Source organism: Schistocerca americana, chromosome 5 (genome assembly GCF_021461395.2).
Source record: "Schistocerca americana isolate TAMUIC-IGC-003095 chromosome 5, iqSchAmer2.1, whole genome shotgun sequence".
Taxonomy (NCBI): Eukaryota; Metazoa; Arthropoda; class Insecta; order Orthoptera; family Acrididae; genus Schistocerca; species Schistocerca americana.
The window spans coordinates 46,127,213-46,271,391 of NC_060123.1; positions in this window are offsets into that span (position 1 = coordinate 46,127,213).

A 144,179-nucleotide genomic window follows, 5' to 3' on the forward strand; every position below is an offset into this window, starting at 1 on the left:
GTAGGGCCCCCGCGAGCATGCAGAAGTGCCGTATCATAAAGTGACATGCACTCGACTAATGTCCTAACTAGTGCTGGAGGGGCTGACACCATGAATCTTGCTGGGCTGTCCATAAAGCCGAAAGAGTACCACGGGGTAAAGATCTCTTCTGAATAGCATATGGCAAGGCATCCCAGATATGCTCAGTAATATTGATGTCTGGGGAGCTTGGTGGCCAGTGGAAGTGTTTAAATTTGGAAGAGTGTTCCTGGAGACACTCTGTGGCAAATCCGGACGTGTTGGGTGTCGCATGGTCCTGCTGGAATTGCCTATCGAAATGCACAATGGGCATGAATGGATGCAGGTGATCAGACAGGATGCTTACACACGTGTCACCTGTCAGAGTCGTATGTAAACGTATCAAGGGACTCATATCACTCCAAGTACACACACCGCACACCGTTACAGAGACTCCACCAGCTTCAGCAATCCCCTGCTATCATGACCGGGTCCATGGATTCATGAGGTTGTCTCCATACCCGTACAGGTCTATCCTCTCAGTACAATTTGAAACGAGACTCGTCCGATAAGGCAACATGTTTCTGGTCAGTAACAATGCAAAATCGCTGTTGGCGGACCAAGGCAAGGCGTAAAGCTGTGTGTCATGCAGTCATCAAGGATTCTCCCGTGGGCCTCCGGCTCCGAAGGCCCATAGCGATGACGTTTCATGGAATGGTTTTGCACGCTGACACTTGTTGATGGCCCAGCATTGGAATGTGCAGCTATTGGCAGATGGGTTGCATTTCTGTCACGTTGAACGATTCGCTTCAGTCGTCGATGTTCCATTTCTTACAAGATCTCTTTTTGGCCTCAATGATGTCGGAGATTTGATGTTTTACTGGTTAAATGATAGTGACTAATATTGACACTCACGAAACGGTCGTATGAAAAAATCCGCACTTCATCGCTACCTCGGAGATGCTATATGACACCTTTGCTGCGCCGGCTATAAGATCACGTAATAACTCATTTAAATCTTGATAACCTGCCATTGTAGCAGCAGTAACCGATCTAACAATTGCTTTTAAACCTGTTACCTTATACAGGGCTATTACAAATTATTGAAGCGATTTCATAAGTTCACTGTAGCTCCATTCATTGACATATGGTCACGACACACTACAGATACGTAGAAAAATTCATAAAGTTTTGTACGGCTGAAGCCGCACTTCAGGTTTCTGCCGCCAGAGCGCTCGAGAGCGCAGTGAGACAAAATGGCGAAAGGAGCCGAGAAAGCGTATGTCGTGCTATAAATGCACTCACATCAGTCAGTCATAACAGTGCAACGACACTTCACGACAAAGTTCAAAAAAGATCCACCAACTGCTAACTCCATTCGGCGATGGTATGCGCAGTTTAAAGCTTCTGGATGCCTCTGTAAGGGGAAATCAACGGGTCGGCCTGCAGTGAGCGAAGAAACGGTTGAACGCGTGCGGGCAAGTTTTACGTGTAGCCCGCGGAAGTCGACGAATAAAGCAAGCAGGGAGCTAAACGTACCACAGCCGACGGTTTGGAAAATCTTATGGAAAAGGCTAAAGCAGAAGCCTTACCGTTTACAATTGCTACAAGTCCTGATACCCGATGACAAAGTCAAACGCTTTAAATTTTCGGCGCGGTTGCAACAGCTCATGGAAGAGGATGCGTTCAGTGCGAAACTTGTTTTCAGTGATGAAGCAACATTTTTTTCTTAATGGTGAAGTGAACAGACACAATGTGCGAATCTGGGCGGTAGAGAATCCTCACGCATTCGTGCAGCAAATTCGCAATTCACCAATAGTTAATGTGTTTTGTGCAACCTCACGGTTTAAAGTTTACGGCCCCTTTTTCTTCTGCGAGAAAAACGTTACAGGACACGTGTATCTGGACATGCTGGAAAATTGGCTCATGCCACAACTGGAGACCGACAGCGCCGACTTCATCTTTCAACGGGATGGTGCTCCACCGCACTTCCATCATGATGTTCGGCATTTCTTAAACAGGAGATTGGAAAACCGATGGATCGGTCGTGGTGGAGATCATGATCAGCAATTCATGTCATGGCATCCACGCTCTTCCGACTTAACCCCATGCGATTTCTATCTGTGGGGTTATGTGATAGATTCAGTGTTTAAACCTCCTCTACCAAGAAACGTGCCAGAACTGCGATCTCGCATCAACGATGCTTTCGAACTCATTGATGGGGACATGCCGCGCCGAGTGTGGGAGGAACTTGATTATCGGCTTGATGTCTGCTGAATCACTGAAGGGGCACATATCGAACATTTGTGAATGCCTATTAAAACTTTTTGAGTTTTTGTATGTGTGTGCAAAGCATTGTGAAAATATCTCAAATAATAAAGTTACTGTAGAACTGTGAAATCGCTTCAATCATTTGTAATAACCCTGTGTAAGCGTTGCCGATCGCAGCACTGTATTCAGCTTGTCCATGTATCTCAGTACCTTAATACTCATGCTATACCAGAATCTTTGGCGCTCCAGTGTGTATTGCTCTTGACTGGATGTGCTTTACGGTCACTTGGATTTGATGTGGATATTATTCTTTTACCAGCGGACACGGACGGTTGTTGAGAAAATGCAGTGTTTACTGTCTGATTTAGCGTGTCGCACAGTCGGTTATGACAGCGCTAAAAGCGATGAGAGGGAGAGGCTAACAGCGTACTGAAGCGATTACCTTGTCAAGGAGACTATTAAGAGTTAATATCCCATAGGCTACAAAGGCCTTGACTATCCGCAGAGAAGGAGTTCCTTTTCGTCCACTTGTATATTAGTTCTCAAACACATATTCTGGCATAACATGTAGTTACTCTGTTGAGTCAACTATTTGGCCGGTGCCAATAACAACTCCACGGATTTCTTACGTAGATTAGAGAATGAGAGTCAATGACTCTGTTACACAACGCTGTGCTTCAAGCGTACATTATCAGAAATTTCTTCGTCAATTTTAGGGCTGTGTGTGGGACTAGAATTTCCTTTCCCGCCAGTGCTAGTCTGATTTTTATGTCCTCTGCTCCATCCGTCATTTTTCTGCCTAGGTAGCAGTTCATTAATTCCATCTGCTTCATGATTACCAATTCTGATGGTAACTTTCTCGCTGTTTCAGTTTATGTTGCCTCTCATTTATTCCGTTTTTCTTGTATTTACTCGCAATCCATGTTCTGTACACGTTAGACTGTTCATTCCATTAAACAGATCCTATAATTCTTCTTCACTTTCACTGACAATAGCCATGTCATCAGCGAATCTGATCATATACACTCCTGGAAATTGAAATAAGAACACCGTGAATTCATTGTCCCAGGAAGGGGAAACTTTATTGACACATTCCTGGGGTCAGATACATCACATGATCACACTGACAGAACCACAGGCACATAGACACAGGCAACAGAGAATGCACAATGTCGGCACTAGTACAGTGTATATCCACCTTTCGCAGCAATGCAGGCTGCTATTCTCCCGTGGAGACGATCGTGGAGATGCTGGATGTAGTCCTGTGGAACGGCTTGCCATGCCATTCCCACCTGGCGCCTCAGTTGGATCAGCGTTCGTGCTGGACGTGCAGACCGCGTGAGACGACGCTTCAACCAGTCCCAAACATGCTCAATGGGGGACAGATCCGGAGATCTTGCTGGCCAGGGTAGTTGACTTACACCTTCTAGAGCACGTTGGGTGGCACGGGATACATGCGGACGTGCATTGTCCTGTTGGAACAGCAAGTTCCCTTGCCGGTCTAGGAATGGTAGAACGATGGGTTCGATGACGGTTTGGATGTACCGTGCACTATTCAGTGTCCCCTCGACGATCACCAGTGGTGTACGTCCAGTGTAGGAGATCGCTCCCCACACCATGATGTTGGGTGTTGGCCCTGTGTGCCTCGGTCGTATGCAGTCCTGATTGTGGCGCTCACCTGCACGGCGCCAAACACGCATACGACCATCATTGGCACCAAGGCAGAAGCGACTCTCATCGCTGAAGACGACACGTCTCCATTCGTCCCTCCATTCACGCCTGTCGCGACACCACTGGCAGCGGGCTGCACGATGTTGGGGCGTGAGCGGAAGACGGCCTAACGGTGTGCGGGACCGTAGCCCAGCTTCATGGAGACGGTTGCGAATGGTCCTCGCCGATACCCCAGGAGCAACAGTGTCCCTAATTTGCTGGGAAGTGGCGGTGCGGTCCCCTACGGCACTGCGTAGGATCCTACGGTCTTGGCGTGCATCCGTGCGTCGCTGCGGTCCGGTCCCAGGTCGACGGGCACGTGCACCTTCCGCCGACCACTGGCGACAACATCGATGTACTGTGGAGACCTCACGCCCCACGTGTTGAGCAATTCGGCGGTACGTCCACCCGGCCTCCCACATGCCCACTATACGCCCTCGCTCAAAGTCCGTCAACTGCACATACGGTTCACGTCCACGCTGTCGCGGCATGCTACCAGTGTTAAAGACTGCGATGGAGCTCCGTATGCCACGGCAAACTGGCTGACACTGACGGCGGCGGTGCACAAATGCTGCGCAGCTAGCGCCATTCGACGGCCAACACCGCGGTTCCTGGTGTGTCCGCTGTGCCGTGCGTGTGATCATTGCTTGTACAGCCCTCTCGCAGTGTCCGGAGCAAGTATGGTGGGTCTGACACACCGGTGTCAATGAGTTCTTTTTTCCATTTCCGGGAGTGTATATCCTTTCACCTTGAATTTTAATTGTATTCATGAATCTCACTTTTATATCTGTTACTGATTCTTCGATATATGAGTTGAAGTCTAGGGGTAAAAGTCTACATTCCTGTCTTCGACCCTTTTTAATCCTCGCACTTCGTTCTTGGTGTTTCGCTCTTACTATTCCCTCTTGGGTGTTGTACATATTGTATATTACCCGTCTTTTCCTATGGTTTACCCCTCTCTGTCTAAGAGTTTCAAATGTTTTTCACAATTTTACATTGTCGACCGCTTTTTCCAGGTCGACAAATCCTGTGAATGTGTCTGCATTTTTCTTTAGCTTGCTTCCATTATCAATTTATTTTCCATTCTTCTGTACATTATCAGACAATATTATTAGTAATCGCAGACTTCTAGCAATTATGCAGTTGTTGATAGTAAGTAATAAAATTGAATAAATGCTGATCAATATCCAATCAGATCTTGATGACATCTCAAAATTGTACAAAGTCTTTCAACATGCACTAAATGTACAGGAATGTAAAATTGTGTGCTTCGTAGAACAGAGAATCGTAGTGCCGTATGAGAACAATATCAATGAGTTGCAACGGAAATGTATCTACTCATAAAAGTATCTAGCTGTAACAGTTTGTGGGATACGAAATACAATACGTACTCTCACTCAGTCTAAAGTTGGTCAGATGAATTTTTAGAATGGTGAGGAAGTGCAATCTCGAAAGGAGATTCCTTGCAAAGCTCTTATACGACCTATTCTGAGAGGTTGCTGATGTGTGTGTAACCAATGCCAGATGTTACTAACAGAGCACATTGAACAAACAGAAAGAAGGGCAGCACGAATAGTCGCACGTTCGAGAGACAGCTTCGTTCAGATGCCGAGAAACAGACGTCAACTAACCCCACGTAAGCACACTTACATTTGCAAGTTTCAGCAGTCTATAACAAGAGACGAATGTATGAGAACATTACACTCTTCTACATATCGCCCTTGCAGGGATCACGAAGTCGAGATTAGACTAATTACAGCGTGTAACGAGGTATTTAAACAGTAAACTCTTCACTAAGGGTACCACAACCAGTTTCACCGTTGACTCAGTTAAAGCAGTGATTCTTTCTGAGCTTTACAAGCGGACTGAACAGCAGGCAACCGTTATAAATGGTGAGTGTCATGTAGTGAGCTCCACTCACTTCATAGAGGAGCTTCAGCCAGGAAGCATGTTCCGCTGACCAACAGTGGAAACAAAAACATCACTAAGTAAGGGATATTCATTGGAATGCTTACATGATTCACTGGCTGCTTCTCAGCACTGTCACCACAATAGTTGAAAGATTTATCGCAATTGCGCACCATCAGTTATATGTCCATGTCATAGGAGTTTACCGCCAAAGTCTGAAGTCACGAAGTTACTTCTGTCTGCACCCCAGCGTCGTTCTGGAATCGTTTTCCAGTCAAGAAACGCTTCATGAGACAGATGACGTGAAGGTCAATTGGGGAGAGGTTGGGGCTGTAGGCGGAATGGTTGACGATCTTCCATCCAAACTGATCCAATACATTTCTTGTTGTGTTTGCTGTACGTGGTCTTGCCTCGTTATGCACAAACATAATGTCTCTTGTGTACATCTCACGTCTCTTGTTCTGGATTATTGTAAAAATTTTCATTGTCTGACAGTATTCATCAGCATTTCCGGTTCCGCTCGCGGTACAAACTTGCTCTGGAGGATAACACGTTGACCTGAGAAGACTGTTGTGGCGTGCGACACCCATGTTTCGTTACCAGTGACAACACAGTCAAGATACTCGACATTTCTCTGTGCGTGACGCTATAGGAATGTCAATGCTGTGGCCAGACGTTTGGTTTTGTGAACATGTATCGGTTGCCTTGGAACTCATCTTGTACACACGCAATGGAAACCAAGTCCCTGGGAGACAATTTCATTCAAATGCGAGCGAGACACCTGCGGGAAATGACGAAAGACTTCGGAAATTCTGTGTAGTGCTCGTTCTGCCAAATTGTTTGCCGCACATTTTCCATCATTTCTGGTGTCACCATTGACGGTCTGCCACTACGGTGTTCGTTGTGAATATTGGTTCGTCTTCCAGTGCATTGTCTGCACCATCGTCTGACCAAAGTGTCGCTCATTATTTCGTATCCATACATGTGGCACAATTAACGATGGATCTGTGCTGGAGATCGCTTCAGAGCGATCGGTTAAGTACACGAATCTCGCAGTTGACGGAGAGCCATAGTGTCCTAGCACTGTACGGTATCCAGTGCGAACACAAGACTGACTGCACTGCAGCATTATTCCTACAAACTCACTCTACCCTTGCAAATGTGAGTTCGTAGCCGTCTACTCGTGCCATCTCTGGACATGTTCTGTACTTACTTTCTGGATGCACCTAGATCTACGTATAGATGAAAATCCAAACCCAAAATCTTATCATTTATAAACTGACCAAAAAATCAGTGAAAGAGGATTAGATTTTTTTTAATGAAATGGTGCCTCCACAGCTTCCTGAAAATCCCGGATATTAAAGAAATTGATGGTGACCGTGCCGTTTCCTGTAAACTGAAACCTCCCGAGCTACGCGATGAAAGTGTGAAGGGGTAACTGAAAATACTCTACACTCAAGCTTTTCCCATTTCCTTCCCAAAACTCGTCGTCTACCGAGGCTCCGCCTGCACATCCCACTTACCCTATACCTACACACCCTATACATTCTGTCCTAAATAAATTTCTACCTACTCTCTCTCCCAGACAATGAGATTCGCCCACACATTAATGCCACCTACGGACTTTAGCTCTCCCCCTACCTATCCCACTCAGCATCAGCTGTAGCTCCAACGACGTCAAAGCACCAGACTTATATGACAGTCTGACAGCAACTGCGGCATTAGTGTCGTATGGATATCAAGACAACATGATATAACCTGAAAATTGCAATCATGCTGAATGAGGCCTACAGTAATAATTAATACAACCTTGGTCCCATAGGATAATGTATATGAGGTCGTTTTTTATAATGTACATAATTTTGTATATTAGCTGTTCGTCCTTCGACTTTTTAATTTAAAAATGGAAACAATCTTCATAGTTTCGTTAATGCAGCCACCAATATGTTTCATCCAGTTTTTTGGTTTTAGAACCATGTGTACTGGTTCTCTATTAGTAACAATTCGTATCATCTTTGTTATGGTTTCGAAAATGTTCACGGCTGAAGAGTGGAACATTGTCCCTAGTACCACTGAAAGCCCAACCCCCGTTCATACGAGTCGAGGCGAATAAAAAGGATTCTCAGCCTTTCCGAACGTGGCACAGATTCGTCAATTCCTTCCTTCAACACATGTCTACGTACGTGTTCACTAATCAAAACATTGCACTGGATACATGCCTACAGTAAATTTCAAGATTTTTCGGACCCTCCATTCTGCTCTCACCGATCGGGGTGATAGTTTTCCTTGCCCAGCGTAAGTCTAGTACCAAAAATTACTCATTTCATACAGATGAAACTTATACTCACACTTATAAATGGACTTAGTGTGTTTCTGACAGAATTACTCAACATTCATTTTCGCATCACGTACAGTCGGCTTAAAAAATATCCGAACGACCTAAATTGCATTTAACCTGATTCGCATACAACCCGCATAACGCAGCTGTCTAGCAGGTGCTATAATCACTCCTCGGTACAGTCGTTTGACTATTGAAAATGGTTCCAACAAGTCGCCACTAGAAAACACTGCTCTGTATTGCAGTAACTCAAGATGTAAAGTAATACCGCGATACTAAAAATATTAGGGAACGTCTTATCACAGATAAGACTGTCCTTAAGGCTTGTTAGCTCACATTTATTACAATAAATGACAAACATGAAATGTTACTACTTTCATTATTACATTAGATAGGTAAAGCACGTAGTAAGTTCATCGTATTCATGAATTCCTCTTCAAAATAACATAGCGCAGTCATTATTTAACACAAAATGACATTAAAAATTTAAGTTATTCACGAGCAGCTAGTTGTGAATATGTATGAACTTCATATGATACGACGAACCGTCTCGTTCTGCATATGGATTCATACCCAGGTCATGCAGACTACGCAAAGATTTCGTGACTGACGGAAACTAACAGTCATTCCTGACTAGGCATACAGAGTGGTATACCTCGATTTTAGACAGTATTAGTTAGCAAATATCAACTTTAAATAACACAGCGTAAACATTTTCAACGGACAGAAATTCCTACCCCGCATCTATTGTCGCTATTAACGAACTACGAGAGATGTTAAATATTCCTTCTTCACAAGTAACTTACTTGAAATGCCGTAAGGTAAAGCTTTGTGTTGGACAGAGGTTCGAGCCCAGAAGCTAAACGAATTGATAACAAAGCACAAAAACTCTAACATTTCGGATTTTCTCGGCAGTAGCTAGAAGTTTTAACTGATATGACGAGCCGAAACATTAATTGTTTCCTTCCCAGGACTTCAACCCGGCACCTATCGCTGTCACATTGTAGAGAAAACGAACTTAAAATATGGGTTTGTTACACCAGTAGCAACATGTGAGCATGTTTTAAGTATAAATAATATGACAGAGTTCAGTGCTGACTGGGAATCGAACCCCACAAATATCGTTGCTGACTACACACGAAGACACGTGAGCTACCGAATTCTTCTTCAACAGCAGCTCGGAATAACACCCTTGAACGTACAGTGATATAGCAAATTGTTCTGTGTCCCACTGGGAGTCAAATACGTCAGATATTGTTAGTGTTGGCAATGAATGAAAATACATTAAAAATCAAAATTTTTATCCACCAGCAGATAGGTGATCCCATGTTAGAGCTTGATAATACATAATAATAACATTAATGCCGGGACAGGAGTCGAACCCATTCACGCGCAATATGTCCAGATGTTGAGGAATCTGCAGTTTTGAACAAACGGCAAATTGTCGTAGAAGCTGTATTGTCATGAAGGGATCAAACTCCTCGTTAAGGGCGCTCTGTGTTGCATTCCCTGTTCAGAACCAATTTATCGACATACAGAAGCTCAAATAAGAGATTAAATAATTAATCTCTGATCTTACTTAGCGTTTGTTTCCTCACTAGAAATAAATAACTACTATAAGAAAGGTTACTGGTGGTAGAGTTTCTACATGTCGCCACTCCTGACTTCATTCTGGTTCAACCTAACGTCTACTTGGTAAAGAAGGAATATCATGTTTAAAGTGAATTTCAAACCCCAATGCCAATACAACGTCTTCACTTGGCGTAGCCAGAAGAGAATACAATCTGTCTCTTCCTATCAAAATTCATCGTCAGAAGTTGTAATCGAACCCACACCATAAGTTTATGAACCTATCAATCAATCCAACAGTCCACTAAATCCTCTTCTCTGTGGCTCATTTTTATATCATAACGCCGTTGTGCCACACTGGATGGGAGTTCTGACACACAGGCTCCCTGTAGTGGTTTGCAGCATGTTCAGTACATTCATTTACTTGGATGACCTAATCGCCATGAACTAGCTGCCTCGGCTACCCAGTGCATACACTCGACTCTATTTTGTAATCACCAAAATAAAATCACATAACTGCCACCCACACGAAACCGCCACCAGTGTAGGATGCAGAAATTTAAAGAGGAAGTGTTCCTTTCACTTGAGCTACTCTATTGCCCTCTCTGTTTGTTGGAAACGTCATACAGTGCAAAAGAAAATCTGTGACTGTCTGTCTCTCTGAAGTCTAGATCCGGCCAAATGCATTATTTCACAGCACTGCGGAATGCAGAAGTTCTGGAGGACTTATTATTGACTTTTGGAGGTGCCATTCCTACGTGTCAGCTTCTAGCCTAACGGTGTCATGCACTATATATAACACGTTGCGAGTTCGATTACGATCACTGCTACATTTTTAAAACGCAATTTTGCCCTCTGCTGAAGTTATCAATCTAATGGAACTCCGAACATAATTCCCTCCACTTCCCAACACAAAATAGTTGCATGTGGAAAAAGGTTAACGTCTGTTACATTTTGTCCTTTTCAGGTTTAACAGATGGCCAAGCAGCAGATTTATCTCTAAACTTTTGTATTATGTATGGGGAGAGCGCATAGTGCCAAAATGCGTCAGAAAAGTGTTTTCTACATTAGCTGTCGTGTGGTAGTGGCATTTTATTCTTCGTCAAACCTTGTTGGACAGCTTTATCTCCGAACAAGTTTTCTAGATGCATGTAATCAGTAAACAGCTTGTGCATTGTCAGACTGCTATAGATAATATCAGAGAATCCGCTTATGTCGTTGATGATTAATTTCTCTCTTATGTTTACTATTGTTTTAACAACACCAAATGAAATCTTACAAAATGAAATAAAACTATCCACGATAACCTTACGACGAAAGTCTGTTTTAATAAAACTGAGTATCTGTACACAAGCGTGCCTCTATAGGCACGAATTAGTAAAATACTACTCACATAGATTTCCATTGAGTCTTTGTTTAACTGGTATGCTGTGTCATACTAAAGAGGGATGCAAATGTATCATTTCATAAATACTGTATTCCTAAATACCCAAAATTTGCTTGTCCGCAGAGGAAAGATGCGTTACCTGTTGTGCAGCATTGTAAGTTTTTCACCATTGCCCTATGAGCCGAAAGTATTTTCTTGCGATATCCTTATCGATGTTTGATGTGGTTAGTTGTAGCTCTTTCACAGTAAGGATGAAAACATTGCAGTCAACGAAATTGCAACCGCGAACCATAACAGACGCTTTTTTACATGTCAGCACGTTACCATTGAGCTAGCGAAGAGGCTTCCTCTTACGAGACCAGTAGTGGCTAGAACTTGTAAAGCGCTATTTAAAGGACGAGAGTAGTTACGATTTCCATGTGCAACGACTTTCCTGGGCTGAAAACCGTATATTTACAATCTTTTGTAATACCTCAAGTGACAATAACACAGGTTATTCAATGGCAATGACAGGGAAAATCAAGTGAACTTTGAGGCTTAATTCCGTGCATACCAGGTACTAAATCGTCAATCACAGAGTTGTCAAACATACTTTGCCTTGTTATCAAACCACACTTATAAAACAAGCAGGAAGAAGTCTAACCGATGTGATCCTACAGAGGGCTCGGAAGTGACCACAGCTGGCGTCCCAAAGACGACGCTGCTACTTCCTGGAATACGTAACCGTAATGTGTCTGATTCCCATTTCTGTAACTAGGTTTAGGGACTGAAGCGTAGTTACTAATAATACTCAGAACTGACTGCAAACTAAGCATCATAAATCAGTATCTGTGATAAGGCGTTCCCTGATATTTGTAGTATTGTGATATTACTTTACATCTTGAGTTATTGCGATACAGAGCAGTGTTTTCTGATGGTGACTTGCTGGAACCATTTTTAATAGTCAAATGACTGAATATATCTACCTTTACACTGACCATTAGACTGAACTCAGTTCTACACATAAAGCAACCGAGTCAGCTGAAACTGTTGGTATATGCACTTATGCCAGAAACGTAGGCTTTCTTAAAACAACTTCCCAAAATGTTGATATTCCGAGGGTATCATGTATAATTACACGACAGGAAAGTAAACGTTGATGCAGTATAATAGAATGGAACCAAAAGACCACCTTACGATGATCAACGTGAAACAATACCGAAAACTTGATAATTTTCCCAAGTGCGAGGAGATAAGAATGTTTAGTGAATCTCCCTCCATACTGTGAAAGGGTAGGAAAGCATATTGCACTGTTCATTTCTAATAGCAACAGCAGGGCGAAATAATACGCTGCCGAAAAAGGCTGCGTATCTGCTCACAATTCAAAAGTGAATAACAGTATTGCAAGCATCGTGATAACCACCCACAGATCAGTAAAACAAAATTTACGGTTCGACCATAGAATCTTGCATTTTGTAATCTGGTCTATGTACCTAAGCCTACAGCATTTTAGTGAATTACAAAACCTGCAATTTTAGTGTTGGAAAAATAACGCAAACGCAGGTTACCGTCCTGAAGGGAGTTACGATGTGGCCTTGAAACCAGAAATACACTTAGAAACTAAAATCTACTGATTGAAGTTTCAGTCACCGTAGCAGTGTGGCTTTCCTCTTCTCATTGCAAACGTCTCTTCAGTAGCTCCTCAAAAAACGCTCCTGTTGGAAAAGAACTTATTACTTTTCGGATATCCAAGATGTGGAGTAATACATAACATGTACTAGATTCTAACATGGTTGCTTTTTACGAAGTGCTATATTTATCAATAATTTTGCCACGTACAGTTTTGATAATATTTATACAGTGATCGATTTTAATATTCAAGTAACATCACTACTCAGTCCATGTCTGACCAACTAATAACACTAAACAAATACTAATGTCCCATGATGTACAAGTTTCTTGTTTGCGCGATTGTTTATTGAAGCACGTCTGGGAGTTACGCCGAGTTGCGGTTCCTGTTGTATGCAGAATATTTCAATGACCGACCGACCCGTGTCCTTCAGGTCGTATGACATTCCCTGACTAGATGGAGTCCAGGGATCGAGTGCACATAACGGCAAAGCTCGCGGCACTCTAGACATGGTCATCGAAGCATTTTGCACAAATCCAAACAACTCGACAAATCACCAGAAGCAGGGCACTAACTACTATCACGTTCGTAAGGGAGTATTGAACTGAACATGAAACCAATAGTACGTGATGAAACCTAATGCCATTATTCCCTATACTGAACTAATTTACACTCACTGGAGCTACACGGATTTCGTCTTCTTCCTGCAGCCGTTTCTGAAGTAGCTTCATAAAAAGATCGTCAAGCGTAAATTGACAGTCCGGTTGGAAAAGATATCTTTATTTTACGATGTCCAACGTGTGTAATAATACAGAGTACATTTTATTTGCCAGTATGTCTGGTGTAACAAAGTGTCATATTTATCCCGAGTTACGCAACCTTCAGGTATTATTTTTTTGGTTGGTTTGGACAGTAAAGAGACTAAACTACATGGAAATCAGTTCCCATTTCCTTATTCAAAAGGGTCTCGGATTCAAACCATTCCCAAAAAGATTCTGGTGAAGTAAGAAAGTCGCAAATGTAATTGGGAACATTACTCAAAGAGAAAACGGAAGAAGGAAACCAAAAGGGAGAACGAGCACTAAATGAAACAAATGCCGTAGAAAGTACTAAGAAATACAGCAGATGGCGTGGACTGGCTGATCGTAAGAATAAAAAAGGATGAACCAGCCACTCTGAAACACACTAAAATCTCCAGCCTAAAACTACAAGACTAGAGAAACACAGATAGAGAAGAGAGCGTGGAAGAGTTAAAATGGAGGGAGGATGAAACCCTGGAAGAGAAGGGCCCACGCGCATCCTTAGGTTGATGTAAAGCCTACAGTGATTCACTTTAACATCCAAGTAACGTCACTCTTCCACACATCTAAGCAAATAGTAATTCTACACATAACTATTATCCCGTGATATCTAAGGTTTTCTAGGCGCGATAGATTAATGATTCAATTAGGGAAATTTTGCTGTGTTTCATCCCTATTTTATGCACAATACTTCAACGACTGACCGAGTCGTCTTTATCATGTCGTGTGGCGTTTCCGGACTGGTGGCAGTGCTGGCAGTGAGTGAACGTAACATCAAAACTCACTGCACCCGAGGAAGACGCCTGGGACGATCATCGATGAATTGTGTACAAAATACAAAAACAACTCAGTAAAATACTCGGAAGCAGAGCATTAACTAGTATCACGTTTGTGAGTGAGTGATCATGTGAGCAGGAAACGAAAAATACACTTTGAACCCTAGCGCTATTGTTACATACACAGATGTAATATACACTCATCGGAGCAGCACGGATATCTTCTTCTTCTTGCAGCCGTTTCTGCAGCAGCTCGACAAGCAACCCGTCAAGTGTAAACTGACGCTCCTGTTGGAAAAGAACTTATTAGTTTCATCATAAAGAGCACGTTGATAATTCAGATATAGCGCTACTTATTAATATGTACAAGTGTTACGGAGTGTAGCACTTATTAAGAATGTATGGGCCTGTAGACAGTGATAGTGAGAATACATTGGCTGGCTGTAATAGCTACCATTATGCTATGGGCGAACTGTTAAGCTGGAACGGCAGAGGGCTTCAGAGGAATTATTGAAGGTAGAGCGTCGCCATGCCCTTTTTATTCTCTGTTCTGGTGTTCTTTCTCTGGGAAAGACTGTAAGTGGGACTGTGACAATTTTTATGACAGTTCCAGTTTCTCCATTCTCTGACTCTTCCGAAAACAACATTAGGCTTCGAAGTCTGAAATTCAGGAATACATTTCCATTGGTGATCAGGTATTAATCTCAGTTAGCAGGTACCTCGTAGGGCAGCCACATGATTTGCGATGTTGTCTTCAGTCAGTCATATGTCTTGGACGCATATTGTGTGAAGCTCTGCTCTCAGAAGAAATTTCAGCATAATTCTCTACAACTTATTAGGGTCTTTTCCATTCTCAAGCACCTCCATATCAGCATCATAATCCAGGCATTCTTAACTAATGCCCGACACAACTTCCCGGTTGGTCGGTGTTAATTTTAATGGCCGTCAGTAGAGTTGTTGTAACCGTTTCATCGCCATTCGTCTACATTATCAACTTCGTCTTATCTAATGCCAGAAGTGGGAATATAATATACTGCTAACATGGAGGAGACAAGCAGGAGCCTGTGGGATGTGGGGGAAAGAGCAAACACATCACGCAGCCAAGGAGGCCTGTGAGCAACCAATCCATCGAGAGAACGTGCCATTATCCTGCAGGCGAGAAAGACATACGACTGTGGGAATAGGTGTGACTGGCCAGTCATCAGACCAAGTCCGACCTTATATATATCACTTTCTCACACTGAAGTTACCCTGACTCCTATGGGAATGGACTACATTTCTAACTAATGTCTTCATAGTCTGGTGAGAAGTGTGTTAAATCTGTAACGACTGTGGCGTAAATATTCTTATACGCCATATTTTCTGTCCACGTTATCTTTTGATCAGAAGGCGGAAGCGACTTTTAAGAGACCAGCCATTTATTTTACTTGAAGTCGAGATACGGTAAATTTGAAACATTTTGTGTATCCCTGGAGAAGACGTTGAAGACTTTGGTGTGTTGCTGAGTGACCACGAATTCCATTTCCCCCCAGTGATGAAGAAATCCCTCGATTCGCCAGTGACGTTCATCTATGGCTGTATTTTAGGTACGGTCACGAAAACTGAAAATGATCCCTCCATATATGCAGCCAGTGAAGCCTATCTGCTGAGTGTGTCGTGGCGGTCGGTCAGTACCGTTGGGCTTTCAGAGGCTCTTTCTGACGTAATAAATTTCTTAGTTGGTACTTTAGATCATTCTACTAAACTAGTGAAACGCAGTCACTTTTATTAGAAGGTATCGAAATGGTATTAAATATAATTTGGTAATTGTGTGTGTGTGTGTGTGTGTGTGTGTGTGTGTGTGTGTGTGTGTGTGTGTAGTCGCGCGTGCTTCAGTATGCGTGCGTGTGTTTTTAGACATTTTGTACATTTTTAATTCTTTGTTGAATTTTTACAATGAGTCTCACTTTTCCCATACACGGATACCAAAACACAATCGTCATAGTCAATAGTCTAGTAGAGGTTCCTGTCTTAGATGTATTATTCATAATGAATTGTCACATGGGATGTTTACAGCGAACCCCAGATTCATTTACAGTAAATCGTAACAGTCTGTAATACCTTTAGACCAACCTATGTACAGTGAAGTAGCACTAAAACTTTACTACTGCGCTTATTATGATATCACTAGTGCAACGTAACGTGGCTCACCTCAAAGGTACGTCCAGCAGCGACCAACGTATTATCCAGTCTCAGCCCTTCGTCTTTCTCCCCTCCCATACATCGGGAGAAAAACGTCTTGATGCTTCGGAACATTGCTGCAACGATATCGGGCAGCATGCTAGGTCCGACCATACCCTGTCCACGAGTAAATCCTATTGTGATGTCTGACAAGTGCACAGCAAGGAAAAACTTGAGACCGCCATGTCATGTCTTTAAATTTAACTTCTTTAATAAAATTAAGAGCTGTCAGTGTTACAAGGGATCTGTAAGATCCAGATCGATTAAATACCATTTTAATTTACTTGAAAAGTATTATCCATTTATGACTGGTGACGAATTCATTTTAATTCCCTTTTACTAAATCCTAATAGATGAATTAAAATAACACTAGTTCTTCGATGACAGCCAAAGTTCTGCTCGTAACGAGGTATTTCCTTCCGCAATGAATAATTTTATTTCGATAGCAGTTAGTTAAAGCTATCACTATTAGACAGACAGACAGTGCTATTAGCAAGACAGTGCATCGCTAGTTCCAGATATACACCAAGTATAGTTCTTTAAACTTCGCAATTTCAGACAGTCCGCTGCCATTTGGTTACTACCATCCGTTCGTTCAATATGGCACCGCCAGGCAGGACCGGTAATTTAATTAGCGTGTACTTAAGGGAACGTCTTGTCGGTGATGAGAAGTTACTAGTAAATGATGTATGCAACAGTGTGGTGGTTTAAATCCCATATCTCTCCGCAGGGTCTGAGGAGATTACGATTTTTAGGAATATCCGTTGTCTGAGTCAGTGTATTCTCACAGGGCTGCGCCTTTCCATCTTTGTGGCAGAGTCATCAACAACCTAATTTCAACACTAAACCTAGAATCACTCTTCAGCGCCAAGTGAACTAATCGACAACACGTACGACGTAGCAACCATATTTACGATTGAAATTTAACCAGCGACATTTGCATGAAGATATCGCCAGTACAGCTTATAAAATCCAAACGGATCTAACATTTAACTATGTTCATATGTATTAATTTAATTTATTTAACAGAAAGAGAAAATACTTTTGATATGGTGCCATGTCAGCTCTTTATGACTGCACGCAGCTGGAACTTGTTTACGTATTGCCTTCTTCATAGAAGGTAGAATATAACAGATTTGGTGACACTCATAGGTGACGCCGCTCTCGTTGTGAAACTAAATAGTAAGTTAAAGATCAGACGATTTCAGCAACTAAAATTGCGAAAACCACAGCAAAGAGATCTGCCCCTATACGTCACGCTCTCTCGTGACCTTTGTAGCCTCATGACGTATTGAAACAATGTGCTGGAATGTGATTGGAACTGGTTTTTTTTTTTTCGTACCGCTAAATCACATCACACTACGTCGTAACGTTTCAATGTTCCAGTACTTCCTCGCTACACATGCAGTCATTTATAAGTTTATACGATATTGAAACTGCATCTGATTCTATACGGTAAGACACAGAAGACACTTAAGCAGTAGATTATACCTCTCCCGGATACATTGCACCTCGCTTCTGAATCTGGGTATTCGCTTCGTTCAAAGCTTCTGGAAGTCCTTAAGAACTTTAAAATGTTTCGTTATTTGAACTCGAAGCGCTTAGTGTCACAGTACAATATATGAATCAATAACTCACACGACGAATTTGTATCGTTATTTCAAGTGCTCAGGTGAATACGTAAGTAATTTCTAGGCAACGGTCCTCTACTGTTTAGGTGACATAGCATCGGTGTTAGCATATCCTGTGAACAACATTAAAGAGCAACGCCAGTAGCTGCAGAGCTCTACACTGTTTAGAAACGTCGATAGGAATGGGTGAACGAGCAGTGCTGAAAAGATTTAAATAAATCATTGTATGTACCACAAAATAACGGTATTTTGCGACTGGGAGGTATCCAGCAGTATCTAATGTAAAAACGTGAACAGCTTATCAACTCCCAACGGATTTAACACCTAACTACATTCCAAGATATTAATTCCATTTCCTGATGCAACAGAAGACGAAAACTCTTTTGTTACAGAGCCAGCTCTACTAAATGTTACTCTACACAGCTGCCATAAGTTTCCAAAGCTTCTCCTTCTTCACAGACGGAAGAAAGTTCCAACGACACGACTGTGCAATGATCACAGCGAACACGTTTGTACAATTGAGAAGCAAGGAGGTTTGTGACACTTACCATTGCGAAATTATGTGATTAATCTGTTAAGGTATGACAAACGTAAGTGAACTTCGTCAGAAACTCAGTAAAGTGGTTATTCTCTACAAGTCAGGCACCTAACGTATGAACCTGTATGAAACATTAAGACAAAGTGATCATTCACATGTTACACTGTACTAATTACGTGTTCCGAAATCATAACACGATCCGTCGTCAAACTTCAACTTGCCAGTACTTCTCCACTAAATTCACAGTCATTTAAATGCTTGTACGATGCTGTAACTGCAGATGGCTTTGTATGGTAAATAAATAGGTTACATTTAAGTGAATGGCTCATACCTCTTGCGGGTGCAATGCACATCGCCTCTGAAGCTGGGCGTTAGCTTACTTCAAAGCTTCTAAGATTCCGCAAAAACTTTAAAAAGTTTCCTTAGTTGTTCTTGAAACATAACCTCCGACTCTTCAACACTACAATCAACGCTGAAGGTTCTTTTACTGAATAACTCACAGAACGAATTCGTATAGACACTTCTAGTTCTCGAGAGAATATGGAAGTAATTGCTAGGCCACATCCTCGACGGTTTAGGTGATAAAACATTGTTGTTAGCATATCCTGTGATTAAAATTAAATAGCAACACGACTAATAGCAATCCCAGCATATACAAAGCATAATTTTATAGGAACGTCGATATCAATAGGTATTTAATAATATAAATATATGTCAGACGAAATAATCATGCCTTGCTATTGAAAGATATGCATCAGTGTCTAAAGGATGAAACGCCCGAATAGCTAATAAATTCACAAAGAATTTACCAATTAAAAATACTCCAAGCTCTTAATTCAATTTCCTTAACGAATAAGAGAGTTATACTCCTTTGTTACGGTGGAAGGTCAACTCTGTATGACACCACACAGTAGGCATCAGTTTCCAAAACGTGTCAGTTTTCACAGACGGAAGAAAATTCCAGCAGCATGATCCTGTTATGACCGCAGACACTATACATGTGTAATCGACAAGCGAGAAAGACAGCTAATATCGCTGTCGTTGTGAATCTCAGCAACTGAAAGCAATAGAGCCTGCTACAATTCTATCCGTCTGCTCTGACAAACGGCATCATTTTTGGAGTAAAGTGCACAGTTTACACGAGATACTACGACAACCACAGATAACATTTAATAAGAGCCAGATGACATTTTTCAACACGGCGACAGCAATATAGACCATTACAATCAAAAACAAGAACAAACCGAAAGAAAAGAAGTACAAATAAATTGAATCACACTACAAACGGAAACAAGTAGCTCAAAAACCGAAAACAAATAATTTGCCAATAAATACCAAAACCTCGATCTAATTCAGCTAAGCAAATACTATGAACCACAAAAAAACTAACAATTATGCAGCGGTAAAAACAAATTGAGCCTCTTAGGATCAGTGGATTTCATAAGCGCAGCATCTCAAAGAGTAACATTCGAAAAACGGACAAACATTTGTAAATTAAAAAATTATGTATAACATTACCACCAGTAGTGCAATGTCGTTAGGGCTAACCTCACTTTCGACGTACTTCCCACATTAAAAAAGACAGCTAAAGAACTATAAGAATCAAAAGATAATCATAATCACTTATCGTTTCACTCACAAAAAGCTATCTATGCTCTGAAGGTGCTGCCTACCCTTACCCTGGGAAATCGAGTGATATGCAGAAAGAAACAGACAAATATTTCTCTGAAAACAGAATACAAATGTAATCGCTACTGGTTTCTCCACGGCAGTTTAATCTATTGTCTCAGGTTCCACCCAAATCAAACCCTCGTATGTCGCAATGTATTTGAAATAACTGCATAGTACAGACATCACAGATTACACAGGTAAGTAACACAGCCACAGGCTAACTTTGAATAACAGTCCGTTTACATCCAATTCAACATAAGGTCACGACGTCTCATAGGATATCATGGGTCAAAGCAAACGGGTGGAAAAGGACAATGCGCTTAACACGTTTGCATTGAGGAACTAAGAAATTAGTTTGAGAATGCAAAATGAAAGTGCATGAACTACGCCAAATAGAAGGTATAGAAATCCGTCTGAAAAATGAAGTACTTCATATTTTAATCTACATGAAAAATTGAAACAAAATGGTGTTTCACGTTGCATACTGTGAATAACATCAGGTTCTGTAATCACGTCACACTCTACCACATGTTTCAACCTGATAATATTTCTCAAATAAGTACACAGACAATTAAAAGCTTGTACGATATTCTATCTACAGATGATTCCGAAAGGTGAATAGATAAGTGACAGATACGCAAATGGCTCATACCTCTTGCGGGTACAATGCTCCTCGCTTCTGAAGCTGGGTGTTCGCTTCGTTAGAAGCGTCTAAAACTCGGCAAGAACTTTAAAATGCTTCGAAAGTTGTTCTTGAAACACAAAATCAATTCTACAACACTTGAATGAAAGATGAAGCTTCTTTCACCCAATAACTCACACAGTGAATTCGTATAGGCACTTCTAGTACTCGAGAGAATACGGACGTAATTGCTAGGCAACGGTCCTCGACGGTTTATGTGACATAGCATTGTTGTTAGCATACCCTATGACCAACTTAGAGACCACAGAGCACAACATTTTATAGGAACGACGACAAAAATGGTTAAACGACCACTGAAATAAAATTTTTAATAAGTTAAATATATGTTGCAGCTTTTCAGATAATGGCATCGCTTCGAAGCGACGTCGCACGCTCGTGTCCTGGATCCCGCACCACGTAATGGTGCTAAATGTTTTCACACGCTCAAAAATGATTTGTCTCAGTGCAGCGAACATTCACCGTTTTTCTATGTCCATTTGTGTAATACCACAAACACATTTTGTGGTGTATTACCTTCCTATATATTTCGCTGAATCTCTACGTCATGAAGATGGAAGATTTGTCACTTAGACGGATCACATGAGCAACAGATACTTTTATTCCACATACACTGACGGAAAAACGCTGAAACAACCCTGTCGCACCACTATGAGAATGCTCATCATGTTTGCTTCAAGTACACACTGCAAATTTCGTGAGCGTTAGTTACCTTTGAGATTGAACGAGGTGAGTTGATGTTAGTTAAGAGACATTTATCAGCACCACAACCAGATAAGAATGAGGCAGTGTAGTAGGGGTACGAAAAGCTGCATGTTCTTTCTGCGATATTGCGGTCTGACAGCACGAGCGCTCTTGTGATAATTCCATGAACCTTGACTGCAAAATTTTACGTCGATCTGGTGATTCGAACTTTCATGCTGCCAGTCATGAGCAGCATCCCGCCCTGTGTTGTCGAATCCGATAACGCTCTCTCACATACCGCTGTTATAACTCAAATTGCTCTGCAAAATGTCGACATGTTGCTTTGACCTGCTTGATCACCAAATCTGACTCCAGTCGATCAATATGGGACGTCATCTGGCGACAATTCTAGCCTCATTCCACAAACAGGATCAACCGTCCGGGTATTGGCCGACAAATAGCTACCAATACCAAAAGCAATAGCAACCGCCAGAAACTGAGAGATGTAACAAATATACTTTTAGGTAAGATTAGTCACTTCAAATGATGGGTCGTGTTGTGACAGTTTTCCGCTCTTGTAGTACTCATTTGACTATCTACTACGAACATGGGGAACTAACTGCCAATACGATCTTCCGTCGGCGCCTGGCAAGGGGAGAAAAATGAGATGAGAGAGGGGCCCACACGCAGTTAAGGTGAATTTGACATCTCTTCCAGCTTATGTAACGCAGCACCATTGCCACAGGAGTCCTATACGCTGAACAGAGATATGTGAACTAGTGAGGGCATCACGCAAATATCTACGTCGACTGCTGCAGCAAATGCTATGCAACTGCTAAATGTAGACAATATGTACGTAGATGTGTAGAGATTTCCAACTGCAATGAGACGCCGGGGAAATATAACGAGGTAATCCTGAAAAGCCACCGAAAGAAAAGGAAAGTGTTTTCATCTCAAACACTCTGTGCAGAGATTATTAACTCCAAAGCTAATTCAGTTAAGTAAGGAAAGGTGGAAATAACTTAACGTAAGCCCCTTTCTAGAGAATATCTAAAATATTAATAGTTGATCATTATTCACGTTCACCCAACCTCAGTAGAATTACAGCTTCATCGTGTAACGACAAATTTTGAACCTTTCAGACTAAGAAATTATTAGAAACAGTAGTTGCCTACACAACTCATTCAAACCGTAACTCTAATTGGATAAGAAAAGAAAATTCTACGTGCCTACTACAGCGGTATACAACAAAATGTTACCGATTGTCAAGCCCCAATTCTCCTACGCTCTCACCATTGCGACCCTAAGCTTACCGTCCTATTTCCAGCGTATCCTTTCAAAGCACATATTTTACTACATATTGGCGGCATAGAAGTGCTTCAGTATCATCATAAAATACTTTCAATATTTCAATTTGAAAAATTCACAAGAGTTTTTAACTTTATTAATGTGCGACGGTCTGTATCAATAACTAATAAAAGGGTAAATATTTTGATTTTCAGTTTACTCGGCAGTGCAGAGGGTAGGTGTCAGATTACAAATCATGGCGGTCCACGGTCCAAGTACCAGTCCGGGATTTGTCTAAAGACTTTTCTACGCGTAAGTGTTCCTTCACGTTCGACAATGATTTGTTAATGTTAGTAATGCGAGGTCGAATTATGACTCGTATTCCCTGTTACACTGCAGGGCCGCTTACAATAGACTGGATAAATGAGTTGAGAAAGCGCAGAAAGCAACGGGACCGTGGCTTTCGAACCAGTTTTCAGGTTGATGGCAGAATTATCGTTATATGTGTACATGACACAGATTTCCTTTGTGTCCTTGGGTAACATTATTAAATACTTTTGAGTGATAACCGAAATATATACTCCCACTAACCAACCCTTGCACCTCAGAGCATATGAATAAAATTGCACTAAATAAATATCCCTAATTTCTGAAAATACGGATAAAATAATAGAACTGTGTGATGCATTAGGTAATACCCTAGAAAAATATGAAAAATTAACTGCATATCCTGAGGTTTATACAACACTCACCCACTTTTCCTTTCCTCTGTCTCCTTGGTTAACATTATCAAATACTTTTGAGTGATAACCGAAAATATACTCCCACCAACCAACCCTTGCCCCTCAGAGCAAATGAATAAAACTGCACTAAATAAATATCCTTATTTTCTGAAAATACGGATAAAGTAATGTAACTGCATGGTGCATTAGATAATACCCCGAAACATATGCAAAATTAACTGCGTGTCCTCAGGTTTATACAACACTCGCCCACTTTTCCACTTGTTAATTATATAAAACGCAGATTAACGTTAACAAATAATAAAAATGAACTCATTACTGGTATAAAATGGACATTTACTTGCACCAATACATTTACAATGAGGAGGGAAGATAAAGAGGAAAGTGACAAGTGAAGGGTGTCAGTAAAACCACGAATATTTATTTGACAAAGATGGTCGTTTTTCACTATATTTCGCTACATTTTAACTGGTATCATTTTTATGATTTTACATTTTATGGCCAGATAAGAGAATTTATTTAGTATCTTTTCCAAAAAGAAAGAAATTTCATTTAATCAAGAAAGTAAATAAAAAATACTGTTGTGCTTCTATAGGTACCACACTACACATGCATATACAGGGTGAAAAGTATTTAAACCGACAAACTCTGGGAGGTTGCAGGGGACATCAAAACAAATATTTATCCCTAAGGTCACTTTATCCTTCGAGGAGTATTTCAACCGAAAGAGGAAGATTTCTGTGGCTGAAACTTAATTAAACCAACAAGCACTTATCCATTTTTCTATAACCAAGAGACAACACATTAACGCAACCCAATTTCACTTACAGTTGATTTTCAAAAATGCCTCTATTGACACGTAAACAAAGGTTACACCAAACGGTTTAAATGGCTCTGAGCACTATGGGACTTATTGTAACCACATGCGTTGTCTTATAGGGAGTGGGACGTTTTCCAGCAATTCTGGCAGAGCTCTGACGAGAACATTGTAATAGTGCCTGCCATGTAATGGCCTAGGTAGCAGATACGGCCCAATTAAACAGTCCCCAACAACACCGACCCACACATAAACGAAGAGCCGCACTTAATGAGCGCTAGTTAAGTGTGGCATGTGGGTTATCCTCACTCCAAACATGCGAATTGTGAATGTTGAAGACTTCATCATGCCCGAACGTTGCTTCATCGGTAAGCAACGCAAAGGATGGAAATGCAGGAGGCATTTCACACTGTTCCAGGTACTACTGCGAAAGTGGTACTCTGGGTGGATAATCCACTGGTTCCAGGTTGTGGACTCGCCGTAAGTGAAATGGACGTAACGATTGCTTTCGAAGGACTGTTCTTACATTCGTCTGATTTGTCCCCATGTTAAGTGCAATTGCACGAGTGCTGATTGAAGGATCCCGCTCCACATGCTGCAAGACACCTTCCTCATATTGCAGTGTTCTTACCGTACGACGGCGTCCCTGTCCAGGTAATCTGCTAAATGACCCGGTCTCACGCAGACGTTGGAACACAGCAGCAAAGGTCGTATGATGCGGGATACGGCGTTTAGGATATTGTTATTGATAAACCCGCTGTGCAGATCGTCCGTCGTGGTGCGCTTAGTAAACAGAGACAATGCACTACTACACTGGTGGACAGCAGTTGCCTACAACTGAAGAGCATGATACGCCCTCTAACAACTGAAGATCGTAATACGGCCTCTAACAACTTAAGAGCGTGATACGGCCTCCACCAGTTTAAATAATCCTCATAGGAAAAAAATGACATTAGGGAAAAAGATTTGTTTTGATGTCCCATAGAACCTCCCAGAGTTTGTCGGTTTAAATATTATTCACCCTGTATTACTGAGAGTGGGATTTTAATCCGGAAAGGACAGAGCAGTCACTGTAAGACTCAAAGTTTATTATTATGAACCATCAACATATGTTTCACTGAGATATGTAAGTGAACATTGTATTCATGAAATCTAACTTTGTGTCAGGTAAGTGAGCACAGTAAATGTATAACCACGAGAATAAGGCGTGGATACTGCAAGAACGGGATGTGGTTTAAAGCAGCAAACTGGAAAAATAAGAACGAACACTAGCAAATCCATTAAAGTGCGTGACACAAGCAAGTGTATGGCTGAGAAAGTTAAAATTGAGCAGTTAGGCTCTCATGGAAGTTAACTACAATAGACGTGGTGATTCTATTGAAAGCTCATTCTTACCACTCTCATACAGCACGAATACAGTAGGCAGCGGTGGTGACAGTTGAGTATAGCTACCTCTGCACTCGGAACTACAATGGAAACATCCATATGGGTGCAACTGTTATCTGGCGGCAAGTATTTTCATCTCAGTCGCCTGTCCACAAGTATTTCATTCTGCTAGCAATAAGTGTGAGCTATTTTAACCACCTGTAACTTGCCTGTTTGTACAAGTGGAGGAAAACCGCTTGCAAATTTCAGCGGACGCTGCGAGTTCCTTTCAGTAATGGTTTTGTACGTAAGTTAAACAAACTCGTACTCCTGCGGATTTTGTTATAATTAATCAATAATTACAACGTGTGGGGAGGAAAATAGGAGACTTCTCCCAGTCCATGACAGGATTCTGAAGCTAATGAATTGAAAGACTTACACGTAGGTACACACAAGAAAGAACGTGCTCTCCAGTCAGAAAATTCGTTACAAGTGTTTTAAACTAACATTCCTGCGTAGCACGTCTGCTGAGACAAACGGTTGTACTAACGGTCTGCCTTCTCTGAAATCTGGAGCTGGCTTAGGTTTCAACTTTCCTGAAAGGACTCCTAACAGTGCCTCAAGGAAGACTGTTTTCTACGCAGATACCCACCCCACAGTCACACGGCGAGGGAAGTTAGGACCAAGCGAATTCTGCATTATTTACCTGCTTTCAAGGGTAGTTTTAAGCACTGAACGAATATATTACTCTGCTTGATTCTTCGGGGTGCAATGTGTTTGTAATCTTACTTTCCGTGACAGGTGGGCAAAGTTAATTTCCAAAGACTTTTTATTGTACTGAAATAATCTTTTGACACACAGTAACAAGGTAAGTGTTTTATTCGTATATATTTTGTGGGAAACTAGAACCGTATGGAAGATTATACACCTGAATGTTTGACACCACTGGTTGGAAAAAACGCTGTATATGAACCAAAACCCACGCCTCCTCTCCGTACCTTCCTATGACACGAGCACGGGATTCTCTTCGCATACCGCCACAGAGCTGTTCCTAGCGCAGCTGAGAATTGGCAACATCGTCACAAACATTTGACAACAATGTGACACTGCAATCACTTGCGCGTATGGTACTGAATTGACTCGCTAAAGTCCGCAGCTCGTGGTCGTGCGGTAGCGTTCTCGCTTCCCACGCCCGGGTTCCCGGGTTCGATTCCCGGCGGGGTCAGGGATTTTCTCTGCCTCGTGATGACTGGGTGTTGTGTGATGTCCTTAGGTTAGTTGGGTTGAAGTAGTTCTAAGTTCTAGGGGACTGATGACCATAGATGTTAAGTCCCATAGTGCTCAGAGCCAACCATTTTTTTGACTCGCTAAAGTCGCTTGATATTCCCTTTCCATTTGAATGACTATAACATAACCCTCATGTAAACTAAGATACTGAGACAGAAAATTCAATTTTTAGGCTAAAGGAATGCTATTCTTCAAATAAATGACAAGTTTTATTTTCGTGAAGAATTGTGAAGGTGGTTTGATGAACCCTCTGCAAGGCACTTAAATGTGATTTGCAGAGTATCCATGAAGATGTAGATGTTCACGATACGTAATGAGGCTGAGCGACCAATACCATGATGAGAGTGGCGTGCTGGCAGCAGTGTGTCCGTAGCCCCGTGGTTCCGTCCGTGTCTCGTGTAGCAACGACAAGGACGTCCACGTACACAACCGACCATCCAGCAGTTGTTAACCGCAATTATGGAGGAATGAAACGCCCTGCCACAAGAACTCCTTACCAGACTTGTAGCCAGGATGGGAGCAAGCCGCAGAGCACGGACTGCCACACGTGTTTACAAAACTCCGTATTAAGAACAATGTTCCACCTTTTGTCATGGCCAGGCGACCATCATACATCGCAGTGACTTGAGTGTAATTACTGACTTTTTGGAAAAATGTCATTTCTGTTTATCTCACTGCAAATTCCTCTCATTTACGTTCCGTGCTATAATGTAGCAGTTCTTTCTACCTATGGTCCTACACTCCAGGAAATGGAAAAAAGAACACATTGACACCGGTGTGTCAGACCCACCATACTTGCTCCGGACACTGCGAGAGGGCTGTACAAGCAATGATCACACGCACGGCACAGCGGACACACCAGGAACCGCGGTGTTGGCCGTCGAATGGCGCTAGCTGCGCAGCATTTGTGCACCGCCGCCGTCAGTGTCAGCCAGTTTGCCGTGGCATACGGAGCTCCATCGTAGTCTTTAACACTGGTAGCATGCCGCGACAGCGTGGACGTGAACCGTATGTGCAGTTGACGGACTTTGAGCGAGGGCGTATAGTGGGCATGCGGGAGGCCGGGTGGACGTACCGCCGAATTGCTCAACACGTGGGGCGTGAGGTCTCCACAGTACATCGATGTTGTCGCCAGTGGTCGGCGGTAGGTGCACGTGCCCGTCGACCTGGGACCGGACCGCAGCGACGCACGGATGCACGCCAAGACCGTAGGATCCTACGCAGTGCCGTAGGGGACCGCACCGCCACTTCCCAGCAAATTAGGGACACTGTTGCTCCTGGGGTATCGGCGAGGACCATTCGCAACCGTCTCCATGAAGCTGGGCTACGGTCCCGCACACCGTTAGGCCGTCTTCCGCTCACGCCCCAACATCGTGCAGCCCGCCTCCAGTGGTATCGCGACAGGCGTGAATGGAGGGACGAATGGAGACGTGTCGTCTTCAGCGATGAGAGTCGCTTCTGCCTTGGTGCCAATGATGATCGTATGCGTGTTTGGCACCGTGCAGGTGAGCGCCACAATCAGGACTGCATACGACCGAGGCACGCAGGGCCAACACCCGGCGTCATGGTGTGGGGAGCGATCTCCTACACTGGCCGTACACCATTGGTGATCGTCGAGGGGACACTGAATAGTGCACGGTACATCCAAACCGTCATCGAACCCATCGTTCTACCATTCCTAGACCGGCAAGGGAACTTGCTGTTCCAACAGGACAATGCACGTCCGCATGTATCCCGTGCCACCCAACGTGCTCTAGAAGGTGTAAGTCAACTACCCTGGCCAGCAAGATCTCCGGATCTGTCCCCCATTGGGCATGTTTGGGACTGGATGAAGCGTCGTCTCACGCGGTCTGCACGTCCAGCACGAACGCTGGTCCAACTGAGGCGCCAGGTGGAAATGGCATGGCAAGCCGTTCCACAGGACTACATCCAGCATCTCTACGATCGTCTCCATGGGAGAATAGCAGCCTGCATTGATGCGAAAGGTGTATATACACTGTACTAGTGCCGACATTGTGCATGCTCTGTTGCCTGTGTCTATGTGCCTGTGGTTCTGTCAGTGTGATCATGTGATGTATCTGACCCCAGGAATGTGTCAATAAAGTTTCCCCTTCCTGGGACAATGAATTCACGGTGTTCTTATTTCAATTTCCAGGAGTGTAGTTTCATCGAGCGATGTCCCTTGGCAGCGATACACATCATGCGAAAGTTTCTTTAATCATTAAGCTTTGCTCACGAGAAAATTTCGCGTTAGAACGTCTAAGTGCCGTATGTTGTACTAACGCTATTTGGAATACATTATCGATTCGTCGTGCACCATCTAATACTTTAAAAGAGATGAACGTCTTATACCATCGAAAATGTTGTATCTGCAGATGATCTCTTCCTTTGAAGACTCCATAATTTTACCTGCCCTGATGTTCGAATCTGGCTTTGTTTTCCAATAGCTTCGATTTCAAAATGTATTCATTTTGTAACGGGTTTTTGGTAATAATGTAGCCTAACTTGATTTCACTGATTATTAGTGGCGATTAGATTAATACCGTAACAGGTAGACGGTTAAAAACCATCTTGAAAAGATATTCTCGATTGTAGTGCTTTTAAAATTCCAGTAGTATATTGGTTGCTAGTTTCATGACCATGTTGTACCTTATAACAAGTTAAAATACGTGGAAAAACCTCGAAGTAATAAATTTTGTAATTTCAAAAAGAGTTTGTAGTACATAAAAATTGCTGCCAACAACTTGAAGAGCAAGTAAGAAAGTATATGAAACTCCTATTGTAGGACTGGCTACAGGCAAAAGTGTGAAGGAGTACAACGTTGTCCCCTACTGTATTCTTAATGATTTCATAGCTATTAATATTTGAAGAGATTTACATCTTTTTTTTTAATTTCATGGCAGATTTATCATATAAGCAGATTCTGATTCCTCCTCTTTTGGTTTCGAGTCTCTTCAGAAATGCACACTTACACCACTTGTCACAAAATATAGAACTAGTGTGGTTTGCAAGCCGACGTAATTTGCCATAATATTCGTCGTATATGCGTCATCCGACAGCCGTCGCTTGGTAGCTTGGCGAATCGGAATGTAATGACAGGTGAAGCATAACGTGATGTAATGAGGTTAACCTGACGTAATTGAGTGGCGCAGCTGCCGTAATATAGGGTCAGATTCCGCCACGTAATTACTAGTCCATCATTGTTCACGCTACGAATGATAATTCCATGTGGAATGGCGCCCATATCTCGTGCGTGCTATGTAATGTCAGAAAACACAGAAGTAGATGAAGGGAAATGTTTAGAATTGTGATCTATAGATTCCAGGAAGAGCATGAATAGTCAGCTGCATGCTGAGTTAGTAGTGGGGAAATGAAAGCTTTCGAGAAACATACATTTTCGATCATTTTGCTACATCCCAGAACAATCAGGATAGAGTGAAATATAATTTACTGGAATAAGTTTATTTACTTCTTCAAAACGTGGCCGGCCAGAGTGGCCGAGCAGTACTAGGCCCTATAGTCTGGAACCGCGCGACCGCTACGGTCGCAGGTTCGAATCCGGCATCGGGCATGGATGTGTGTGATATCATTAGGTTAGTTAGGTTTAAGTAGTTCGAAGTTCTAGGGGACTGATGACCTCAAAAGTTAAGTCTCATACTCCTCAGAGCCATTTGAACCATTTTTCAAAACGTGTATGTAAGGCCCAACCTTACATAACGACAAGGCCGTTGAAGGCTATTTACCTTTTCTTTCATATGAAGAAATATTAAAATCCATTATATTCCGCACATGAAACAACTTCTAGAAATTTTACTGTATCCTTACATGGTTGTGATGTCCAGAAACCCCATTGTGCTTCTCCATTGCGTGTGTCTGCAACGTCTGTGGTATCGTGAAGTCTGTCAGCTACAGTGTTCCCATCATTCCATCGTTATGACAGTGGATGAAATCTCTCCATCATTCAGCCTCTGATTAGTTTCTACTGAGATTTAATATTTGTTTTATTTGAACACTGTTAATCGCATGTAATATTTAATGTGGTTATTTTACAATCATGCAGCTAATGAGGATTGTGTCAGGTGACACACGTAGATTTGAAGGAATGTTGATCATAGTTGCCATGACTGGTGAATATTTTAGATTACCGTCAGAGTGTAACTTGAACAGCTTCCTACAAAACGTCTTGGAGGGCACGCATGTGTGTACGTGAGAAGCCATCTAGGTGCCAAGTACGTTTGCCACAAGTAACATTGACACGGTTGGAAGTAAGTCACCACTCCAAAGTCAGCCAAGGCGCCAGCATGTGGCTCTACGACTTGTCAAAACGCTCTTTACGGTGAGGGTCAAGCGCACACACGTGATAAGAGACATACAGCTACGACTGTCGGGTGTAATTCGGCAATTAAGACGAACGCACGAAGATAAACTGTTCCGGAAATATCGTATGCTGCCAGATCCCAGTGGGAAGAGGCTCTCCATGGGAGTGTAAAGGAAGCCATGGCCAGTATCAAATCAGTAATAGCGTAACGAGCAGTAGAGGAGAATGGTAGGGCGGTGGAGTGACTGAATATGCAGAAGAAATAACACTGGTCGACAGCTAGCGCTGCTGATGGAGCAGTGGGCTAACACTATTACATGCATGGTAGTAGCATGAGCAGATATCTTACAAGTATCTTACATTTGTTTCATTGAACAGTATTGAAAATAAATAGCTTGTCTTTGTCTAAAAGAGCACTGCACCGGATTTTTGCTTACCTTTTGGGAAAAGTAGCAGTTTAGTATTCATCTCTCGTGAATTAAACTGGCAAGTAGCTATTGATTCGGTAGACAGCAGAACTAGGGGCCCTGATTGCATTTGCGGTCAAACGAATTTATATTCTGACATTACTTCGTGCTAAAATAACATAGCTACACATTGATACAGGATGACAATTATTGAACAACATGAAAACAAAACGAAAATTTGCTACAAATTACGCATTACGCACAACTTATGAAACATGTAAACGTCACTAAGAATATTCGTATATATGTTATGCTCAACATGCCTCCTCAATGGCTGCTTTCTGCTCAGATATGGTTTTTTTTATTATTGCTGTATACCTGTCTTTACTATAGCCCCACAAATAGAAGTCGCATGTGTTGAGGTCCGGAGAATATGGAGGCCAACTGTAGCCGATGCCAGTGGTCTCTGGGTACACCAGAACCAGAATGCAGACCCCAAAGTGCTCCTCCAACTTATCAAACACATTCCTGTCCCGATGGGGTGTTCCCTCCTGCAAAAACTACATCGTGTCGAAATCAGGGTCACTTTGGACAATGGGGATGAAATAATCTTCCAAAATCTTCACGTACCGTTCGGTAGTCACCGTGCCATCAAGGAAAATCGCATCAATTGTTCCAAGACTGGACATTACACATCATGCAGTCACCCACCGAGGGTGAAGAGACCTCTCGATCGCGAAATGTGGGTTCCCAGTCTCCCAAAGGCGCCAATTTTGCTAATTGACGAACCCATCCAAAGAAAAGTGGGCCCAGTCGCTGAAGCAAACAACAAGACGTAGTCCGCGGCCAACCGAGCAGGTTGAACGTCCTAACGCAAACCGTTCAAAAGGTATGACGATTTTATTTCATTTAATTCAGCAGTTGTTCCCAGTATTTCTGTCACTTAAGCTACTGGTATGGTAAGGTAGTCTTCCGTTTCCATACGGATTGGCTGTAGTAAATGCCGAAACCATCGGAATGCTTGATATTGGTGGCCATCCTCGATCCCCACCATCAGGGTGACTGATTTCAGCGTGTATTTTCATTCAAGAATTGTAACTCTCCTGCTGGCCACTACGCGGCTGCTTGCGGAGTGGAAACAACAACCATTGTAACAGGATAAGTGTTCATTTTTTTTCAGTCTTATTGCGGCCCGCCACGAATTCCTCACCTACGCCAGCCTCTTCGCCTCAAGCAGCACTGGCAAGCTGCGTCCTCAATTATTTGCCGGTATATTCCAATCCCTGTCTTCCTCTACAGTTTTTGCCCTCTATAGCTCCCTCTAGTACCGTTGAACTCATTCCCTGATGTCTCAACACGTGTCCTATCCTCTTGTCACTTTTTCTTACAGTTGTTTCTACACATTCATGTCGTCTCTGAATTTGCACAGGACTCCCTCATTCCTTATATTATCAGTCTAGCTAATTTTCAGTATCACCACATCTCTAATATTTCGATCCTCCACTGTTCCAGTTTTCCCACCGTCAAGAGTTTCACTACCATACAACGCTGTGCGCCCAACATACATTCTCAGAAATTTCTTCTTCAAATTAAGACCTGTATTTGATAATAGTAGACTCTCTTTGCCAGGCATGCAGTTTTTGTCAGTGCTAGTCTGCTTTTGAAACAATACTTGCTCTGCCCGTCATTGATTATTTTGCTGCGTAGGATTCCTTAACTTCGTCTACTTTGTGACCATCAATTGTGATGTTAAATTCCTCGGTGTCCTCATTTCTGCTACTTCTCATTACTTTCGTCTTTCTCAGATCTACTCCCAGTCATGTTATGTATTCATTAGAGTGCTCACTCCATTCAGCTGATCGAGTAAGTGTTCTTCACTTTCAATCAGGACAGCTATGTCATCAGCGAATCGTATCAGTAAAATCCTTTAACGTTGAATTTTATTTACACTCCTGGATCTTCCTTTTATTTCCATCATTGCCTCTTCAATGTACAGACTGAAGAGTGTGGGCGAAAGACTACATCCCTGTCTTACACACTTTGTAATCTTCCTTCTCGATCGTCCACTCTTCTTATTTCATCCTATCTTCTGTACGTATTGTATATTGCCTGTCTCTACCTATAGCCTACCTCTGTTTTTCACAGATTTGGAACACGTTGCTCCATTGTACATTGTCAAACGCATTTCCCAGGTCGACATATCCTATGAACGTGTCTTAATTTTTTTTTTGTCTTACTTCCTTTATAAACCTCAAAGGCAGAATAGGCTCTCTGGTTCGTTTACCTTTCCTAAAGCCTAACTGACCGTGTTCCTTTTCCATTCTTTTGTATATTACTACTGTTAGCAACTTGGATGCATGAGCTGTTAAACTAATTTTGCGATAATTTAGCTCTTACCGTATCTTGCAGTCTTCAGAATTGTGTGAATGATGTTTTTCCGAAAGTCTGAAGGTATTCTACACATTGCTGCAGGGAGGGTTAGAATCGTTGTTCGCCTAAATCTCATTATGATTGTTCCTGTAAAAATTAATAATAAAATTTTCGGGTGGAAAACGGAGTCCTCATCTTCATTAAGAGTTCGGAAATCTGGTAAAAGTAGGTTTTATATTCGTTGCTTAAAAACATGTCATCAGCCCACATTTAGCATGCAAAACAGCTATCATAAGTTCCCACTTTATGTCAGATTAAAGCAGTCAGAATTCTCCTAAATCCTTTCCGGAAACTGTCACGCGAATATACAGTTACTTTCTACACATAATGTTGATTTCTTACATAAGTCATTCAGTGGATTTCTTTCACAAAGATTGCTCGCCGAATGTATTCTGTTGTAGATCACAGAACATCGCTACGCGGAATTTTCTATGTACAACAAGTCACATGCGTATGTCTCCTGAACAAAATATCCCACGACTCTCATGCATTTACAAATTGTTCGTAGCAACAAAAGGTACCATGAAAAATGCATCTGAACGCGACGGACCGAATATTTCTTCATCTGTCACATCTTTCCGACGGACACATTTAACATGTCCTTCCTGTCTCTAAAGCTAGTGCACGACTCCCTCAATGCAGTTGATCAAAGTGCATATACTACTTCACTCTAATTGGTTGATCAAGTGAACAGCCAATCAGATCAATCTTTCAAGTTATATTCGCGCCTAAACTGTTCTAAGCCAATCACTATATGAGATTCATTGGCGTCACTTTCACAAGCAAATTATTACTATATTGTTTATTAATTGAAACCAAACGAAAATTAAACTTGAAATAACTTTAGGAATACGTTACTCTACAAATAACTATTCTGGCTGCCTTCTTATAAAAACAAGTACGCTTGGACATACGTCATCAGCAATGCAGGTACAAACATCTCTCCGAAACTATGACTGCGTAATACAGTACGTAAAATTAATCTTGAAATTTAACGTATGTCCCACGTACACACACTCATTCACTCTCATTTATTCTCACACCGACATAAGACACAAATAATAATTCTGTCTGAATTTTATATTACGAAAAAGAAAATTAAAGTTCTAGTACGAAAATCTCAATTAATCAATTCAGCTCATTGAGAGTTCTGTTTATGTTTTCAAATAATACCGAAAGATAGACTATTTTAGTTCCTAACTGAATTTAATTAACTAAGTGTCAGTTCTAGCTATTTTATGTAATTCTCTCTAATTCTGAAAATACCCCAGCCAGGAAACTGAGATTTTGCAACCAGCTTCCTTTCCAAAACAAAAGGCTACATATTAAGTTATAACAAAATTGAATATTATTTAGTATCGTTTATTTAGATTCTTAGGGGCTTGAATTTTCTGTCGCTGGAACTGACACAAGTAGCTTTTCCCATGACCGTTCTAGCGACAGGTGCGAGTAAATCACGCGGAGATACAATCGGCTGTCACCGCCACCGGCTCCAGAGCTACGAGCCATTACTGCATTAAAACGCTTTTTGCGGGTTGCTTCGCAACGTTACACAGCACCTAAGAATCCAAAACTTCTCCTGAGTATGTTTTACGTTTCTTAGTCAACACTTGCTACTTAGGGAAGATTTCAAAAGCTACAAGAACACTGTCAAAAAAATGGTTTTTATCAACAGGAAACTTTTCTTTTTGAATCAAATTGTTCAGGATACGTAACATCATAATATGATTTACCTATTTACATAATTTGTCTATGGCTAGGGCTGATGACATACACACTTTTTTTATGAAAATAAAAATCGTCATTAGCTGAAAGAAAAACACATCTACTCTTGATAATAAAAAAGACACCCCAGCTGCAAACGGGCGTTGATGTACTTCATTGGGGACATGTTGAAAATGTGTGCCCCGACCGGGACTAGAACCTGGGATTTCCTAATTACACGGAAGACGCTCTATCCATCTGAGACACCGAGGGCACAGAGGATAGTGCGCCTGCAGGGCAAACATCAATTAGGGGCACTATGAATGTAGTGGTGTGGACATTTTGGGAATGTTGGTCTCACGGGGAGCGTGCAAGGGATAAGTCCCTGCAGGCGCACTATCCTCTGTGCCCTCGGTGACTCAGATGGATACAGTGTCTGCCATGTAATCAGCAGATCCCGGATTCGAGTCCTGATCAGGGCACACATTTTCAACATGTCCCCAATGAAGTACATCAACGTCTCTCGGCAGTTAGGGTGTAGATTTAATTATCATTTCATTTCAAGTTGCATGGTCATCTACGGTAACTGTTCTTTCAGGAACAGGTACTACCATCATATGTACATCTATTCCTCTTACAAGAATTCTTTACAAAATAATATTTTCTTGTTTAAGGAATACGTTTTCCAAATCACGATTAATAATTTTTTAAACACAAATAATGAAAATTTTTACAAAAGTTCTTTAAAAGTTAAGTCTAATTTATATCTAGTTTCTGTATTCCCCATTAAATTAACGCTAACTTTGTTTTACCTTTTAATGACATCCAAACACTTTACGGAAAATCTAGTTGAAGCATTACATCAATTATAAATATCACGTTAATATTTTGACACTTTCGGGGAGTTCGTTTAAAAAAAAATAAAAGCAGTTACTCTTGCATCACAAAATCGCTTATCATTGGCATACAGCGTCCAGCTCGGTCTCGACCTTGGGTTCTCTCTCAGTCCCATATCAGGTTCATTAAAATTTTCATAACTATAAAATACAGTACGTCTCAGATTCCATTCTCCAACTTTGCATCCTGACCTAACACACATATAAATTATAGTCAACAATTAAGTCTTCAAGTTTGCTTCTTAATTCAAAAGTTAAAAAGCAAAACATTTTCCAAAAATACCTTTCAATAAATTTTTTTCAAAATATTTATCCAAAGTTTACACAAAATTCTTTTTCATGCCATTCATGCTCATTATCTATCCAATATTTCAGTACAGTTAACATTAATGAACTCAGTGAAAAATGAATGAACTGTTTCCCAAACTTTCAGCAGTACACAAAATTGACACTACTACTGAAATGATTTTTTTTTTTCAAACACTGTTAGTGATTAAGCAAGTTACCGCTACAAAATTGGCAGGTTCCAAATTTGCTCTTTTTTAACCCTCTTTCAGAAAAAAATTTACTGGAGGACCTTACACAAATAATCTAGTATACGCCAAAGAAATACAACATCATTAAATATACTGAAATATTATTTCTGCCACCCTCTGCAGCTCTGAAAAGCATCATTACACATTACATAAAGAAATACAAAATTATTGAGCACTGAAAAACATCCAGGCCACATCCAGCAGTTCCGCAACACCTCATATATACATTATACATGATTCTATAAAATCACTGAAATTACTCATGCCCACTTCAGTAGCTCAGAGGCACATCTTACCTACTAATATTTACAGAGAATACGTATTCCACAGAAAAATCCTTATACAATTACCGAAAATTATCCTTGCCAGCTTCTGTGGCTTTAGCAATACTCTTTAAACACATAATTTATAAAGAGCATACATACTTATCGGCAAAGAATACCAGAAGACCTCATGGAGAATACCAAAACTAACTTCAGCCAACTTCTGTGGCTCTTCAATTCTCGTACACAATATTCAAGAATAATATACCTCGCTCAAATTAATAAATACACTTAAGCTCATCTCTCTGTGGCTTTCAAGTCATCTCAAATACAAAACTTCTTTTTACCCTTTAGGCAGCCAATCCTCTTTTGCCTCTGAACACATCACGTTTACAATAACATTTCTACCAGTTAGATAAAACATAGGTAAAATTAGAAATCTTAAGCTCACATCTGTGACTTTCAAAACAAACCACATTTTACACTTTACTTCCTTGAATAGGCCCTCTCTGGCTTTAATCACATTTTTTACACTGCAGCGTCTTTACACGTTACAAAAACTTTTCTATTACTCTTAATAATACTTTATAGTCACCTTAAAGTAATCTTTTCTGTCATTCATAGGCAATTCTCTTTCATCTGATCAGTCACTTCTTAGTTTCTACTTGGGCACTAACTCTCTGTATACTTTGTATTGCTCCAGTACAATATTTACTGATAGGGAAGAAGGGAAGACTATAGTCAAAGTTCTGCATGAAGAATAGTAAGATTGACAATACGAAAGGAATGGAATTAGTATCTGTCAGCAACTACAGGACGTAATGTTCGTCAACACTTAGCACTGCATAGAGTGCAATGCCCTCTGAGGCTTCTTAGGTACTGATATTTAATGATCCTTCAATATGTATTTCTTTAAATTAATAATGTTTCTTAAGTCCAGTAATATGGGTGACATTATATATTCCAATCTGTAGGCATTTGTATGAGGTTTGGGTATGACTCTAAAAGGCCCCACGTATTCGTCAGTAAATTATTCAGTTTGAGACGTAAGTTTCTTAGACTTTTCTTTGGTTCCAACCAGCTCTAGGTCACCAATCTGGAAACTAGTTGAAATTACCCTGGTATCATGTCCCCTTTTCCTTTCCAAAGCCTTTTTCCTAATACTTTCTTTTTCTGCTCCACAGATACCTCAGTAAGAGTCAGAAATCCTGCTAGGTCAAAGAGGAGATCATTAGGTCTAACTCCACCCATTAATTCTAGTAGTGCAAAACCCATAGCTTCATGCTTCAAATTGTTAATCACATCCTCAAAATACTGCAAGTAATTAGCCCAAGCAGAGGGCTTCTTGTGACAGTTTACTCTACACAGACGATTACGTTCTTTCAGGATCCTTTCACACGTTTCCCTGTGGAAATTAGGCCGAAATTTTAATGTGTTTCTCATCTTCAACCACTCCTCAAAACGCCTAGAAATAAACTGCAGCCCATTGTCTGACAAAATTGCCTTTGGCAACCCAATGTTTACAAAATAGTTTTTTCCCAGTTTAGTCACTACTACTTTGGAATTGGTCTTATTGATAGGGTAAAATCTTACATACTTTGAAACTGCATCTACTGAAACAAACACATAGTCACAAAATCCCCTAGAAATGGGCAAAGGGCCGGAAACATCCACCGCTACTAAATCTAGTTTGTCCTGAGGTTCCACAGAGTACATCTATCCCTGTATAACTCTGTTATGTGCTCAAACCTTTTGACATCTGTCACAGTATTCTAGCCTCTTTCGCGATCCACGCCACATGTTATCGAAAATTACTACTTCACTTAATTTAGGGATACACTTACAGGCTCCATAATGTCCATATTTCCCATGTATGAAAACAATCAACAAATCTACATGTTCTTCCGTTAAGAAAATTCGCCAATCTTCATTTGAGTTCTTTCTGCATGTATACAGAATGTTGTCCTTGTATATCTGGTAATATGCAACTAACTATGGAAAATCTGGGTGTCCTATCCTGCTTTTTACTAATTTTAGATTATCGTCCTGGTTTTGTTCCCATCTGAGATTCTTACAGCTGGGCTTAATTGGTCCCTCTTCCTGCAGTTGAGTGACCGCCAGCAAAATTTCATCACAATCCCTGTTCCTTACTGGATCTACCCCCTGCTCTTGTTCCACTACGCGTCTAGATAACGCAACTGCCACAATGTTCTGAGAACCCTTCATATACCTCATCTCATAATCAAACTGTTGTAAATACATAGACCACCTCCTCAGTCTACCATGCTTGAGCTGACAAGTATCTAAATGTGTTAAAGTACTACGATCAGTGAAAATTATTTCTTTAAGTCCCAGGAGGTATTGCTCAAATTTTTGCAGTCCGAAAATAACGGATAAAGCTTCCAGTTCGGAAATTGTATAATTTTTCTTTGCTTGTTGCAACGATCGACTTACCAATGTGGTCCTTTTATGGACCTGCTCTACTCCCACTGTTTCGATCTGGAATAATTCTACCCTCAGACCGTAACCAACTGCATCTGATCCCAGACAAAATGGTTTTGAAAAGTCAGGATGGTTCAAAAACCTGATTGTTCACTACTGCTTCTTTAAGTTCCTCGAATGCGATTTGATATTCGTGGATCCACTTATAGGGTACGTTTTCCTTTAAACGTTCCCTCAGACAAGGTGCATTAATAACTGCCCAAACACAAATTTGCGATAAAACCCAAAACGTCCAAACATTCCTTTTAATTCTTTATGGGTGGTTGGTACAGCATAATCTCTAATAGCCTTTAATTTTCCTGGGTCAGGCACAATTCCTTCATCACTAACTAATTGTCCGAGGAATGTAATTTCTTTCTTAACAATTTCTGTTTTGTCCTATTTGAATCTCATTCACCCCGTTTTAGTGGCATCTAACACCTTGTCTAACAACAGGCAGTGCTCTTCTGAAGTGGGATTCGAAATTAATACATCGTCCACATAAACTGTAATTTTCCTTAACAAATGATCGCCTAAAACCTGGGACATCGTCCAAACAAATGCGCGAACACGGATATTCAACCCGAAAGGAGCTACCTTATACTGGTAACATCTCCCTCAAACACGAAATCTGTGTGCTTTCGAAATTATTTAGCCAAAGGTACGTTCCAGAAGCCACACGTTACATCCATGGATGGATTTTGCACCTTTAAATTTCTTTAATAACTCTTCTATTTTCTCAGGCCTATCACTTTCTGGCAAGATAATTTTATTTAACCTTCTGGCATCCAAAACAAGCCTAATAGAACCATCCTTCTTAGGTACAACAACCAATGGGTTATTACACACACTAATAGATTTTTCCATTACTCCCCACTCGAGCATGTTTTGTATCATTTCTCGAACTGGTTTCTTAAGTACTTCCGGAACAGGAAATGGTTTACGGAAAAAATGTGTATCCTCTTTAACAGTCAAATAGACCTCATAATTCCGAACTAATCCCGGTTGGTCCGAAAACACTTCACAATGCATGTTCAAAATTTGTCTCAAATCTTGATTTTGTATGTCCATCAAATCCATTAACTCACCTATTTTTTTCTCCATCCTGATCCAGACGTTTTCCAATACAGAAGAATCCACTTCCTTCCTTTCCACATATTCATTATAGCCCTCGATTACCTTTGTGGTCCTATAGTATCTTATTGGAATACCACTTTGTTCATTACCTTTTACTTATGAAGGGAAAAGCTACCGGATTTCATGTACTCTAATAATGACATCATTTGTCCCAAAATTAGCCCACCCTTCATATTTGAGTAAGAAATCGACACCTACCAACATTTCAACTGTGAGAGCATTAATAACCAAAAAGTGTAATTCTATTTGTACCCCACTTACTGTGATTGGTAACAATATTTCCTGTTTATCCACATTATTGGCCAGTGGACCACAATATTCAGCCCACTCACAGGCACTGTAAAAATTTGCTTACTCTTAGGGAGAGCATTCACAAAATTCTGGGAGACTGCACAAACTTCAGAACCAGTACCAGTTAAACAAGGTACCTTTTCTTAAAATACAATGACTTCAATGATAGGTTGCCCAATATATTCCCTTCTGATTACAGACTCTGGCTCCACTAGTAAATCATACACTACTCCACGTTTGTCAAACCCTACCCTTTCAGTGGAGAGTACACATAACATAACTGGATCCCCTTTTACTTAATGAATAGTGGCAACTTTTACTGTCCTGTCCACTATAGATAAATCGAAACATCTCTTTAACTTTTCATCCTCTGTACTCACTTTCGTCTCTGCAACCCTGTCCAAGGTATTCCCAGATTTATTTAAATCATCTCCTTCTTCTTCCTCTTCCGCCTCTTCTTCCTCACTCTCGGAAACTACTTGATTCGACCTATTCACAACCTCCTCTTGTATTTACATAGTGTTCATTCCACCGTGTATTGGTGGCCTTTTGTTTGTTTCCCAGTACTGATTCGCCCCCTCCTCCTGATCCTACTCTTCACTATCTGTATTTAGTCCCTTCTTAATATGGTTCCTGCGATCTTTATTTGAGCTTTTTCTTCAGAATAACTACTGAAGTTACTGAATGACCAAACTGTTTTGCAGTGTCATTCTCCTCTATCCTTCTATTTTCTATTATGCTACCCCATGCAGAAGGTGCCTTCGTTACAAATGGCGTCGCTAGCGGGTTTTATCTGTACGATTTCAGACTGCAAACGCCAGCGTCATTACAGACCGCTAACAGTTTTCCCCCTGTGTGGCGTCACTACCACTGACGTTTCTGTCACCTGTCGGGCCGCGCCTACCCGTTACGTCATCAGACTGCAATAAAAATATTGTACTCCGTCATTGAACCTGTTTTCAGCAGAGCCACTTCTCTCCCATATCTGTCTCTATAACGACAGGGTCATTACAAATGATTGAAGCGATTTCATAGCTCTACAATAACTTTATTATTTGAGATATTTTCACAATGCTTTGCGCACACATACAAAAACTCAAAAAGTTTTTTTAGGCATTCACAAATGTTCGATATGTGCCCCTTTAGTGATTCGGCAGACATCAAGCCGATAATCAAGTTCCTCCCACACTCAGCGCAGCATGTCCCCATCAATGAGTTCGAAAGCATCGTTGATGCGAGCTCGCAGTTCTGGCACGTTTCTTGGTAGAGGAGATTTAAACACTGAATCTTTCACATAACCACACAGAAAGAAATCGCATGGGGTTAAGTCGGGAGAGCGTGGAGGCCATGACATGAATTGCTGATCATGATCCCCACCACGACCGATCCATCGGTTTTCCAATCTCCTGTTTAAGAAATGCCGAACATCATGATGGGAGTGCGGTGGAGCACCATCCTGTTGAAAGATAAAGTCGGCGCTGTCGGTCTCCAGTTGTGGCATGAGGCAATTTTCCAGCATGTCCAGATACACGTGTCCTGTAACGTTTTTTTGCAGAAGAAAAAGGGGCCGTAAACATTAAACCGTGAGATTGCACAAAACACGTCAACTTTCGGTGAACTGCGAATTTGCTGCACGAATGCGTGAGGATTCTCTACCGCCCAGATTCGCTCATTGTGTCTGTTCACTTCACTATTAAGAAAAAATGTTGCTTTGCTTCATCACTGAAAACAAGTTTCGCACTGAACGCTTCCTCTTCCATGAGCTGTTGCAACCGCGCCGAAAATTCAAAGCGTTTGACTTTGTCATCGGGTGTCAGGGCTTGTATCAATTGTAAACGGTAAGGCTTCTGCTTTAGCCTTTTCCGTAAGATTTTCCAAACCGTCGGCTGTGGTACGTTTGGCTCCCTGCTTGCTTTATTCGTCGACTTCCGCGAGCTACGCGTGAAACTTGCCCGCACGCGTTCAACCGTTTCTTCGCTCACTGCAGGCCGACCCGTTGATTTCCCCTTACCGAGGCATCCAGAAGCTTTAAACTGCGCATACCATTGCCGAATGGGGTTAGCAGTTGGTGGATCTTTGTTGAACTTTGTCCTGAAGTGTCGTTGCATTGTTATGACTGACTGATGTGAGTGCATTTCAAGCACGACATACGATTTCTCGGCTCCTGTCGCCATTTTGTCTCACTGCGCTTTCGAGCGCTCGGTCGGCAGATACCTGAAGTGCGGCTTCAGCCGAACAAAACTTTATGAGTTTTTCTACGTATCTGTAGTGTGTCGTGACCATATGTCAATGAATGGAGCTACAGTGAATTTATTAAATCGCATCAATCATTTGTAATAGCCCTGTATTCGCACGCTGTACACCTATTCTGTGCCAGCATCTCGTGGTCGCGCGGTAGCGTTCTCGCTTCCCACCCCCGGGTTCCCGTGTTCGATTCCCGGCGGGGTCAGGGATTTTCTCTGCCTCGTGATGGCTGGGTGTTGTGTGCTGTCCTTAGGTTAGTTAGGTTTAAGTAGTTATAAGTTCTAGGGGACTGATGACGATAGATGTTCAGTCCCATAGCGCTCAGAGCCAACCGATTTTGTTTACATTAACTTCGGCTCATTCCTCATTTGGTCTAGCGGGAGGCCTAAAATCTCACCCAGTAGCGGGTGGAGGGGGAGGGGGAGTTCCCATTTGAATACACGAAGCTGACCACATCCACGGAGGAGGGGTGGTTAAGAGGTGGCAAATTGTAGCGCAGACGGATGACTCTTTTACGAATATTAACATTTCTCCTATAAAACTTTTCTTTCGTACGGTGTTAATCGACCTGTTGGAGACACCTAACATATGGTTTTGTCTAGTACCAAGTAAACCTGGTTAAGGAGTTCATATAAATTTCATAATTTAGCAGATCACCACTCCTGTCAAAACACTTCATTGTTTCGAGCAACAACTCTAAATAATGCAAGATATTATATCCACTATAAAACTTACTTAGGCATTACAAAACTGAACAATATTGTCGCTGATTGTAACAATCAGGCCACACCAACTTTATATTGGTAACATGGACCTGTGCCAAGACGTGACATAAAAATTTTATTGCCAAATGATTCGAGTGTGTGGGCTTTGTGAGCGTCTGCGTAGTAAAACAGATATGACTGCAAAAAGAAGAAGCCCATACGAGTAGCAGAACCCAATAAAAGGAAGACCGGAAGAGCCAAGCTGATTCAGGCCTTACGGGAAGCAGTGCTGTGCAAACTGACGCTGGAGGAGTCCACCTGATCGAAGGATTCGTACCAAGACAAGTCATCAAAACAAACAAGACGGATCGTAAAGCCGCACAAGATTAGCCGAGCGGTCTCAGGCGCTGCAGTCACGGACTGTGCGGCTGGTCCCGGCGCAGGTTCGAGTCCTTCCTCGGGCATGCGTGTGTGTGTTTGTCCTTAGGATAATTTAGGTTAAGTAGTGTGTAAGCTTAGGGACTGATGACCTTAGCAGTTAAGTGCGATAAGATTTCACACACATTTCATTTCACGGATCCTAAAATTAAGTAAAAGGTCCCTTGTTATTGTGTAAATTAATGTCCTCTAGTACCAGTAAGAGTGGTGTAAGTGCTTATGATTCGCTAGTATTAGTCTCGAGAACAGTTGTGGAGAACGAAAGAAAACTGTAAGAGTTAATTGAGAACGTGAATGGCCCAGTTGATATAGGTAAAAGTGAGTAAAGAGAACTATTGTTTCGACGTGAACGGTCAAAAATTCCATGGATGAAAGAGAAAAATTGATAGACATCATGTAAGTAGTTTTCTGGATGTGAAAATTGTTTTAGAAGAAAACTGTTATGGTAAGAGGGCGATTCTAATGAATTCATATAGACTGTTCTAACTCAGACTACATTCAGGAGGATTCATAGCTTACCATGAAATACAGCTGATGGGCCATCCAAATCGTTCGAGGCTGACACACTGAGGGTGTCATAAATGGTGCGAGGGAATTGCTTTATGCACTAGGACAGACATGTTTTTATTCAGGAATTGGCGAAATACTGCCCACCGTATGAAACATGGGCGAGAAAATTTGTTTAAGTGTCGCAGCTGAATTAGCAATACAAGAGGGATGGTTCAAATGGCTCTGAGCACTTTGGAACTTAACTTCCGAGGTCATCAGTCCCCTAGAACTTAGAACTACTTAAAACTAACTGACCTAACGACATCACATTCATCCATGCCCAAGGCAGGATTCGAACATGCGACCGTAGCGGTTGCGCGGTTGCAGACTGTAGCGCCTAGGACCGCTCGGCCACTACGGCCGGCTACAAGAGGGTAATGCGATAATGATTACGAGAGAAAAACATCAAGTTCCTATTTGAACACTCTAGCAGGGTGGTAATACACAAGGGATATGCTAGGTTCTAATTCTGGGGAACCGGGACATATATCCAGACATTCTCATAAGCACCGAAGCAGTAAGATTGGTGCATCCATCCACCAGGGCGGAAGAAATTAGGAAACTTCAAGACAGCTGTTATCATTGTGTCGAGTAATCGAAGTGTACCAAGATAACAATTTGTAAAAATGTTAGAAAAGTGGGAATGAGGCTAAGGACGTCGGAAAAAAATGGTTCAAATGGCTTTGAGCGCTATGGGATTTAAATCTGAGGCCATCAGTCCCCTAGAACATAGAACTACTTAAACTAAACTAAAGTACATCACACACATCCATGCCCGAGGGAGAATTCGAACTTGCGACCGCAGTGTCGCGCGGTTCCAGACTGAAGCGCTTAGAACGACTCGGCCACAGCGGCCGGCAAGGATGTCGGACTCCTCGATGCTGTATATGTAATATGCATTTACATACGGTACGTAATTGTAGAGAACAGCTCACTAAGACTGTGTAACAGTGAGATTGGAAGCTAAGCACATACTCCACTGCAGTCACACCCCGCCACCGTCAAATGGTCCCAGTTTAGCGTAATAGCCTTCAAAGCAGAAAACGACGTAATAACGCCACGTTTCCAGGAATTCGGTAAGGAGATGAACTCCTTAATATATATGGAAGCATATGTTAGTTTAATTAAAGAAGAAGCTATGACTACATACACGATGAAGCGCCAAAAAACTGCTATAGGCATACGGCATACGTATTCAAATACAGAGACATGTAAAAAGGCAGTATATAGTGCCGCGGTCGGAAACGCATTACAAGACAACAAGGGTCTGGCGCAGTTGGTAGACCGGTTACTGCTGCTATAATGGCAGCTTATCGATATTTAAGTGAGTTTGAACGTGGTGTTATAGTCCACGCAAGAACGATGGGACACAAAACCTCTGAGGTAGCGATGAAGTGGGGACTCTTAGGTACGACCACTTCACGAGTGTACGGTGATTGCCACGAATCCGGCAAAACATCAACTCCCGATATCGCTGCTGTCGGAAAAAGATGCTGCAAGAACAGGACAAACGGCGACTGAAGAGAACGTTCAACGTGACAGAGGTGTAACCCCTCCTAAATTTCTGCAGATGTCAGTGCTTGGCCATCTGTAACTTTAAGAGCGCGAACTATTAAACAAATCATCGATATGGGCTTCCGGAGCGGAAGTCCCACTCGTGTACCCTTCATGTCAGCGCCACACAAAGCTATACGGCTCGCCTGCACCAGTGAAAACTGGCATTGGACTGTTCATGCCTGGAAACATGTTGCTGGTCGGACGAGTCCATACGTTTACATGTATGGAGACGACCTCATGGAGGCATGGAGCAGGGGACGGTTGAAACTGGTGGCGGCTCTGCAATGGTGTGCGGTGTGTGCACGTAGAGAGATGTGGGTCCCCTGATACGTCTAGATACGACTCTGACAGGTGACATGCACATAATCACCCTGTCTGATCACCTGCGTCCAATCGTGTCCATTGTGCATTCTGACGGGCAATTCCAGCAGGACAATGCGACACCCACACGTCCAGAATCACTACAGAGTTTCTGCAAGAACACTCTTCTGAGTTTAAACATTCCCACTGGCCACCAAACTCCCCAGATATGAACATTAATGAGCATATCTGTGAAGCCTTGCGTCGTGCTGTGCAGAAGAGATCTCCACAATCTCGTACTTTTACGGATTTATGGACCGTAGTGCATAATCTTTGGTATCAGTTCCCTCCAGCACTACTTGAGACATTAGTCGAGTCCATGTCACGTCATGCTCCGGCACTTCTGCGTGATCTTGGGGCGCTATCCGATGTTTTGGCAGGTGTACCAGTTTCTTTGGCTCTTCAGTGTATAACAAGTAATAGGCGTGATGTGCAAAGACTGAAAGAAGAAACAAATGCCAAAGTAGGAAACATTGCCATTACTGATTCACTTTTCCTTGCATCAAGTATATTGTAGCCATTTTGTCGTCACAGCGACGTCTATGATCAGGTGGTGTAGTTGCGAAAAGAGTTCTCCGAAATGGAAATTCGTCGTCATCGCTTCATTGCAAACCCGTCCCGCAAACCGTTCTGCTTCGTTGCCACTCGTACATGTGCAGTTGCGCTTTAAGCCTGCGAGTGCTCGTCTGTGACCCCTCCTGTTATCCCTTAGCGGCAGGGTGGTGTAGTTTTCCACCATTTCCTGCCGCAACGAAACTCATCACGATCTGTGTGTTCGTCCCGTCACGGACAGTTGCCTGCAGACGTTCTTCTCGCTCCATGAGGCTCTGTCGTTACCTGTATTTCCAGTTCGCCTCCTGTTTTCTAAAGATCGACCATTTCTCGTTCTCTACAAGGCCTGTGTAGCTACACTTGTTGTACTGTAGCTTCTAATCGAGCAAAAGACGGCTTATGGGAGTCAGCATGGCGGTCTGTTATCGCTTGTCATCTCCGTGATCGGTGTGTTAAATGTTAGTTTTGTTTATTACAAATGTCTACAGGAGTTTAGCAGCATATAGTTCATAGCGGCGACCTCCTGTGATAAACGTATTACGGATTTCTAGCAGCGTTAGATTGGTGCGTAATGTCAAACTTTCGAAGACTTCCTCTATAGGGAACGTCAGCTGTTACCTGTATGTCATATGGTAATTTACTTAGGTGGTAAGTTAAGAGGTCACAGAACTGGCCAAAGTACCCGGGATTACGTCGTTATTTGTAAAGCCAGAACATTGGTGGTGCCGCCGGTTTCATTAGGCAGTCGTTGACTCAGGTTGTTTCTCTGGAGCCATTCAGCATCAAGCACCCATTTGGTTGTAATTCAACCGCAGTCAGTAGAAGTACGAGGACTGGAACTATAATGGTAGCAACTATTTATTTGCAGCACGTACAAAATAGATACGTGGTTCAAAGTTTTACTGACCTTCACGGTGGTCACCAGCATTGTGTATAACCCGTTACCAGCGATGTGTAAGTCTTAGGATACTCTCAGCAGTGCCAGTTGTGTTGACAGTTCGAGCGGCGCTGTCTATTGTCCGACGAATTTGTAGCAGTTCTGAAGCGAATGCCGTGAAGTGTTTCCTTCAGTTCAGAAATCGAGTTGAATTCACAAGGGCTTAAGTCAGGGGAGTGCAGCAGATCGTATAGCACTTAGCAGCCCCATCAATCAAACAAATCAGTAACAGCTTGCACTGTACGTGCTTGAGTATTGCCCTGCAAAATGATGGTTCTGCAGTAAGTGCCATCGTTTTGTTTCTAAGCTAGTCGCAGGTTGTGTTCCAAAAATGAACAGCATAGAGACAGAAGTGATGACACTTTCTGAAGGACCTGACAATCATTTTGCAGGACAATGCTCAAGCACTTACAGTGCAAGCTGTTACTGATTTGTTTGACTGTTGGGGCTGCTAAGCGCTATACTACTTAATGCACTCTCCTGACTCAAACCCTCGTGAGCTCAACTTCTTCTCCAAACTCTAAGTATATATTTCTATCTGACCAACTTTCATGATGTAGAGAACTGAATCTGACTCTGAAGATTAATGAACTGGCTGTTTGACAGTTTATTTTCCGTGTTTTCCCATCGATGTTTTGAAATATAGCTTAAGTCGTATTGCAAGTATGGCAAGCTGTTTTTCTTTCTTTGACACATCTTTCTTTCTGTGTTGCAAACTCTTCTCTGCTCATGCATTCTTTCGCATTCGTTCTTTGTTGGGTGCCGATGTGCTGATGTTATAAGCACACATTTCAATTCTTTGCCGGAATGTTTCCCCTAAATCTTTCTTTTAGTCAACGGGATTATAACATTTGTGGGACATCAACTCATTGCGTGTTTGTTGGACGTCATCTTTTGCGAGTGTTATTACCGAAGAATTTTCGTCACTTCGATGGAGTCGCGGGGACTTACCCGAAAGCACCTGAGTGGATTTGCCAAGTTTCGCCATTTTCTGACAAACGTGCCATTGTTTATTTTTGGGACCATAGGGATCAATTATTTCCACGCGAAAGTGAGGCTTAAATGCAGTAGTCCTAACGAGTAGTTCGCTGTTTCTCCTTTTCAAACCCTACGTTATACAATTTTCAATTAAAACATCAAAAAATAACATGGTAATAGTATAAACCACTCTTACCTCATTTTAGCACCTATGGAGCGACTTGCTGGGACGAACGTTTGTGAAACAATAAGTCACAATGACACACACCTGGTGGTGAGCTCATAATTCGAAGGCAGTCAATTCACAAACTCGGGGCAGATTTTTATCCTGTTTGCAGATACATCCCAATTACCTCATCACACAGCATACAGCTACTTCCTGATGATAACGAAAGGGGAGTCGTCCAAAGCTTGAGGCAATATACAGGGCTGAAGCGGAAAGAAGTCGTAGAAGTGCTTATTCACAAATATGCACGCTGTTCACGTGCTCCGTTAAATGACAGCTTACCAAACAAGGCTGTTACTGACACTCAAACGAAATATAGCTATGATGTCTCTAATTTATGAAACTTTTCATCAGTATATTGCGATATAAGGAGCAGAGACTTGAGAGAATAACCGCACAATAGTGAGAGCTGACTTGCGAGAGGCACTGCCACTAAAGCCGAACACGCAACTATGGCCACTGCCGAAGGACATGCGTCGTACACCGAATCCACGCCGCCGCAAGGAGACACTGCCAGCAGAATTTGTACCATATTCATAGTGGTGGTCGTAATATATTTATTTTGTCGAATTAATCTGGCAATCTAATTATGTCATAGTGTTTGGCGCCCCCAAATCCTGTAATTTATTATGGATATTCCACGCATATGGACAAATTAAATTATAGTTATTAAAATATGTCAAAATACTAATAACTTAACCACTGCATAAATAATGTCCGACACGGGGTTTCATTCACTACAAGATCGATATTAACAGCTACTTTCGGTGGTTGTGATATCGATCAATGCGAAAACATTCTAGGCGTTACAGTCCCGCGCCATCTGACGGCAATTCCATGTTGTAAACACTGAAGGAGGCTAGAGGTGAAAACTGGAAGAAGACTGATTTTGAAGAATAAATTGTTTGAATGAGGTAAGATTGAATATATGAATCGTAATCGTAACTGAATATTCATCTACAACAGTCTTTTTGAAGTTAGTTAGGAAGAACCGTGAGTAATGAGCAATGTGAATATCACGGAATGTTACGAGAATGCCGCGCATTACTGGCATATGGCAACTAGTTTCTTAGTAGTGTGGCCATCTATAAAAGTAAAATATCGGAGAAATGTTAAGCGATCTCGTGTGAAGCACCTAAATTAAAAAAAAAATCGATATCGGAAAAATGTTGAACCATCTCGTGTGAAGCAGCTAAGTAAGTGGAACGTTCTTAACACGAATTAGATGAAAGAAAATGACATGCAACTAAGTCGGATGTTCGACCAGAAACACCTATCGGGATCTATAAATTTGATGTATGTGAAATGAAAAAGTTTTTAAATTTCGTACCTTTTATTGTTTCAGAACAAATGTTTAATATAATTTGGTATAAGTATCAGATTGTGTGGGCCACGTTATGTAGGTAATCGTTTCAATTCTATAGCTACCTGTCTATCTGATGCAATGAACCGCTTCACTAGACCGATTCTCATAGATTTGACTGAAGACTTTTATTCAGTAACATATAGGAGGGAGGGTGGAAGGCGGGGGGTTTACATACACTAAGCCAAAGAAACTGGCACAGCTGTGTAATATCGTGTAGGTTCCCGCAAGCTCGCAGATGCGGCGCAACACTTGGCATGGACTCTAGTAATGTCTGAAGTAGTGCTGAAGGTAAGTGAAACTATGAATCCGGCAGGGCTGTCCACAAATCTGTAAAAATTAAGAGAGTTGGAGACCTCTTCTCAGCAGCACGTTGCAAGGCATCCCACATATGCTCAATAATGCTCATGTCCGGGGAGTTTGGTGGCCAGTGAAAGTGTGCCTGGAGCCACTATGTAGCAAATCTGAACATGTGGGGTGTCACATTGCTCCGGTGGAATTTCCCAAGTCCATCGGAATGTACAATAGAGATGCATGGATGCAGATGACCAGACAGGGTGCTTACGCACGTGAGTCGTATCTAGACGTACCAGGGGACCCAATATTACTCCAACTGCACACGCCCCACCCCATTACAGTGCTTCCACCAGCTTGATCAGTCCCCTGCAGATACACGTCCATCTGCTCGATACAATTTGAAACGAGACTCGTCCGAACAGGCAACATGTGTCCGGTCATCAGCAGTCCAGACGAGGCGTAAAGAAAGCTTCGTGTGGTGCAGTCAGTCATCTAGGGTAGACGAGTGGGCGTTCGGCTGCGAAAGCCTATATCGATGATGTGTCGTTGGATGACCCGCACGCTGAATCTTATTGATGTCCCAGCATTGAAATCTACAGCAATTTGCGGAAGGGTTGCTTTTATATGACGTTGAACGATTTTCCTAAGTTATTGTTGGTCCCGATCTTGTAGGATCATTTTTCCGGCTGCAGTGATGTTAGAAATTTGATGTTTTAACTCAAATGGTCATACGGGAAAAGTCCTCACTTCACTGCTACCTCGGAGGGCTGTCCCATCGCTAATGCAGCGACTATAAGACGAAGTTTAAAGTTACTTAAATCATAATAACCTGCCATTGTAACAGCACTGAACCAGACACATGTTGTTTTATGTAGGCGCTGCCGATCGCAGTGCTGTATTCAGCCTGTTTACATGTCCCAGTATTTAAAATCGCATGACAATACCCGTTTGTTTCGCGCTCTAGTGTATAGCAATCCCAGTATCCTATACGTGTTTCGATTGATAATTTTTATGGCTGCCAAAAATTTGTAACTTATTATTTTAAATTCAAGATATTTTATTTTGTATAATTATATGTACTTTTAATGCTGTCAAAATATGTGACGTAATGAATCAAGAGTGTGAGCGAAAAATGAATCACGAAATTGTAAGTGATTACGTATGTATACTGTGCTGTATGGATTATCTACACAACGGAGCCCACAAATTCGCTTGGTTTAGTTCAAGTGGCCCCACTTTTCTCATTCCCGTCGCGTTAGTTGGTTTAAGTTAGATTAAGTGGTGTGTAACCCTACGGAATTTGGACCCCAGCAGTTTGATCCAATAGGAACTCACCAAAAATAAAAGAATTCCTCATTCCCTTCACTGTGTGATCACACAGTCTGAAAACAAGACGAAGATACCGTGGTGGCATTGGTATCTGAAATTAATTCTTGGTTTCCAGAGGTGTATGGCACCAGATGTCTATGTACAGATCACTCAGTCCCCATGAATTATGTGCCAGAGATTTTTGGGAACGGATAGCGTTCAAGACCCTTTGGATCATACTGAGATCATTTTAATATGATGGCCAGTATTCACGCACGTTCTCTATCGCGGTCACAAATTCATCGTACCACGATTCAGGCCCTGCGACAGGGACAAGTTATCGGTCTGGAAGATGCCTTCGTTTCTGGGGAAGACACCAGGCGTGAAGGGACACATGTGCTCCGCAGTAATCTTCACTTACTCCATAGTTGCAATTGGGCCTTCGATTATTACATGTCCCTCGGAAGCTCGGGAGATTGTGCTGCATAGAATAATATTACTCCCAGTGTCCACTGTTGGCGATGTGGTGTATATTCTGAGGAGGAGTAAGTCTGGTAGATGACGTATTCTGGCACAACTAACTGCCTGGTGTAACAGGAAACGTGATTCATCCGACCACTGAGAGATACGTCTATACTGGTTAGAATCCCGATGATCTCGTGAGCACTGCAGTCGTATTTTACTTTATCGTTGGGTCAAAATAAGAATAAGCAGATGTCAGCTGCTTGGGAGCCGCACGTTTAACAGTATATGCTGAAAGGTGTGCTGCACTCTTTTCAGAATCGCTCTTTATGCTGCTTTGCAGAGTCAGCAAACCCCAACTTCCACGTTCGGCGATGAGGGATGGGTGACTAACAACTCGTTGTTTACCTCTGGTTTCACCGTCCTTCAGCCACTTTGCAGTTTACAGCTGTAGCAAACGAACGACCTATCACTTTCGCAGTTCCCGGAATGCCCATTCCCAGGTACTGGGCCATAGCTATCTATATACTGCCAGAATCACTTCAGTTCGTACATTTCCCCATTTGCGGCCCGTACAATTATAAGAAAATTCCCCGTTGTTATCTGCTTCCCTTCTATATTTTCTGTATCGTGTGACATGCCCACAACGGCACGAACGAACGAACCGGGCTTCAGCAGGGGCCCCCCGACCCCTGGTTGGCGGAGTCCTAGTAGGCTTGCCCTACTTTGCCTCCAAGTCTTCTCCTATTTGGTGTGATTTATTCTTCTCTGTTGATTTGTGTCTTCTTGTGGCCCTTCTCAGGTTGGTGAAACTTCTTGGCGACTGCACTGCAGACACTGGGTGGGCCCATGACAGGCCGTCTTCGCTGCTCCCGGCGCGGACGGCGTAGGGAGCGCCTTATTTCGACGGCTGCTGAGCAGCCGCCGCTGCGGCGGTCACCACTGCTTCCGCAACTCTCTGCAGCGTGTCGGCGAGGTGTGTTACCTACTCTTCATGCCGCCTCGCAGTGGCAGAAGCCTCAGTATCGTGTTTCATCAGTGTACCTAAAGGCAGCAGAACAAACCCACTGTACCAGCGCAAACTATCTACCGTGCAGTTTGGGAAACTGTATTGAGACATAGCAAACAGGAACGTATCAAAAAAGTCATGTTGTAAGTTGTGTAGCTAATTAATTTTCTTATTTATTTGGTCTGTAGCTGACACCGACTATGCCGCTCACATTGATCGTTTGCTGTTTCATTCTTCACTACAAGAATTAATGAACGGGTCTTTCCATTAATGAGTAAAAGGACATCAGTATAGTGGTTCGAAAATGTATTTATTGCATGAATACTGATCAGTGTGCGCTACACGCACATTAACCGAATAATGCTGTGAGGGACAGAAAAAGGCAGTGAGCTGTGGTAGCACTGTTAGAATGCAGCAACGAAAGCGAGGAGTGGAGCATCACAGACTAAAACGAAACTGAGACCTACTGGCTAACAAATGCTAAATGAAGACAAAATAAACTAAGGGGAGCAGTGCTAGACGTTATCAGTGGATTCGAAAGAGAAATTCTGTCGACCAAAATGGCAAAATAATCAGACAATGATTTCAGTGTCGGTTCCACTACACTCCCTGTACAGGAAATGTTATCGGTAACAGAAATTAGTGTACGGATTCTGGCATAACTATATGTTAGCAAAAAATCAAACTTAGATTTCCGTTATCAAGGATTCTTTTTCTCATTATAACATCATAATTATAATATGTATAGGATGGTAAAATATTGCTTGTGGGTGTTCCCATCTGTGAAGCGAAACACCTAACTATTCTAAGGCTCTCTAATAGTACGATGCTTGATGACCATGTCTAGGGGTCGACGAAATAGAAACAAATAAAGTAAAACTGGGGCATGAGGTATCAATTAAGAGAAAATGCGCAGTTAAAATAAACAATTAATGGATCGGGGTCGCTAACGAGCAATCAGAAAGAAGTACACACTTACAAATATTCGATAACTTCAGGGTATAAAGCATCTACAGGGGCAAAGTACCAAGAATTGCGGGCAGTATGTAACATCCTTGTAAGTCCTGTATGAATTTACTGAGCGATGTTACTGGCATCAAGGAACGCCCTTATGTAGAGAGTATGGGTATGCTATGGTGGAGGGTGGTTGATCAGGGTCTCATAGGCTGCTCGTAGTGTACCTTCATCAGTTTATTAAAAGCTAATGCCCTCATCTAGCTGAGACCTGAAAATGCACTTCAACCAAAGGTCTCGCTGATAGTAAAGCGGTATGGAAGGACACCGGCTACTGCTAGGTTCAGAACTGTCCAAGCTTGGCTCGACCTTCAATTGTCGACAAACGTGACCAGTCACTCTGGAGCTTCGGAGCTGTGCAGCAGGCTCCCACTGCCATTGGCGCAGACCTCAAGGGGCCAAACCCTCGAAGATCCGCTGGTGGACACCAACTGATGATAGGGTTCACTTTACTAACTTGTGGCTCGATGGGCTACAGTTCGGCCCTCAGCCTATCAAGTGACAGCTGGATAGCCTTGACAAGCGCTAGTAAATAGCCTGTATCAGTACGAGGACGAAGAGATGATTGTTCTCTTTATGCAAACAAAATGGCAACTTGACTGGCAGTATTTCTGTAAACAAACTGGTGTCATTTATGTCTGAAGTATGAAGAATATTAGAATGTATGCATTTAGTTATGTTTAGACAAGTCTACTTTGTGACCAAATACTTTCAACCTAAACATAATTACCATAATTAACGATTATTTTCATCATGACATGGGCAACAGCAACCGGTACAAAACTGTCTGGAATGAAAAACAGCACACAGTTGCAGTACGTTATGGTTAATCTAAACCTTGACCATGGTTTAAAATAAACATAATTTAATGCAACTGTGGGCTGTTCGTACCGGTTGCTGTTGTCACTGCCATGATGAAAATAATGAAATATGTACCTGAACAGGTAGTGAAGGCAGCATATAGGTATAGGGACACGTCTTTAAAAATTATGTAAACCAGACTTCTCAATAAGACTATATTATTATAGCAGACATCATTGAAATAAACGTAATTTAGAGCAACGGCTTGTTTATTCGCTTTCTCGTTTGATAATTCGTACATTCTCTTGGAACTATATCCTGTGAGGTAGCGATTTAACTCGAATTGTTTCATAAATTCAGTATCAGGTGTGTTATTTGTTTGACACCTTACAATTTAAGTTTTGTCTTATCTTATGCAATCTTAACTACTATAATTTATGATCGAAAATTACCACCTCATCTCCCCCACTCCTCTAGGCCGATTGGATAATGTATAAATATCTGGTCGGCCTCAGTTGGCTTCGTTAATATAAATTATGAACCAAAAGTCGTCAGACAGGTTGACACTACAGCTGATGTGTAATATTTGTAGTTCTTTATTTACAGTTAGCACCAGAGTATGGTGGCCTATCTTAATTTCTGGGGGCACTCCAATGTGTGAGAACCTATCATTGTGATTTTCACTTTTTGAGCTGCTTGTTACAACATGCCAATTTACTCTCAATATTACAATATTTCAAGAAGACACACATAAATGAAACACTTAAATATAAATAACGGTTATTATCACAGTGCGTTTTAAGAACAATTATACTAATATCACAATAATTTAATGTTTACTAATGAACTCAGTGCAACAAGCACGATTATGTTCTGTTCAGATCTAAGGAAACTTGTCTCTGCATTATTTGTGAGTTAAATGCAATGATGTAACTGTCAGAGTGCCTTAGAGGAGTCTGACATTATGATTGTACAACAGAATTGTAAATTATGGTGAACAATATATTTAGGAACATTTCTAAAATGACGTATGTACTTTTCTAAATTATGCTGTAAATAAGCTGACATTTAATTTTAATACAACAGTAAATAAGTACAGACAGATGACAGTAAAACTATGTCTCACCAGTGTACACAAGTAAGAGAAGGAAGATAGTGCAAATAGCTAGTACGAGATATTTCTTAACATAATTATTCCTGTGTAAATAAAAGTTAACATGCACACAGCTTAAGCTGTTACGATGGCCTTCTATGAGGTTAGGGATTTAAGGACACTTATTGGGTGGGGCAAGCACGTTTCTGCCACCACAATAGCGTTTGGAAGAGGTTCATTTAAAATTGAATAAAGCTGGTGAATCCAGCAGAAGTAAGCCCATTTCATACACATTGGTCGAACAAGTATTTCCTGCTAAGACCTTACTGTGACGTAAGTACATAACTGTGTGTATACATGCATTTAAACAAAAATTTCGAAAAACATAAAAATAAAAATCAAGAAAAAACTCAATGATCAACCTTTACTTACCGTCTCTCAGCTATACTGAGAAATCAAAGAAATGAATTTACAGATTATAGAATGTTAATGTCAATATTATTAATAGAGCTGCTACAAGTAAAGTCTTCAAGAAAGCTAAAAGGAGTGAGTATACAGATGATAGAATGTTAATTTATATATTAATATTAAAACAATTATGTTAAAAGTGCTTCTGAAAACTTTAAACTAATTGCAAGTAGAAATGGTGGACTCAGATCCCTTGAGTACATAAACCATACATAGCTCAATAAAACAGAATCTGAGTTGTGTACAAAGGAGGCCACAGGTTGTGATACAGGGAACAGTGGCGAAAATAAATAATGATGTGGTCACTTACCTTTTGTGATTTCGAAGAGCAAAATGTAGAAAAAATCCAATTTCAGATTTTAAGCCACCCCCTCCTTCCTAATTCCAGTTATTGTCCGCAATAAACAATGTCATTTCTGAAGATTTGAAAGGAGTAAGGTTACAATAAACATGTTTCGGTTCACTTATGTTTGAATTGATCTAATTAAATTTGAAGAGTGTTATTGCCGAATTTGGTTGTTACCTTCAAATATTCTGACACATTTTTGTGTATCATACAGTCTTTTCAGTTTTTACATTAACAAATCTGAAATTACATTGTTCTCCAAAATACGGAGATACGTCCGATCACATCAGAGACATACTTACTACTACTTTACTCTGTGGTTATAACCATACACCAAAGGATTTATGAGTTTCCTTGAAAAATTAATTTCTACTAGTTTAGATTATTATTTCATAAATGAATCCAGAAATAAATATTGTAAATAGGACTAGATTTCGTAATTAAGAACAGAAAATTTAGAGTGTCCCAAATAATTAGTGATTTCAAACGTTTCTAAAAAAGATAATTTTGACTTTACAGTCTTGTACTCATCGACTGTAACATCGAAAATAAACTAATTCCTTTTCATAAATTTTAGCTCGAAATACAACATTCATTGCATAAAACCATATTAAAGTTTCCTGAAAAGCAGCTGAGACAATACTGACCTGTTCCAAATTCAAAAACTATTACTGGTATGGACAACTACTGTTGAGGAAAAGTAATTCAGGAGGAGGATGTCCCGTTCCAACATGCTGCAGCGTATGAAATCTTCAAGTAACCTAAAACACTTCTTAGTTGTCACCATAACTCACTTTAGAGATGTGAAGACCGTGACGCACAATTGGCTATGAAGGGCAATGGTGAACAGTACTGAACACATCAACACTTTGGTCTGCAGTGACAGTAATTCGTTACTATTTAAAAGTACACGAGTTGCCAGTACAGCTATGAACTAACTGTAAACTGTTTCTAAAGCCTACTACACAACACAGCTTTAAAACGTTTTGTATTGGTGATTCCGAAGTATACGGGCACTATTAAATGAAAGACCTAAGCCTACATAAATAAGAAACTGTTCATGCAATAAGGAAGATGAAAGGACACTAACTTGTAATACGTTCACTGACATTCAGTTAGAACTAATATCCCCAATAACACATACAATCAAATAAATGAGAACAGCCACCTAAAAACAAACATTGTAACGAAATGTAAAACAAAATGTCCATGTATCAGCATTGTTTTTTGTGTAGGTAAAACAGACTGTACTGTAGAAAACGGACACTGCCATACAATTGTTCAGTGTATCCAATCCCGAATAGTGGGTCATTCAGATTCCAGGAAAAGATCAACAGAGCAGTGCTGCCATCGATGGAACACAGCTTCGCAGCATTAGCAAAAGATGTGACCAGACGACTATGTTGACACGCTGACGTCACCGCACTACATATATCGAGACACTTATCATATGACAACGATTTTATAATGCCGACACTAAATTACAACAGTAGAGCTTGTTGTATAATATGAATATCTGTGTAAATAAAAACTGAAAACCAAATTTCACAATATAGTTTAGTCTAAGCAAGAATGCTGTATGGAACTGGCAAATAGGAGCAGAATGATATAGTTTGAAAAGTAATGCATTTGTTAAATACTGTAGAAATGAACATGCAAATACCACAAAGAATATAAGCAAAAGTTGATCCACGTTGTTTCACAAACTGAAAACTAGAATCATGCGCCAGTTTTCAATCTGTAAAATTATTCTACTTCATTGGTTATTTTATGTAACTGTACCTATTGTTAAAAAACTTTATAATGGAAAATTACTAATAACATGCGAGTCTAACTTTTCAGATTGGAGATCTTACAATTCGTTTTCCTTTATGGTGCGTGTGAATGGTTGAACAAAGTAAAACACCTCTTCAGACCAAAGGTGAAATGATTCCTGTCATTCCAAGCAAACGAGGAAGTGTTCAGGTCTACTGTGCCAAAGCCGTTTTCATCTAGTTTTCAAAATAAATCTTGCCAGTCAGTCAAAAGTTAGTGCCCCTTAACAATTTAACCAATTTCAACTGAGTCCTAGAAGTGAAGTGACGTTGGACCTTAGGTTCCACATCTTTCAAAAGATATATAAATTTTAATTTTTTTAAAATTATTGCTTTGAAATAATTAATCTGTAAGTGTACCATGACATGACATGTAAAATCGAGGATTAGCGAATGGATATTGGCGGTCATTCAGATTGTATACTAGAAACATTGAAGAACATTTGTATATCCTATAAAACTCACTTCAGGTATTGTCTACGAACCTGTAGGAGGTAGTGTGACTGAGGTCTCTAATTTACCTGGTTTATTGAGTAATAACTGTCATGCTGACATTAAAGTTGTCTACATTCATTGTAGAAACCTTTTAGTAAGGGCATATTAATTTTATGGTATGAGTTTTCTGTTGCACATGTGTCAATAACACCAACCACATTGTTCGAAGGCAGCACGAGGGAGAGCTTATAGCGTAGTGTCGTTTAGATACTACATTCTAAAAAAGTCTAACTTCCATTTTATTATCTACGAAAGCCGAATTAATACTTGTGTACCACTTTTATGTGTTAGTCAGTTTAACATTATCATGGTCAGATTGCTTACAAACAATGATGTTGTACAGTAACCGCCAGGGCCATATACATCAAAATAAATATAATAAGCAACGACGTACAAAAAAGAATGAAGATGATACAATATAATAAGATAACAGAGTACTAATTGATGTATGTTACAGTAGTGACCAGAACAAACCATATAATTTGTAATGCTTGTATTAAGGCACTGTATACTGTATTCTCTAGTAAATTATTTTTTTCACTGTATTATCGGCCCAGAAGGAAGCATTTCGTTGCAAACTCTCTCGGCAGAGGGAGCACAGACTGTTTCTGCCTAGTGATGCGTCGAGCAAGGTTGGTCCTCTCCCTGCTCCCAAACACAAAACCAAAAATTGTGCCACTCTTAGCACATTTATGTGTAAGACAAATATCCTACACATCGCGTAATCTCCAACCCTAGACTCAGCTGGTATAATGGCTCCTTTTCTTACTAGGCTAATTACTGTTTAGCTCTACAGGGCCATTATACTGAAATGTTTCCCCACACCGCCTAGTATTGTCTTTCTATTTGTGTGAGTAACTGTATGTTCACTGTTGTGGGTAAATACATACAGCGTACACAGGGCGGTGTGTGAAACTGATGGCGATTACACGCTTCCGCTGTTGTAGAAATGTGCTCCAGATGCTGCAGATACCGTGTTGAGCTGAAAGTGGTAACCAAAATACGGAGAAATATTCTTCGGGGCTCTGTTGCATAGCAATCAGATTGCTTTCAGTTCTGAGAAATGTCCAGTTACTATTGTGGATTTGAATGATCCATGAAGTGACTTCTTTTCCGAAGAAAACATCGAACTATTTCACTAGAACTGAACGTTCCCGTCGGAACTCTTCTCAACTGGTGTTTATTAGTAAATCACAATAGCAGTACATCGCTGGGTGTATAATAAGACGTACCTTCTTGAAATGAACAATATTGTATTGTTCTATTAACTGATTTCCTTCCATATGCACTTATATTTTACAATGTGAATCAAAATCTCGCAATGGCGTCAATTTTTTACATCACAAGAATGGCTCCCCTCCCCTAAACAATTACTCTTAACAAGAACAAAAGAACTCTCTATCCTAAGAATAATTATGTGAGCGCTGACCGCCACAGAGTAATAAACAACATCTTTGTCTCTCTCTCGCACTGTCACAGCAAGTTACGCTGCATGATACATCATACTGGAACAGATTATTCTTGTGCTGTGCCACGTAACGCCTCAGCTAAATTTTAAATCAAGCTTTAGGCTGTAATGACAGCATGACAGATCGAAGTCTTAGCACAATGAGTAAAGCTCTTTTGGGGTGCAGGCCGTTTCACTGTAGGGTACAGTGATTATAATGAAAGAAGATGAACTTCACACGCTTCCAAGGTCTTATGTATACAATTTATATCTATAGTATATGGAATAAATCGCTTTTACATGAGAAGGATATTGATAGAAGGATAAAAAATACCATGACATCACCTAAATTTTAAGTGGAAAGGAATTCTGATGTAGCTGACCAGAGAAATTCTTATTTAGAATCAAATTGTATCTACGTTATGTATACGATAAATAATCAATATTTTCACATAAATCTATTACAGTCCTGTAAGTAAAAGATTGTCACGTGGAGAAACTGTGTGTCTGTACCAAAACATCTTGACCTCTTTGTCTGCGATGTCCTCCTCACCTCAGAAATTTCTTTCTAAGAAGTACTTTGAAAGTAAATATTGCAGTCGTCGCGTGTCACATTCTATACGATTAGCTTATGGAGACTGTACACTTCAAAAAATGTAACAGTCTCGTCAATAAAATGTATTGTTCTGCCGATAAATGTTAGCAGCTTAACGTGAAATTTTAAACAGGATAGATAACTTGACTTTTTTTGAGTTTCATGAAGTTCAAGAATAATGTTTGGTTTTAAGAAGAAGGGGAACTTTCCACGGATCTTATAATTTTGCAAATACGCATTTTAAGTTACAGAGTTTCTACCTATTGTTAATGCATTCAAATTTGGATCAGAAATGAACAAAAGCTTTGATCTAAAATACTCGAGAAGACATCATCAGTGATCTTGATACCAATATTTGAATATAAAATTTAAAGGGTTCGTGAGTATTAAGTTAGAAAATTCAGAATTATTGTATGCCCCGAACTAATATTGTTTACAAAACAGTTTGCTTTATGAGCAGACACGCTTTAGTACTGAGAAAGCTATGTAGCCTGCTACTTCTATTTACTTCAAAAAATTGTCTTCTTATCTGTGCCATAGTTTTTCAATTTTGCTGCTTGCTTTCGGCGAGTTGCGTACGTAAGGTGTGAGGGACGTCTTGCTAGTCCTTACCCATAACGCTGCTAGATTAACAAGTCTGATCCTTAACTACATAGTGATGTCTCACCACTAACGGATAAGTAGCAGCCCGCAGCTTGTAAGCTCGTGAAAATCTTAAATGAATATTGTGATTTAGTCGTTAATTACCATTTTCATAGAATTTTAGCAAAATTACAGATGACTGAATGTCCTCAAGTAATAATTTCTACATAATATTGCACAGCTGGATTGTAAAACTTCTAATTGACATTGAATTCGTAACAGAGTATAAAATTATCTAATGTGACGGACCAGAGGTTGTATCGTTAGAGACAGTATCTTTTTCTGGCTGCGTACATGTCTAACGGTAATTCACAAACATTCCTTCAGACAAAAAAACTCAACAATAAAGTTCGCTGCCTCCAATGAAATATGGCCACTGTGACGTGACCCTCGTTTCGTATTACACGCGACTTTGCGCCATACAGTGTTCACTTGTTCACTCATCATCTGCTACAGAAGCGTGGCTTTAAAAACCACCACTTGGTATCTCTTGGTCAGCTCGTAAAATTGTGACCTATGACTGCCGGTAGTTGGCAGGCCGCAAAATCTCAGAAATGCGGTGGCTTGTTTGAGATCAAAGCCTACCTTGTTGCTGCTTCTTTGTTGAATGGACGTAGTAAGGACGTTTCTCGTGCGTATTTCGAGATGGGCAGGTACAACCTGCATTATCAAACAAATTGATGAAGTTGTAGCCAGCTTCCAGAATTCGCGTTTCATTTACGTTGCGGACATTTAGAGATGCTCTAAGATGTGGAAAATCGAATTCCTTTCTCGCGTAGAATTTCATTCTGTTTGTTGATGGAACATGAAAACATTTTATGATACATTTGATTTCACAAGAACATGTCAAAGCATTATCCGGTTCCAGTTCAAACGTGCAAGTGCTACAACGTCTCTCTCTCGCTCGTAAACTCACGGTATCCAGCTTCGTAATACTGTTATATAATTTACTTTCGGGACGATGCAGAGCTGTGGTGTTGAGCGTGACACAACTGACGTATTGTTTTCGTCCACTAGGGGCAATACTTCGTATTTTTGGCATTCTTCATTTTTCAATGCTTTACATACTTGCGTTTCTCATGACTCTGACCACGTTGGCGTGTGCCATTAAGGTGGGTAAGAGAGACACCACATGACGGTTTAATTTTCACTGTCTGTACTTTTACAAAAAAATTCATAAAACTTTGTCACCACGACCAGGAAGGGTTCAGGATTCTCACTCATAGCAGTTGAAGCTCAAAACATAACTAAATAATTTTTTTTAGAAGTGTAATTTCATCAGGTTTTCACTTACCATTGGCGGCATTTGTTGCTATAAGTACACTCTTCGTAAGTAAGAAACATATTTTGATGAATATTGCACAGCATTCAATCCATATTTAGAGATGTATTGAACTTTAGAGGTTTCCAAATGAATTAATACCTGTGGTAAAAATTAAGATAATTAATTTTAAATCTGAGGTTTTTGTAAATTTGTATCACCTCATTCTTTTCTTTCATAAATTAAGTAAATTCTAGTGTTTCATACAAATGTAAATATGGTTCGTATGCTGTGCAAAATTCAACGAAAAATCTGTCTTACTAATGAAGAAAAGTGTACTTATAGCAACAAATGCAGCCAATGATAAGTGAAAAAATTATGAATTTCACATGTAAAAAAATTTGTCGACCACAATTAGCGCTGAACAGAGAGGTTGTGATGCGTGAAGACTCCGTAATTAAAAATCTATCTTCGGTCGCGATAGCAACGAAAAATCAACTACGCCGCCACTGGGAACTAAATTCAATGTTCCGAAAAAGTGTCAAGACATTTAACACGAGTATTACACGCTAGTAAGAGGATACGGAGGAGACGGGCTACTATAACAATGGCTTATAAAAGTGAATTGTCTTGCATCTACTGTACGTACCGAACTTCAACTAACATCATATCGTAACTGCATTTAACATGGCGTAGATCTCCGTTTCCTTTGCTTTCTGAGAGTGCTTTGAAACAGCGCGAAATTGGATATGGGGCAGCGAAGACAGTGCCCGATGAAACGAAAAAGCCTGCCCTAACAGCCAGCAGGGACTCTGACATTCGAAAAGGGCAGGTAGGGTAACGACCTATCTGTGTTAAAGTGGGACTGCCACGCGAGCCCCGGAGTCCAGTGGTATTGTTCGTTTACGACTCCTTTCCAACCTAGCGGCTGAGCAGTGCCGAACGGAGCAACATTCATCAGCAGAAGAATGGTCTTCTGCTGTGTTCTGACGAGTGCCATCTTTAGATAACAATCTAGTGCTTTCGTAAAGAAACACGCCATGCCACAATGCAAATGTATTGTCACATCAGGAAGACGGATAACAGAATAGGCTTTCTGGATAAGAGGTGTGGATCGAAAAGTAATTGGTGTCTATAATGAAGAAGCAATCGTTCAACTGAAAAGCGTGAGCGTTAATTTTTGTACGAATTTTTCTTGTTTTGGATGTCAGAAATCGCGCTCGTAGCTTTGAATTTCTTAGACATGAGCTGTCACACTCAAAGGAGATGCCACGCCTTAAAGAGATAATCTTTGCTTTGCGAAGAGCGAGCCTTTTTTATCTGTTACTCGCAAACTGAGGAGAGGAGACAGTCAGCTGAGCCTTGGTGCTAAAAGTGAGTGGTCGAGTATTGGTTTCGTAGCAGCAAGGGACAAACAATGGAGATCTTTAGAATATATTGTAAATCAGTAGAAGACATACTCTAGAGAGAAAAAGAACTGATTTTTTCACTGGTACGATAATACTTGTGAAGTATGAATTACAGGTAATGATTAAGTTTGTTTTATTTGCACCACCGGTTTGATAATGCAACATTCTTGATTAGTCAGACATTCAGATCATGAATCTCTTTGCTCGTCTTTTTTTTTTTTTTTTTGTAGTATTTATTTATCATTGAGAGAGAAGTGGATTTAAGAATAATATCTTGGAATTTTGTTTGAGAGATTATACATGTGAAGTTCAGCTTTCGTAAATTCAATTTTTGTAATTCATTTATTATTGCTATGTGCTTTCAGAGAAAGCTTAAGTATTTCTGAAGTTTGATTAAATATTATTAAGTCTAAAGAAGTAAGATTGATATTGAGTTCAATGAATCAGAGTCAATTCCCACATCGCAAGGAATCAATTAATCTTTAGTTATTTAAAAACCATTATCCAAAATTTGTGAGCCACGAATGACAGCATCGTTTTTAGTGTACGCATTGCAGCTCTGCATACCACTGTAGTTATCGGGTCGAGCTGTAGCTACTAGAGCAGTTTGCACCCACGTGAAGCAGGTTGTGTAGAGAACACATTCTTTCTTCAATTAAATGTAACAGGGACCAACTACACTCTAAAATTATTCAGTTTTCTATTATCAAAGTTCATATTCAGATTCTGTGATCTCAATAAAGAAATGATGTTCTCATGGTTCGCGAAGTTAGATTTATCTTTGCAATCATGCAGTTGATTTTGCCAGCAACAGTTAAGCTATCTACAGATTTTGATCCTTTTTAACATTCACCCTCGCTCACAATAACCAATTTAAACGCATAACTTTCAATTGGCGAAATTCCGTCTAGTTTCGGGTGTTAGGAAATTTCGCGAGATATGTTTTCAAGTCGTCAGAAGAGTACACTGCACTCAATCGCTTTTTGTTTGTAGTTTTGTTTTGGATTTGCTCTATTTATTATTCGCTTGTGTTTTCTTACAGCTTATTGGATACGGTCTGAATTTTTTTTTTGTTACTACTTTCTCTTTTCTATTGTAACTACCATCCCCAAAACACAGTGCATAGCAAGTCACGTAAAGCCAGTATGCAAAATTCTTATGACGACAACACCTTAACTTCTGACGAACCATTTATTAATTCTACAGATAGTAATTCAGCTCAGTTATGCCTGAGGTAGATGCTGCCCTCCAAGACAGACAGATTACGAGGAATATGTGCATTCCACAGATTTCGACTCACAATATTTTTGCGAGCGTCAGTATTTCTTTTGATGACGAGACGCGAGGCCCGCAGTTATAAGCCTTATGTTCCACGCAGTCAGGAAGTATCACCACACACACACATTGCAAAATTTTTCCGAATAGTATTGAATAAAATGACAGACGAACAATCACGTCATTGTACAACTGTTAGCACGAATTCTTTGCAGAAAAAAGGCACTGCAGTTATGCCTCAGCAATTATTGCAAGAAAATAACAAAACATTGACAAATCAGCTATCAAGTCACCTAGAAACAAAATGACAAGAACACAATAAAATATTTCAAACAATGTGACGACAGACGTGAAAATGTACTAGAAGAAAGTGCAAGATCACTAACACAATACACAGTATTTCTCAGGGACTGACTAAGATTGATACAAAATTGGAAGAAATTCAAGATTCCCGCCGAAAAGAGAAACTTTCAGTTACTGAAAAAATTAAAACAATATTTCTAATGCCACGGTCGCAATCTAGCCGCGCAAATCACAAAACCGTTCGAAACAGGTACAGAATTTGAACACAGAAACAAAAATGAGACCAGTACCAAACAACAATTTGAAACACTGACAGCACAGATCGGCCAACATTCAAACAAAGTTGAGTAGATCGATGTAAATCGCTCAACACACACTACGAATATTTTAAAGAAAGCGAAGAATTTCAGTTAGGTCGATAAACTTTTAAACAAAGTTAAGCAAATATAAGTAAATCGCTCAGCACACCCTACGAATATTTCAAAGAAGCCGAAGAATTTCAGTTTTTAAAGCTTTTTAAGGAAGGGCAGTGGACGATAAAGAAGCAGAGCAAACAAGAAGTCAGTATGTTACGCGCTAATGTAGCTGACATTGAAAAGCATTTGACTCTAGTAGTGAGGGCTATCAGGAACAAGAAAAAGATTTCGTTCAAGAACAACATTTAGGCCGACTTAGACGTGAAAGAGTTAGAAAATGAATGCAAACATTCACATACGTATTTTAATGGACAGAACATCAATGAAATAACAAGACACGATGTCTTTGGCTACAAACATTTTTTAATAGTAACAACGTTTATAATTTTCCGCAATGGCGTCAATGATTTACAACCCTTGGATTGGATCCAACAAGTTAACTTTTGTTTCGCTCCAGCTTGTCCAGTGACATATAAATTTAAATTTATTTGCAGTTCTTTGGAAGGTGAATCAGTTATATGAATGCGATCCGTAGAAATACAATGCTTTTCTTAAGAGGAATTAGAAACGAATATCTTGCAGTACACTGGTCAGAGAGTAAACCGCGTGGAATTAAAGACAAACTCATCACTTCGCCAAATTTTAGAAATTCGCAGTTTGCAGCCATAACAGAGTTCTGCTAACATATGTTACAACAGAACAAACTTTTAATAGAACTGTTCAACCAATCTGCTTTAGTCCCGCTTATTAGTCTTCCAAGACGCTTACGCGTTTCTTTACTGACAGGACATCAGAAAGATATCATAAATGCATTCCGTGAGATTTCACAATTGCTTGAGATTCAAGGATCCACTATATGTACAAAAACAGTACCTTTCATCATATGAACCGGAATTAAATTTGGTAAATAGGCATATGGGACATTTCAGATCATTCACTGACAACAGAGAAGGGAATAACCAACATTACCAAAGACAATATAACGGAATAACAATTTCACAGAACGATCGGCAACAAGATACGAATTCTTATCGATATAACCAGAACTTTCATAATTAGATAGGTCACATAAAACAATCATCCACAGCAACTTACCAAATATAACCAAGTAGTAAATTTTGCACAACCATAGGCAGCAAACATATAATCACCATTACCATGAAAACAGAACCACGACTTTCGAGCAAATGACAGAAATTGCAGTAGGAGAAATGAAAATTACAGAAAACAGGAAAACTTTTTTTTTGAACGAAGCGGACACTCGTTTTCACTCACGACAGGTTAATTCTAATTATGCGGAAGTGAGACGAACTTTACAAATAGTTGAAGTTTCACAACCGACATCACAGCGACGTGACAATGGCGGACAATGGTAACAAGAGGAGAATCTTTGTTTCTCTGTTACATAATCAGATAGGTGTGTAATTCTGTGTTAGAGAAATACGGTACCGATATGTAAAGTTGTATAAGCCAATACCATATTAGCTAGGGCTCCTTGTGCTTGCCAAACACATAAGTAGGTGTGTACCCCCTGAGGATTAACGTAATTATAACCCCAGGTGTTACAGGTTACAGCAATAGAATGAAATGTATCACGGAATACCTTTGTATCATTGTAATTCAAAAATCTTTAAAAATAAGTGCTTTAAGTACCCAATTAATCACTCAAATATGTGTCCCTTAGCGCTAAAGGTGCCAAGTGTCGTAATTTCGCAATTATCGTCGTCTGTAAGCAAAGTTCTGTGGATATCAATGTACTTACCTCGTAATAAACAAAAGCGAAATGCTATGCGTGTAGATATCGTAGTTATTACGTACAGTACCGTGATAAAGAAAGTATTACAATGTAACGTATTGTTGTGCTACGAAAAAGGCTGTCTCATTGTAGATATACCACAAAAGTTACTAATAAAAAATGTTTTACTTTCCAGAAGAATTCAGAAAAACTGTGCAGATATAAGACACATCCAGCGCAAAAGCAATAATATAAATTGTGTCACTCATTAGTAACGTCGTGATATAATCATTTAGCTATCAAATAAACTAACTACTGTCTCATCTGGTGTCTATCAGAAAGCACTTTAAATAAACAATGTATTTTCAAGTAAACCAAAATGTTGCATTAATATCTCATCAGCAGTATATGCTCTAATTATGTAAGCCTTATATTCGTTACGTAATCGTGCAACTAACAAGCAAGAATGTAGACACACAATAACACTGTGTCGTCTGTTCACTATAACAATGCATTCGTAATTACTGTCTAAATATGTTCCCAAGGTTCTAGACTTGATAGTTAACTTCAAAACATTGTTGCATTTTAACAACTTCTAAGTGTGACAAAGAGTACAAACGTGTGGTGAAAAATTTTATAGCAAAGATTAAAATAAAAAACAGATTATCTAGAATGAGATTTTCACTCTGCAGCGAAGTGCGCGCTGATATGCCTTTCGCGGACAAGTGCTCTACCATCTGAGCTAACGAAGCACAATTCTCCCCCGGTTTCACAGCTTTACTTCTTGCAGTATCTCGTCCCCTACCTTCCAAACTTTACAGAGGCTCTCCTGCGAACCTTGCAGAACTAGCACTCCTGAAAGAAAGGATACTGCGGAGACATGGCTTATCCACAGCCTGGGGGATGTTTCCAGAATGGGATTTTCACTCTGCAGCGGAGTGTGCGCTGATATGAAACTTCCTGGCAGATTAAAACTGTTTGCCCGACCGAGACTCGAACTCGGGACCTTTGCCTTTCGCGGGCAAGTGCCCTACCATGTGAGCTACCGAAGCACGACTCACTCCCGGTCTCACAGCTTTACTTCTGCCAGTATCTCGTCTCCTACCTTCCAAAGTTTACAGAAGCTCTCCTGCGAGGAAGTTTCATATCAGCGCACACTCCGCTGCAGAGTGAAAATCTCATTCTGGAAACATCCCCCAGGCTGTGGCTAAGCCATGTCTCCACAGTTTCCTTTCTCTCAGGAGTGCTAGTTCTGCAAGGTTCGCAGGAGAGCTTCTGTAAAGTTTGGAAGGTGGAGACGAGATACTGGCAGAAGTAAAGCTGTGAGACCGGGCGTGAGTCGTGCTTCAGTAACTCAGATGGTAGAGCACTTGCACGCGAAAGGCAAAGGTCCCGAGTTCGAGTCTCAGTCGGGCCCACACTTTTAATCTGCCAGGAAGTTTCAACAGATTAGCTCTCAATAAACGGTTTTACTGTGAAATGTGGTGCAAACTTTTAATCTTCCTAGTACGCAGAGTTTCAACTTCAAAGCAAGTATCATGTTGTATAGGTCGGTAAGGAATGCTAAAATTTTCTCAAGGTTAACGTCTACGTTTTTTTTCTCTGAGCCTGCCGGTGCACGTGGCTGCCTGCGGTGCGAGTCATTGTCTGTCTCTTTGCTGGCGCGCGTCGTTATTGGGATTTGGAGATCTAACTTCTAGAAATTCACCTTGCCGAGAGTGCCCTGCTCTGTTTGAATCCAGCCAGTTCTGATGAAATTCATGTCTGTCGTTACGATTGTATCGTGTGCCGTCATGTCGGCACATTCCATAGTTTCTTTCTTGCCGGTCACGTGGTGGAGAATTTCTCCCTGAATCGTAACTGCGCGCTGAACTGTTGCGTCTGAAGTTATTCTGTCTCCCTTGATAGTAATTGTTTTGGTTCCCATATTGTTTGTTTCTACGGTTATCTCTGTCACATTCATTACTACGGAAATGCGATCTTTCTCTGTAACTATTATTCTGCCAACAGTTGTCATACAGGTGGTGTATGTTTTGGCCACGATTTACATTGTAAGAATAGCCTTGTCGTGTCCAGTTATTATTTCTGTCATCGCGGAATTGTGACGGATGTGACCTGTAATTGTTGTGCCCCAGTTTTCGACTTAAGCGATTATCAGTGTCAATTTCCAATTCTTGTAACAGTCCCTGGAAATCTTCAATGTCGTATTTGCAACGTCCCGCCAAAGTAATATGTCGTAAATGTTCAGGCAATTTGATTAAGCAAATGCGGATGAGTTCTGAGGGGCTGTATGGGTTTAAGATGTACTGATTCTTATGTAACATGTCTTCGAAATATTTGACAAGACTGGAAAATTCAGATTGTACGAAATGTTTCATCATTATGATGCTATGTTTTACTCGGTCTAGTGTAGCTTTAGACCAATATGCTGTGAAGAAGGCATGATAAAATTCTCCTTCACTGTGACAATAGTGAATGACCGATCGCATTCTTACAGCTGGTTCATTCTCTAAGTAGCCAGACATAAATTCTAATGACCAGTTGGGAGGAAAACAATGAGAGAATTGATGGAGCCATGCTTGTGGATGAATGTCGTTGCTAGAATTCTTAAATGTTTTGAATTTACATGTAGTAATGAACAGCGTATAGTCAAAATCATCATGGCGGTGAGTCGCATATCGGTCATTGTTACTTCGTTTCAGCGGTTCCATCTCAAAATTCGGTGTACGTATCCAATTTTTTTCATAATTTCGGAAGTGCCTTGTGTTATTATTTTATCGCTGTTCCGCATTTCTATGTCCCTCTTCCCGTGTTGGAGCGCAAGTCTCCTCTGAAATATGTAATTCTTGTATTATTTGTGCCAACTCATCTTGTACTTCCCGGATTTCTCTTTTGTGTTGCGTATTAACTTGATTCAGATTTTTTTTAATTTCCTAATTTGTTCGTATTATTCTGTGTCGTTGAAGGCTACGGGTGTTGTGTCATTCAGATCATCATCTACCTTTGTAGATAAGTTAGTAAACTAATCCGAAAGGTCGGCTACTTTCTCCGATAGTGAGCTGATTTCCTCAGTGTGTCTTTTCTGAACCAAGTTTCAGTGTCCATTTGTGTAGAAATCGTATCCACTGTGTCCATTAAGTTTTCCTGAGTTTTTGCAAGTTGCGTAACCAAATCAGCAGATGCAACTGAGTCAATTTTAGCTTGCAAGGTGTCGTGATTTTCATGAACAATAGTTTGCAGTTCTTTTATGGCAGCTTCGTGATTCTGAAATGCATTTTCATGAAGGGAAAAAATAGGTTGAAAATGCTCAAATTTGTGTTTTTACGTCATTACAGACTTTTTGTCATTTACATTCGATTTTAAGTAACTCAGCAGTTAAATCTTCACGTGTTTGTTCAAGCGTGGTGTCTAACTTTTGAAGCTGTTGCTGTAACTGTTTTTGATTTTGTTCCATTGCGTCTAACTTTTGAAGATTTTGTTCCATTGTGTCTAACTTTTGCTGTGTTTGTCTCTAATTTTGTTCCATTGTGTCTAACTTTTGAAGCTTTTGTCCCATTTGTTGCATTAATTGTAATAACAATGCACTGGTGTCTGAAATATGTTCCTCAGTGCTATTCGGCAGTGCATTTGAACCGGCAATATTCGCATTTTAAAAAGCAGAAAATGTGTCTTAACTTATTTGAGAAAACGGTGAGGATGCAAAACCTGAATCTACAGTATTTTCAAGATTGTGTCCTATCATTTCGGAATCCTGAGGCGAGCTGTTGCCAACCGATCGATCGATAATGCTTCCCTGTTCACTATTTATTTCACTGTCTATGCCATTATTTGCCACCCGCTCCATTTCCCTATGCACAATTACCAAATTACTACTTTGAATGTCTGTTAATTCATTACACGGTGGTGCTGATAAGCTACAATCGTCGTCACTATCATTTCTCAACTTACTCTGGAACCTGGTGTTACGTTTTTCACACGCCATTATTGTCATAATATTTCACACGATAACACAGGAAAGCACAATTTGAAGAGCAAAATAAAAAACACACTAACATAGCACTGAAAATAATATCTAGTTAATTGCAATCGCAGCTGCGAAACACTTGGTGCAAATTTACATGAATGCCACAACTGTTTTACTGTACAACAATGGAAAACTACAAGTACAAAGGAAATTCTCTCTATAATTACGCGCTAGCAATAAACAATAGCTACACTAATTACACAAACTACAAGAAAAAATCAGAAGATTCCAGTGAGGTATCCTCAACTAAGGATCGACATATAAAACGTCCCCTTAGAAAAATTATTGAATTACTGAGCTGGTAAACCCCTCACGTTATTTGATTTTCAAACACCTCTTCAGAACTGAACGAACTAAGACATTTCGCTCTTTACTTATTCTGATCAACACTAAACTGACACACAATGTTTTTTCGCGCAACGCAATCTGACTTTCAAAAATCACTACAAAAGAATGGCCCTGACTAACAATAACCTATACATTTCATGAATCACTTACCTCACAAAAATCTTCGTTACTCGAGCTACTGCAAAACAGCGAGCGCCACTACTACCGGATAAATAAAAGATTCTAACTACTAAAGGGGCTAACTACTAATAGGCATAGTTAGCAAATGGAAGATTTTGATAAAGAACAAACAACGTATTTACCTTAATAGTGTTCAAAAGTCATAATATATATGTAAATATCAGTTCATGACATCCAGTCTTACAAATTTACTGTCTCTGATGGGCACACGTCCAGATCATCCGCTCTCAAAACTCCGCCATCTCTCTCCCCACATCCACCACTGCTTGCGGCTCACCTCCAACTGCACCTCGCTATGCACTGTTAACATCCAACTGCCCAACACTACAATAGCAAATTCCAACAGTGCAAACCAGCCACAGACTGCACACAGCACAACCAGTGATTTTCATACAGTGCGCTACGTGGCGTTACCAACATAAAAACCTAAACAGCCTACTTACAATATCTCATTCACACACTGAAGTTACACTGACTCCTATAGGAATACGATACATTTCTAACTAATGCCTTCATAGTCTGGTGAGATGTGTGTTAAATCAGTAACGGCTCTGACGTAAATATTCTTATACACCATATTTTCTGTGCACGTTATCTTTTGATCAGAAGGCAGAAGTGAATTTAAGAGGAGACCAGCCATTTATTTTTCCTGAAGACGAGGTTGAAGGCTCTGGTGTGTTGCTGAGTGACCAGCAAATTCCATCTCTCTCCAGTGATGAAGGAATCTATCCTTTCGCCAGCGACGTTCATCTGTGCCTGTATTTTAGATACGGTCACGAAAACTGACAACGATCACAATGAAGCCTATCTGTTGAGTGTGAGGTGGTGACCGGTCAGTACCTTTGGGCCTTCGGAGCCACGTCCTGTCGTAATAAGTTTCTTAGTTGGTACTTTTGATCATTCTACTAAACTAGTGAAACGCAATCACTTTTATTACCAGGTATCGAATTGGTATTAAATATAATTTTTGTAATTGTGTCTGTGTGTGTGTGTGTGTGTGTGTGTGTGTGTGTGTGTGTGTGTGTGTAGTAGCGGGTGCTTGCGTGTGCGTGCGTGTGTAAGTAAGGTTTTCAGACATTTTTTTACATTTTAATTCCTTGTTGAATTTTTACTGTTTTAGCTCGTTGAACGTCACTCTTCCCTAAACGTACTGCTTTCTTGCACGTAAACCAATACACTCTTGTCAAAGTCAAAAGTCTAGTAGAGGTTCCTCTCTTAGATGTAGTAATCATAATGAACAGTCACATTGGATGTTTATAGCGAACCGCAGATGCATTTACAGTAAATCGTGACACTCTGGAATACCGGTCGACCAACCTATGTACAGTGAAGTAGCTCTAAGACTTTACTGATTTGCTTGTTATGATATCAGTAATGCAACGTGACGTGGCTCACCTCCAAGATACGTCGAGCAGCGACCAAGTTCTTGTCAAGTCGCAGACCTTAGTCTTTCTCTCCTCCCATTCACCGGGAGAAAAACGTGTTGATGCTTCGGAACATGGCTGCAACGATAACGGGCAGCTCATTAGATATCACCAGACCGTGTTTTCACGAATAAATCTTATTGTGATATCTCACGCGTGTATCGCAAGGAAAAACTTGAGACTGTGATGTCATGTCTTTAAATTTAACTTCTGTAATAATAAGAGTTGCCAGTGTTAGAAAGGATCTGTAACATCGAGTCGATAAAATATCACTGATTTTCTTGAAAAATATTATCCATGTATGTGTGGTGAGGAATTCTTTATTTTAACTTCCTTTTACTAATTCCTAATAGATGAATTAAAATAACAGTAGTTCTTCCATGGCAGCCCAAGGTTTTCTAGTTACGAGGTACATTTATTCTGCAATGAATAATTTTGTTTCGACAGCAGTTATTTAAAGCTATCACTAATTGGCAGACGGACAGTACTAGTAGCAAGACAGTGGATCACTACAATAGTTTCAGATATACACCAAGTATGGTTATTTAAACTTCGCATTTGGATAGACATTACGCCGCGATTTGGTTACTACTATCCGTTCGCTCAATATGGCACCGCGAGGCAGGACCGGTATTTTAATTAGCGTGTACTTAAGGGAACATCTTCTCGGTAATGAGAAGTTACTAGTAAATAAAGTATGCAACAGTGTGGTGCTTTAAATCCCATATCTCTCCGCAGTTTCTGAGGAGATTACGATTTTTACCAATATCCGTTGTCTGAGTCAGTGTATTCTCACAGGGCTGCGCCATTCCATCTTTGTGGCAGAGTCATCAACAACCTAATTTGAACACTGAACCTAGAATCACTCTTCAGCGCCAAGTGAACTAATCGACAACACGTACGATGTAGCAACCATATTTACGATTGAAATTTAACCAGCGACATTTGCATGAAGAAAACGCCAGTACAGCTTATAAACTCCCAACGGACTTAACGTTTAACGATGTTCGAAGGTATTAATTTAATTTATTTAACAGAAAGAGAAAATACGTTTGATATGGTGCCATGTCAGCTCTTTATGACTGCACGCAACTGGAACTTGTTTACGTATTGCCTTCTTCATAGATGGTAGAATATATAAGTTTTGGTGACAGAGATAGGTGACGCCGCTCTCGTTGTGAAACTAAATAATAAGTTAAAGATTAGACGATTCCAGCAACTAAAATTGTGAAAACCTCAGCAAAGAGATCTGTCCCTATACTTCACGCTCTCTCGTAACCTATTTAGCCTCATGACGTATTGATGCAATGTACTGGAATGCGAATGGAACTGTCTTTTTTTTTTTTTTTTTTTACTTTACATACCGCTAAATCACATCACACTACGCCGTAACGTTTCAGTGTTCCAGTACTTCCTCGTTACACATCCAGTCATTTATAAGTTTATACGATATTAAAACTGCATCTGATTCAATACGGTAAGACACAGAAGACAATTAAGCAGTAGATTATACCTCTCCCGGATACATTGCACCTCCCTTCTGAATCTGGGTATTCGCTTCATTCAAAGCTTCTGGAAGTCCTTAAGAACTTTAAAATGTTTCGTTATCTGGACACGAAGCGCTTAGTGTAACAGTACAATATATGAATTAATAACTCACACGACGAATTCGTATCGTTATTTCAAATGCTCAGGTCAATACGCAAGTAATTTGTAGGCAACGGTCCTCTACTGTTTAGGTAACATAGCATAGGTGTTAGGATATCCTGTGAACAACATTAAAGAGCAACGCCAGTAGCTGCAGAGCTCTACACTGTTTAGAAACGTCGATAGGAATGGGTAAACGAGCAGTGCTGAAAAGTTTTAAATAAATTATTGTATGTACCACAAAATAATGGTATTTTGCGACTGGAAGGTATCCAGCAGTATCTAATGTAGAAACGTGAATAGCTTATCAACTCGCAATAGATTTAACAGCTAACTACATTCCAAGATATTAATTCAATTTCCTGAAGCAACAGAAGACGATACAGAGCCAGCTCTACTAAATGTTACTCTACACAGCTGCCTTCAGTTTCCAAAGCTTCTTCTTGTACACAGACGGAAGAAAGTTCCAACGACACGACTGTGCAATGATCACAGCGAACATGTTTGTACAACTGAGAAGTAAGGAGGTCAGTGACACTTACCATTGCGAAATTATGTGACTAATCTGTTAAGGTACGACAAACGTAAGTGAACTTCGTCAGAAACTCAGTAAAGTGGTTAGTCTCTACAAGTCAGGCACCTAACGTATGAACCTGTATGAAAAATTAAGAAAAAGTGATCATTCACATGTTACACTGTACTAATTACGTGTTCCGAAATCATAACACGATCCGTCGTCAAGCTTCAACTTGCCTGTACTTCTCCACTAAATTCACAGTCATTTAAATGCTTGTGCGATACTGTAACTGCAGATGGCTTTGTGTGGTAAATAAATAGGTTACATTTAAGTGAATGGCTCATACCTCTTGCGGATGCAGTGCACATCGCCTCTGAAGCTGGGCGTTAGCTTACTTCAAAGCTTCTAAAGCTCCACAAGAACTTTAAAAAGGTTCCTTAGTTGTTCTTGAAACACAAACTCCGACGCTTCAACACTACAATCAACGCTGAAGGTTCTTTTAATGAATAACTCACAGAACGAATTCGTATAGGCATTTCTAGTTCTCGAGAGAATGTGGAAGTAATTGCTAGGCAACGTCCTCGAAGGTTTAGGTGATATAGCATTGTTGTCAGTATATCCTGTGATCAACATTAAATAGCAACACCACTAATAGCAATCCCAGCATATACAAAGCATAATTTTATAGGAACGTCGATGTCAATAGGCATTTAATAATATAAATATATGTCACACGAAATAACCATGCCATGCTATTGAAAGATGAGCAGCAGTGTTTAATGGATGAAACGCCCAAATAGCTAATAAATTCACAAAGAATTTACCTATTAAAAATACTCCAAGCTCTTAATTCAATTTCCTTAACGAATAACAGAGTGATTCTCCTTTGTTACGGTGGAAGGTCAACTCAGTATGACACCACACAGTAGTCATCAGTTTCCAAAACGTGTCAGTTTTCACAGACAGAAGAAAATTCCAGCAGCATGATCCAGTTATGACCGCAGACACTATATATGTGTAATCGACAAGCGAGAAAGATAGCTAATGTCGTTGTCGTTGTGAATCTCAGCAACTGAAAGCAATAGAGCCTGCTGCAATTCTATCCGTCTGCTCTGACAAACGGCATCATGTTTGGAGTAAAGTGCATAGTTTACACGAGATACTACGACAACCACAGATAACATTTCATAAGAGCCAGATGACATCCTTCAACACGATGACAGCAATATAGACCATCACAATCAAAAACAAACATAAAAAAAATTGAATAGGTGGTGCTGTACAGCTTTAATGAATGTTAAGAACTGCCATATGCAGCACACAGCGGTAACCGCATATTTTATTACAGACGATCGATTTCGGTCGAGAACCAGAAAATCATCTGCTCCCAAAGCCATCTCTCCTATGCGTTTGTTTAATTGGAACAGCAGTTAGCAGTGGTGAAATGCTCCATCATTGATATTATCTACATATATATCGAATATTGGGAAAAGCGTTGACGAGGTTAAATGGACGTAATGTTATGAATGTACAGCTAGTATCAATGACGGAACAATGTATACCTGATTACTGCGATTCCATTTACGCAGACGGATAATTGAGGCGATTTTTGAACAAGATGATGGTCTGGTCCTAAACTGAAATCGATCGTTTCAGTTAAAATATACCGTTGGGTACGGTGTAACGCACTTGTTAACAAACAAAACCACGTGGAAAGTATTTGAATCAACATATTAAATGAAATTATCGGAACAATCGCAGTAATGGGAGGGTTGTGGATGGGGACATACTAAAAAGGTTACTAAACCTAAGAACACTTAAGAACTTCTCTAGAATAAGCCGAACGAAAATATATAGTAAACACTAAATTGTATTCGAATAATCCGCTGACCAATACAGAGGAAAAGAAGACAGTGGTACTAGACACCTCCATAAAACAACATAACTGGAAAATAGCACATACACACATTCCTCCGCAATGACGCAAACGAAAATATATATATATAAAAAAAACAAGCTTAATTGAAGCGTACGCTGTACCTATATAGCTTTCACAGAGAGCTGTATCACATGCTCTACACATGTCTGTAACATAAACAGAAAAAACTGCAAAATGGCAGAACTGGAATCGAATCCTTTGCTAGACCTGTAGCTCAAAGGAAGACAGCCATATGACACACAGCTCCACAAAACGACATAATCGAAAAATATTGCATAGGACCTTTTCCGTGATAAACCTAAAATTACAAAAAAAGTAACACACAAAGGTTATCGCAGTATATACAAGACACCCTCCCTCCCCCCATACACACATTCACACGCGCACACACACACACACAGACACACACACACACACACACACACACACACACACACACACACACACACACACAGACATACACACACGTGCGTGCGAGCGCGCTCACACACATACATACACACGAATCCCATTATACAAGGATGACTCACATGAATTTCTCCAGAAGAAAGCGGACAAAAGAAACAAAAAGACATACACATGAACAGTTGGTATCATATTTCGTATGAACTCTATTCCTAAACCGAGGTCAGAGATACAAAACAACACACACATAACATCAACTTCATCGAAAAATTATACAAATAAATTCGTTTAGAACAAACCGAGAGAAAAGAAGTACAAAAAAATGGAATCACACTACAAACGGAAATAGATAGCTCAGAAACCGAAAACAAATAATTTACCAATAAATACCAAAACCTCGATCTAATTCAGCTAAGCAAATACTATGAACCACAAGAAAACTACTCATTATGTAGCGATAAAAACAAATTAAGCCTCTTAGGATCAGTGGATCTCATAAGCGCAGCATCTCAAAGAGTAACATTCGAAAAACGGACAAATGTCTGTAAATTAAAAAATTATGAATAACATTACCACCAGTAATGCAATGTCGTTAGGGCTAACCTCACTTTCGACGAACATTCCACATTAAAGAAGAAGCTAAAGAACTACAAGTTTCAAAAGATAATCATAATCAATAATCGTTTAACTCACAAAAAACTGTCTATGCTCTGAAGGTGCTGCCTACACTTACCCTGGGAAATCGAGTGATATTCAAAAAGAAACAGACAAATATTTCTCAGAAAACAGAATAACATTATAATCGCTACTGGTTTCTCCACGGCAGTTTAATCTGTGGTCTCAGGTTCCACCCAAACCAAACCCTCGTATGTCGCAATGTATCTGAAATAACTGCATAGTTTACAGACATCACAGATTACACTGGTAAGTAACACACCCACAGGCTAACTTTGAATAACAGTCCGCTTACATCCAATTCAACATAGAGTCACGACGTCACATAGGATATCATGGGTCAAAGCAAACGGGTGGAAAACGACAATGCGCTTAACACGTTTGCATTGAGGAACTAAGAAATTAGTTTGAGAATGCAAAATGAAAGTGCATGAACTACGCCAAATAGAAAGTATAGAAAACTGTCTGGAAAATGAAGTACTTAATATTTTAATCTCCATGAAAAATTGAAACAAAATGGTGATTCACGTTGTATTCTGTGAATAACATCAGGTTCTGCAATCACATCACACTCTACCACATGTTTCAACCTGATAGTATTTCTCAAATAAGTACACAGACAATTAAAAGCTTGTACGATATTCTATCTACAGATGATTCCGAAAGGTGAATAGATAAGTGACAGATACGCGAATGGCTCATACCTCTTGCGGGTACAATGCTCCTCGCTTCTGAAGCTGGGTGTTCGCTTCGTTAGAAGCGTCTAAACCTCTACAAGAACCTTAAAAATGCTTCGAAAGTTGTTCTCGAAACACAAAATTTAATCTACAACACTTGAATGAAAGCTGAAGCTTCTTCCACCCAATATCTCACACAGTGAATTCGTATAGGCACTTCTAGTACTCGAGAGAATACGGACGTAATTGCCAGGCAACGGTCCTCGACGGTTTATGTGACATAGCATTGTTGTTAGCATACCCTGTGACCAACTTAGAGACAACAGAGCACAACATTTTATAGGAACGACGACAAAAATGGTTAAACGACCACTGAAGTAAAATTTTTAATAAGTTAAATATATGTAGCAGCGTTTCTGAATATGGCATCGCTTCGAAGCGACGTCGCAAGCTCGTGTCCTGGATAACGCATCACGTAATATGGTTAAATGTTTTAACACGCTCAAGAATGATTTCTCTCAGTGCAGCGAACACTCACCATTTTTCTATGTCCATTTGTGTAATACCACAAACACATGTTGTGGTGTATTACCTACCGATTACTTTCGCTGAAGCTCTACGTCATGAAGATGGAAGATTTGTCACTGAGACGGATCACATGAGCAATACGTACTTTTATTCCACATACACTGACGGGAAAACGCTGAACAACCCTGTCGCACCACTATGACAATGCACATCAAGTTTGCTTCAAGTACACACTGCAAATTTCGTGAGCGTTAGTTACCTTTGAGATTGAACGATTTGAGTTGATGTTAGTTAAGAGACATTTATGAGCTCCTCAACCAGTAAGAATGAGGCAGTGTAGTAGGGGTACGAAGCTGCATGTTCCTTCTGCTATATTGCGGTCTGAGGTGCTATTTCGTTTGACAGCACGAGTGCTCTTGTGATACTTCCATGAACCTTGACTCCAAAATTTTACGTCGGTCTGGTGATTCGAACTGTCATGCTGCCAGTCATGAGCAGCGTACCGCCCTGTGTTGTCCAATTCGATAGCGCTCTCTCACATACCGCTGTTATAACTCAAAGTGCTTTACAAAATGTCGACATGTTGCTTTGACCTGCTTGAACACCAAATCTGTCTCCAGTCGAGCAATATGGGACGTCATCTGGCGACATTTCCAGCCTCATTCCACAAACAGGATCAACCGTCTGGGTATTGGCCGACAAATAGCTACCAATACCAAAAGCTATAGCAACGGCCAGAAACTGAGAGATGTAACAAATATACTTTTAGGTAAGATTAGTCACTTCAAATGATGGGTCGTGTTGTGACAGTTTTCCGCTCTTGTAGTACTCATTTGACTATCTACTACGAACATGGGGAACTAAATGCCAATACGATCTTCCGTCGGCGCCTGGCAAGGGGAGAAAAATAAGATGAGAGAGGTGTCCACACGCAGTTAGGGTGAATTTCACATCACTTCCAGCTTATGTAACGCAGCACCACTGCCACAGCAGTCCTAAACGCTGAACAGAGATATGTCAACTAGTGAGGGCATCACGCAAATATCTACGTCGACTGCTGCAGCAAATGCTATGCAACTGCTAAATGTAGATAATATGTACGTAGATGTGTAGAGATTTCCAACTGCAATGAGACGCCGGGGAAATATAACGAGATAATCCTGAAAAGCCACCGAAAAAAAAGGAAAGTGTTTTCATCTGAAACACACTGTGCAGAGATTATTAACTCCAAAGCTAATTCAGTTACGTAAGTAAAGCGGGAAATAACTTAATGTAAGGCCAATTTCTAGAGAACGTCTAAAATGTGAGTGGTTTATCGTTATTCGCATTCACCCAACCTCAGTAGAATTACTGCTTCATCATGTAACGACGAATTTTGAACCTTTCAGACTAAGAAATTATTAAAAACAGTTGTTGCCTACACAGCTGATGCAAATCGTAACTGTAACCGCATAAGAACCGAAAAGCCTATTCGCCTATCACAGTGGTATATAGCAAAATGTGGCGGCTTGTCAAGCCCCAATTCTCCCACGCTCTCACCATTGCGACCCTAAGCTTATCGTCCTATATCCAGCGTATCTTTTCAAAGCAGATGTTCTACTACAAATTGCCGGCAGTCAAATGCTTCAGTATCATCATAAAATACCTTCAGTATTTCAATTTGAAAAATTATCAAGAGTTTTTAACTTTATGAATGTGCGACGGTCTGTTTCAATAACTAATAAAAGTGTAAATATTTTGATTTTCAGTTTACTCGGCAGTGCAGAGGGTAAGTGTCAGATTACAAATCACGACGGTCCATGGTCCAAGTACCAGTCCGGGATTTGTCCAGAGACTTTTTCTACACGTAAGTGTTCCTTCATGTTCGACAATGATTTGTTAATGTTAGTAATGCGAGGTCGAATTATGACTCGTATTCCCTGTTAAACTGCAGGGCCGCTTACAACAGACTGGATAAATAAGTTGAGAAGGTGCAGAAAGCAACGGGACCATGGCTTTCGAACCAGTTCTCAGGTTGATGACAGCATTATCGTTATATGTGTACATGACACAGATTTCCTTTGTCTCCTTGGGTAACATTATTAAATACTTTTGAGTGACAACCGAAATACATACTCCCACTAACCAACCCTTGCCCCTCAGAGCAAATGAATAAAATTGCACTAAATAAATATCCCTATTTTCTGAAAATACGGATAAAATAATATAACTGTATGGTGCATTAGATAATACCCTAGAAAAATATGAAAAATTAACTGCGTGTCCTGAGGTTTATACAACACTCACCCACTTTTCCTTTCCTTTGTCTCTTTGGGTAACTTTATTAAATACTTTTGAGTGATAACCGAAATATATACTCCCACCAACCAACCCTTGCCCCTCAGAGCAAATGAATAAAACTGCACTAAATAAATATCCTTATTTTCTGAAAATACGGATAAAATAATATAACTGCATGGTGCATTAGACACTACCCCGAAACATATGCAAAATTAACTGCGTGTCCTCAGGTTTATACGATACTCGCCCACTTTTCCACTTGTTAATAATATAAAACACAGATTAACGTTAACAAATAATAAAAATGAACTAATTACTGGTGTAAAATAGACAGTTACTTGCACCAATACATTTACAATGAGGAGGAAAGATGAAGAGGAAAGTGACAAGTGAAGGGTGTCAGTAAAACCACGAATATTAATTTGACAAAGACAGCCTTTTTTCACTATATTTCGCTACATTTTAACTGGTATCATTTTATGACTTTACATTTTATTGGCCAGATAATACAATTCATATTGTATCTTTTCCAAAAAGGAAGAAATTTCATTTAATCAAGAAAGTAAATAAAAAATACTGCTGTGCTTCTATAGGTACCACACTACACATGAATATACAGGGTGAAAAGTATTTAAACCGACAAACTCTGGGATGTTGTAGGGGACATCAAAACAAATATTTTTCCCTAAAGTCATTTTTTCCTTCGAGGAGTATTTCAACAGGAAGAGGAAGATTTCTGTGGCTGCAACTTAATTAAACCAACAAGCACTTATCCATTTTTTATGACCAACAGACAACACATTAACGCAACTCAATTTCACTTACAGTTGATTTTCAAAAATGCCTCTATTGACACGTAAACAAAGGTTACACCAATCGGTTTAAATGGCTCTGAGCACTATGGGACTTATTGTAACCACATGCGTTGTCTTATAGGGAGTGGGACGTTTTCCAGCGATTCTGGCAGTGCTCTGGCGAGAAAATTGTAGTAGTGCCTGCCATTTAATGGCCTAGGAAGCAGATACGTCCCAATTAAACAGTCCCCAACAACACCGACCACACATTAACGAAGAGCTGCACTTAATGAGCGCTAGTTACTGTGCGATGTTGGTTATCCTCACTCCAAACATGCGATTTGTGCATGTTAAAGACTTCATCAACCCCGAACGTTGCTTCATCGGTAAGCTACGCAAAGGATGGAAATGCAGGATGCATTTCACACTGTTCCAGGTACCACCGCGAAAATGGTGCTCTGGGTGGATAATCCACTGGTTCCAGGTTGTGGACTCACTGTAAGTGAAATGGACGTAACAATATCTCTCGAAGGACTGTTCTTACATTCGTCTCATTCGTCCCCATTTTATGTGCAATTGCACGAGTGCTGATTGAAGGATCCCGCTCCACATGCTACAAGACAGCTTCCCCAAATTGCAGCGTTCTTACCGTGCGACGGCGTCCCTGTCCAGGTAATCTGCTGAATGACCCGGTCTCACGCAGACATTGGTACACAGCAGCAAGGGTCGTATGATGCGGGATACGACGATTAGGATATGGTTGTTGATAAACCCACTGTGCGGCTCGTCCGTTGTGGTGCGCTTAGTAAACAGAGACAATGCACTACTTCACTGGTGGACAGCGGTTGCCTACAACTGAACAGCATAATACGCCCTCTAACAACTGAAGAGCGTAATACGGCCTCCACCGGTTTAAATAATCCTCATAGGAAAAAATGACATTAGGGGAAAATATTTGTTTTGATGTCCCATAGAACCTCCCAGAGTTTGTCGGTTTAAATATTTTTCGCCCTGTATTGCTGAGAGTGGGATTTTTATCCGTAAAGGACAAAGCAGTCACTGTAAGACTCAAATTTTACTATCATGAAGCATCAACATATGTTTCACTGAGATAAGCAAGTGAACATTTAGTGAAAGAACGGAGGATTTTGTTGATGAAATCTAACTTTGTGTCAGGTAAGTGAGCACAGTAAATGTATAACAACGAGACTAAGTCGTGGATACTGCAAGAACAGGATGTGGTTAAAAGCAAGAAACTGGAACAATAAGAACGAACACCAGCTGAACCATTAAAGTGCGTGACACAAGCAAGTGTATGGCTGAGAATGTTAAAATTGTGCAGTTAGGTCCTCATGGAAGTTAACTACAATAGACGTGGTGATTCTATTGAAAGCTCATTCTTACTACTCTCATACAGCATGAATGCAGTAGGCAGCGGTGGTAACAGTTGAGTATAGCTTGACCTCTGCACTCGGAACTACATTGGAAACATCCATATGGGTGCAACTGTTATCTGGCAGCAAGTATTTTCGTCTCAGTCGCCTCTCCACAAGTATTTCTATTTCATTCTGCTAGCAATAAGTGTGAGCTATTTTAACCACCTGTAACTTTCCTGTTTGTACAAGTGGAGTAAAATCGCTGGCAAATTGCAGCGGACGCTGCGAGTTCCGTTCAGTAATGGTTTTGTACATAAGTTAAACAAACTTGTACTCCTGTGGGTTTTGTTATCACTAATCAATAATTCCAAGGTGTTGGGAGGATGGCAGAAAACTTCTCCCAGTCCATGACAGGATTCTGAAGCTGATGAATTGAAAGACTTACACGTAGGTACACACAAGAAAGAACGTGCTCTCCAGTCAGAAAATTGGTTACAAGTGTTTTAAACTAACATTCCTGCGTAGCACGTCTGCTGAGACAAACGGTTGTACTAACGGTCTGCCTACTCTGAAAGCTGGAGCTGGCTTCGGCTTCAATCTTTCCTGGAAGGACTCCTCCCAGTGCCTCAAGGAAGACTGTTTTCTACGAAGAGATTACCACCCCCACAGTCACACGTCGATGGAAGTTAGGACCAAGCGAATTCAGCTTTCTTTACCTGCTTTCAAGGGTAAGTTTCAACGCGGAACGAATTTATTACTCTGCTTGATCCTTCGAGGTGCAATGTGTTTGTTATCTTACTTTCCGTGACAGGTGGGCAATGTTGATTTCCAAAGACTTTTTATTCTACTGAAATAATCTTTTGTCACAAAGTAACAAGGTAAGTGTTTTATTCGTATATATTTTGTGGGAAACTATAATCGTGTGGAAGATTATACACCTGAATGTTTGACGCAACTGGTTGCGAAAAACGCTGTATATGAACCAAACCCCAAACCTCCTCTCCGTACTTTCCTATGACACGAGCACGGGATTCTCTTCGCATACCGCTACAGAGCTGTTCCTAGCGCAGCTGAGAATTGGCAACATCGTCACAAACATTTGGCAACAATGTGACAGTGCAATCACTTCCGCGTATGGTAGTGAATTGAATCGTTAAAGTCGCTTGATATTCCCTTTCCATTTGAATGACTATAATATAACCATGTCCATTCTAATTATCCGGGCTGTTATGCCGTGGTCGGTTAATGAATTCTGTGGAGATTCTCAACGTTTCGTCTCCGACTGCGGGAGACATGTTCAAGGGGGTCCGTAGCTTGATGGAAGGTCCAACACACACACTGGCTCGCTACTGACTGCCGCTAAATTCCGTGTCCGCGCACCCCCGCGCCACAGCGTGACGTCACGTGTTTTGAAACCGTCAGTGCAATTGGCCGCTGTCCGTCGCCATCGATCGCCGTTGCCATCACCCAGTAGTGGGCGACTGGTACACATCTTCTATAACACCGGCATTCATATACCGTTTAATTTGACGCCCTCCTCCTTTCGGTTGAAATTATTTGGGTGTTTAGCGATTTCGATTGCCTCCAAGTAGAGCCTTTCGTAGTATCCGCTCGTTGCCGATAGTACTTGCGTCTCCTCGAAACGAATATTGTGGTTCCCTGGCTGGAAAGCATGCTCCGAAACAGCTGATCGTTCCGTCTCTCTTCTTCTACCATTTTCCTTGTGCTCTGTCAAACGTTTAGAAACAGTTCTTTTGGCGGTACCCACATAAACATCACCACAGCTGCATGGGATCCTATACACTCCAGATTTTGCCAATGGTTTGCGAGCGTCCTTGGCAGGCCTAAGGTATTCCTGTATCTTTCTGGTGGGCTTGTAAATTACGGTAATATTCCGCTTCGTCAAGATCCTCCCTATTCTTTCCGTTACATTTTTAACAAACAGCAGGAAAACCTTAGATTTTGCAGTAGCCTGTACGTCAATATGATGTCTGCGTGGCTGCCTCAACGCACGTTTTATTTCGGCGGACGAATATCCGTTCTTCGTTAGTACATTGAGGAGATGTTCCATCTCAGCGTCGAGCAGCTCAGGTTCACAAATATTTCTAGATCTGTCCGCTGTTAGTGTCGTTGTTGTGGTCTTCAGTCCTGAGACTGGTTTGATGCAGCTCTCCATGATACTCTATCCTGTGCAAGCTTCTTCATCTCCCAGTACCTACTGCAACCTACATCCTTCTGAATCTGCTTAGTGTATACATCTCTTGGTCTCCCTCTACGATTTTTACCCTCCACGCTGCCCTCCGATACTAAACTGGTGATCCCTTGATGCCTCAGAACATGTCCTACCAACCGATCCCTTCTTCCGGTCAAGTTGTGCCACAAACTTCTCTTCTCCCCAATCCTATTCAATACTTCCTCATTAGTTATGTGATCTACCCATCTAATCTTCAGCATTCTTCTGTAGCACCACATTTCGAAAGCTTCTATTCTCTTCTTGTCCAAACTATTTATCTGTCCGCTAACGTCTTGATAACACCCCGCTTCTGTTGTGGGTGGTGGTTCGAATCCCGGTGCAAATAACGGTCAGTGTGCGTGGGTTTGCGGTACACTGAGTGGCCCAAATTACCATTTTTGTTTATAAACACAAGCACATCGAGGAAATGTAGTTTGCCGTCTACCTCCTCCTCCATTGTAAACTGAATTCTTGAGTTTATACTGTTCAGATGTTCGTGGAACCGGCTTAATTCCTCCCTACCATGTCTCCACAACACAAACGTGTCATCCACGTATCGGAACCATACATTTGGTTTCTTGCTGGCACGAACATCTGAACAGTAAAAACTCAAGAATTCAGTTTACAATGGAGGAGGAGGTAGACGGCAAACTGCATTTCCTCGATGTGCTTGTGTTTAGAAACGAAAATGGTAGTTTGGGCCACTCAGTGTACCGCAAACCCACGCACACGGACCGTTATTTGCACCGGGATTCGAACCACCACCCACAACAGAACCTGGGTGTTAACAAGACCTTAGCGGACAGAGCTAGAAATATTTGTGAACCTGAGTTGCTAAACGCTGAGATGGAACATCTCCACAATGTACTAACGAAGAACGGATAATCGTCCGCCGATATAAAACGTGCGTTGAGGCAGCCACGCAGAAATCATACTGACGTACAGGCTACTGCAAAATCTAAGGTTTTCCTGCCGTTTGTTAAAAATGTAACGGAAAGAATAGGGAGGATCTTGACGAAGCGGAATATTACCGTAATTTACAAGCCCACCAGAAAGATACAGGAATACCTTAGGCCTGCCAAGGATGCTCGCAAACCATTGGAAAAATCTGAGTGTATAGGATCCCATGCAGCTGTGGTGATGTTTATGTGGGTACCACCAAAAGAACTGTTTCTAAACGTTTGGAAGAGCACAAGGAAAATGGTAGAAGAAGAGAGACGGAACGATCAGCTGTTGCGGAGCATGCTTTCCAGCCAGGGAACCACCATATTCGTTTCGAGGAGACGCAAGTACTAGCGGCCACAAGCGGATATTTCGAAAGGCTCTACTTGGAGGCAATCGAAATCGCTAAACACCCAAATAATTTCAACCGAAAGGAGGAGGGCGTCAAATTAAACGGTATATGGATGCCGGTGTTATAGAAGATGTGTACCACTCGCCCACTACTGGGTGATGGCAACGGCGATCTATGGCGACGGACAGCGGCCAATTGCACTGACGGTTTCAAAACACGTGACGTCACGCTGCGGCGCGGGGGCGCGCGGACACGGAATTTAGCGGCAGTCAGTAGCGAGCCAGTGTGTGTGTTGGACCTTCCATCAAGCTACGGACCCCCTTGAACATGTCTCCCGCAGTCGGAGACGAAACGTTGAGAATCTCCACAGAATTCATCAACCGACCACGGCATAACAGCCCGGATAATTATTATGGACATGGTATTTCCGGGCGTGAAAGTTTACATTTTAGTATAATATAACCCTCATATAAACTAAGACACTGAGACAGAAAATTCAACTTTTAGGCTAAAGGAATGCTATTCTTCACATAAATTACAACTTTTTTTTTCGTGAAGAGTTGTGAAGATGGTTTGATGAACCCTCGGGAAGGCACTTAAAAGTGATTTGCAGAGTATCCATGAAGATGTAGATTTTCACGATGCGTAATGTGGCTGAGCGACCAACAGCATGATGAGAGTGGCGTGCTGGCAGCAGTGTGTCCGTGGCCCCGTGGTTCCGCCCCTGTCTCGTGTAGTAACGACAAGGACGTCCACGTACACAACCGACCATCCAGCAATTGTTAACCGCAATTATGGTGGAATGAAACGCCCTACCACAAGAACTCCTTACCAAACTCGTAGCCAGGAATGGAGCAAGCCGCAGAGCACACACTGCCACACGAGTTTATAAAACTCCGTATTAAGAACAACGTTCCACCTTTTGTCATGTCCAGGCGGCCATAATAAATCGCAGTAACTTGAGTGTAATTACTGACTTTTAGGAAAAATGTCATTTCTGTTTTTCTCACTGCATATTCCTTTCATTTACCTTCTGTACTATAATGTAGCAGTTCTTTCTACCTATGATCCTAGTTTCATCGAGCTATGTCCCTTGGCAGCTATACACTCGCATCATACGAAAGTTTCTTTAATCATTAAGCTGTGCTCACGAGAAAATTTCGCGTTAGAACGTCTAAGTGCCGTATGTTGTACTAACGCTATTTGGAATACATTATCGATTCTAAAAGTATAGACTCATATTGAAACAGTACCAGCGATGGCGAGGCATGACAGAATCTCTGACCAGAGAGTTATTTATCGTGTCTAGTCTGCGCTTGACCGCGCGAGAGTTCAGTTGCGAGTAGGATGTTGTGTGTAGCGAGTCGCGAGAGGAGGCAGTCAGCCGACGGTAGTACTGAGCGGCCGTCGGCATGGGTCGGCGTCGTGCCCCCTTTACATCTCTGGTCAAGGTTCGGGACGAGGTATATTGTTAAATAAGGTAATGAAGCAGCATTGCGCACATCTGATAATGTAATGTATGTTAATTATGATTAATTTGTTCAAGAAATACCCCAATAATTATTTTGTTTTCAAAGCAATCGTTTTTAAGAAAAGAATCATTCCAATTGGAACAATATTTCCTATGTTTTTCCTCCCAGAATTAATTTATCACATTAATTATTGCACAGGGCCTAAGGTCAGCGATGCTGCCCTATTATTGTGGGTCTAATGATTAATCTTGATTTCTTAATTTTTGTGTTGAGTTTACATTGTGCCATTATTTTTCAATATTTTTGTAGCGAAGTTACAGTCGCATGTATTTCAATTTGACGGTGTTTTGTGGGAGCTCAACAACATTTGGGTCGTTATTATTCAGTAATCTTGTGAGGAACTAACTTTTGGCACGTTTCATTATCATAGACTTTTCTTACATTTATGCGGGGAGGTTACATTTAGCACGATGACCATAAACTTTTAATTAATTATTTTCTTTCATTTTTGTGGGAAGGTTACAATATAGCGAATTTATTTTGTGACATTTTATATAATATGTGGACTGTTAAGCCATACTTCGTCGGTCGTGCACCATCTAGTACTTTAAAACAGATGAACGTGTTATACTATCGAAAATGTTGTACCTGCAGATGATCTCTTCCTTTGAAGACTCGATAAGTTTACCTGCCCTGATGTTCGAAGCTGGCTTTGTTTTCCAATAGCTTCGATTTCAAAATGTATTCATTTTGTAACGGGTTTTTGGTAATAATTTAGCTTAGCTTGATTTCACTGATTATTAATGTCCTTTAGATTAATACCGTAACAGGTAGACGGTTAAATACCATCTTGACAAGATATTCTCGATTGTAGCGCTTTTAAAGTTCCAGTAGTATATTGGTTGCTAGTTTCATGACCATGTTGTACCTTATAACAAGTTCAAATACGTGGAAAAGTATATGAAACTTCTATTGTAGGACTGCCTATAGGCAAAAGTCTGAAGGAGTACAACGTTCTCCCCTACTGTATTCTTAATGATTTCATAGCTATTAATATTTGAAGAGATTTACATTTTTTTTTAATTTCATGGCAGATTTATCATATAAGCAGATTCTGATTCCTCCTCTTTTGGTTTCGAGTATCTTCAGAAATGCACACTTACACCACTTGTCACAAAATATAAAACTAGTGTGGTTTGCAAGCCGACGTAATTCGCCATAATATTCGTCGTGTATGATTCATCCAACAGCCGTCGCTTGGTAGCTTGGCGAATCGGAATGTAATGACAGGTGAAGCATAACGTGATGTAATGAGGTTAACCTGACGTAATTGAGTGGCGCCGCTGCCGTAATATAGGGTCAGATTCCGCCACGTAATTACTAGTCCGTCATTGTTCATGCTACGAATGATAATTCCAGGTTGAATGGAGCCCTTATCTCGTGCGTGCTATGTAATGTCAGTAAACACAGAAGTAGATAAAGGGAAATGTTTAGAATTCTGATCTATAGATTCCAGGAAGAGCATGAATAGTCAGCTGCACGCTGAGTTAGTAGTGGGGAAATGAAAGCTTTCCAGAAACATACATTTTCGATCATTTCGCTACATCCCAGAACAATCAGTATAGCGTGAAATATAATTTACTGGAATAAGTTTATTTACTTCTTCAAAACGTGGCCGGCAAGAGTGGCCGAGCCGTAATAGGCCCTATAGTCTGGAACCGCGCGACCGCTACGGTCGCAGGTTCGGATCCTGCATCGGGCATGGATGTGTGTGATATCCTTAGGTTAGTTAGGTTTAAGTATTTCTAAGTTCTAGGGAACTGATGACCTCAAAAGTTAAGTCCCATACTGCTCAGAGCCATTTGAACCATTTCTCAAAACGTGTTTGTAAGGCCCAACCTTACATAACGTCAAGGCCGGTGAAAGCTATTTACCTTTTTTTTCATATGAAGAAATATGAAAATCCATTATATTCCGCACATGAAACAACTTCTATAAGTTTTACTGTATCCTTAGATGGTTGTGATGTCCAGAAACCCCTTTGTGCTTCTCCATTGCGTGTGTCTGCAACATCTCTGGTATCGTGAAGTTTGTCAGCTTCTGAGTTCCCATCTTTCCATCGCTATGACAGTGGATGAAACCTCTCCATCATTCAGCCTCAGATTAGTTTCTACTGAGATTTAATACTTGTTTTATATGAACACTGTTAATCGCATGTAAAAATTACTGTGGTTATTTTACAAACATGCAGCTAATGACGATTGTGTCAGGTGACACACGTAGATTTGAAGGAATTTTGATCGTAGTTGCCATGACTGGTGAATATTTTAGATTACCGTCAGAGTGTAACTTGAACAGCTTCCTACAAAACGTCTTGGAGGGCATGCATGTGTGTACGTGAGAAGCCATCTAGGTGCCAAGTACGTTTGCCACAAGTAACTTTGACACAGTTGGAAGTAAGTCAGCATTCCATAGTCAGCCAAGGCGCCAGCATGTGGCTCTACGACTTGTCAAAACGCTCTTTACGGTGAGGGTCAAGCCCACACACGTGATAAGAGGCATACAGCTACGACTGTTGGGTGTAATTCGGCAATTAAGACGAACGCACGTAGATAAACTGTTCCGGAAATATCGTATGCTGCCAGATCCCAGTGGGAAGAGGCTCTCCATGGGAGTGTAAAGGAAGCCATGGCCAGTATCAAATCAGTAGTAGCGTAACGAGCAGTAGAGGAGAATGGTAGGGCAGTGGAGTGACTGAATATCCAGAAGAAATAACACTGATCAACAGCCACCGCTACTGATGGAGCAGTGGGCTAACACTATTACATGCATGGTAGTAGCATGAGCAGCTATCTTACAAGTGTCTTACATTTGTTTCTTTGAACAATATTGAAAATAAATAGCTTGTCTTTGTCTAAAAGAGCACTGCACCGGATTTTTCCTTACCTTTTGGGAAATGTAGCAGTTTAGTATTCATCTCTTGTGAATTAAACCAAGTGGCAAGTAGCTATTGATTCGGTAGACAGCAGAACTAGGGACCATACTTGCATTTGCGGTCAAACGAATTTATATTCTGACATTACTTCATGCTAAAATAACATAGCTACACATTGATACAGGAAGACAATTATTGAACAACATGAAAACAAAACGAAAATTTGCTACAAATTACGCATTACGCACAACTTATGAAACATGTAAACATCACTAAGAATATTCGTATATATGCTATGCTCAACATGCCTCCTCAATGGCTGCTTTCAGCTCAGAAATTGTTTTTTTTTTTTATTATTGCTGTATACCTGTCTTTACTATAGCCCCACAAATAGAAGTCGCATGTGTTGAGGTCCGGAGAATATGGAGGCCAACCGTAGCCGATGCCAGTGGTCTCTGGGTACACCAGAACCAGAATGCAGTCCCCAAAGTGCTCATCCAACTCATCAAACACATTCGTGTTTCGATGCGGTGTTCCCTCCTGCTAAAACCACATCGTGTCGAAATCAGGATCACTTTGGACAATGGGGATGAAATAATCTTCCAAAATCTTCACGTACCGTTCGGTAGTCACCGTGCCATCAAGGAAAATCGCATCAACTGTTCCGTGACTGGACACTGCACATCATGCAGTCACCCACCGAGGGTGAAGAGACCTCTCGATCGCGAAATGTGGATTCCCAGTCTCCCAAAGGCGCCAATTTTGCTTATTGACGAACCCATCCTAAGAAATGTGGGCCTAGTCGCTGAAGCAAATAACAGGACGTGGCCCGCGGCCAACCGAGCAGGTTGAACGTCCTAACGCAAACCGTTCAAAAGATATGACGATTTTATTTCATTTAGTCCAGCAGTTTTTCCCAGTATTTCTGTCACTTAAGCTACTGGTATGGTGAATGTTCTGTTTCCATACGGATTGGCTGTAGTAAATGCCGAAACCATCGGAATGCTTGATATTGGTGGCCATCATCGATTCCAACCATCAGGGTGACTGATTTCAGCGTGTATTTTCATTCAAGAATTGTAACTCTCCTGCTGGCCACTACGCGGCTACTTGCGGAGTGGAAACAACAACCGTAGTAACAGGATAAGTGTTCATTTTTTTTTTTTTAGTCTTATTGCTGCCCGCCACGAATTCCTCACCTACGCCAGCCTCTTCGCCTCAAGCAGCGCTGGCAACCTGCGTCCTCAATTATTTGCCGGTATATTCCAATCCCTGTCTTCCTCTACAGTTTTTGCCCTCTATAGCTCCCTCTAGTACCGTTGAACTCATTCCCTGATGTCTCAACACGTGTCCTATCCTCCTGTCCCTTTTCCTTACAGTTGTTTCCACACATCCATGTCGTCTCTGAATTTGCACAGAACTCCCTCATTCCTTAAATTATCAGTTTAGCAAATTTTCAGTATCACCACATCTCTAATATTTCGTTCCTCCACTGTTCCGGTTTTCCCACCGTCAAGAGTTTCACTACCATACAACGCTGTGCGCCCAACATACATTCTCAGAAATTTCTTCTTCAAATTATGACCTGTATTTGATAATAGTAGATTCTCTTGGCCAGGCATGCAGTTTTTGTCAGTGCTAGTCTGCTTTTGAAACAATACTTGCTCTGTCCGTCATTGTTTATTTTGCTGCGTAGGATTCCTTAACTTCGTCTACTTTGTGACCATCAATTGTGATGGTAAATTCCTCAGTGTCCTCATTTCTGCTACTTCTCATTACTTTCGTCTTTCTCAGATCTACTCCCAGTCATGTTATGTATTCATTACAGTGCTCACTCCATTCAGCTGATCGAGTAAGTGTTCTTCACTTTCAATCAGGACAGCTATGTCATCAGCGAATCGTGTCAGTAAAATCCTTTAACGTTGAATTTTATTTACACTCTTGGATCTTCCTTTTACATCCATCATTACCTCTTCAATGTACAGATTGAAGAGTGTGGGCGAAAGACTACATCCCTGTCTTACACACTTTTGTAATCTTCCTTCTCGATCGTCCACTCTTCTTATTTCATCCTATGTTCTGTATGTATTGTATATTGCCCGTCTCTACCTATAGCCTACCTCTGTTTTTCTCAGATTTGGAACACGTTGCTCCATTGTACATTGTCGAACGCATTTCCCAGGTCGACATATCCTATGAACGTGTCTTAATGTTTTTTGCCTTACTTCCTTTATAAACCTCAAAGGCAGAATAGGCTCTCTGGTTCGTTTACCTTTCCTAAAGCCTAACTGACCGTCATCTAACATATCCCCGTGTTTCTTTTCCAATCTTTTGTATATTACTACTGTTAGCAACTTGGATGCATGGGCTGTTAAACTAATTTTGCGATAATTTAGCTCTTACCGCATCTTGCAGTCTTCAGAATTGTGTGAATGATGTTTTTCCGAAAGTCTGAAGGTATTCTACACATTGCTGCAGAGAGGGTTAGAATCGTTGTTCGCCTAAATCTCATTATGATTGTTCCTGTAAAAATTAATAATAAAATTTTCGGGTGGAAAACGGAGTCCTCATCTTCATTAAGACTTCGGAAATCTGGTAAAAGTAGGTTTTATTTTCGTTGCTTAAAAACATGTCATCAGCCCACATTTAGCATGCAAAACTGCTATTATAAGTTCCCACTTTATGTCAGATTAAAGCAGTCAGAATTCTCCTAAATCCTTTCCGGAAACTGTCACGCGAATATACAGTTACTTTCTACACATAATGTTGATTTCTTACATAAGTCATTCAGTGGATTTCTTTCACAAAGATTGCTCGCCGAATGTATTCTGTAGTAGATCACAGAACATCGCTACGCGGAATTTTCTATGTCCAACAAGTCACACGCGTATATCTCCTGAACAAAATATCCCACGACTCTCATGCATTTACAAATTGTTCGTAGCAACAAAAGGTACCATGAAAAATGCATCTGAACGCGACGGACCGAATATTTCTTCATCTTACACATCTTTCCGACGGACACATTTAACATGTCCTTCCCGTCTCTAAAGCTAGTCCACGACTCCCTCAATGCAGTTGATCAAATTGCATATACTACTTCACTCTAATTGGTTGATCAAGTGAACAGCCAATCAGATCAGTCTTTCAAGTTATATTCGCGCCGAAACTGTTCTAAGCCAATCACGATATCAGATTCATTGGCGTCACTTTCACAAGCAAATTATTACTATATTGTTTATTAATTGAAACTAAACGAAAATTAAACTTGAAATAACTTTAGGAATACGTTACTCTACAAATAACTATTGTGGCTGCCTTCTTATAAAAACAAGTACGCTTGGACATACGTCATCAGCAATGCAGGTACAAACATCTCTCCCACACTATGACTGCGTAATGCAGTACGTAAAATTAATCTTGAAATTTAACGTATTTCCCACATACACACTCTCATTCACTCTCATTTATTCCCACAACGACATAAGACACAAATAATAATTCTGTCTGAATTTTATATAACGAAAATGAAAATTAAAGTTATTGTACGAAAATCTCAATTAATCAATTCAGCTCATTGAGAGTTCTGTTTATGTTTTCAAATAATACCGAAAGATAGACTATTTTAGTTCCTAGCTGAATTTAATAACTAAGTGTCAGTTCTAGCTATTTTATGTAATTTTCTCTAATTCTGAAAATACCCCAGCCAGGAAACTGAGATTTTGCAACCAGCTTCCTTTCAATAACAAAAGGCTACATATTAAGTTATAACTAAATGGAATATTATTTAGTATCGTTTATTTAGATTCTTAGGGGCTTGAATTTTCTGTCGCTGGAACTGACACAAGTAGCTTTTCCCATGAACGTCCTAGCGACAGGTGCGAGTGAATCACGCCGAGATACAATCGGCTGTCACCGCCACCGGCTCCAGAGCTACGAGCCATTACTGCATTAAAAGGCTTTTTGCGGATTGCTTCGCAACGTTACACAGCCCCTAAGAATCCAAAACTTTTCCTAAGTATGTTTTACGGTTCTTAGTCAACACTTGCTAGTTAGGGAAGTTTTCAAAAGCTACAAGAACACTGTCAAAAAAATGGTTTTTATCAACAGGAAACTTTTCTTAATGAATCAAATTGTTCAGGATACGTAACATCATAATATGATTTACCTATTTACATAAATTGTCTATGGCTAGGGCTGATGACACACACACTTTTTTTATGAAAATAAAAATCGTCATTAGCTGAAAGAAAAACACATCTACTCTTGATAATTAAATGGACACCTCAGCTGCAAACGGACGTTGATGTACTTCATTGGGGACGTGTTGAAAATGTGTGCCCCGACCGGGACTAGAACCTGGGATTTCCTAATTACATGGAAGACACTCTATCCATCTGAGACACTGAGGGCACAGAGGACAGTGCGCCTGCAGGGCAAACATCATTTAGGGGCACTATGAATGTAGTGGTGTGGACATGTTGGGAATGTGGGTCTCACGGGGAGCGTGCAAGGGATAAGTCCCTGCAGGCGCACTATCCTCTGTGCCCTCGGTGACTGACATGGATAGAGCATCTGCCATGTAAGCAGGAGACCCCGGATTCGAGTCCCGATCGGGGCACACATTTTCAACATGTCCCCAATGAAGTACATCAACGTCTCTTGGCAGTTAGGGTGTAGATTTAATTATCATCTCATTTCAAGCTGCACGGTCATCTACGGTAACTGTTCTTTCGGGAACAGGTACTACCGTCATATATACATCTATTCCTCTTACAAGAATTCTTTACAAAATAATATTTTCTTGTTTAAAGAATACGTTTTCCAAATCACGATCAATAATTTTTTAAACACAAATAATGAAAATTTTTACAGAAGTTCTTTAAACGTCAACTCTAATTTAAATCTAGTTTCTGTTTTCCCCATTAAAATAACGCTAACTTTGTTTTACCTTTCAATGACATCCAAACACTTTACGGAAAATCTAGTTGAAGCATTACGTCAATTATAAATATCACGTTAATATTTTGACACTTTGGGGGAGATCGTTTAAAAAAAAAAGCACTTACTCTTGCATCACAAAATCGCTCATCATTGGCATACAGCGTCCAGCTCGGTCTCAACCTTGGGTTCTCTCTCAGTCCCATATCAGGTTCATTAAAATTTTCATAACTATAAAATACAGTACGTCTCAGATTCCATTCTCCAACTTTGCATCCTAAAGTAACACACATATCAATTATAGTCAACAATTATGTCTTCAAGTTTGGTTCTTAATTCAAAAGCTAAAAGCAAAACATTTTCCAAAAATACCTTTCAATAAATTTTTTTCAAAATGTTTATCCAAATTTTACACAAAATTCTTTTTCATGCAATTCATGCTCATTATCTATCCAATATTTCCTTACAGTTAACATTAATGAACTCCGTGAAAAATGAATGAACTGTTTCCGAAACTTTCAGCAGTACTCAAAAGTGGCACTACCACTGAAATGTTTTTATTTTCAAACACTGTTAGTGATTAAGCAAGTTACCATTACAAAATTGGCAGATTCCAAATTTGCTCTTTTTTAACCCTCTTTCAGAAAAAAATTTACTGGAGGACTTTACACAAATAATCTAGTATACGCCAAAGAAATACAACGTCATTAAATATACTGAAAAATTATTTCTGCCACCCTCTGCAGCTCTGAAAAGCATCATTACATATTACATAAAGAAATACAAATTTATTGAGCACTGAAAAACATCCAGGCCACATCCAGCAGTTCTGCAATACCTCATATATACATTATATACATTTTATAAAATCACTGAAATTACTCATGCCCACTTCAGTAGCTCAGAGGCACATCTTACCTACTAATATTTACAGAGAATACATATTCTACAGAAAAGTCCTTATACAATTACCGAAAATTATCCTTGCCAGCTTCTGTGGCTTTAGCAGTACACATTAGACACATAATTTATAAAGAGCATACATACTTATCGGCAGAGAATACCAAAAGACCTTATGGAGAATACCGAAACTAACTTCAGCCAACTTCTGTGGCTCTTCAATTCTCCTACACAATATTCAAGAATAATATACCTCGCTCAAATTAATAAATACACTTAAGCTCATCTCTCTGTTGCTTTCAAGTCATCTCAAATACAAAACTTCATTTTACCCTTTAGGCAGCCAATCCTCTTTGGCCTCTGAACACATCACCTTTACAATAACATTTCTACCAGTTAGATAAAACATAGGTAAAATTAGATATCTTAAGCTCACATCTGTGACTTTCAAAACACACCACATTTTAGACTTTACTTCCTTGAATAGGCCCTCTCTGGCCTTAATCACATTTCTTACACTGCAACGTCTTTACACGTTACAAAAACTTTTCTATTACTCTTAATAATACTTTATAGTCACCTTAAAGTAATCTTTTCTGTCACTCATAGGCAATTCTCTTTCATCTGATCAGTCACTTCTTAGTTTCTACTTGGGCACTACCTCTCTGTATACTTTGTATTGCTCCAGTACAATATTTACTGATAGGGAAGAAGGGAAGACTATAGTCAAAGTTCTGCATGAAGAATAGTAAGATTAACAATATGAAAGGAATGGAATTAGTATCTGTCAGCAACTACAGGACGTAATGTTCGTCAACACTTAGCACTGCATAGAGTGCAATGCCCTCTGAGGCTTCTTAGTTACTGATATTTAATGATCCTTCAATATGTATTTCTTTAAATTAATAATGTTTCTTAAGTCCAGTAATGTGTGTGACATTACATATTCCAATCTGTAGGCATTTGCATGAGGTTAGGCTATGACTCTAAAAGGCCCCACGTATTCGTCAGTAAATTATTTAGTTTGAGACGTAAGTTTCTTAGACTTTTCTTTGGTTCTAACTAGCTCTAGGTCACCAATCTGGAAACTAGTTGAAATTACCCTGGTATCATGTCCCCTTTTCCTTTCCAAAGCCCTTTTCCTAATATTTTCTTTTTCTGCTCCACAGCTACCTCAGTAAGAGTCAGAAATCCTGCTAGGTCAAAGAGGAGATCATTAGGTCTAACTCCACCCATTAATTCTAGTAGTGCAAAACCCATAGCTTCATGCTTCAAATTGTTAATCACTTCCTCAAAATACTACAAGTAATGAGCCCAAGCAGAGGGCTTCTTGTAACAGTTTGTTCTACAGAGACGATTACGTTCTTTCAGGATCCTTTCACACGTTTCCCTGTGGAAATTAGGCCGAAATTTTAATGTGTTTCTCATCTTCAACCACTCCTAGAAATAAACTGTGGCCCTTTGTCTGACAAAATTGCCTTTGGCACCCCAATGTTTACAAAATAGTTTTTTCCCAGTTTACTCACTACTACTTTGGAATTGGTCTTCTTGATAGGGTAAAACCTTACATACTTTGAAACTGCATCTACTGAAACAAACACATAGTCACAAAATCCCCTAGAAATGGGCAAAGGGCCGGAAACATCCACCGCTGCTAAATCTAGTTTGTCCTGAGGTTCCACAGAGTACATCTATCCCTGTATAACTCTGTTATGTGCTCAAACCTTTTGACATCTGTCACAGTATTCTAGCCTCTTTCGCACTCTACGCCACATGTTATCGAAAATTACTACTTCACTTAATTTAGTGATACACTTACAGGCTCCATAATGTCCATATTTAACATGTATGAAATCAATCAACAAATCTAAATGTTCTTCCGTTAAGAAAATTCGCCAATCTTCATTTATGTTCTTTCTGCATGTATACAGAATGTGGTCCTTGTATATCTGGTAATATGCAACTCACTATGGAAAATCAGGGTGACCTATCCTGCCTTTTACAAATTTTAGATTATCGTCCTGGTTTTGTTCCCATCTGAGATACTTACAGCTGGGCTTGATTGGTCCCTTCTTCCTGCAGTTGAGTGACCGCCAGCAAAATTTCATCACAATCTCTGTTCCTTACTGGATCTACCCCCTGCTCTTGTTCCACTACGCTTCTAGATAACGCAACTGCCATAATGTTCTGAGAACCCTTCATATACTTCATCTCATAATCAAACTGTTGTAAATACATAGACCACCTCCTCAGTCTACCGTGCTTGAGCTGACAATTATCTAAATGTGTTAAAGTACTATGATCAGTGAAAATTATTTCTTTATGTCCCAGGAGGTATTGCTCAAATTTTTGCAGTCCGAAAATAACGGATAAAGCTTCCAGTTCGGAAATTGTATAATTTTTCTTTCCTTGTTGCGACGATCGAGTTACCAATGTGATCGTTTTATGGACCTGCTCTTCTCCCACTGTTTCGATCTGGAATAATTCTACCCTCAGACCGTAACCAACTGCATCTGATCCCAGACAAAATGGTTTTGAAAAGTCAGGATGGTTCAAAAACCTGATTGTTCACTACTGCTTCTTTAAGTTCCTCGAATGCGATTTGATATTCGTGGGTCCACTTATAGGGTACGTTTTCCTTTAAAAGTTCCCTCAGACAAGGTGCGTTAATAACTGCCCAGACACAGATTTGCGATAAAACCCAAAACGTCCAAACATTCCTTTTAATTCTTTACGGGTAGTTGGTACAGCATAATCTCTAATTGCCTTTAATTTTCCTGGGTCAGGCACAATTCCTTCATCACTAACTAATTGTCCGAGGAATTTAATTTCTTTCTTAACAATTTCTGTCTTGTCCTATTTGAATTTCATTTACCCGTTTTTGTGGCATCTAACACATTGTCTAACAACAGGCAGTGCTCTTCTCAAGTGGGATTCGAAATTAATACATCGTCCACATAAACTGTAGTTTTCCTTAACAAATGATCGCCTAAAACCTGGGACATCGCCCAAACAAATGCGCGAACACGGATATTCAAACCAAAAGAAGCTACCTTATACTGGTAACATCTCCCTCTAACACGAAATCTGTGTGCTTTCGAAATTCTTTAGCCAAAGGTACGATCCAGAAGCCACACGTTACATCCATGGATGTGAAAAATTTTACACCTTTAAATTTTTTAAATAACTCTTCTATTTTCTCAGGCCTATCGCTTTCTGGCAAGATAATTTTATTTAACCTTCTGGCATCCAAAACAAGGCTAATATAGCCATCCTTCTTAGGTACAACAACCTATGGGTTATTATACACACTAATAGATTTTTCCATTACTCCCCATTCGAGCATGTTTTGTATCATTTCTCGAACTGCTTTCTTACGTACTTCCGGAACAGGAAATGGTTTACGGAAAAAATGTGTATCCTCTTTAACAGTCAAATAGCCCTCATAATTCCGAACTATTCCCGGTTGGTCCGAAAACACTTCACAATGCTTGTTCAAAATTTGTCTCAAATCTTGATTTTGTATGTCCATCAAATCCATTAACTCACTTCTTTTTTTCTCCATTATGATCCGAACGTTTTGCAATACAGAAGGATCCACTTCCTTCCTTTCCCCATATTCATTATAGCCCTCGATTACCTTTGTGGTCCTATAGTCTCTTATTAGAATACCACTTTGTTCATTACCTACACATTGTCTTTTACTTATGAAGGGAAAAGCTACCTGATTTCATGTACTCTAATAATCACATCATTTGTCCCAAAATTAGCCCACCCTTCATATTTATGTAAGAAATCGACACCTACCAACATTTCAACTGTGAGAGCATTAATAATCAAAAAATTTAATTCTATTTGTACCCCACTTATTGTGATAGGTAACAATATTTCCTGTTCATCCACATTCTTGGCCAGTGGACCACAATTTTCAGCTCACTCACAGGCACTATAAAAATTTGCTTACTCTTAGGGAGAGCATTCACAAAATTCTGGGACACTGCACAAACTTCAGAACCAGTACCAGTTAAACAAGGTACCCTTTCTTAAAATACAGTGACTTCAATGATAGGTTGCCCAATATATTCCCTTCTGATTACAGACTCTGGCTCCTCTAGTAAATCATGCACTACTCCACATTTGTCAAACCCTACCCTTTCAGTGGAGAGTACACATAACATAACTGGATCCCATTTTACTTCATTAATAGTGGCAACTTTTACTGTCCTGTCCACTATAGATAAATCGAAACATCTCTTTAACTTTTCATCCTCTGTACTCACTTTCGTCTCTGCAACCCTGTCCAAGGTATTGCCAGATTTATTTAAATCATTTCCTTCTTCTTCCTCTTCCGCCTCTTCTTCCTCACTGTCGGAAACTACTTGATTCGACCTATTCACAACCTCCTCTTGTATTTACATAGTGTTCATTCCACCGTGTATAGGTGGCATCTTGTTTGTTTCCCAGTACTGATTCACCCCCTCCTCCTGATCCAACTCTTCACTCTCTGTATTTAGTCCCTTCTTAATAAGGTTCCTGCGATCTTTATTTGAGCATTTTTTTCAGAAAAACTACTGAAGTTACTGAAGAACCAAACTGTTTTGCAGTGTCATTCTCCTCTATCCTTCTATTTTCTGTTATGCTACCCCATGCAGAAGGTGCCTTCGTTACAAATGGCGTCGCTAGCGGGTTTTATCTGTACGATTTCAGCCTGCAAACGCCAGCGTCATTACAGACCGCTAACAGTTTTCCCCCTGTGTGGCGTCACTACCACTGACGTTTCTGTCACCTGTCGGGCCGCGCCTACCCGTTACGTCATCAGACTGCAATCAAAATATTGTACTCTGTCATTGAATCTGTTTTCAGCAGAGCCACCTCTCTCCCATATCTGTCTCTATAACTACAGGGTTATTACAAATGATTGAAGCGATTTCACAGCTCTACAATAACTTTATTATTTGAGATATTTTCACAATGCTTTGCACACACATACAAAAACTCAAAAAGTTTTTTTAGGCATTCACAAATGTTGGATATGTGCCCCTTTAGTGATTCGGCAGACATCAAGCCGATAATCTAGTTCCTCCCACACTCAGCGCAGCATGTCCCCATCAATGAGTTCGACAGCATCGTTGATGCGAGCTCGCAGTTCTGGCACGTTTCTTGGTAGAGGAGGTTTAAACACTGAACCTTTCACATAACCCCACAGAAAGAAATCGCATGGGGTTAAGTCGGGAGAGCGTGGAGGCCATGACATGAATTGCTGATCATGATCTCCACCACGACCGATCCATCGGTTTTCCTATCTCCTGTTTAAGAAATGCCGAACATCATGATGGGAGTGCGGTGGAGCGCCATCCTGTTGAAAGATGAAGTCGGCGCTGTCGGTCTCCAGCTGTGGCATGAGCCAATTTTCCAGCATGTCCAGATACACCTGTCCTGTAACGCTTTTTTGCAGAAGAAAAAGATGCCGTAAACTTCAAACCGTGAGATTGCACAAAACACGTTAACTTTTTGTGAACTGCGAATTTGCTGCACGAATGCGTGAGGATTCTCTACCGCCCAGATTCGCACATTGTGTCTGTTCACTTCACTATTAAGAAAAAATGTTGCTTCATCACTGAAAACAAGTTTCGCACTGAACGCATCCTCTTCCATGAGCTGTTGCAACCGCGCCGAAAATTCAAAGCGTTTGACTTTGACATCGGGTGTCAGGGCTTGTAGCAATTGTAAACGGTAAGGCTTCTGCTTTAGCCTTTTCCGTAAGATTTTCCAAACCGTCGGCTGTGGTACGTTTGGCTCCCTGCTTGCTTTATTCGTCGACTTCCGTGGGCTACGCGTGAAACTTGCCCACACTCGTTCAACCGTTTCTTCGCACACTGCAGGCCGACCCGTTGATTTCCCCTTTCAGAGACATCCAGAAGCCTTAAACTGCGCATACCATTGCCGAATGGAGTTAGCAGTTGGTGGATCTTTGTTGAACTTTGTCCTGAAGTGTCGTTGCAGTGTTATGACTGACTGATGTGAGTGCATTTCAAGCACGACATACGCTTTCTCAGCTCCTGTCACCATTTTGTCTCACTGCGCTCTCGAGCGCTCTGGCGGCAGAAACCTGAACTTTATGAGTTTTTCTACGTATCTGTAGTGTGTCGTGACCATATGTCAATGAATGGAGCTACAGTGAATTTATGAAATAGCTTCAATCATTTGTAATAGCCCTGTATTCGCACGCTGTACACCTATTCTGTTTACATTAACTTCGGCTCATTCCTCATTTGGTCTAGCGGGAGGCCTAAAATCTCACCTAGTAGTGGGGGGAGGGGGGTGTAGTTCCCATTTGAATACACGAAGCTGACCACGCCCGCGGAGGAGGGGTGGTTAAGAGGTGGCAAATTGTAGCGCAGACGGATGACTCTTTTACGAATATTAACTTTTCTCCTAGAAAACTTCTCTTTCGTTCGGTGCTAATCGATCTGTTGGAGGCACCTAACATAAGGTTTTGTCTAGTAGCAAGTAAACCTGGTTAAGGAGTTCATATAAATTTCATAATTTAGCAGATCACCACTCCTGTCAAAACACTTCATTGTTTCGAGCAACAACTCTAAATAATGCAAGATATTATATCCACTATAAAACTTACTTAGGCGTTACAAAACTGAACAATATTGTCGCTAACGTCATGATTGTAACAATCAGGCCACACCAACTTCATATTGGTAACATGGACCTGTGCCAAGACGTGACATAAAAATTTTATTGCCAAATGATTCGAGTGTGTGGGCTTTGTGAGCGTCTGCGTAGTAAAACAGATATGACTGCAAAAAGAAGAAGCCCATACGAGTAGCAGAACCCAATAAAAGGAAGACCGGAAGAGCCAAGCTGATTCAAGCCCTTACGGGAAGCAGTACTGTGCAAACTGACGCTGGAGGAGTCCACCTGATTGAAGGATTCGCACCAAGACAAGACATCAAAACAAACAAGACGGATCGTAAAGCCGCGCAAGATTAGCCGAGCGGTCTCAGGCGCTGCAGTCATGGACTGTGCGGCTGGTCCCGGCGGAGGTTCGAGTCCTTCCTCGGGCATGCGTGTATGTGTTGTCCTTAGGATAATTTAGGTTAAGTAGTGTGTAAGCTTAGGGACTGATGACCTTAGCAGTTAAGTGCGATAAGATTTCACACACATTTCATTTCACGGATCCTAAAATTAAGTGAAATGTCCCTTGTTATTGTGTAAATTGAAGTCCTCTAGTACCATTAAGAGTGCTGTAAGTGCTCATGATTCGCTAGTATTAGTCTCGAGAACAGTTGTGGAGAACGAAAGAAAACTGTAAGAGTTAATTGAGAACGTGAATGGCCCAGTTGATATAGTTAAAAGTGAGTAAAGAGAACTATTGTTTGGACGTGAACGGTCAAAAATTCCATGGATGAAAGAGAAAAATTGATAGACATCATGCAAGTAGTTTTCTGGATGTGAAAATTATTTTAGAAGAAAACTATTATGGTAAGAGGGCGATTCTCATGAATTCATATAGACTGTTCTAACTCAGACCACATTCAGGAGGATTCATAGCCTACCATGAAATACAGCTGATGGGCTATCCAAATCGTTCGAGGCTGACACACTGAGGGTGACATAAATGGTGCGAGGGAATTGCTTTATGCACTATGACAGACATGTCTCATTCAGGAATTGGCGAAATACTGCCCACCGTATGAAACATGGGCGACAAAATTTGTTTAAGTGTCGCAGCTGAGTTAGCAATACAAGAGGGATGGTTCAAATGGCTCTGAGCACTTTGGAACTTATCTTCTGAGGTCATCAGTCCCTTATAACTTAGAAGTACTTAAACCTAACTAACCTAAGGACATCACACAGATCCATGCCCAAGGCAGGATTCGAACCCGCGACCGTAGCGGTTGCGCGGTTGCAGACTGTAGCGCCTAGAACCGCTCGGCCACATCGGCCGGCTACAAGAGGGAAATGCGAAAATGATTATGAGAGAAAAACATCAAATTCGTATCTGAACACCCTAGCAGGGTGGTAATACACAAGGGATACGCTGGGTTCTAATTCTAGGGAACCGGGACATATATCCAGACATTCTCATAAGCACCGAAACAGTAAGATTGGTGCATCCATCCACCAGGGCGGAAGAAATTAGGAAACTTCAAGACAGCTGTTATCATTGTGTCGAGGCACGCCACACATAATCGAAGTGTACCAAGATAACAATTTGTAAAAGTGTTAGAAAAGTGGGAATGAGGCTAAGGACGTCGAAAAAAAGGTCAAATGGCTTTTAGCGCAATGGGACTTATATTTGAGGTCATAAGTCCCGTAGAACATAGAACTACTTAAACAAAACTAACGTAAGTACATCACACCCATCCATGCCCGAGGCAGAATTCGAACTTGCGACCGCAGTGTCGCGCGGTTCCAGACTGAAGCGCTTAGAACGACTCGGCCACAGCGGCCGACAAGGATGTCGGTCTCCTCGATGCTGTATATGTAATATGCATTTACATACGGTACTTAATTGTAGAGAACAGCTCACTATGACTGTGTAACACTGAGATTGGAAGCTAAGCACATACTCCACTGCAGTCACGCCCCGCCACCGTCAAATGGTCCCAGATTAACGTAATAGACTTCAAAGCAGAAAACGACGTAATAACGCCACGTTTCCAGGAATTCGGTGAGGAGATGAACTCCTTAATACATATGGAAGCATATGTTAGTTTAATTAAATAAGAAGCTATGACTACATACACGATGAAGCGCCAAGAAACTGCTATAGGCATACGGCATACGTATTCAGATACAGAGACATGTAAAAAGGCAGTATATAGTGCTGCGGTCGAAAACGCATTACAAGACAACAAGTGTCTGGCGCAGTTGGTAGATCGGTTACTGTTGCTATAACGGCAGCTTATCGATATTTAAGTGAGTTTGAACGCGGTGTTATAGTCCACGCAAGAACGCTGGGACACAAAACCTCTGAAATAGCGATGAAGTGGGGACTCTTACGTACGACCATTTCACGAGAATACGGTGAATGCCACGAATCCGGTAAAACATCAACTCTCCGATATCGCTGCTGTCGGAAAAAGATGCTGCAAGAACGGGACAAACGGCGACTGAAGAGAACGTTCAACGTGACAGAGGTGTAACCCTTCCTAAAATTTCTGCAGATGTCAGTGCTTGGCCATCTGTAACTGTAAGAGCGCGAACTATTACAGAAATCATTAATATGGGCTTCCAGAGTGGAAGTCCCACTGGTGTACCCTTCATGTCTGCGCTACACAAAGCTATACGGCTCGCCTGGGCCAGTGAAAACTGACATTGGACTGTTCGTGCCTGGAAACATGTTGCTGGTCGGACGAGTCCATACGTTTACATGCATGGAGACAACCTAATGGAGACATGGAGCAGGGGACGGTTGAAACTGGTGGAGGCTCTGCAATGGTGTGCGGTGTGTGCACTTAGAGTTATGTGGGTCCCCTGATACGTCTAGATACGACTCTGATAGGTGACATGCACATAATCACCCTGTCTGATCACCTGCGTCCAATCGTGTCCATTGTGCATTCCGACGGGCAATTCCAGCAGCAGGACAATGCGACACCCACACGTCCAGAATCACTACAGAGTTTCTGCAAGAACACTCTTCTGAGTTTAAACATTCCCACTGGCCACCAAACTCCCCAGATATGAACATTAATGAGGATATCTGTGATGCCTTGCGTCGTGATGTGCAGAAGAGAGCTCCACAACCTCGTACTTTTACGGATTTATGGACCGCAGTGCAGAATCTTTGGTATCAGTTCCCTCCAGCACTACTTCAGACATTAGTCGAGTCCATGTCACGTCATGCTCCGGCACTTCTGCGTGCTCTTGGGGCTCTATCCGATGTTAGGCAGGTGTACCAGTTTCTTTGGCTCTTCAATGTATAACAAGTAATAGGAGTGATGTGCAAAGACTGAAAGAAGTAACAAATGCCAAAGTAGGAAACATTGCCATTACTGATTCACTTTCCCTTACATCAAGTACACTCTAGCCATTTTGTCTTTCACAGCGACGCCTATGATCAGGTGGTGTAGTTGCGAAAAGAGTTCTCCGAAATGGAAATTAGTCGTCATCGCTTCATTGCAAACCCGTCCCCCAAACCGTTCTGCCTCGTGGCCACTCGTACATGTGCAGTTGCGCTTTAAGCCTGCGAGTGCTCGTCTGTGACCCCTCCTGTTATCCCTTAGCGGCAGAGTGGTGTAGTTCTCCACCATTTCCTTCCGCAACGAAACTCATCACGATCTGTGTGTTCGTCCCGTCACGGACAGTTGCCTGCAGACGTTCTTCTCGCTCCATGAGGCTCGGTCGTTACCTGTATTTCCCGTTCGCCTCCTGTTTTCTAAAGATCGACCATTTCTCGTTCTCTACAAGGCCTGTGTAGCTACACTTGTTGTACTGCAGCTTCTAATCGAGCAAAAGACGGCTTATGTGAGTCAGCATGGCGGTCTGTTATCGCTTGTCATCTCCGTGATCGGTGTGTAAAATGTTAGTTTTGTTTATTACAAATGTCTACAGGAGTTTAGCAGCATATAGTTCATCGCGGCGACCTCCTGTGATAAACGTATTACGGATTTCTAGCAGCGTTAGATTGGTGCGTAATGTCAAACTTTCGAAGACTTCCTCTATAGGGAACGTCAGCTGTTACCTGTATGTCATATGGTAATTTACTTAGGTGGTAAGTTAAGAGGTCACAGAACTGGCCAAAGTACCCGGGATTACGTCGTTATTTGTAAAGCCAGAACATTGGTGGTGCCGCCGGTTTCATTAGGCAGTCGTTGACTCAGGTTGTTTCTCTGGAGCCATTCAGCATCAAGCACCCATTTGGTTGTAATTCAACCGCAGTCAGTAGAAGTACGAGGACTGGAACTATAATGGTAGCAACTATTTATTTGCAGCACGTACAAAATAGATACGTGGTTCAAAGTTTTACTGACCTTCACGGTGGTCACCAGCATTGTGTATAACCCGTTACCAGCGATGTGTAAGTCTTAGGATACTCTCAGCAGTGCCAGTTGTGTTGACAGTTCGAGCGGCGCTGTCTATTGTCCGACGAATTTGTAGCAGTTGTGAAGCGAATGCCGTGAAGTGTTTCCTTCAGTTCAGAAATCGAGTTGAATTCACAAGGGCTTAAGTCAGGGGAGTGCAGCACATCGTATAGCACTTAGCAGCCCCATCAATCAAACAAATCAGTGACAGCTTGCACTGTACATGCTTGAGTATTGCCCTGCAAAATGATGGTTCTGCAGTAAGTGTCATCATTTTGTTTCTAAGCTAGTCGCAGGTTGTGTTCCAAAAATGAACAGCATAGAGACAGAAGTGATGAGACTTTCTGAAGGACCTGACAATCATTTTGCAGGACAATGCTCAAGCACTTACAGTGCAAGCTGTTACTGATTTGTTTGACTGGTGGGGCTGCTAAGCGCTATAGTACTTAATGCACTCTCCTGACTCAAACCCTCGTGAGCTCAACTCGATTTCTAAACTGAAGGAAACACTTCGCAGCATTCGCTTCAGAACTGCTATAAATGCGTCGGGCAATAGACCGTGCTGCTCGAACTGTCAACACAACTAGCACTGCTAAGAGTATCCTACGACTTCCACATTGCTGGCAATGGGTAATACACAATGCTGGTGACTACTTGGAAAGTCAGAAAAGCTTTGAAACACGTATCTGTTTTGTTCGAGCTGTAAATAAATAGTTGGCAATATTAAAGTTCCAGCCCTCGTACTTAAGAGAGATACAAAGACTACCGACGCCGCGTTAAACATAGCGATTACGATAAATTTACTGTTGCCGAACATAAAGTCACGAACTAACATAAACGATAAATTATGAAACTGAAATCTTATCCCAAGTATCAACCCTTACTAGTATTCCGTCATGAAAGCAATTGTTGAGACAAGACCTTACAACAAAGCTTTAAACGGGAAACTGAAACCGTAGATCGGGTGTTATAGATAACTCATTAAAATTTCAGCTCTGTTTAGTTATTAATAAGAGATAAATATAAAATTTATCCAAAAAATTGTGAGTTTTTACCCACAAAATTGGACAAAGCACAACAGTTTTGGTGTTACCACCATTCGAGATAAACTTGGATAAAGAAGGAAAACTGTGTAACAAATTTGCCCGCTTAACATTGTTGAATTTTAGCAAAGCCACCCAACACAATGTTTGTTGTGTATCTCATAAATAATGTTTAAAGGTACTTATAAAAAACTAATACTTTGATAAGTCCCCCGGAAAAGTTATTGCGTTATGGAATCGTGCTGAGTTTTACTGTCGCTTTCCATAGTTCATATTATATTGTCGGTGTCAATCACTGACTGTTCCAGTGCCACAGTGTATTTGTAGTCTCCTGGAAATTTCTTATAAAAGACACCTTCATAGCCTTCTTCTTGATACGTTGAAATTTTGACCATAAAGCTATGTCATGAGTTTTTAGTTTTTCCCAGCACTTTTACTACAGTGAAATCATTTCGTAATAAAGAAATTTGATTCTTTCCTGAAATCAAAGGTTCTTTTTCTTCTTATCCTTCCTACACTTCTTCTCCAAACTCTAAGTATATATTTCTATCTGACCAACTTTCATGATGTAGAGAACTGAATCTGATTCTGAAGATTAATGAACTGGCTGTTTGACAGTTTATTTTCCGTGTTTTCCCATCGATGTTATGAAATATAGCTTAAGTCGTATTGTAAGTATGGCAAGCTGTTTTTCTTTCTTTGACACATCTTTCTTTCTGTGTTGCTAACTCTTCTCTGCTCATGCATTCTTTCGCATTCGTTCTTTGTTGGGTGCTGATGTGCCGATGTTATAAGCACAGATTTCAATTCTTTGCCGGAATTTTTCCCCTAAATCTTTATTTTAGTCAACAGGATTATACCTTTCGTGGGAGATAATCTCATTGCGTGTTTGTTGGACGTCATCTTTTGTGAGTGTTATTACCGAAGAATTTTCGTCACTTCGATGGAGTCGCGGGGACTTACCCCAAAGCACCTGAGTGGATTTGCCAAGTGTCGCCATTTTCTCGCAAACGTGCCATTGTTTATTTTTGGGACCATATGGATCAATTATTTCCACGCGAAAGTGAGGCTTAAATGCAGTAGTCCCAACGAGTAGTTCGCTGTTTCTCCTTTTCAAACCCTACGTTATACAATTTTCAATTAAAACATCAAAAAATAACATGGTAATAGTAAAAACCACTCTTACCTCATTTTGACACCTATGGAGCGGCCTGCTGGGACGAACGTTTGTGAAACAATAAGTCACAATGACATACACCTGGTGGTGAGCTCCTAATTCGAAGGCAGTCAATTCACAAACTCGGGGCAGATTTTTATCCTGCTTGCAGATACATCCCACTTACCTCATCACACAGCGTACAGCTACCTCCTGATGATAACGAAAGGGGAGTCGTCCAAAGCTTGAGGCTATATACAGGGCTGAAGCGGAAAGAAGTCGCAGAAGTGCTTAATCACAAATATGCACGCTGTTTACGTGCTCTGTTAAATGACAGCTTACCAAACAAGGCTGTTACTGACACTCAAACGAAATTTAGCTACGATGTCTCTAATTTATGAATCTTTTTCATCAGTATATTTCAACATAAGGAGCCGAGACTTGAGAGAATAACCGCACAATAATGAGAGCTGACTTGCGAGAGCCACTGCCTCTAAAGCCGAACACGCAACTATGGCCACTGTCGAAGGACGTGCGTCGTACACCGAATCCACGCCGCCGCAAGGAGACACTGCAAGCCGAATTTGTACCATATTTATAGTCGTGGTCCAAACATTTTGGTTTTGTCAAGTTAATCTGGTAATCTAATTATGTTATAGCGTTTGGCGCCCCCAAATCCTATAATGTATTATGGATAATCTACGCTTATGGACAAATTAAATGATAATTATTAAAATATGTCAAAATATTAATAATTTAACCACTGCATAAATGGCGCCCGACATGGGGTTTCATTCACTACAAGATCGATTTTAACAGCTACTTTCGGTGGTTGCGATATCGCTCAATACGGAAACATTCTAGGCGTTACAGTCCCGCGCCATCTGAGGGCAATTCCATGTTGTAAACACTGAAGGAGGCCAGCGATGTAGACTGCGGCCCAGATGAAACTGAAAGAAGACTGATTCTGATGAATAAATTGATTGAAAGAGATAAGATGGAATATATGAATTGTGATCGTAACTGAATATTCATCTAAAACAGTATTTTTAAAGTTTGATAGGAATAACCGCGATTAATGAGCAATTTGAAGATCACGGAATGTTACGAGAACGCCGGACGTAACTGGCATATGGCAACTAATTACGAAATAGTCCGACCTTTTATAAGAGCAAGGCGTCTGAGAAATGTTAAGCAATCTCATGTGAAGCAGCTAAATAAAGAAATTCGATATCGGAAAAATGTTAAACCATCTCGTGTGAAGCAGCTAAATAACTGAAACATTCTTAACAAGAACTAGATGAAAGAAAATGACATGCAATTAAGTCGTATGTTCGACCAGAAACACCGATCTGGATCTATAAATTTGATGTATGTGAAATGAAATAGTTTTTAAATTTAGTACCTTTTAATATTTCAGAACAAATGTTTAATATAATTTAGTAAAAGTATAAGATTGTGTGGGCAAGGTTATGTAGGTATTCGTTTCAATTCAATAGCTACCTGTCTATCTGATGCAATGAACCGCTTCACTAGACCGATTCTCATAGATTTCACTGAAGACTTTTATTCTTTAATACATAGGAGGGAGGGGGGAAGGGGGTGGGGTTACATACAGTAAAGAGCCAGTAATGTCTGAGCTAGTAATATCTGAAGTAGTGCTGAAGGTAAGTGAAGCCATGAATCCGGCAGGGCTGTCCACAGATCTGTAAAATTAAGAGAGATGGAGATCTCTTCTGAGCAGCACGTTGCAAGGCATCCCAGATATGCTCAATAACATTCATGTCCGGGGAGTTTGGTGGCCAGTGAAAGTGTTCCTGGAGCCACTCTGTAGCAAATCTGAACATGTGGGGTGTCACATTGCCCCGGTGGAATTGCCCAAGTCCATCGGAATGCACAATGGACATGCATGGATGCAGATGACCAGACAGGGTGCTTACGCACGTGAGTCGTATCTAGACGTATCAGGGGACCCAATACCATTCTAACTGCACAAAGCCGCACACCATTACAGAGCTTCCACCATCTTGAACAGTCCCCTGCTGACATGCAGGTTCCATGGATTCATGAGGCTGTCTCCACACTCGTACACGTCCATCTGCTCGATACTATTTGACACGAGACTCGTCCGAACAGGCGACATGTTTACGTTCATCAGCAGTCCAATGTCCGTGTTGACGGGCCCAGGCGAAACGTAAACTTCGTGTGGTGCAGTCATCAAAGGTAGGCGAGTGGGCATTCGGCTGCCAAAGCCTATATCGATGACGCGTCGTTGGGTGATTCGCACGCTGATGCATTGAAATCAGCAGCAAATTTCGAAAGGGTTGCTTTTATATCACGTTGAACGATTCTCTTAAGTTATTGTTCGTCCCGATCTTGCAGGATCTTTTTCCGGCTGCAGCCACGTCGGAAATTTTATGTTTTACCGGATTCCTGATATTCAAGGTTCACTCGTGAAATGGTCATACGGGAAACGTCCTGACTTCATTGCTACCTCGGAAGGCTGTCCTAACGCCAATACGCCAACTGTAACACGAAGTTCAAAGTTACGTAAATCTTAATAACCTGCCATTGTAACAGCACTGTTGTTGTTTTATATACTCTCTGCCGGTCGCAGTACTGTATTCTGCCCGTTCACATGTCCCTGTATTTGAAATCGCATGACTATGCCAGTTTCTTTCGCGCTCCAGTGTATAGCAGTCCCAGAATCCTATATCAGTTTCGACTGATAATTTTTATAGCTCTTAAAATTTGCAATTTATTATTTCAATTTCAAAATATTTAATTTTGCATAATTATATGCAAAGTTCATGCTGTCACAATATGTGGAGTAATGAATCAAGAGTGTGAGCGGAAAATGAATCACAATATTGTGAGTGATTACGTATATATATTGTTCTGTCGTAGAGTGGATCATCCACACAACAGAGTCCACAAATTCACCTGTTTTAGTTCAAGTGGCACCACTTTTCTCATTCCCGCCGCGTCAGTTAGTTTAAGTTAGGTTACGTAGTTTGTAAGCATAGGGACTTTTGACCCCAGCAGTTTGTCCCATAGGAGCTTACCCAAAGAAAGGAAAAGTAATTCCTCATTTCCTTCCCCGTGTGATGCCACAGTTTAAAAACGTGACGGAGCTACCGTGGTGGCAGGGGTTTCTGAAATTCTTTGTTGGTATCCAGAGGTGAATGGCACCAGATGTCTACATACAGATCACTCAAATGGTTCAAATGGCTCTGAGCACTATGGAACTCAACATCTGAGGTCATCAGTGCCCTAGAACTTAGAACTACTTAAATCTAACTAGTCTAAGGACATCAAACACATCCATGCCCGAGCCAGGATTCGAGCCTGCGACCCTAGCGACTGATCCCTCAGTCCCCATTAATTGTGGGCCAGTGATATTTGGGAACGGATTGCGTTCCAGATGCGGTTGGTCAGATTGAGATCATGTTAATTTGATGGCCAATATTCACGCGCGTTCTCTATCACGGTCACATTGTCATCGTACCATGATTATTCAGGCACTGCGACAGGGACAAGTTATCGGTCTGGAAGATGCCTTCACTTCTGGGGAAGACACCAGGCATGGAGGGATGCATGTGCTCCTCAGTAATGTTCACTTACTCCATAGTTGCAATTGGGCCTTCGATTATTACCACATGTCCCTCGGAAGCTTGGGAGATGATCTTGTATGGCATAATATTACTCCCAGTGGCCACTGTTGGTGACGTGGTATATGTACTGAGCAGGAGCAAGCCTGGTAGACGGCGTATTCGGACACGACCATCTCTCTGGTGTAACAGGAAACGTGATTCATCCGACCACCGAGAGATACGTCTACACTGATTAGAATCCTAATGAGCTTGTTATGACTGCAGTCGTAATTTACTTTATCGTTGGGTCACAATAGGAATAAGCAGATGTCATCTGCTTAAGAGCCCCACTTTCTGAAATATAAGCTGAAAGGTGTGCTGTACTCTATCAGAATTGCTCTCTTTGCTGCTTTGAAGAGTGAACAAACCCCAGCTTCCACGTTCGACGAAGAGTCGTGAGCGACCAACAGCTCGTTGTTTACCTGTGGTTTCGCCATCCTTCAGCCATTTTCCAATTTACAGCTGTGGCAAACGAACGACCAATCACTTTCGCAGTTCCCGGAATGCCTATTCCCTAGTACTGGGCCACAGACACCTAGACATTGCCAGAATCGCTTAAGTTAGTACATTTCCCCATATGCGGCCCGTACTACTATTAGAAAGTTCCCCTTGTTATTTACTTGCCTTCTATATTTTCTCTATGGTGTCACATGCCCACAACGCTTCATGCCGTCTCGCAGTGGCCAGAGGTATCAGCGTTGTGTTTCATCAGTGTACATAAAGACAACAGAACAAAACCCACTGTACCAGCACAAGGTAACAACCATGCAGTTTGGGAAACTGTATTGACACATAGCAGACAGAAACGTATCAAACAAATAATGTGGTAAGTTGTGTAGGTAATTAACTTTCTGATTTCTTTGGTCTGTAGCTGTCATTGACTAAGCCGCTCACATTGATCGTTTGCAGTTTCATTCTCCACTACAAGAATTAATGAGCAGGTCTTTCCATTAATGAGTAAAAGGTTATCAGTATAGTGGTTAGAAAATGTATTCATTGCATAAATACTGATCCGTATGCGCTAGACGTACATTAACCGAACAAGGTTCTGAGGGACGAAAAAAGGCATTGAGCTGTGGTAGCAGTGTTAGAGCGCAGCAACCAAAACGAAACTGAGACTTACTGGCTAACAAATGCTAAATGATGACAAAGTAAAGTAAGGGGAGCAGTGCTAGACGTGATCAGTGGACTCGAAAGAAAAATTCTGTCTACAAATATGGTAAAGTAATCAGACTGTGATTTCATTGTCGGTTCCACTACACTCCCTGTACAGGAAATGTTATCGGTATCAGAAATTAGTGTACGGGTTCAGGCATAACTATACGATAGCAAAAAATCAAACTCTTAGATTTTCGTTATTAAGGTTTAGTTTTTCATTATAACATCATAATTATAATATGTATAGGATGGTAAAATATTGGTATTGGGTGTTCCCAACTGTGAAGCGAAACACCTAACTATTCTAAGGCTCTTTAATAGTACGATGGTTGATGACCATGTCTAGGAGTTGATGAAATACAAAACAAATTAAATAAAATTGGGAAACAGATATCAATTAAGAGAAAATACACAATTAAAACAAACAACTAATGGATGGGGTACGCCAAAGAGCAATCTGAAAGAAGTACACAATTACAAAAATTCAATCACTTCACGGTATAAAGCGTCTACAGTGGCAAAGCACCAAGAACAGCAGGTAGTATGTAACATCTTTTTAAGTCTGTTAAAAATCTATGCCTCACTAAACTAAAATGATGTTTTAATGTCTAAACAAAAGCCACAACTGTACGCCTTCTAACGTGTGTGCAGCTCATGCATGCAGAGCTCAGAGTATTCCAGCAGTAAGAAAAGTGATGTAATCATACAATGATCTCAGTGTCGGTTCCACTACACTCCCTATGCAGGAAATGTTATCCGTAACAGAAATAAGAATACGCGTTCAGGTATACTATATGTTAACAAGAAATCAAAATCTCAGATTTTCGTTAGCATGGTTTATCTTTTTATTATAACATCATAATAATAATATGTATAGGATGGCATTTTGTGTTCTCAAACGTGAAGCGAAATTCCTAACTTTTATAAGGCTCTTTAATATTAAGATGTTTAATGACTGTGTTTAGAAGTCGAAGAAATACAAATTAAATAAAATTGAGGCACGAAATATCAATTAAGAGAAAATGCACAATTAAAATAAACAATTAATGGATGTGGGTGGCTGAAGATCAATCAGAAAGAAGTACACTATTGTAAATGTTCAATAACTTCAGGGCATGAAGCACTCTACAGTGGCTGGTCAGTTCGTTTCCTTAGATCAGATATCTTGAATATCTGTTTCAATTAAACCTGACAATTGCGAATATTTTGAACTACAGGTCATGGCTGACTGTACAAAAAATGGGAGGGATGGAGCCGGTCACAGTTCTGAGTGTCAATTCGATATCATTTGCTGGCATAGCGCCAGCGCATGTGTTTGCCTTTCGTCAGCGGAGGCAGTGACGGCAGTCGGCGTGAGCTGTGAACTTGAGAATCTATGTCGTCGGTGGAGCCGAGACCCCTAGTTATCCCCTAGCTAAGTTAATTGGCATGGTCCACGCTATTTGGATATCATCCCTATATCAAACATTCTGGCCACGCTTTTCCTTTCCGGCCAGTCAGAGCATTCCTACATGCTATAACTCCACGCACTAGAGTTTTTATAGCCTATCACAGGCGTGATTTCTTTCGGAATACTAAGGTAGACAGCTTTTCCTTTCATGCGAGTTTTAACACATGAGGTTACAGTGAGTTCTTTGGACATTTATCTGCCGTCTCCAGCAGCGTTCCTGTAGAAAGTCTTTCCGAAGGGACATCGTTAAAAGCAGGAACAAGGGCGGCTTTTGGTGCCAGCAGTCTGCGCAATGGCTCCACCAACACACTGATTACACTGGACGTCCCGCTGTGTGGGTTTCGGCCCACCATAGGGACGGGCATTGCTGTTGTAAAATTCTCCTTCCCTCAGAACTGTGTTTCGTAGCTCAGGTCTGGGAAATTACTTGTGTGCAATTAGTAATGTGAGTGTTAGTGGTTTATATTCACGATATGCTGGATTGTTTATTCGCTTTGTCTATCAATTATTCGTACATTTTCTTGTAACTATATCACGCGATATACCGGTTTAACTGGAACTGTTTCAGGAATTCAATATGAGGTGTGTTATCTGAAACATCATGGCAGATTAAAACTGTGTGCCGTACCGAGACTCGAACTCGGGACCTTTGCCTTTCGCGGGCAGTTGCTCTACCAACTGAGCTACCCAAGCACGACTCACGCCATGTCTCCGCAATATCATTTCTTTCCGGAGTGCTAGTTCTGCAAGGTTCGCAGGAGAGCTTCCGTAAAGTATGGAAGGTAGGAGACGAGGTACTGGCAGAAGTAAAGCTGTGTGGACGGGGCGTGAGTCATGCTTGAGTAGCTCAGTTGGTAGAGCACTTGCCGGCGAAAGGCAAACTTCCCCGTTTCGAGTCTCGGTCGGGCACACACTTTTAATCTGCCAGGAAGTTTCATATCAGCGCACACTCCGCTGCAGAGTGAAAATCTCATTCAGGTGTGTTATTTGTTTGACACCTTACAATTCATGTTATATTTACGCAAGACTAATCTCAACTACTAAAATTTACCGTCGAAAGTTGCTATCTCATCTCCCCCACTCCTCTAGGTCAATTGTATAAAGTATAAATATCTGGTCGGCCTCAGTTGGCTTCGATACTATAATTTATGAACCAAAAGCCATCAGACTTTTGACACTACAGCTGAAGTGTGATATTTGTAATTCTTTATTTACGGTTTGAAGCAGAGTATGTTGGCGTATCGTAATTTCTGGAAGCGCTCCAATGTGAGACGCCATATCATCGCTATATTCAGTTTTGGATTTGTTTATTACAATATGGCCAATTTTTATCTAAGTATTACAATATTTCAAGAAGACACACATCAATGTAACACTTTAAATATTTACCGGTTACTACCACAGTGCATTATAAGAACAAATATTTTAATATCACAATAATTCAATGTTTACGAGTTATTAGTGCAACAAGTACGATTATGTTGTGTTCAGATCCAAGAAAACTTGTCTCTGCATTATTTGTGTGTGAATTGCAAATGACGTAATTGTCAGGGTGCTTTAGAGGATTGTGACACTATGATCTTACAACAGACTTGTAAATTATGGTGAAAAATCTATTTAGGAACATTTCTACAGTCACATAACTACTTAGCTAAATTGCGTTGTAAATAAGCTGCCATTTAATTTTAATACAACAGTAAATAAGTACAGACAGATGACAGTATGTCTCACCTGTGTGCATAAGTAAGAGAAGGAAGGTTGTGCACATAGCTAGTAAGAGATATTTTTTAAAATAATTATTCCTGTGTAAATAAATGTTAACATTCACACAGTTGAAGGTGTTACGATAGCCTTGTATGAGACTAAGGACTGAAGGACTCTTTTTGGGTACGGAAGATACGATTCTGCCGCCACAATAGCGTTTGGATGAGGTTCATTTGAAATTGGGTGAAGTTGGTGAATCCTGCATAAGTAAGCCCTCTCCATACACATGGGTCGATCACGTATTTCCTACTAAGACCTTAATGTGATGTTGTTGTTGTGGTCTTTAGTCCTGAGACTGCTTTGATGCAGCACTCCATGCCACTCTATCCTGTGCAAGCTTCTTCATGTCCCAATACCTACCACAACCTACATCCTTCTGAATCTGCTTAGTGTAATCATCTCTTGGTCTCCCTCTACGATTTTTACCCTCCTCGCTGTCCTCCAATATTAATTTGGTGATTCCCTGATACCTCAGAACATGTCCTACCAACCGATCCCTTCTTCTAGTCAAGTTGTGCCACAAACTTCTCTTCTCCCCAATCCTATTCAATACTTCGTCATTAGTTATGTGATCTACCCATCTAATCTTTAGCATTCTTCTGTAGCACCACATTTCAAAACCTTCTATTCTCTTCTTGTCAAAACTATTTATCGTCTATGTTTGACTTCCATACATGGCTACTCTCCATACAAATACTTTCAAACATGACTTCCTGACACTTAAATCTATACTCAATGTTAACAAATTTCTCTTCTTCAGAAACGCCTTCTTTACCATTGCTAGTCTGCATTTTATATCCTCTCTACTTCGACCGTCATCAGTTATTTTGCTCCCCAAATAGCAAAACTTCCTTACTATTTTAAGTGTATCATTTCCTAATCTAATTCCCTCAGCATCACCCGACTTAATTCGATTACATTCCATTATCCTCGTTTTGCTTTTGTTGATGTTCATCTTATATCCTCCTTTCAAGACACTGTCCATTCCGCTCAACTGCTCTTCCAAGTCCTTTGCTGTTTCTGACTGAATTACAATGTCATCGGCGAACGTCAAAGTTTATATTTCTTCTCCATGGCTTTTAATACCTACTGCGAATTTTTCTTTTGTTTCCTTCACTGCTTGCTCAATATACAGTTTGAACAACAGCAGGGAGAGGCTACAACCCTGTCTCACTCCCTTCCCAACCACTGCTTTCCTGTCAGGTCCCTCGACTCTTATAACTGCCATCTGGTTTCTATATTAATTGTAAATAGCCTTTCGGTCCCTGTATTTTACCCCTGCCACCTTTTGAATTTGAGAGAGTGTATTCCAGTCAACATTGTCAAAAGCTTTCTCTAACTCTACAAATGCTAGAAACGTAGGTTTCCCCATCCTTAATCTAGCTTCTAAGATAAGTCATAGGGTCAGTATTGCCTAACGTGTTCCAACATTTCTGTGGAATCCAAACAGATCTTCCCCAAGGTCGGCTTCTACTAGTTTTTCCATTCGTCTGTAAAGAATTCATGTTACTATTTTACAGCTGTGACTTATTAAACTGATAGTTCGGTAATTGTCACATCTGTCAACACCCACTTTCTTTGGGATTGGAATTATTATATTCATCTTGAAGTCTGAGGGTATTTCGCCTGTTTCATACATCTTGCTCATCAGATGGTAAAGTTTTGTCAGGACTGACTCTTCCAAGGCTGTCAGTAGTTCTAATGGAATGTTGTCCACTCCGGGGGCCTTATTTTGACTCAGTATCGCATCTCCCATTTCATCTTCATCTACATCATCTTCCATTTCCATAATATTGTTCTCAAGTACATCGCCCTTTTATAGATCCACTATATGCTCCTTCCACCTTTCTGCTTTCCCTTCTTTGGTTAGAACTGGGTTTCCATCTGAGCTCTTGATGTTCATGCAAGTGGTTCGCTTATCTCCAAAGGTTTCTTTAATTTTCCTGTAGGCAGTATCTATCTAACCCCTAGTGAGATAAGCCTCTAATTCCTTATATTTGTATTCTAGCCATTCCTGCTTAGCCATTTTGCACTTCCTGTCGATCTCATTTTTGAGACGTTTGTATTCCTTTTTGCCTGCTTCATTTACTGCATTTTTGTATTATCTCCTTTCATCAATTAAATTCAATATATCTTCTGTTGCCCATGAATTTCTGCTAGCCCTCGTCTTTTTGCCTACTTGATCCTCTGCTGCCTTCACTACTTCACCCCTCAGAGCTACCAGTTCTTATTCTACTGTATTCCTTTTCCCCCATTCCTACTAATTATTCCCTTAAGCTCTCTCTGAAACTCTGTATGATCTCAGTTTATCCAGGTCCCATCTCCTTAAATTCCCACATTTTTGCAGTTTCTTCAGTTTTAATCTACAGATCATAACCAATAGATTGTGGTCAGAGTCCACATCTGCCCCTGGAAATGTCTGACAATTTACAACCTGGTTACTGAATCTCTGTCTCACCATTATATAATCTATCTGAAACCTGTCAGTATCTCCAGGCTTCTTCTATGTATACAGCCTTCTTTTATGATTCTTGAACCAAGTGTTTGCTATGATTAAGTTGTGCTCTGTGCAAAATTCTACCAGGCCGCTTCCTCTTTCATTTCTTAGCCCCAATCCAAATTCACCTACTACGTTTCCATCTCTCCCTTTTCCTACTACCGAATTCCAGTCACCCATGATTATTAAATTTTCGTCACTCTTCACTAACTGAAAAATTTCTTTTATTTCATCATACATTTATTCAATTTCTTCGTCATCCGCAGAGCTAGTTAGCATATAAACTTGTAGTACTGTAGTAGGTGTGGGCTTCATATCTATCTTTGCCACAATAATGCGTTCACAATGCTGTTTGTAGTAGCTTACCAGCATTCCTATTTTCCTATTCATTATTAAACCTACTCCTGCATTACCGCTATTTTATTTTCTGTTTATAACCCAGTAGTCACCTGACCAGAAGTCTTGTTCCTCCTGCCTCCGAACTTCACTTTTTGTCACTATATCTAACTTTAACCTATCCATTTCTCTTTTTACATTTTCTAACCTACCTGTCCTATTAAGTGATCTGACATTCCACACTCCGATCGGTAGTACGCCAGTTTTCTTTCTCCTGATAACTGCATCCTCCTGAGTAGTCCCTGCCCGGAGATCTGAATGGGGGACTATTTTACCTCTGGAATATTTTACCCAAGAGGACGCCATCACTATTTAACCATACATTAAAGCTGCATGCCCTCGGGAAAAATTACGGTCGTGGTTTCCCCTTGCCTTCAGCCGTTCACAGTACCAGCACAGCAAGGCCGTTTTGGTTGGTGTTACAAGGCCAGATCAGACAATCATCCAGACTTTTGCCCTTACAACTACTGAAAAGGCCTCTGCCCCTCTTCAGGAACCACACGTTTTTCTGGCCTCTCAACAGATACCCCTCCATTGTTGTTGCACTTACAGTACGGCTACCTGTATCGCTCAGGCACGCAAGCCTCCCCATCAATGGCAAGGTTCATGGTTCACAGATTTATACCACTTGCAATTGAAAGAACGACAGTAGATTTATATATCAAGCGATTATCTAAGATAATCTAAGGAGTTAGTTAAGATATATAACATTAGAGTGTCAATCTAAAATAACTAAACAATTAGTACACCTTGACAGATCAGATGACTGAAAGTAAGTAATGGTTTCTTAAACCAAACAATAGTAAATTAATGACAACTTCTGATGGGGAAATTAATCTAAATCCCTCAAATATCTCCTCTCATATGATTCTCCCTTTTCATTATATTTTCAGCTACCTAAATCCTTTTTAATCAAATATACTTTTTCTCATTTAAACCTAACCTTATTGAAAGAGCAGAAAAAAGAACAATTGAGATAAAAAACTTAAATTGAAAACGATAACAAATTTATTCCCAGCATTTGATCCATCAACTAACATCTTCAATTTATCATTAAATTGAACAAGAACATTTTTAGGACTATTATTAATCCCATCAATGTTCTGACTTACACCATCACGAATTAATATTATCTGGAATAAACTAAACTTAAACTTACACAACGAATTTAAAACACTACTAGGACCAAAATCATTTAATGGAACAACATTCGTCTTTATCTCAATTTTTATTATAATACTATTTAATAATTTTATAGGATTATTCCCTTACATCTTTACTAAAACAAGATGCTTAGCATTAACATTTGCAATCGCCCTACCTATATGATTAAGATTCATATGATTTGGATGAGTTAATCATGCTAATTATATATTTACACACCTTGTTCCACAAGGAACACCACATGCATTAATATCATTTATGGTATTAATTGAAACAATTAGAAATGTCATTTGACCAGGTACACTAGCAGTACGGCTAGCAGCAAATATAATTGCAGGACACTTACTGTTAACCTTACTAGGAAACACAGGATTGTCTATAGCAATAAACTTAATCTCAATAAAATTATTGGACAAGTACTTCTATTAATTCCAGAATCAGCCGTGGCCATAATTCAAGCTCATGTTTTCTCAATTTTAAGAACTTCATATTCCAGAGAAGTATATTAAACCTATGTTAACAGCTCACTCAAATCACCTATTCCACTTAGTAGACTATAGACCTTGACCACTAACAGGAGCAATTGGAGCAATAGTCTTAGTATCAGGATTAGCAAAATGATTCCACCTATTTAACATCAACTTACTTACAATTGGATTCGGAATTACCTTATTAACTATAATTCAATGATGACGAGATGTAGTATCAGAAGGAACATATCAAGGACTACATACAGGGTTTGTATCTATTGGATTACGATGAGGAATAATCCTATTTATTGCATCAGAAGTATTATTCTCTGTTTTATTCTTCTGAGCCTTCTTTAGAAGAAGACAACCACCAACAATTGAGCTAGGAATATTATGACCCCCAATAGGAATTCAGCCTTTTAATCCTATACAAATTCCATTACTTAATCCAGCTTTCCTTTTAGCCTCAGGAGTAACCATAACATGAGCACATCATAGTTTAATAGAATCTAACCATACTCAGGAATTACAAGGATTATTTTTTAGAGTATTATTAGGGTTATATTTCACAATACCTCAAGCATATGAACATTGAGAAACACCTTTCACTATTGCATATGCAGTTTGTGGTTCAACATTCTTTGTTCCAGCAGGGTTCCATGTTCTCCACATAATTATTGGACTATCTTCGTAACAAGATGTCTACTTCGACACTCAATAAATCAAATCTCACCAAGACACCACTTTGGATTTGAAGCAGTAGCATGATACTGACACATCGTAGATGTAGTATGATTATTCCTATACATTTCTATTTATTGATGAGGTAGATAATTATTTTTCTGGTATAAATAGTACATTTGACTTCCAATCAGAAAGCTTAATACAAATCAAGAAAAACAATCCTAGTTCAATCTACAAGAGTTTTTATTAGATTTATTATTCCAAAAATTGTTATAATCCTTGCAACAACATTATCAAAGAGATTAATTAGTAATCGAGAAAAAGATCCCCAATTGGATGTGGGTTCGATCCAAATAGATCAGCATGAATACTATTCTCCCTACGATTCTTCCTAATCATAGTAATTTTTTTAATCTTTGACCTAGATATTGCACTAATTCTTCCAATTTTAATTATTTTCAAAACTTCAGACATTAAAATCTGGACAGTATCAACAATATTTTTTATTCTAGTCCTATTAGGCAGACTACAACATGAATGAAATCAAGGAGCCTTACAATCAGCAGAATAGAGGATTGTAGTTAACTATAACATTTGGGTTGCATTCAAACAGTATTGATTTAGTCAATCAACCTTAAATAGAATATGAAGTGAAATATGGCAGTCAGTTTCGACCTGGAAGATTGTTAAACAAAATACCCTTATTCTTATTAATTGAAGCCAAAATGAGGCGTATTACTATTAATAATATAATTGAGCTATAAAGTTACAATTAAGGAAATGTAAACCCAATATGAAAGCTGCTAACTTTTTTTATAAACGGTTAAACTCCGTTAACATTTCTAAGATTTATATAGCTTAAATTAAACATTACATTCTCATTGTAAATATAATATATCCATATTTATAAAGTAGTACAAGTTTATATGCCAACTAGCTCTGTAGATGACGAAGAAATTGAAGAAATGTATGATGAAATAAAAGAAATTATTCAGATAATGAAGGGAGACGAAAATTTAATAGTCATGGGTCACTGGAATTCGGTAGTAGGAAAAGGGAGAGAAGGAAACATAGTACGTGAATACGGATTGGGGGTAAGAAATGAAAGAGGAAGCTGCCTGGTTGAATTTTGCACAGAGCACAACTTAACCATAGCTAACACTTGGGTAAAGAATCATAAAAAAAGGTTGTATACATGGAAGAAGCCGGGAGATACTAACAGGTTTTAGATAGATTATATAGTGGTAAGACAGAGATTTAGGAAACAGGTTTTAAATTGTAAGACATTTCCAGGGGCAGATGTGGACTCTGACCACAATCTATTGGTTATGAACTGTAGATTAAAACTGAAGAAACTGCAAAAAGGTGGGAATTTAAGGAGATAGGACCTGGATAAACTGACTGAACCAGAGGTTGTATAGAATTTCGGGGAGACCATAAGGGAACAATTGACAGGAATGGGGGAAAGGAAATGCAGTAGAAGAAGAATTGGTAGCTCAGAGGGGTGTAGTAATGAAGGCAGCAGAGAATGAAGTAGGTAACAAGACGATGGCTAGTGGAAATCCTTGGGTAACAGAAGAAATATTGGATTTAATTGGTGAAAGGAGGTAATATAAAAATGCAGTAAATGAAGCACGCAAAAAGGAATACAAATATCTCAGAAATGAGATCGACAGGAAGTGCAGTATGGCTAAGCAGGAATGGCTAGAGGACAAATGTAAGGATGTAGAGGCTTATCTCACTAGGGGTTAGATAGATACTTCCTACAGCCAAATTAAAGAGACCTTTGGAGATACGCGAACCACTTGTATGAATATCAAGAGCTCAGATAGAAACCCAGTTCTAAGCAAAGAAGGGAAAGCAGAAAGGTGGAAGGAGTATATAGACGTTCTATACAAGGGTGATGTATTTGAGAACAATATTATGGAAATGGAAGAGGATGAAGATGAAATGGGAGATAAGATATTGCGTGAAGAGTTTCACAGAGCACTGAAAGAACTGAGTCGAAACAAGGCCCCCAGAGTAGATAACATTCCATTAGAACTACTGACAGCCTTGGGAGAGCCGCTCCTGACAAGACTCTACCACCTGATGAGCAAAATTTATGAGACAGGTGAAGTACCCTCAGACTTCAAGAAGAATAAAATAATTCTAATCCCAAAGAAAGCAGGTGTTGACAGATGTGAAAACTACCGAACTATCAGTTTTTATGTCACGACTGCAAAAGACTAACGCGAATTCCGTACAGACGAATGGAAAAACTAGTAGAAGCCGACCTCGGGGAAGATCAGTTATGATTCCATAGAAATATTGGAACACGTCAGGCAATACTGACCCTGCGACATATCTTGGAAGCTAGATTAAGGGAAGGCAAACCTACGTTTCTAGCATTTGTAGAGTTAGAGAAAGCTTTTGACAATGTTGACTGGAATACACTCTTCCAGATTCTGATGGTGGCAGGGGTAAGATACAGGGAACGAAAGGCGATTTACAATTTGTACAGAAACCAGATGGCAGTTATAAGAGTCGATGGGCATGAAGGGGAAGCAGTGGTTGGGAAGGGAGTGAGACAGTTTTGTAGCCTCTCCCCGATGTTATTCAATGTGCATATTGAGCAAGAAGTAAATGAAACAAAAGAAAAATTCGGAATAGGTACCAAAATACATGGAGAAGATATAAAAACCTTGAGGTTCGCCGATGACATTGTAATTCTATCAGAGACAGCAAAGGACTTGGAAGAACAGTTGAACGGAATGGATAGCATCTTGAAAGAAGGATATAAGATGAACATCAACAAAAGTAAAACGAGGATAATGAAATGTAGCCGAATTAAGTCGGGAGATGCTGAGGGTATTAGATTAGGAAATGAGACACTTAAAATAGTAAAGGAGTTTTGCTATTTGGGAAGCAAAGTAACTGATGATGGTCGAAGTAGAGAGGATATAAAATGTAAACTGGCAATGATAAGGAACGCGTTTGTGGAGAAGAGAAATTTGTTAACGTTGAGTATAGATTTAAGTGTCAGGAAGTCGTTCCTGAAAGTATTTGTATGGAGTGTAGCCATGTATGGAAGTGAAACATGGACGATAAATAGTTTGGACAAGAAGAGAATAGAAGCTTTTGAAAAGTGGTGCTACAGAAGAAAGCTGAAGATTAGATGGGTAGATCACATAACTAATGAGGCGGTATAAAATAGGTAAGGGGAGAAGAGAAGTTTGTGGCACAACTTGACTAGAAGAAGGGATCGGTTGGTAGGACATGTTCTGAGGCATCAAGGGATGACCAGTTTAGCATTGGAGGGCAACGTGAAAGGTAAAAATCGTAGAGGGAGACCATGAGATGAATACACCAGCATATTCAGAAGTATGTAGGTTGCTGTAGGTACTGGGAGATGAAGAAGCTTGCACAGTATAGAGCAGCATGGAGAGCTGTATCAAACCAGTCTCAGGACTGAAGACCACAACAACATCAACATTATTAAATAGCTAAAAGTAAAAATACATCCTTAACATCTTCAGTGTCACGATCTAGTTATAAGCTATTTAAGTATACGAAAAACAACATAACTACAATAAACATCCAAAAAATAAAAGTTAATAGATAAATCTTGTAATTAGAATCATATCAACCTTGAATATATCTAATTAAATAAATAAATAATCCATATAAACCTTGACCATCAAATAAATCACCTCAACCATAATCAAATGATTTTGATGAATAATAACCTAACTTTAAAGGAACATATCTAACAAAATTAGTTGAAAGAAAATGTTTAAATCATATAGAATCAGCAAAAAAGACTACCACCAAAAACAGCAACAAACAATAAACCAAGCATACCAAACGAAATATTATAACCCTTATCCTCAAAAGAAAATCTAGAATAATATTTATTATCCCAAGATATTGAATAATAAAATAAACAAAGAGAATAAGAAGCAGTTAAGCCAGTAGAATAAAATAAAGAAAAAAATCAAACAATTAATTCATCTTAAACAAACCATTTCAAGAATCAAGTCCTTTGAATAAAACCCTGCGAAAAAAAGGCATACCACAAAAGGATAGACTAGAAACATTAAAACAAACGGAAGTTAAAGGTACAAAATTAACAATTGAGCCTATAAAACGAATATCCTGATAATCGTTCAAATTACGAATTATTGAAACTGCACATATAAATAATAATACCTTAATTAAAGCGTGAGCTAATAAGTGAAAAAATGCAAGTTTTAGATAAGCTATATCCAAAACTCTTATTATTAAACCAAGTTGTCTTAAAGTAGCATGAGCTGTAATCTTCTTGAAATCATATTCAAATTTGCACCCAATCCAGACATAAATATAATTATACAGTCAATTAAAAGTAAAAATCAACCACAATTATATGTATCTAATATTGATCTGAAAGTAATTAATAAATAAACTGCAGCAGATACAAGAGTAGAAGAATGAACTAAAGCAGAAACAGGAGTAGGAGTAGCCATAGGAGCAGGAAGCCAAGAAAAAAGGGGAATTTGAGCCCTCTTAGTTATAGCTGCCAAAACAATTAATATAGTAATAATCTTTCTTCCAAAAGAATTAGAAATGAAATCATAATAAATAATATAATTCCAACCACCAAAATTTAATATTCAAGCAATAGAAATTAAAATAACAACATCACCAATATGATTGGAAAGCGCAGTTATTATGCCAGCACTATAAGATTTTATATGTGGGTAATAAATAACTAAACAATTAGAAACCAAACCGAAACCATCTAATCCTAACAAAGTTCTAATGAAATTAGGACTAATGATTAAGAAACCTATAGACAAAATAAATATTGAAACAATAATAATATAACGATTTATATTCCTTTTGCCTGATATTTAATCCTCTCTGTAATAAATCACCAATGAAGAAATATATACAACAAAAGATATAAAAATAAGAGACATTCAATCCAAAATTAAAGTTAGAACAACCATAGAACCATCTAAATTAAAAAGTTCTCATTCATCAAAAACTGTATAATCAATTATTAAATAATAAACACCTAAAATAATAATTATACTACTAGAAAAGAGTAATGAAATAAACTCAAAGAACAAATAGATAATAAATTCATGGCCTAAGATGAAAAACTTCATATCATTGATTATACAAAACAAAATTTTAAATTAAAATACTTCAGCAATTTAAACAAAGAATTACTCACCCTTTAAACAAAGAATATTTAAAGACAATCAATGCAAAAGTAAAAGATGATATTCATGAAAATAACCAAGACAACAGGTATAAACATCAGAATAATAATTCCCATGTTGAGAACAAGAATATATATATATATATATATATATATATATATATATAAAGTATAAACAGCCCCAAAAAAAGATAAAAAAATTAAAGCAAAATATCCAAAAGAAGATCAAGACTCAATTTTATTTAATAATCTAAGTTCACCTATCAAATTTAATGATGGAGGGGCAGCCATACTTGATGATCGTAAAAGGAATCACCATACAGCCATTCTAGGTATCAAATTAATTATACCATTGTTAATTAATAATCTTCGTCTACCTAAACGTTCATAAATAATATTGGACAAACAAAACAATCCAGAAGAACATAAACCATGAGCAACCTTTAAAGAAAGAGAACCCATATAACCTCATCAATTTACGGTTATCAATCCACCAATAACCATTCTTGAACAGATGAATATGCAATTAAAGACCTTAAATTAACCTGACGAAAACAAATAAATCTAACAATAACCCCTCAAGATAAACCTAAAGATAATCAAAAATAATTAAACTTTAAACCCAAATGAGAAATAATCTTTATAACACGATAAATACCATAACCACCAAACATCATTGAAACATCAGCAAGAGTTATTCTACCTGAAATAGGGTCCTCTACATGAGCCTTAAGAAGCTATAAATAAACCAAAAATATTTGCATCTTAACTAAGAAATCCAAAATTATAAATAAATAAAACATCAAATAATAAGAACCAAAATCAACCAATAAAGGGGAATATAAATCACAAACCCCTTAATACAATCAACAATAACGGTAATCTAGCAACCAAAGAATAAAAACTTAAATAAACAGCAGCCTATAAACGTTCAAGCTGGTAACCTCAACCCAGAATCAAAAGTAAAGTAGGAACTAATCTAGCCTCCCAAAAAAATATAAAAAGAAAGAATGCTCAATCTAACATATGAAAAATACAGCATGATCATTAAAATTAAAACCATAAAAACAAAAAAATTAGAATGATAAGAACTTAAATAAACTGAACCTCTAGCAGTAATTATTGAAGAACAAATTAGAAAACTCAACAAAATCAGAGTAAAAGAAAAATAATCAATACCAAAATAATATATGATTATGTTCAAATCAGCATATGACTAAACACAAATTATAAATACAAAACTCGGCAGAAACATTACATAATGAACCAACCTCCAACAATTATTCAGCAAACAAAGAGGGATCAATAAAATAGTTATAAATAAATACTTTAACATACAGGTAAACCAAAAGAATTAAAAAATCATTACCATGAGACAAAATTATTGAAACGAAAATAGAAAGACCTAAAGCACCTTCACAAACAGAAAAAACTAAAAAAATAACAGGAAAGAAATAATCATAATCAAACACAATAAGAAAAACAATAATTAATACAAACAAAGAGAGAACAATTTACTCTAATCTCAGAAGAACCATCAATATATGTTTACGTTTAGAAGAAAAAACATAAACACCAGCAAAATAAACCAACAAAGAAGTAAAAACAGAGAATATACTTATTAGTTTTAATAGTTTAAATAAAACACCGGTCTTGTAAACCGGAAATAAGTCTAGCCCCACTTTTAAAACTTCAGAGGTGTAAAGCTTCCATCATCGGTCCCCAAAACCGATATTTTAAATAAACTAACCCCTGAAATGATGAAAATAATAATTATATCACTATCAACTGTAATGAATATTAATTTTATAAAATTAAGACACCCTATATCAATAATGCTTTTCATTATCCTACAAACCCTTTTAGTTGAATTAATAACAGGATCAATAATGGATAGATATTGATTATCATATATTTAATTTTTAACGTTTCTAGGTGATATATTAGTTCCACTTATTTACATTACAAGAGTTGCATCAAACGAGATATTTCGACCTAAATCAAATACCATAATTATTAACTTAACAATATGAGTATTTATTATATTGACATTAATTATCCTAGATGTAACAATATTTATAGACTTCATCAAAAATACTGAAACTATAAATATTGATAATTCAATCAATTACCAAGAAGTAACAATATTTTTTCAAAAATTATATAACAGACCAACATTCGTTATTACAATAATAATAATAATTTATTTATTTTTAGCAATATTAACAGTAGTTAAAACCTCTAATATTAACCAGCGGCCTATTCGTAAAATAAGATAATTTACTACTGAATAAACCCTTACGATGAGGACATTCTTTAATTAAAATTATTAATAACTTTGGTTGATTTACCTGCACCAACAAATATTTCGTTTTGATGAAATTATGCTTGGTAATTCAAATCGTAACTGGAGTATTTTTAGCCATTTATTATAATCAAATACTGAAATAATATTTAGTAGTGTAGTACGCATCTGCCGAGACGTAAATAATGGTTGAATTATTCGACCTTTACATGCAAATGGACCATCTATATTATTTATTTGTATTTATTTGCATGTAGGACAAGGAATTTACTATGGATCTTATATATACATACACACCTGAATAATTGGTACAGTAATTCTATTATTAGTTATAGCAACTGCATTTAATTGATACGTTTGAGGTCCAATATCATTTTGAGGTGAGACAGTAGATACTAATTTATTATCAGCTATTCCATACTTAGGAACAGATTTAGTTCAATGAGGGTAGGGAGGATTTGCTGTCGATAATGCAACATTAAACCGATTTTTTACATTTCATTTTATATTACCATTTATTATTACAGCTATGGCTGCAATTCATTTATTCTTTCTTCACCAAACAGGATCCAATAACCCATTAGGGCGAAACGGAGACCGAAAGAATTGCATTTTACCCATACTTTACTTTCAAGGCGTCTATTACGTTTGTATTGATAACATCTTTATTATGCTTAATTAATCCTTACCTTTTAGGAGATCCAGATAATTTGGTACCTGCTATTCCATTAGTAACACCAGTTCGTATTCAACCAGAATATTTCTCTTTTCCATATGCAGTTCTATGGCCAATTCCTCATAAGTTTGGAGGTGTTATTGCACTTTTCTTATGAATTAGAATCATAATAATTTTACCATTTTAGAAAAAAACACCATTCCGAGGTATCCAATTCTACCCTATTAATCAGATTCTATTCTGAATTATAGTTTGTTTATTAAAATGAATTGGCAAATGACCAGCTGAAGAGCCTTACATTATAACAAGCAAATCTTAATAATTATCTACTTTACATACTTCTTAATTAATGTCCATGAGATAAGTTAATTAAGGAATAATAAGTTAATTAGCTTAGGAAAAGCATATGTTTTGAAAACATAAAACTAGAAGTTTAACTCTTCTATTAACTTTTCTTAAAAAATTTCACTAAATAAATGAGATAAATAAAATCTTTAAACCAACAAAGAAAATAAAAAAAATTAAAGATAAAGGTAAAAAATTTTTCAAGCCAATTATATGAATTTATCATAACAGAACCATGGTAAAGTACCCCAAACGCAAATAGAGCCAAAAGATATAACAGCAGGCTTAATTAAAAATATAAAAGAATATAAATCACCACCTAATAAAATTAAAGCTAATAATACTCTTATAAAAACAATTCTAGTATATTCAGCTAAGAAACTCAAAGTAAATCCACCTGCACCATTTTCAATGTTAAAACCCAAAACTAACTCAGATTCACCCTCAGCAAAATCAAAAGGAGTATGGTTACTTTCAGCAAAACAGGAAGCAAAATAAGCTAAAGGTAGAGGGAAAGAAATAATAATAGATCAACAATAAAGCTCATAATTTATAAAATCAAACATGTTAAAACTATCAATTAAAATAATGAAAGATAATAAAATCAAAGCCAAACTAACTTCATATGAAATTGTTTGATCAACAGAAGGCAGAGATCCTAATAAAGGATAATTTGTATTAGAAGATCAACCAGCAATTATAATGGTATAAACACCTAATCTAGTACAACAAAAAAACCATAAGAAACAGAACATATATATAAATTAAGTAATGAAGAATTACTCAAACAGCCAAAGAAATCATTAAGTTATAAACAGGAGAAAAATAATAAAGTAAATAACTATATATAATAGGAATTGGCTGCACCTTACAAATCAACTTAATAGCTTCACTAAAAGACTGTGTGATTCCTACAAATCCTACCTTATTTGGACCCTTACGAATCTGAATACAACCTAAAACCTTAGGCTCCAATAAAGTTAGAAAATCAAAACTAATTAAAACACAAATAACTAATAAAAGAAAATTAGAAATAAACATAAATAAATCATCATAAAGTCTCAATACTATTTGTAGAAAAAAATCTACATAAATGAGTTCTAAATTCAACACATTACCCTGTCAAAATAGAACATTAAATAATATTAAATAATATAATAAAAAATATTTTAACCATATGGTCCTTCCGTACTAATATGGATTAATAGTCTTCGGATAGAAACCGACCTGGCTCACGCCAGTCTGAACTCAGATCATGTAAGAATTTAAACGTCGAAGAGACTTAATCACTGGGCTCCTGCAACCAAAATTTTCTTAATCCAACATTGAGGTCGCAATCTGCTTTGTCGATTACCCCTAAGGTAACCTAATCTTATGATCATAAATTATGGATCAAAATAACAAACATAAATCAATTATAAAATAATAAAGAGTTATTTATTCTTCTTGTCACCCCAATCGTCATCATTAAGTATAGAAAGATAAACAAAAAACCACATGAAAGTAAAATGTTAAGCTCTATAGGGTCTTCTCATCCTAACGAAGAACTTAAGCCTTTTGACTGATAAGTTAAATTAAAAAATTTATTAAATGACAGTTGATTTCTCGTGAAGCCATGCATTCCAGCCACTAATTAAGAGACTAACGATTGTGCTATCTTTGTACAGTCAAAATACCGTGGCTCTCTAAAAATCGGCCAGACCTCAAAATATTTTCAAGAGGACATGATTTTGATGTACAGGCGGAAATCAGTTTTGCCTAGTTCCTTATAATAAGTTTATAAGGTAAAAATTTTATACAAATAAAATATACTAATTCAATCATTACTACAAAAGGCGCTCTGCAACTTCTATGTACCTATTTTATTTGTTTGACAAACCCTGTTGTCAGGGCTATATTTTATATGATTAATGTAACTATGCAGATGTTTGCCTAAACGATAAGGACATATCACTTCATGTTGTTATAATACTGCCGTCTTCTGAAGAAGGTAGATTTATATCTATTGAAACCTAGGTAAAGATTACTTTATCCTTTGCAACTGGTCGGCTGTTCTTAGTCTGATTTACGTGGAACCATTGCTGTAGCGCAGCTATGTTTAAAGTATTAATAATCTTAATATATAACTTAAAATATTTATAAAATCAAAATAAAACATAATGAACTAAAACGTAATGTTGAAGATAGCTGGTTTAAGGCTTACTATCATATTTTGTAAAACTAATTATAGGTTATTAACTTCAAAGCTTATCCCTTAAAGAATAAATAAGTTAATATTTGTAATTAAAAAATTAAATAAAAACAATTACCTTTAAAAAATTAAATTACTTCTTAAGAAACTAGATATCTTAGAAAACGATTTTATTTCATTTCTATAAATAATTTAATAATAATTATTATACATTAACTATAAATTATTTATAAATCAACCCAAATCAATACTAAAATTTTGATAAGCCCTGATACAAAAGGTACAATAAATAAAATTTACTTTAAAAAATGTAAAATAAATCTTCATAAGACACTTACATTACCAATACACTATAATTTAAGAAACAACTCTATTAAATATACTAAGAATAAATCCAACAAAATTATTTATTTTAAATAATTAAATAAACTGAAAGTAAATATCATAAAATAAATAATCAAGATATCCTGTTTTGCACTGAAAAATTTTCATTGTAAGTGAAACACTTTATTAATACGTTAAATCGTGAGCCTCTTTCTTGATACACTTTCCAGTACATTAACTATATTATGACTTATCTATATTGAAGCTACCTTAAAATTATCAAAATAGAATAATCAATAATCAGAGTGACAGACAATGTGTACACACCTCAAGTCCATATCAGTTAAATTAAATAAATTAAATTACTATCAAATCCTCCTTCATTAACAGTATTTCACCAACAAATCAATTATAAACAAAAATCTATTGTAACCCACCTCCTCTTAACTATAAGCTGCCCCTTGACCTGAAACATTCTATAATTGTAAATCTCGAGAATTATAACTCAAAATAGATTCTCTGATAACAGAGATATACAAACAAATAAATTAAGTAGAGTAAATCGTGTATTATCAGTCGCGGGTTGGTTCCTCTGAATGGAGTGAGATACCGCCAAATCCTTTGGGTTTAAAGACCTTAACTGATAGTACCCTGGTAAATATAATTAACATTTAAAATTATAGGGTATCTAATCATAGTTTATTATTTAAATTTCACAGATTCATAAGAAGAGCTACAAAAAAATTTTAACATGTCACCTTACAAATTTATATTACAACCCTAATAATATAAACAACTGATTTAACCAATAATATTCACTTGTATCAATCATATAACCGCAGCTGCTGGCAAGAATTACGCCGATACTAAATCACTTGCTAAATCCTAAATCACTTGTTAATGAAATCAAATTACTGTGAAAAGAACATTTAGAGTAACAAAACATACGTATAATACAAAGAAAAAGTAAACAAACAAGCAAGAATAAAACTTTTAAGAACAAAAAATAAGAGATTTAAAAATTAATCAAATTAAGAAAAAAAGAAAGATTCAAATGATTTACAGAAAAAAAAGAAAAACTTCCCAAACATTAACAAAAAAATTTTAACGCACACCCGTATGACCACAACAACTTCTCTACTGTATATAAATAAAGATTAATATCTAACATGTATACCTAAAAATGTATTATATTCTTTCTTATATAATCTTTCTTTTCACTAATAAAGAAAGATTAAATATTATAATAAATATATTTTATACAATTATGTAAATTAATGTAATAAGTTATTAATATAAAATTAACTTTATATTAAGTTAACTCAAATATATAATAATTAAAGAATCTTATCATAGATAATTTATTAATAATATTATAATAATTATAATCATTATTTATATTAATATAATATTTTATATTTAAAATTATTAATTTTATTTGTTATATCAAATTGTAATTATATTTAATATTAATTTACATATTACTATATACATTATAATATAATAACCTATTTTGAGACAAAATCATAAGTAGGTATAACCCTGGGCAAATAAATGTATTAATATAATTTCTTAATAATAATAAAATAAACTTATAGGTATTTAAAATTAATGTGTCATAATTATATAATTGGGTGTACAGACACTTTTAAACAAAAAGTTTCAAAAAATAAAAATAAGAAGGAAGAAAGAACTCAAAGATCAGTCTTTATTTATCATCACTTGGCTATATTGAGAAATCAAAACAATCAATATGTAGATTATAGACTGTTAATGTAAATATTATTAATAAAGCTGCTACAAATAAAGTATTCGAGACAGCTAAATGGAGTGAGTACACAGATATTAAAATGTTAATTTCAATTTAATATTAAAACTTTCAAGTCAAAAGTGTTTCTGATAACTTTAAAGTAATTCCAAATAAAAATGGAGGAATCAGTCCCTTGGGTACATAAACCATACATAGCTCAATAATACAGAACACGAGTTGTGTACAAAGGAAGCCACAGGTTGTGACACAGTGAACAGTGACGAAATTAAATAGTGAAGTGGTCATTTACATTTTGTGATTTTGAAGAGCAAAATGTGGAAAAAATCCAATTTCAGATTTTAATCTACCACTTCCTTCCTAAGTCCAGTTATTTTACACAATAAATAAAGTCATTTTTGATGATTTGAGAGGAGTAAGATTACAATAAACATGTCGGTTCACTTAGCTTTTCTAGCTGAGTAGGCTCCAGTGCTTCTTGTGTAGGGGTCTGATTGTAGGAGCTGATATTCTTACATTTTAGGTCCTCCTGGTTGAACTGACCTAGATAAATTTGAAGAATGTTGTTGCAGATATTTTGTTGTTACCTTGATATATTTTGACACATTTTAGTATACCATGCAGTCTTTTGAGTTTTCACATAATCTAAGCCGAAATCACGTTGTCCTCCCAAAATACAGCAATATGTCTGATCACGTCAAGAACATACTTACTACTACTTTACTCTGTGGTTGTAACCATACTCCTAGGGGTTTATGAGTTTCCTTGAAAAATTAATTTCTATTAGTTTCGATTATTATTTCATAAATGAATCCAGAAATAAACACTGTAAATAGGACTAGATTTCGTAATTAAGAACAGAAAATATTTGTGTGCCAATTATTAGTAATTTCAAATGTTTCTAAAAAGAATGATTTTAACAGTACAGTCTACTACTCATCGCTTGTAACATAGAAATTAAAGTAAATGCTTTTCATAAATTTTAGCTCGAAATGTAACATATACTACATAAAATCATATGAAAGATTTCAGAAAAGCAGCTGGACCATACTGGCCTCTCCAAATTTCAAAAAATAATGCTGATATCGACAACTACTACTGAGGTAAAGTAATGCTAGAGCGAGATGTCCTGTTACAAGATGCTGGAGCGTATGAAATCTTCAAGTACACTAAAGAACTTCTTAGCTGACACCATAAGTCGCTTTGGAGGTGTTAACACCATGATGCACGAGTGACTATGCAGGGCAAGGTGAGCAGTACTGAACACTTTGGTCCGCAGTAACAGACAGTCGTCACTTTTGAAAAGTACACGAGTGGTCAGTGCATTTATGAACTAACTAACTGTAAACTGTTTCAAAACCTACTACACAACACAGCTTTAAAACGTCTTTTATTGGTGATTCTGAAGTATACAGACGCTATTAAATTCCTAATGTCTAGATAAACAAGAAACTGTTGACGAAATAATGAAGATGAAACGAGAACTAATATCCCCAATAACCAATACAATCAAATAAATGAAAACAGCAACCAAAAAACAAACATTGTAACGAACTGTAAAAAAAAGGTCCATGTATTAGCATTATCTTTTGTGTGTAGGTAAAACGGACTGTACTGTAGAAAACTGACACTGCCATACAATCGTTCAGTCAGTCAATTTTGATTAGCGGTCATTTAATTTCCAGGAAAAGATCAATGGAACAGTGCGACCGTCGATGGAACACAGCTTCGCAGCATCAGCAACGGCTGTGACGAGACGACTATGTTGCCACCCTGATGTCACGCCACTCCATATATAGAGCCACTTATCACATGACAACGTTTCTCAAATGCTGACACTAAACTACAACAGTAGGATTTGTTATATAACATAAATACCTGTGCAAATAAAAACTGAAAACCAAATTTCACAGTAAAGTCTAGTCGAAGGATGAATGCTGGACGGAACTGGCTGATAGGAGAACAATGATATAGTTTAAAAAGTAATGAATTTGTTAAATACACTAGAAATGAACATCTTATTACAACAAAGAATTTAACCAAAAGTTAATGTATTTTGTTTCACAAACTGACAACTAGAATAATTCGCCATTTATCAAAGTGAAAAGCTATTCTACTTCATTGGTCATTTTATATAACTGTGCCAATTATTTAAAAAAAAATTTAATTGAAAATTGCTGATAACATACAAGTCTGATGTTTCAGATTGGAGACCTTAAAATTCGTTTTCCCTGATGGTGTGTGTGAATGGATGAACAAAGTAAAATGTCTCTCCAGACCACAGGCTAAATAATTCCTGTCTTTCCGACCAAATGAGGAAGTGTTCAGATCTGCTGTGCCAAAGTCGGTTTCATCTAGGTAGCAAAATAAATCGTCTAGACAAAGGGAAACGTTACCAGTGAGTCAAAAGGTAGCGCTCCATTTCAGTTCAACCAATTTCAACTCAATACTAGTACTGAAGTGTCATCGGACCTTAACTTCCAGATATTTGAAAAGATGCATTAATTTTAATGTTTTATAAAATATTACTTTATAATAATTAATCTGTAAGAGTTCCATGACGTAAAACATGTATATAACATCGACGATTAACGAATGGATATTGGCTGTAATGCAGATTATACACGAGAAACGTTAAAAAACATCTCTATATCCTATAAAATTTTAGTAAGACACAACATTGCGAAAAGAGGCCTGTCCCATCTTGTAATACGAACCTATAGGAGGTACGTGTGAATGAGGTCTCCAGTTTATCTCGTTTATTGAGTAATAGCTGCCATGCTGACAGTAAATGTGTCTGCATTCGTTGTAGAAACCTTTTAGTAAAGGCATATTAACTTTATGGTTTGAGTTTTCTGCTGCACATGTGTCAATAACAGTACACACATTGTATTAAGGCAGAAAGGGGGAGAGCTTATAGCGTAGTGTCGTTTAAATACTCCATGCTTAAAAGTCGAACTTCCGTTTTATTATCTACGAAAGCCGAGTTAATACTTGTTGCCACTTTCTATGTGTAAGTCAGTTTAACATTATCGTAGTCAAATTGCTTTTGAACAATGATGTTGTACAGTAACCTCCAGGGCCATATACATCAAAGTAAAGTTAATAAGCAATTGCCTACAAAAAACAATGAACGTGATACAATATAATAATATAACAGAGTAAAATAGTGACCGGAACAAACGACAGAATTTGTAATGCGCGTTTCCCAAAGAAAACTTTTATTCATATACTGAATATCGTTTGCTCGAGTAAAGTATTTTTCTCGCTGTATTATCGGCCAAGAAAGAAGCATTACGTTGCAGACTCTCTTGGCAGAGGGAGCACAGATTGTTTCTGCCTAGTGACAGGTCGAACAAGGTTGGTGCTGTTCCTGCTCCCTAACACAAAACATAAATTTTTGGACAACATGGTCGTAGAGAGAAGCAGCGATTAGTATGATTAATCAATAATTCAAGAACAGTCTTAATCGCATTTATTATTGTTATAAATCCGCCAACCGGTTTCAACTCGACGCAGGGGTCATCTGGGTGTTTACACCATTGGTCGACTGCTGGTGGTGTCACTCCTGTCTATCTGTGATAGTTTCCTGCCGTTATGTAGACAGGAGTGACACCACCAGCAGTCGAACAATGGTGTAAACACCCAGAAGATGACCCCTATGTCGGGTTGAAACCGGTTGGCGGTATTATAAGAATAATAAATGCGATTAAAACTCTTCTTGAATTATTTACAAAACCAAAAGTTGTGCCACTCTTGGCACAGTTATATGTAAAACAAACGTCCTACACATCGCATAATCTCCAACCCTAGACTCATTTGGAAAAGATTATTTTTGCGCTGCCCCATGTAACGCCTGTGCAAAATTTTAAATCAACCTTTAGGCTGTAATAACAGCATGACAGATCGTAGTCCTAGCATAACGAGTAAAGCTCTTTTGGGGTGAAGGCCGTTTTACTGTAAGGTTCAGTGATTATAATGAAAGGTGACGAACTTCACACACTTCCAGTATACAATTTACATCTACAGAATATAGAGTGACTCACTTTTACATGAGAACGATAGTGATAGAAGGACAAAAATTACCTTGACATCACCTAAATTTTAAGTGGAAAGGCATACAGATGTAGCTGACCAGAGAAATTCGTATTTAGAATCAATTTTTGTCTAGGTTAAGTATACGAAAATAAACAATATTTTCACATAAATCTATTGCAGTCCTGTAAGTAAAAGATCGTCATGTGGGGAAAACTGTGAGTCTGTAACAAAAAATCTTGACCTTCTCATAGTCAGTGATATCGCCCTCATTTCAAAAATTTCTTTCTAAGAAGTTCTTGAAACTAAATACTGCAGTGGTCACATGTCATATTCGTTAGAATTAGCATGTGGAGAATGTAGGCTTCAAAAAACGTTACAGTCTCGTGAATGAAATGTATGGCTC